Source organism: Neoarius graeffei, chromosome 11 (genome assembly GCF_027579695.1).
Source record: "Neoarius graeffei isolate fNeoGra1 chromosome 11, fNeoGra1.pri, whole genome shotgun sequence".
Lineage (NCBI taxonomy): Eukaryota > Metazoa > Chordata > Actinopteri > Siluriformes > Ariidae > Neoarius > Neoarius graeffei.
The window spans coordinates 4,298,489-4,442,667 of NC_083579.1; the positions used below are offsets into that span (position 1 = coordinate 4,298,489).

At 43.8% G+C, this 144,179-nt stretch overlaps 3 protein-coding genes across 4 annotated transcripts in view; 1 reads left to right on the forward strand and 2 right to left on the reverse strand.

Moving 5' to 3' along the window:
- Nucleotides 1–7,075: 7,075 nt before the first annotated feature.
- Nucleotides 7,076–51,633, reverse strand: wapla (WAPL cohesin release factor a). 2 transcript variants are annotated; one of them, XM_060933288.1, is made up of 21 exons: nucleotides 51,422–51,633; nucleotides 49,368–49,486; nucleotides 43,968–44,314; nucleotides 41,413–42,004; nucleotides 41,045–41,316; nucleotides 32,351–32,457; nucleotides 32,149–32,238; nucleotides 31,856–32,005; nucleotides 31,336–31,472; nucleotides 31,101–31,212; nucleotides 30,810–31,019; nucleotides 29,250–29,361; nucleotides 29,024–29,121; nucleotides 28,460–28,536; nucleotides 28,124–28,284; nucleotides 25,382–25,497; nucleotides 25,022–25,240; nucleotides 12,258–12,453; nucleotides 12,016–12,104; nucleotides 11,729–11,824; nucleotides 7,076–10,473 (listed from the first exon to the last, which is right to left on the reverse strand). In XM_060933288.1, exons 3-21 carry the CDS (start codon nucleotides 44,290–44,292, stop codon nucleotides 10,408–10,410), a joined length of 3,225 nt encoding a protein of 1,074 aa, XP_060789271.1. In that variant the 5' UTR covers nucleotides 44,293–44,314; nucleotides 49,368–49,486; nucleotides 51,422–51,633; the 3' UTR covers nucleotides 7,076–10,407. The 2 variants fall into 2 exon arrangements, with proteins under 2 accessions (XP_060789271.1, XP_060789269.1); XM_060933286.1 differs by lacking the exon at nucleotides 49,368–49,486.
- A 1,844-nt stretch (nucleotides 51,634–53,477) lies between these two features.
- Nucleotides 53,478–112,057, reverse strand: LOC132894053 (serine protease HTRA1A-like). Its single transcript, XM_060933289.1, has 9 exons — nucleotides 111,500–112,057; nucleotides 81,776–81,875; nucleotides 74,887–75,091; nucleotides 61,918–62,112; nucleotides 61,605–61,637; nucleotides 59,440–59,554; nucleotides 59,265–59,322; nucleotides 58,770–58,865; nucleotides 53,478–54,095 (listed from the first exon to the last, which is right to left on the reverse strand). Exons 1-9 carry the CDS (start codon nucleotides 112,005–112,007, stop codon nucleotides 53,927–53,929), a joined length of 1,479 nt encoding a protein of 492 aa, XP_060789272.1. The 5' UTR covers nucleotides 112,008–112,057; the 3' UTR covers nucleotides 53,478–53,926.
- Nucleotides 112,058–130,044: 17,987 nt separating this feature from the next.
- LOC132894689 (deleted in malignant brain tumors 1 protein-like) overlaps nucleotides 130,045–144,179 on the forward strand; it is a 24,627-nt gene continuing 10,492 nt past the window's right edge. The window contains exons 1-3 of the mRNA XM_060934833.1: nucleotides 130,045–130,114; nucleotides 130,511–130,664; nucleotides 132,012–132,208. Of these exons, the coding sequence (XP_060790816.1) occupies nucleotides 130,045–130,114; nucleotides 130,511–130,664; nucleotides 132,012–132,208 (421 nt within the window). The remainder of the gene's footprint in view (nucleotides 130,115–130,510; nucleotides 130,665–132,011; nucleotides 132,209–144,179) is intronic.

Consider the following 144,179-nt stretch of genomic DNA (forward strand, 5'->3'; position numbering starts at 1 on the left):
TCATTCAAAACATCATTACTCAGCAAACATCATCAGTCACACCTCCAACGCACTCAGGCAGGAGAATGTAAGGAACGCCGTGTGATTGATGTGTTCTGGGTGTCATTTCTCAAAATCTAAATACTGTAATATTTATTAATGAGGGTGTAAAGAAGCGAACACAAAAGAGACAAAGAAGAATGGACAGAATGAGAGAGAAAGACAAGACAGAATAAAAGAGAGTTGGAATGAAAGACAATGCATGTGAGAGAGAGAGAGAGAGAGAGAGAGAGAGAGAAACAGACAATGAGGGAGTGTGCGTGTGTACTTGCTACGTATTGAGGACCGGAATAAAATTTTTTTTTTTTACCAAAAAAGTGAGGACATTTTGTCGGATCCTCACTTCTTCAAAGGGCTGTTTGAGGGGTACGACTGAGTTTTAGGGTTCAGGTTAGAATGGGGTTTAGGTTAGGGTAAGGGGCGGAGTTAGGGATTTAATCGTGATGGTTGATTGTTGGGGTAAGGGGCGGAGTTAGGGATTTAATCGTGATGGTTGATGTTGGGGTAAGGGGCGGAGTTAGGGATTTAATCGTGATGGTTGATTGTTGGGGTAAGGGGCGGAGTTAGGGATTTAATCGTGATGGTTGATTGTTGGGGTAAGGGGCGGAGTTAGGGATTTAATCGTGATGGTTGATTGTTGGGGTAAGGGGCGGAGTTAGGGATTTAATCGTGATGGTTGATTGTTGGGGTAAGGGGCGGAGTTAGGGATTTAATCGTGATGGTTGATTGTTGGGGTAAGGGGCGGAGTTAGGGATTTAATCGTGATGGTTGATTGTTGGTGTAAGGGGCGGAGTTAGGGATTTAATCGTGATGGTTGATTGTTGGGGTAAGGGGCGGAGTTAGGGATTTAATCGTGATGGTTGATTGTTGGGGTAAGGGGCGGAGTTAGGGATTTAATCGTGATGGTTGATGGGGTAAGGGGCGGAGTTAGGGATTTAATCGTGATGGTTGATTGTTGGGTTAAGGGGCGGAGTTAGGGATTTAATCGTGATGGTTGATGTTGGGGTAAGGGGCGGAGTTAGGGGTTTAATCGTGATGGTTGATTGTTGGGGTAAGGGGCGGAGTTAGGGATTTAATCGTGATGGTTGATTGTTGGGGTAAGGGGCGGAGTTAGGGATTTAATCGTGATGGTTGATTGTTGGGGTAAGGGGCGGAGTTAGGGATTTAATCGTGATGGTTGATGTTGGTGTAAGGGGCGGAGTTAGGGATTTAATCGTGATGGTTGATTGTTGGAGTAAGGGGCGGAGTTAGGGATTTAATCGTGATGGTTGATTGTTGGGGTAAGGGGCAGAGTTAGGGATTTAATCGTGATGGTTGATTGTTGGGGTAAGGGGCAGAGTTAGGGATTTAATCGTGATGGTTGATTGTTGGGGTAAGGGGCGGAGTTAGGGATTTAATCGTGATGGTTGATTGTTGGGGTAAGGGGCGGAGTTAGGGATTTAATCGTGATGGTTGATTGTTGGGGTAAGGGGCGGAGTTAGGGATTTAATCGTGATGGTTGATTGTTGGGGTAAGGGGCGGAGTTAGGGATTTAATCGTGATGGTTGATGTTGGTGTAAGGGGCGGAGTTAGGGATTTAATCGTGATGGTTGATTGTTGGAGTAAGGGGCGGAGTTAGGGATTTAATCGTGATGGTTGATTGTTGGGGTAAGGGGCAGAGTTAGGGATTTAATCGTGATGGTTGATTGTTGGGGTAAGGGGCAGAGTTAGGGATTTAATCGTGATGGTTGATTGTTGGGGTAAGGGGCGGAGTTAGGGATTTAATCGTGATGGTTGATTGTTGGGGTAAGGGGCGGAGTTAGGGATTTAATCGTGATGGTTGATGGGGTAAGGGGTGGAGTTAGGGATTTAATCGTGATGGTTGATTGTTGGTGTAAGGGGCGGAGTTAGGGATTTAATCGTGATGGTTGATTGTTGGGGTAAGGGGCGGAGTTAGGGATTTAATCGTGATGGTTGATTGTTGGGGTAAGGGGCGGAGTTAGGGATTTAATCGTGATGGTTGATGTTGGGGTAAGGGGCGGAGTTAGGGGTTTAATCGTGATGGTTGATTGTTGGGGTAAGGGGCGGAGTTAGGGATTTAATCGTGATGGTTGATTGTTGGGGTAAGGGGCGGAGTTAGGGATTTAATCGTGATGGTTGATTGTTGGGGTAAGGGGCGGAGTTAGGGATTTAATCGTGATGGTTGATGTTGGTGTAAGGGGCGGAGTTAGGGATTTAATCGTGATGGTTGATTGTTGGGGTAAGGGGTGGAGTTAGGGATTTAATCGTCATGGTTGATTGTTGGGGTAAGGGGCGGAGTTAGGGATTTAATCGTGATGGTTGATGTTGGGGTAAGGGGCGGAGTTAGGGATTTAATCGTGATGGTTGATTGTTGGGGTAAGGGGTGGAGTTAGGGATTTAATCGTGATGGTTGATGTTGGGGTAAGGGGCGGAGTTAGGGATTTAATCGTGATGGTTGATTGTTGGGGTAAGGGGCGGAGTTAGGGATTTAATCGTGATGGTTGATTGTTGGGGTAAGGGGCGGAGTTAGGGATTTAATCGTGATGGTTGATTGTTGGGGTAAGGGGCGGAGTTAGGGGTTTAATCGTGATGGTTGATGTTGGGGTAAGGGGTGGAGTTAGGGATTTAATCGTCATGGTTGATTGTTGGGGTAAGGGGCGGAGTTAGGGATTTAATCGTGATGGTTGATGTTGGGGTAAGGGGCGGAGTTAGGGATTTAATCGTGATGGTTGATTGTTGGGGTAAGGGGTGGAGTTAGGGATTTAATCGTGATGGTTGATTGTTGGTGTAAGGGGCGGAGTTAGGGATTTAATCGTGATGGTTGATTGTTGGGGTAAGGGGTGGAGTTAGGGATTTAATCGTGATGGTTGATGTTGGGGTAAGGGGCGGAGTTAGGGATTTAATGGTGATGGTTGCTGTTGGGGTAAGGGGCAGAGTTAGGGATTTAATCGTGATGGTTGCTGTTGGGGTGAGGGGCAGAGTTAGGGATTTAATCGTGATGGTTGATTGTTGGGGTAAGGGGTGGAGTTAGGGATTTAATCGTGATGGTTGATGTTGGGGTAAGGGGCGGAGTTAGGGGTTTAATCGTGATGGTTGATGTTGGGGTAAGGGGCAGAGTTAGGGATTTAATCGTGATGGTTGATTGTTGGGGTAAGGGGCGGAGTTAGGGATTTAATCGTGATGGTTGATGGGGTAAGGGGCGGAGTTAGGGGTTTAATCGTGATGGTTGATGTTGGGGTCAGGGGCGGAGTTAGGGATTTAATCGTGATGGTTGATGGGGTAAGGGGCGGAGTTAGGGGTTTAATCGTGATGGTTGATGTTGGGGAAAGGGGCGGAGTTAGGGGTATAATTGTGATGGTTGATGTTGGGGAAAGGGGCGGAGTTAGGGATTTAATCGTGATGGTTGATTGTTGGGGTAAGGGGTGGAGTTAGGGGTTTAATCGTGATGGTTGATTGTTGGGGTAAGGGGCGGAGTTAGGGGTTTAATCGTGATGGTTGATGTTGGGGTAAGGGGCGGAGTTAGGGGTTTAATCGTGATGGTTGATGGGGTAAGGGGCGGAGTTAGGGGTTTAATCGTGATGGTTGATGTTGGGGTAAGGGGTGGAGTTAGGGATTTAATCGTGATGGTTGATGTTGGGGTAAGGGGCGGAGTTAGGGGTTTAATCGTGATGGTTGATTGTTGGGGTAAGGGGCGGAGTTAGGGATTTAATCGTGATGGTTGATTGTTGGGGTAAGGGGCGGAGTTAGGGATTTAATCGTGATGGTTGATGTTGGGGTAAGGGGCGGAGTTAGGGATTTAATCGTGATGGTTGATTGTTGGGGTAAGGGGCGGAGTTAGGGATTTAATCGTGATGGTTGATTGTTGGGGTAAGGGGCGGAGTTAGGGATTTAATCGTGATGGTTGATTGTTGGGGTAAGGGGCGGAGTTAGGGATTTAATCGTGATGGTTGTTGGGGTAAGGGGCGGAGTTAGGGATTTAATCGTGATGGTTGATTGTTGGGGTAAGGGGTGGAGTTAGGGATTTAATCGTCATGGTTGATTGTTGGGGTAAGGGGCGGAGTTAGGGATTTAATCGTGATGGTTGATGTTGGGGTAAGGGGCGGAGTTAGGGATTTAATCGTGATGGTTGATTGTTGGGGTAAGGGGTGGAGTTAGGGATTTAATCGTGATGGTTGATGTTGGGGTAAGGGGCGGAGTTAGGGATTTAATCGTGATGGTTGATTGTTGGGGTAAGGGGCAGAGTTAGGGATTTAATCGTGATGGTTGATTGTTGGGGTAAGGGGCGGAGTTAGGGATTTAATCGTGATGGTTGATTGTTGGGGTAAGGGGCGGAGTTAGGGATTTAATCGTCATGGTTGATTGTTGGGGTAAGGGGCAGAGTTAGGGATTTAATCGTCATGGTTGATTGTTGGGGTAAGGGGCGGAGTTAGGGATTTAATCGTGATGGTTGATGTTGGGGTAAGGGGCGGAGTTAGGGATTTAATCGTGATGGTTGATTGTTGGGGTAAGGGGCGGAGTTAGGGATTTAATCGTGATGGTTGATTGTTGGGGTAAGGGGCGGAGTTAGGGATTTAATCGTGATGGTTGATTGTTGGGGTAAGGGGCAGAGTTAGGGATTTAATCGTGATGGTTGATTGTTGGGGTAAGGGGTGGAGTTAGGGATTTAATCGTGATGGTTGATTGTTGGGGTAAGGGGCAGAGTTAGGGATTTAATCGTGATAGTTGATTGTTGGGGTAAGGGGCGGAGTTAGGGATTTAATCGTGATGGTTGATGTTGGGGTAAGGGGCGGAGTTAGGGATTTAATTGTGATGGTTGATTGTTGGTGTAAGGGGCGGAGTTAGGGATTTAATCGTGATGGTTGATTGTTGGGGTAAGGGGTGGAGTTAGGGATTTAATCGTGATGGTTGATGTTGGGGTAAGGGGCGGAGTTAGGGATTTAATGGTGATGGTTGCTGTTGGGGTAAGGGGCGGAGTTAGGGATTTAATCGTGATGGTTGCTGTTGGGGTGAGGGGCGGAGTTAGGGATTTAATCGTGATGGTTGATGTTGGGGTAAGGGGCGGAGTTAGGGATTTAATCGTGATGGTTGATTGTTGGGGTAAGGGGTGGAGTTAGGGATTTAATCGTGATGGTTGATTGTTGGGGTAAGGGCCGGAGTTAGGGATTTAATCGTGATGGTTGATGGGGTAAGGGGCGGAGTTAGGGGTTTAATCGTGATGGTTGATGTTGGGGTAAGGGGCGGAGATAGGGATTTAATCGTGATGGTTGATGGGGTAAGGGGCGGAGTTAGGGGTTTAATCGTGATGGTTGATGTTGGGGTAAGGGGCGGAGATAGGGATTTAATCGTGATGGTTGATGGGGTAAGGGGCGGAGTTAGGGGTTTAATCGTGATGGTTGATGTTGGGGTAAGGGGCGGAGATAGGGATTTAATCGTGATGGTTGATGGGGTAAGGGGCGGAGTTAGGGGTTTAATCGTGATGGTTGATGTTGGGGAAAGGGGCGGAGTTAGGGGTTTAATCGTGATGGTTGATGTTGGGGAAAGGGGCGGAGTTAGGGATTTAATCGTGATGGTTGATTGTTGGGGTAAGGGGTGGAGTTAGGGGTTTAATCGTGATGGTTGATTGTTGGGGTAAGGGGCGGAGTTAGGGGTTTAATCGTGATGGTTGATGTTGGGGTAAGGGGCGGAGTTAGGGGTTTAATCGTGATGGTTGATGTTGGGGTAAGGGGCGGAGTTAGGGGTTTAATCGTGATGGTTGATTGTTGGGGTAAGGGGCGGAGTTAGGGATTTAATCGTGATGGTTGATGGGGTAAGGGGCGGAGTTAGGGGTTTAATCGTGATGGTTGATGTTGGGGTAAGGGGTGGAGTTAGGGATTTAATCGTGATGGTTGATGTTGGGGTAAGGGGCGGAGTTAGGGGTTTAATCGTGATGGTTGATGTTGGGGTAAGGGGCGGAGTTAGGGGTTTAATCGTGATGGTTGATGTTGGGGTAAGGGGCGGAGTTAGGGGTTTAATCGTGATGGTTGATGTTGGGGTAAGGGGCGGAGTTAGGGGTTTAATCGTGATGATTGATGTTGGGGAAAGGGGCGGAGTTAGGGGTTTAATCGTGATGGTTGATGTTGGGGAAAGGGGCGGAGTTAGGGGTTTAATCGTGATGGTTGATGTTGGGGAAAGGGGCGGAGTTAGGGGTTTAATCGTGATGGTTGATGTTGGGGAAAGGGGCGGAGTTAGGGGTTTAATCGTGATGGTTGATGTTGGGGAAAGGGGCGGAGTTAGGGGTTTAATCGTGATGGTTGATGTTGGGGAAAGGGGCGGAGTTAGGGGTTTAATCGTGATGGTTGATGTTGGGGTAAGGGGCGGAGTTAGGGGTTTAATCGTGATGGTTGATGTTGGGGTAAGGGGCGGGGGAATGTATAATGTCAATGACAGTCCCCACAACGACAGAAGTACAAGAATGTGTGCGCAACAGAGGAGTTTTATGCAGCAGTGTGACTGACACACATTGGAGGCTTCTGTCCGTCATGGGGCAGGAACTACTGTCCAAAGGGGGCGGGTTTGACTTCTGTCCATCATTTGGGTGTGTGTGTGTCCTGCCGCGCTTCTCTTGTGGAGAGGGGTCTCGTCCAATGGGAGTGAATGAACAGCACTTTCCCCTCCCTCTACATCCGAGGCTGAAGTACCCCTGAGCAAGGCACCGAACCCCCAACTACTCCCCAGGTGCTGCAGCACAGCTGCCCACTGCTCTGGGTGTGTGCATGCTCAAATCCCCAGATGGGTTAAACGCAGGAATCCCCCACCCCCACCCAAAAAAAAAAAAAAAGTGGGAGCTGCTTCTTTCCTGCAAGTGGTTTCCGTCCAAACCGGAGGGTTCTGTCCAGTGAGGGGTTTCAGTCATGGGACTGCAACATCGGACAGGCTCAATTTCTGTCCAACATGGGGCTTCTGTCACTCATGTTGCACTCAGCCCAGTGATGAACCCTGATCACCCCCCGTGTCAGTTCTAACACTCCAGTGTTTAAATCACAGCAATGAGATCAGATAAAGTATCAACGCTTTTATTAAAGGTGACATTATTTACAGGTAACCAAAGACAAGATTCTGCGCAAAACTGGGTACAAAGTGTTTATACATTATATATATATATATAGAATTTTTATTTATATCCTGGAATTACCAAGAAAAAAAAAAGTATAAAACAAAACTCCAGGAAAAATTTTTTTCATTGCATTCGGTCAAACATTCAGGAGGCGATATTTACACAAAATATTTACACTTACACACACTTTCACTCACAATTCACTCGATTTAATCAAACAGAAAACTCAGGATTGCTGTGGCTTTAAGAAAAATCTGAGAAAATAGGTTTGTTTGGTTTTTTTTTGTTTTTTTTACTCAGTATGGCTCCAAGAGAAACAGGACACTTATTTGAGTTCATCACAGGTTAAATAAAACCAAAAGAACAGGTGAGGGAAAAAAAAAAGGCCTAAACTTGTTTAATAAAAACATGAACCTAAATTCATCCTTTTTTTTTGGAATTTTTGGGCTTTTATTTTGCTTAATCTTACACCAATCAATTTATTTTAAAAATCATTCAAAAAAAAAAAAAAAAAAGATCTTAAATCCAAAAAGGTTTGCAATTTTATGCCTTTTTTATTTTCTAAATTTCCAACAAAATCCAAAATACAGCAAACTAAAAACAAACAATCTAAAATCTATCTATGGATAAACAACAAAATATTAAATTACTTTTAATTACTTAATTAAAAAAAAATCTATTGCAGGTCTGAAATAAAATTGGAATTTTTTTTAAAGGTGCAGGATGTAGTATTGATATTTTTGGATCCGATTATTTTCTTTATTTCAGGCTTCCTTTGACATTTTTCTTAGTTGGAATTTAGTGCCACTTCACTGCTAAGCCCCGCCCTCGGTAAAACAAAAACAAACAAACCACACACATAAAATAAAAACAAACAAACAAACAAACAAACACCCAGACCCCATGAGTGAGGTGTTGTATTGGAAGGGGGTGTGGTTTGTCAGAAGGCTCAAAATATTACATACTGCTGCTTTAAACTGAATTCCCTGATTTATACCAAAACCACATGATTTTGTTTTCCTTTTTGTTAAAAATAATGGAATATTTAAGATGGAATTGTTTAGTTCCAGACAGAAAAAAAGCAAAAAGCAAAACCAACCATGAACCGGTAATTATTTTATTTTTTTTATAGGTGGAGCGGTTTCACATCAGGGCCTCACTGAATGACGATGTATTAAAGGTCCCATGGCATGAAATTTTCACTTTCTGAGGTTTTTTAACGTTAAAATGAGTTCCTCTGACCTTCTTAAGTCACCCCAGTGGCTAGAAATTTCATAATGTGTAAACCAAACTATGCCCAACATTTGAGAATGGCGCGTCAAAACGGCGCATTGATAAGCTCTTCCCTTTACTACGTCAGCAAGGGAGATGATCCCCACGCCCCCCCTCTGGATTCCCACCCACTGTATGGATTGCCCCGCCCAGTTGTAGTGAGGAGACCATAGAGGACACAACAACATGGCACCACCTAAGCGAGCGAAACATGGAAATTGCGCTGTACATGGATGTGACAACACAGAAAAGAGTCTGTTTTTACTGCCGACGGGAGAGCCCCTGAAGACGCAGTGGCTTAATTTTATTTACTCCAATAATACGCCGTCGAGTCTACCTAAGACGGTGTATGTTTGTCGGAAGCATTTTACTGATGAATGTTTCCACAACTTGGGACAGTACAGGGCAGGTTTTGCACATCAACTGTCACTGAAGCCTGGGTCCGTACCAAGCATCCCTGCCGCATCAGCAACAAACACCGAACAAGTAAGTGTATAACTGGTCGTTTTGCCGTGTTTTAAAATCGGTGCCACGTTAGCCTTGCAATGGCTACATTAGCTGTGCAGCTAACCGCTTCCTGCAGTTAGCCAGGTAATCTGCGCTACAAAACTAAAGAGCATGCAGCATGCTCTGTTAAACTGAGTTTAGTCTGGAAATTGGCTGTAACTTATGAGCTTATGTTTGACTATTGCTCCGCAATGCATGTCTTCTGTTGGATAAGCGCTATGTTGCTGTAGTTGCTGCTTCTATCCTCTTTGGTTATGGAGTGCGTGTTCAAGCCTAGGGTATTATACGTTCGTAAACTACCACTCCGAACACTCTCACCCTCTGTTCTCTGTGTCACGTCGAGTTTATGAAAGGAGTCCGAGGGAGAACGGGGTTTTGTCTTAGCAGCGTGGCTACAGGTGCTGATAGCAGCGAGTATGTGTGCGTGCAGCTTGGTCAAGCCCCTCCCCCCATGGCCCGCCCCCACCCTCTACCCTTCCCCGCCTCCTGCTTCTCATTAGCAAAACGACGCACTGGGAAAAGCGCTGAAATGGGGCTTTCTCCCAGGAGGCTATATCTACGTGCCGAGGGTTCATTTCGAGAAAGGCTGCGGATATAACATCCGGAAACCTCCACGAGCCCGTTTAAAGCATCAACAAACCACCATGCCATGGGACCTTTAAATCAACAACTCCACCTTAAAACTGGAACTGTGCATCCATGTATTAAACTGTGATTATGAAACAAAATATTCATTACTAATTAAAAACTCTGAATAATTATAATAATGAGCTGCAGATGGAATTATAATGATACCAAAAATTTACATAACTTTAATACCTTAAATTTTCTATTTTTAAAAAAAATTCCAGAGAGAAAAACATGTTCATTTTAGTGTTCTGATATTCAGACATGTGAAATAAATTCATTAAAATTAATTTCAGGGTGCCATTATGATACCAAACTCAACACCACATGAATTGCAGGTGTTTCCTGAACCCTGAATTACTATTTATCAGTTTTTTTAAACGATAATTGTATTAATTTTGTGCGTTTTTACTTCTTTTAACAGCCTGGCCTGAGCAGAACACATAAAATGACTTAAAATTTAAATTTATACGCTATTCTCGCTGCCCAATCATCCTGTTTAACTCCAACACTTAATAAGCTCCGTTAAAATTATAATTTTTATTCTATTTTTAAAAAATGATTTAGAAAAATAATACAGGTTTTTCTTTCTTGAAATGCTCGCTCGAGATAGTTCATTAATTTAAAATTTCCCAAACAATTATTTAGATGCCGTTAATTCATAATTGGGAGAATTTAAAAAAAAAAATAATTGAGCAATTTAAATCAAAAGCAACAGTTTGTAATTGCACTGTGTGTGTGCGCGCATGCGTGTGCACAGTCTAGAGAAAGAAGAAGAAAAAAAAACAGTGTGTGTGTGTGTGTGAGAAAGAGTGTCTTCCATACTGATGTTTAGAGACTCTTGGGTTGCCAGCTCCCCAGAAATCCTGCTAACAGTGCTCCAGATAGTCAATGACTCGGGAGATGGATTTCTGTCCCGTGGTCCCCACTGCGCACTACAGAGGGACGAACACAGACACACACACACACACACACACACACACACGAGTCTCTGTGAACAGATTGCCATTATATGTAAAGAAAAACTCCATCCTGCAGCACAATACAATATGTTTATGCCAAAATAAACATCTGTGATGTGTTCAGTGCAACTGGGGCTACTTTATCAGGTGGCGCTGTATTATCATTATTCCTGCGAGAATTTCCTCCTAAAAACAAAAGCGTAAGATTTTATTTCTCTCTCATTTGCCAGTGATGTCTGTGCAATCGCTGGACTCAAAAGTCCCAGAATGCAATGCAGCTCTACGCCTCTTACATGTGGCTAGTTATTATTAATCTATAATATGACGAGTGCGATGTTGTTGAGCACAGTGGACTGATATGAGAGCTGGACAGACTAAAAGGCTAAAGCGCCGCCGCATCGTTCTCTTTCAATAGAGATGAAGCAAGGGCTTGTTTGAGTCCCACAAATAAAATCAGGATGTCGTATACCTTATGCAGAAACAAGCAGATTACACTGCATACAATTTCATGCCTATTATCGTAACCAAACGTGTAAACCTGGCAACCTGGATCACCGCCCGTCAGGCACCATTTTAATCAGGGTTTCACTATCAGCTCCATGAGGCGTGTCACTGCCAGATGTTATAAACACTTTCATTAATTTCAGAATGATGGATGTTTCAGATCAGTTTAGTCAGATCTCGTCCCGGGGTCCACTGGGAGCCCATTAAGAGTGGAGGAAGCGCAGAAGAGCGCAATCCCACGGAGCATTATTAGAACAAGAGCAGCACTTTCTCTCTGTACACATCACAGTGCCGTGAGTGTTCAATAAATACACATCGTATCATATACCATGACCCCAACATCAGAGCGAGGGAGCAGGAAAAGAAAAAATAAAGCCTTTTTCAAGTCAAATATGAGTGGAAATTGATTATCTCTCTCTCTCCTATAATATACACATATATATGTATAAAAATAAATGTCTTTTATACATGACCCATCATTAGCTCGCTTCTGTTTAGCACCTACCTTCCCCAGTTGCCTAGCAACAGTTTCCTCACAACTCTTAACACTGTGCGTTTAACTTTAAACATTAACAGCAGCACAAGTTCACAGGTTATGTTTGACCACAATATTAACGTGACAGAAAGTTGACACTTATTACACACTAATTGTTATTTCTAATCACAAAAAAAAAAATTTGTAAACATGTTTCTGTTTATCATTAATATTTTCTGTGCAGCTCACCGTCAGGTTCATGAAGTTGAGGAACTTCTTCAGCATCTCAGTCATGATGGAGAAATCTCCTTTAGGCAGGCTCTCTCTCACGGCCTTCACATTCACCTGTAAAACACACACACACACACACACACACACACACACACACAGTTATACACCTACATCACACTGTTTAACATCAGAAGCTACTTGACTAAAGCGTTGCAGTGCAACACAACATGTATTACAGTGTATTAGAGTGTTATTACAGTGTAATAACAACATTAAAAGAAATTCCAGGTGAAGGTGTTACTGACCGGACTGTCCTGACACACACACCCCAGCAGCAGAGCAGTGTATGATGCCACTATACTGTCCTCCATGTGTTTCCCAGCATGCTGTAAGACTAACACACACACACACCACAAATTACACAGTTACATCACTTTTACATTTTACACACAGACACACACACAGTTGTGTGTACGGTTACATCACACACCTGAAAACACACTCACTCACATATATTAAGAATAACCGTGTATATACACACACACACCTTTATTAAAATCGAGCTCCTCCTCCTCTTCCTCCTTCTTGTCATCGGTGTTATTTTCCGAGGCGACCCACTGCATCTCTCCGCTCGTCACCTGCCACTGCCCGCTCTCATCTGCCTGAGACTTCGGTGCCTCACTGATGATGTCATCAGCCTGCGCCTCCGCAAGCACAGCCGCTCTCTCACGTTCCAGGAAGAGCTGCACGCGTACACATGTACAAAATCACTGATTCCTCTGCATGAACGAATAATTAATGTGGCTATTAAGTTGTCCTGGAGACATGTGACTCAGCAGCGATTCTAACATCGAGTGACGGATTTAATTTCTTAATTATAGCAGAGATAATGCTATAAAATGTATAATGTAAATGTTGGATTAATCAGCGCTGGGACAAGTTTAAGACAATGCTCATGATTCACTTTCGACTTATACTAAAAACTTAGTGTTGAAATTCTATCCGAATGAATCAGTATAGTGACTCGTTTATGTTAATGCCTCAGTTTTATAATTATTATCCTACAGAATCAATACAGTGACTCATTTATGTGAACGCTTCAGAGTTATGATTCTTATCCTAATGGATCAATACAGTGACTTGTTCACGTTAATGCCTGTTATGATTCTTATCCTAATGAATCAGTACAGTGACTCGTTTACGTTAATGCCTCAGAGTTATGATTATCCTAATGAATCAATAGTGACTCATTTACATTAATGCCTGCTATGATTCTTACCCTAATGAATCAATACAGTGACTCGTTTACATTAAAGCCTCAGTTTTATGATTCTTATCCTAATGAATCAATACAGTGACTCGTTTATGCTAATAATAATAACGGTTGTCTATCAGGGTTCTCCACGAGGGGTTTTAGAGGTGCGGGCCGCCTCCCTTTCTGTGATTCCCGCCCCCGTTTAATTTCTGCCGCCCGTTTACAAAAGGAAGAGACGTCCCTTTGTTTTCTTTGTGACAGATAGCCTTTCTCTAATGGAGTACCGACAACGCGACAACACCCGAGTGTGAAACTCATTTACCAGCAATTAGTTTAGTCAGTCTGACGATTATAGTCTAAGAAAAGCGTTTCACACTTCGGCATTTTTGACACATTGTTCTCGCGCCGGGAGATAACACGCCTTTATAATAACGTGTGAATCGACACCAAGTTCGAGATAACTGATCGTTATTGTCGGCAGAGAAATAAAGGATAAAAACAAAAAGTTCAAAGTTGGTGCGGCAAGCGTGATATTGCCTATAAAAGCGTGAGGATATAACCTGGCTGTCGGTGTTACTGTAGCTCTTGAAGTGCGTACACTCTGTCGAAATGTCTCTCGAGCGATTCGGTTTTACGTGTAAGCGTTCCACTGTCGGCAAATTTTATGCAAATGACATGTAAATTTATGCAAATTTGTTTCAAGGTCATCCGATTGACCCCCACCCCCCTATATTTTCAATCCATGGAGAACCCTGTCTATAATAATACATTTCTATCGTGCCTTTCAATATCGGGGTGGGGGAACCATAATCAGAGCAAGATTATGCAGGGATTTGAAAGATACAAGCAATATTTAAAATTTGATCCGGGACTGAACTAGCAGCCGGTGTATCTGAGAGAGAGGGGATGGGGTGATGTGAGCAGAGTGTTCAGTATGGGTTAGAACTCTAGCTGTAGACTTCTGACTATATCGTAGCTTTTGTAAAGACTTTGCAGGAAAATCTATGAAGAGTGAAGTACAGGAATCTAAACAAGGCATAATGAAAGCATGAAGCAGAATTTGTGCATCATTATGAATCAGATGGAAATGAGCAATGTTACGCAGGTGAAAGAACCCAAGTTTGGTGAGTGATTTAATCCAAAGTTCAAAACTGAGTGATGGATCAAATAGTCCAACATTTCTGACAACAGGAGCAGGTTTAACAAGCACACCATCAATACTAATAGAAGAGTTGGATGATTCAGTTTGTAGGGGTTCGGGGCCGACAAATAGGACTTCAGTTTTCTCAGTGTTTAACTTGAGAAAGTTTTCTTGCAACCAAAACTTTAAATCTGAGACACAGTCACTCAGTGTAGCAGGAGGGGGGTCTGCGGGTGACTCAGTACTGAGATAGAACTGAATATCATCTGCACAGCAGTGACAGTTAAGGCCATGGTGACGAATTATATGACCAAGGAGTAAGATGTAGATTACCAAAAAAAAAAAAAAGGGGAGGTGAAGAACTCATCCCTGAGGGACCCCACAGTTAACAGGTACCAATGATGGACTTGTCTGAACCGACTCTGATACACTGTTATCTGTTTGCAAGACACGACCTGAACCACTGAAGGGCTATGTCAGCGATACCATTAGAGGAGAGACGGGAAATGAGTACTTTGTTGTTAACCAGGGCTTTGAACCAGAATTTTTTTCCTATTGGTTCGTTCCGAACAGAAACGGAATTTTAACGTTTCCGGTTTTGGGTTCCACCATTAAATAGACGTTCCCGAACCGGTGAGAACAAAAAAATTTCGTTCCCAGAACGGTTAATTACGTTCCCTGTCAGCTGTTTAACAAATGGCTATAAAATTATGTCTCTGTCTCATCCAGCTTAAGCCAAATGTAGGCTAATTCTATTACAACCTTCATTAAATAAGACAAGAAATAATTCAAAACAATTATTATTTCAAATGTTGGCGATTTGGATTCTCAGTATGTCTTCCCATCGACACAAACAGAAATGAAAGAGAATTCGTTTAGTGTGTTACCAAAGGCTAGTGATGCCCTATGCATTGATAGGCTAACAGAGGTTAACGTCATTTAATGTTCGCGAGCCTCTCATTAACGTGGACAAATATACTGATATCGTGTTTGAAATTGACGTTTTTGAATAACGATAGACTGCAATATTTACCTCTTATTTAAGACGTGGAGACGTGATAGTAGTCCACCCTCCCGCTCTCTCCATTCAGTCAGCGAACGTCACACAGGAAGTGAACCCCAGCGGGTCATAGAAACTTGCGCAGGAGAAGAATGACTTTTTTATTTGTAGGCTACGGAAACTTTGAGGAACAAAATAAAAACCGGTATTAACCAGTTACCATTATTTTTAATAAGCGTTTCTGTTCCGGAACATAAAAAATAATAAAGTTTCTGGTTTCGTTTCTGTTCCATGTGAAATAGAAAAAGTTCCCGGTTTTCGTTCCTTGAACCAGTTCAAAGCCCTGTTGTTTGTTAACAGTCTCAAAAGCAGCAGCACTTAAGTCAAGAAGGAGGAGAAGGTTGAGAGAACCACTACCAGTACGGTGGAGATCATTAACAACATGCAGAAGCGCTGTCTCGGTGCTGGGATGTGGACGGAAACCAGATTGAAAAGGGCTCAGACTGCATTTTCATTAAGAAAGGTGTGGAGTTGAATACTTACTTTTGTACTTGGGCAGGTCTTCATTCGCCAAGCGAATCTGCCTGCTCGCAGGTATCTCGCGTGGTGACGGACCACAGGAGGCGGCGCCAGCCGACTCGATCAGCAGCGCACTTCACTCCGTCGGCCAGGCCGCAGCTTTCTCCAAGATGATGTTGTAGATCGTCAGTTAACAGTCTATGTATGTTTAGCCTCGGGCGACCAGAAGATCTGCATCCATAGGTGGGGACCCAGTCCAGCAGGCGTCTTGGAATTCGGTCATCCGGAATTCTTGCGACATGGCTGAAGAAGCGAAGGCGATGAAGACGAATGATCGTTTCCATACTACGGCAGCCAGTTCCCTCCCCGATCTCATGGTTTGGAATGAAATCGAGAAGCCGAACCTTTAGCATTCTACGGAGACAGTTGTGGTGAAAAGCATCGAGGTGGCGCAGTTGGTGTTGTTTAAGTGCCCACGTAGCACAGCCATAGAGGAGGATTGTAATGACGCCACTCTCATATATTCTGGCCTTGGTGCTGATCGGGATGCCACTGTTTCTCCAGATGTTGTTTAGGGAGTTAAATGCACTGGATGCAAGACCTATCCGGATGCCAATCTCCTTGTCAATAATACCATCACTTGAAATTATTGAGCCGAGATCGCGAAAGTGATTTACTTGCTCGAGAGGATTCCCTTCTACCTCAATATCTAATGACTCAGAGAGAGGGAAGGGAAGCTGGTTGTGAAATTTTCCAGCAAGCATAGTTTTTGTTTTCTTTGCGCTAATCTGTAGGCCTGCTTCCTTGCCGTAGCTCACTATCAAGCCAGTTGTTTCTTGAAGACCGGCCGCGGAGCTATCCAGGACAGCTAAATCATCTGCATAGTCCAAGTCAGTGGCACAGGATGCAGGGTAGCGCGAGCTTCTCCTCTTTTGGAGCAGGAAGCCTTCAGAGATGGATTTGTTTTGGATGGCTTTTTCCATAACCCAGTTTAAAACCAGGTTGAAGATAGGAGGAGCTTGAATGTCGCCCTGTCCCATCCCGGACTTTACTTCGAACCACTCAGTGAGATCGTCACCGACGCGCACTGAACTGATGGCGTTAGTATAGAACGCTTTGAAGATGTTGATGTATTTCTTTGGTATTCCGTAGTGTTCCAGGGTTGCCCATATGTAGTCTCGATTTACGGAGTCGAACGCAGCTTTGAAGTCTATGAAGTTGACACAGAGTGGAAGACCATACTCCAGCGCACGTTCGATAATCACTCTTAAAGAGAAGAGCTGATCCATACAGGATCGATTTTTCCTAAAGCCGCATTGGTTTTCCCGAAGAGAGATATCAATGCCATCAGCCAACCTTAAAATGATGATTATTTGGAAGAGTTTGGAAGCACTGCAACGAAGAGTAATACCTCGGTTGTTCTCGCAGTAAGAGAAGTCTCCTTTCTTTCCAAGTTTTGTGATCGCACCTTCTAGCCAGTCAGAGGGCACTTGCTCTAAGCTCCATACTTTATCAAAAATGGGCAAGAGTTTCTCCACTGTCGCTTCACCGCCAAAGCGAAGCTCCTCGTTGCTGATTTGATCAACTCCGCCAGCTTTGTTGTTTTTAAGCTTCAAGAGCGCGCTTCGGATTTCTTCGGCTGAAGGAGGGTGCATAGGGAGATCAATAAAGGCCCCTTCTTCCACCGGGTTCATGGGCGGTATGTCAACAGAATTCTCCAGTGTGGGGTTTAGCAAATTTTCAAAGTATTCCCTTCATCTGCCTAATTTCTTACCCTGGTCGACGATGAAGTCACCGTTCTTATCTCTAACTGCAGTGGTATTCTTCTGCTTTTTACCAGACAGAACCTTAAATGTTATGCCAAACTTCCCTTTGATTTCCACCGCTAGAGGCGTGCTGGAGTTTATCCGCAATTCGGGATGCCCACTTTTCGCACACTCTTCTTGACCTTTTTGTTAACCTGCGAGTAAAAGGCATGGCTTGCTTTGGAAGGCTTGAGTCTCTTGATCTGATTACGCTTTTCAAGGAGACTGATAGTTTCTGTAGACAATCGCTTGTCACACGCCTTCTTCAGTTTTTTCTCTAAAGTTTCTTTTGAGGCAGAATGGAAGGCATCTTTAGTGTGCTCCCAGTCATCATCCAGAAAGGAACTCGAGGAGACATCCACTGAGTGACAGTGTAGCGCCTGTTGATATGCTTCTCTTTTTTCACCATTCCTTAGAAGTTCTAAGTTGGGTAAGTAGAGTTTTCTGCTTCGTTTTTGGGCTGAGAGTTTCAGGCGTAGTCTGCACTTGACGAGGTGGCGAGTTGTACATATGTCGGCTCCACGATAGCTCCGGACATCCATCAAAGATCGCCGCCAGCGTTTATTGACACAGATATGGTCGATCTGAGTAACAGTGTCGCCTTTAGGGGAGGTCCAGGAAGCTTTGTGGATATCCTTGTGTTCGAATAGACTTCCTCCTATCACGTATTCCTGTAACGCCGAGAAGTCCAGGAGACAGATACCGTTGTCATTCGCCTGGGTGTGATACGAGTGGCGTCCGATAACATTGGGCCACGTGTCAACATCAGATCCAACTCGGGTGTTAAAATCCCTTAGAAGGATACGAATATCATTCTGGGAAATATACCTGTGAGCCTTTTCAAGATTTCTATAAAACAGGTCTTTCTCTTTCTCGTCCGCGACTTCTGTAGGAGCATACGCTACGATGACTGTGATATTCACCTGACGGCTGAAAAACCTTGCAAACATGATTCTGGCCGAAAAGGGTGTGAATGATATCAGGGAGGTCCTTAGATGTTTTGCGATTAGGATTCCTACACCATGCTCCTTCTTCTTATTTGTCCCAGAGTAAATAAGAAGGGACCCATTGTCAAGAATGGTTTCACCAGACCCTGGCATGTGGGTTTCTGTGATGCCGAGAATGTCAATATGGTAGTCGGTGAAGGTTTGTTCCAGCTGATATAACTTGCTGGAATTACTGACAAGGGAGGTAACGTTCCAGGTCGCAATGGATAATGGCCGTCTTGCGAGGCGTATTCCTGGATGTTCTTTATTCTCCGTAATGTCTGATGCAGTGACATGTATAGATGATCTTTTACAATGACTACTACGAGTAGGAGAGCGTCTTGAAGAAGTTACGATCTTTTTGTAGGTGTAAGAGTTAGACTTCTCCTCTGCATCCTTAGGGCGATGCGAATCTTGAGACATCGTGCTAGGGGCTTCCGATCGAGTTTGGCCGGTAGCAGTCATGCGAGAAGGACAAGCATTCTCTCACGTGGTCACATCGCGTGAACTTCGCAAAAGATATCTGTGAGTTTTTGTAGCAATATAGGATTTTTACAAGGTAGGGAAGCTGCCCCTATGCAAAACCCCCAACCTGGAAGGCCAGGGTTCCAAGGATAAGAGTATCACCAGGGGAAAGACGTGTACAGCCAACAGGTGATGCCAGATGTAAAAAGCAAGCAAGCAACTGGTTTTGAGGCGCCAGTGACCCGCCTTCGCCCCTTCTCCTGTCGGTTTTAAACGGTTTCGCCACGGGAAGGCCAGGAGTTGGACATTTGGTTGACAGAGGCTGTATTTTGCACAAGCATTTAGGGATTTTATAGGAGTTAGAGAGCTTAAACTCTAATCCGCCCCTGGCGATATCAACCTTCGGAGTTGAATAGCTACTACTCTTTCCATCACTTTAGTTAGAAAGGGAAGATTTGAGACGGATTTATAACTGGAAAGAGATGTTGGATACAACTCCGGTTTCTTAAGGACAGTTTTGAGGGCAGCAGGAACAGAACCAGAAGACAGACATGTATTTATCACTATGAGAATAGGAGTATTAATATATGTCGGGGTGGGGGTGGGGTCAAGCAGACAGGAGGAAGGATGAGACTTAATGATGAGTTTTGTAGGTGGAGTAGGAAGATCATTGGGCGAGAATGAACGCGAAGCAGAAGGAAAACAGCGATGGATTTGCTCTTAAGGTAATGTAAAAGTGCCTGATGTTGCTTAGCTGGATTAGGGCATGCGGGTACAGGAGGGTGGAGGAGTTTGTTAACAGGTTTGAAGAGTGTCCTTGGCCTAAATATGGCACTAGGTATAATGGAGGAGGAGTAGTTGGAGTGAGCAGCATTCAGGGCGTCTATACTTGTGGATATGTTCAGTGTAGAGTAGCGAGTGGACAGTGAGGCCAGTTTTCTTATAAAGGCGCTCAAGATGCCAGCTAGTGGCCTTCATTACTCTCAGCTCCAGAGTAAACCAAGGACAAGAGCAGGCAGATGGAACAAGTGTATTCTTTAAAAGGGCTCGATCACTGAGTAATGCAGAGATGGTGTCGTTATAAAGGGAAACCATACCATCAGGGGAGGAGAGTTTATGTCGGTCCATTAGGAATGAGGGACTGAAGAGAAACAGCAAACAGATTGAAAATGACAGACCCAAGATTACGATAGGTGACGGATTTTATCAAAAGGAGGAGACACTGACTTAACGCCTCAGAGTTATGATTCTTATCCTAATAAATCAATACAATGACTTGTTTACGTTAATGAGCCAGTGTTATGATTCTTATGCTAATGAATCAGTACAGCAACTGATTTCTGTTCATGGATCAGAGATGATTCTTCTCTGAACAAATTGGTACAGTGACTCATTTAGATTAATGCCTCAGAGTTATGATTCTTACCCTCATGAATCAGTATAGTGATTTGTTTACGTTAATGCCTCAGTTATGATTCTTATCCTAATGAATCAATACAGTGACTCATTTACATTAATGAGTCAGTGTTATGATTCTCATCCTAATGAATCAGTGCAGCGACTCATTTATGTTAATGGATCAGTTATAATTCTTATCTGAACAAATCAATACAGTGACTCGTTTACATTAATGCCTCAGTGTTATGATTCTTATATTAATGAATTCGTACAGTGACTTATGTGAATGGATCAAAGTTATGATTCTTATCCTAATGAATCATTACCGTGACTCGTTTACATTTTTGCCTCAGCGTTATGATTCTTATATTAATGAATTCGTACAGTGACTCGTTTATGTTAATGGATCAAAGTTATCATTCTTATCCTAATGAATCAGTACAGTGACTCATTTATGTTAACAGATTAAAGTTATCATTCTTATCCTAATGAATCAGTACAGTGACTCGTTTATGTTAATGGATAAAAGTTATGATTCTTATCCTAATGAATCAGTACAGTGACTCGTTCATGTTAATGGATCAAAGTTATGATTCTTATCCTAATGAATCAATACAGTGACTCGTTTATGTTAATGGATCAAAGTTATGATTCCTATCCTAATGAATCAGTACAGTGACTCGTTTACATTACTGCCTCAGCGTTATGATTTTTATCCTAATGAATCAGTACAGCCACTTGTTTACGTTAATGGATCAGAATTATGATTCCTTTCTGAATGAATCAGTACAGTGACTCATTTACATTAATGTCTCAATGTTATGTTTCTGATCCTAATGAATCAGTACAGTGACTTGTTTACATTAATGATTCAGTGTTATAATTCTTGTCCTAATGAATCAGTACAATAACTCATTTATGTTAATGGATCAGTGTTATGATTCTTATCCTAACAAACTGGTACACTGACTTGTTTCGATTAATGCCTCAGAGTTATAATTCTTATCCTAATGAATCAGTACAGTGACTCATTTACAGTACACTAATGGATTAAAGTTATGATTCTTATCCTAATGAATCAATACAGTGACTCATTCATGTTAAAGCCTCAGTGTTACGATTCTTATCCTAATGAATCAGTGCTGTGACTCTTATACTAATGACTAATGTCTCATGATTCTTATCTTAATGACTCAGTGCTGTAAATCTAACACTCACTCATTCTTCCCCTTGGGAATCAGTGCTAGAATTATTATACTAATGACTCACTGTTGTGATTATCCTAATGAATCAGTCATGTGAATCTTTTCCACCAATGAGTTATAGCCCTGATTTTCATCAGACTGAATCAGTGCTGCGATGTGTATGCTAATAAATATTGTTAAATCAAATAAATACTAATATTTAAATACAAATTAATCCAAAGTTAACATGAGGATGTTTATATAATTATACACATTCTGACTGCTGCTTTTTTTTTTAACCAGAATCTCAGAAATCTACTCAGTGTAAATAGGTACATTGAGGTGAGCCGCTTGGCCTTGTGGTGCAAGGACAACAATCTCTGTCTGAACGTGGAGAAGACGAAGGAGATTGTTGTGGACTTCAGGAGAGCGCACACCCAGCATGCTCCACTATCTATCGACGGTGCTGCAGTGGAGAGGGTGAGCAGCACCAAGTTTCTGGGTGTGCACATCTCTGAAGACCTGTCCTGGAACAACAACACCGCATCACTGGCCAGAAAAGCCCAACAGCGTCTGTACTTCCTCCGCAAACTGAGGAGAGCAAGAGTCCCGGCCCCCATCATGCACACATTCTACAGAGGCACCATTGAGAACATCCTGACCAGCTGCATCACTGTGTGGTACGGCGCCTGCACCGTGTCCTGCTGCAAGACTCTGCAGCGCATCGTGAGAGCAGCTGAGAAGATCATTGGTGTGTCTCTCCCTTCTCTTATGGATACCTCACCTGCAAAGCCATCAGGATTGCAGGTGACCCCACCCACCCATCTCACAGCCTCTTCAGTCTGCTGCTGTCGGGGAGGAGACTGCAGAGTAGGGCTGCTCGATATTGGAAAAAATCAATATCACGATTTTTTCAGTAAATATCGATATCGCGATTTTTAAAACGATATTTATACACCTTTTTTTAAAGCCCTGATCATCAACACCTGAGGCACCGGGCCACATTTTTATAGTACAGGCCTCATAGGCTACCTGTCAACCCTTCCCGTTGTACCCTGAAACGCCTTTTACTTAAACTATTTACTGTGCAAGCGCGTACTTTGCATAGGTCCTATCGCCTGCACAAGGCTCACGTTCTCCTCACTCAACATTTCCGATCACAGAGGATGGAGCCAGCGCTGGGATTACCAGTGATTACTGCGTAACGTCCACACTGGCTCGTAGCCAGCCAAGGATAAAATCTCTCTCTCACACACACACACACACACTACAACGTAAGCTTGTGTGTTGTTAAGACACCAACATTAAACACGCACAATATAGAGACAAGTCCTTAAGAATTAACATACATGAAAATAGGCTTCTCTTCCTTCATCTTCCAAATGTGGACTCCGCTATCTTTTTGGCATGTCAGCATTGAAATACCATTTGCAGAGATATTTCACTTGCCATTAGGAAAAGTAAAAGCAACACATGATTAGGGCTACATGATTAGCAGGGGGACACCGTTTTAAGCGCACGGAATTTTAAAAACAATGTAATTACATCTGAGTCCGTCTACATCGCGCAATAAACCCGTCCTTAGCAGAACCTACTTCAAAGCATGATGCTAGCTGCAGATGCACAAGTCAAAATCAAATGAACCCAAGTAAACATGCCGCGGCGGGCAACATTAATAACCAAATTGCCTTACCTTAAAACGCTGCCTTGACCACAGGACGACTCGCAATTATTCCACTTAAATCCACATGGTTTAACACATCTAACACAGCTAGCAAGCTGGATATGTGCTAATATTGTTGTGCTTGTTTTCTTCCGTAGATGCCATTTTTACATTACCCAGTCCCACATCCAAAAATATGACGTAAATATATGTTAATTGTATTATTATAACTATCAGCAAGCAAATCAAACAACATATTAAGAAATCAATATATCAAATCACCCGACACGTATGAAAACAGAAGAACTGATTTTTTACTGTTGCGGAGATATCGCGGGAGTAGAATGGATGACGTATGCAAGGCTACGGTGTGCCTTAGGGGACAGAAGGGTTCGTTTTACCTTACTGTCACGTCAATGTTATTGTTGTTTTATTGCCATTGTAGAAATATTGTGCACGTCCCTTTCGACAAATGACAAAAAATCGTTTCATATCGATATTATGAATTCTGATATCGTTTGACACCAATATCGATATCGTGATAAAAATACGATATATTGCACAGCTCTACTGCAGAGTCTCCGGGCCAAAACCAGCAGGCTCAAGAACAGTTTCTTTCCCCAGGCGGTCAGGAGGCTCAACTACCTCCCTGTTCTGCCCCTCCTCCCCCCTCTGCCACAGATTCTGCTCACACCCCCCCCTGCCCCCCCTTCAGCATCTGACGTCATCCTCACAGTTCCCCCCCCCCCCCCCCCCCCAACACACACACACATATAATATATATATATATACACACATCTCATTGTTCATTAACACACTGAACTCAGGGACCGCACATCTCACTTTACCTCGCTCATTTGCACTATTCCACACTACCTCACCTTAACAGCTGCTAGTTTGTTTATTCTGCTTATTTCATGTTTACCTGCTATACCTCAAGTGCCCTTGTCTGTTTGGTTATTTGTACCAATTTGTGTGTGTGTGTGTGTATAGGAGTGTTTCATCTCATCTCATTATCTGTAGCCGCTTTATCCTGTTCTACAGGGTCGCAGGCGAGCTGGATCCTATCCCAGCTGACTACGGGCGAGAGGCGGGGTACACCCTGGACAAGTTGCCAGGTCATCACAGGGCTGACACATAGACACAGACAACCATTCACACTCACATTCACACCTACGCTCAATTTAGAGTCACCAGTTAACCTAACCTGCATGTCTTTGGACTGTGGGGGAAACCGGAGCACCCGGAGGAAACCCACGTGGACACGGGGAGAACATGCAAACTCCGCACAGAAAGGCCCTCGCCGGCCACGGGGCTCGAACCCGGACCTTCTTGCTGTGAGGCGACAGCACTAACTACTACACCATCGTGCTGCCTGTATGAGTGTTTAGTCTAGTTAATATCTAGAGTGTTTATACTGTTTATATTGTCTGAGTGTTTAGTCTTTCTTGTTGTTATCTAGTGTTTATACTGTTTATTTATTCTGTTTATATTGTTTGAGTGTTTAGTCTAGTTCATATCTAGTGTGTTTTATACTGTTCATATTGTCTGTTTGAGTGTTTAGTCTGTCTTGTTCTTATCTAGTGTTTATACTGTTTATTTATTCTGTTTATATTGTCTGTTTGAGTGTTTAGTCTGTCTAGTTCCTATCTAGAGTGTTTATACTGTTTATATTTTTTTTTCCAATTATTCTATTTTTATTTATTGCATTGCCTGTTTGCACTGTGGGTCAGAGACGACTGATATTTCATCTGTGCTGTATGTCGAGCATGTATAGCATACTTGACAATAAAGTTGACTTAAATGGTATGACTCCTACGAGCTGCTGCCCCCTGGTGGACGGTCATAGTAGAGCAGGCACACAAAACTGTCTAAACTGCTCACTGTTCACATACCTGCACCAGTGCACTGAGAGCACTTGAGGTTTCTTTAGTGTCCAGTCTCTTCTCGTTCTCATCCTCCACCCCTTTGTCCACCTTCTGCTCTTCGTTCTCTCCCTCCATCCTCCTGTCTTTCTCTGTCTCTGGCAGACAGCTCGAATCCACTTCCAGTTCCATGAGACAGTGTCGGTTTCTGGAGCTGTATTCTACCAGGTTTATCAGCAGACCCAGACCCTGCGCGCGCAGGCACGCGCACACACACACATGCACAAATCACTCTGAGAAGCCTCGTTTAACTAGACACGTGCACCAGTGTTTTTATTACTGTACTGTGCTGAAAAACAGTGATTTAATGCTGGTGTTATAAAGACGTACGAGCACACGGATGTCAAATCTCTGCTCCTGCGGGAGGAACTGAGGCACTTTAAGCACACAGTTCAACACAGTCACGATCAGCTCATCCTGCTCACCCGTCTTAGTGCTGCCCCATTCTGTCGGGGGGGGGGGAGAGAGAGAGAGAGAACACAACAATTTTTGTTCATGTTGTACTTCAAAAGGCATTCTTCAGACTCTTCAGTACTGTAATGGTGAGACACACTAATACGGTAACAGGGATGGGTTTATGATAAATGGCTCAGCGCCACGACTCCTCCGTCTATACTAATGGCTCAGCGCCACGACTCCTCCGTCTATACTAATGGCTCAGCGCCACGACTCCTCCATCTATACTAATGGCTCAGCGCCACGACTCCTCCTTCTATACTAATGGCTCAGAGCCACGACTCCTCCTTCTATACTAATGGCTCAGCACCATGACTCCTCCGTCTATACTAATGGCTCAGCGCCACGACTCCTCCGTCTATACTAATGGCTCAGAGCCACGACTCCTCCGTCTATACTAATGGCTCAGCGCCACGACTCCTCCTTCTATACTAATGGCTCAGCGCCACGACTCCTCCGTCTATACTAATGGCTCAGCGCCACGACTCCTCCGTCTATACTAATGGCTCAGCGCCACGACTCCTCCGTCTATACTAATGGCTCAGAGCCACGACTCCTCCGTCTATACTAATGGCTCAGCGCCACGACTCCTCCTTCTATACTAATGGCTCAGCGCCACGACTCCTCCGTCTATACTAATGGCTCAGCGCCACGACTCCTCCGTCTATACTAATGGCTCAGCGCCACGACTCCTCCGTCTATACTAATGGCTCAGCGCCACGACTCCTCCGTCTATACTAATGGCTCAGAGCCACGACTCCTCCGTCTATACTAATGGCTCAGAGCCACGACTCCTCCTTCTATACTAATGGCTCAGCGCCACGACTCCTCCTTCTATACTAATGGCTCAGCGCCACGACTCCTCCTTCTATACTAATGGCTCAGCGCCACGACTCCTCCGTCTATACTAATGGCTCAGCGCCACGACTCCTCCTTCTATACTAATGGCTCAGCGCCACGACTCCTCCGTCTATACTAATGGCTCAGCGCCACGACTCCTCCGTCTATACTAATGGCTCAGCGCCACGACTCCTCCGTCTATACTAATGGCTCAGAGCCACGACTCCTCCGTCTATACTAATGGCTCAGCGCCACGACTCCTCCTTCTATACTAATGGCTCAGCGCCACGACTCCTCCGTCTATACTAATGGCTCAGCGCCACGACTCCTCCGTCTATACTAATGGCTCAGCGCCACGACTCCTCCGTCTATACTAATGGCTCAGCGCCACGACTCCTCCGTCTATACTAATGGCTCAGAGCCACGACTCCTCCGTCTATACTAATTGCTCAGCGCCACGACTCCTCCGTCTATACTAATGGCTCAGCGCCACGACTCCGTCTATACTAATGGCTCAGCGCCACGACTCCTCCGTCTATACTAATGGCTCAGAGCCACGACTCCTCCGTCTATACTAATGGCTCAGCACCACGACTCCTCCGTCTATACTAATGGCTCAGAGCCACGACTCCTCCTTCTATACTAATGGCTCAGCGCCATGACTCCTCCTTCTATACTAATGGCTCAGTGCCACGACTCCTCCATCTATACTAATGGCTCAGAGCCACGACTCCTCCATCTATACTAATGGCTCAGCACCACGACTCCTCCGTCTATACTAATGGCTCAGCACCACGACTCCTCCTTCTATACTAATGGCTCAGTGCCACGACTCCTCCATCTATACTAATGGCTCAGAGCCACGACTCCTCCATCTATACTAATGGCTCAGCACCACGACTCCTCCGTCTATACTAATGGCTCAGAGCCACGACTCCTCCGTCTATACTAATGGCTCAGCACCACGACTCCTCCGTCTATACTAATGGCTCAGAGCCACGACTCCTCCTTCTATACTAATGGCTCAGTGCCACGACTCCTCCGTCTATACTAATGGCTCAGTGCCACGACTCCTCCATCTATACTAATGGCTCAGAGCCACGACTCCTCCATCTATACTAATGGCTCAGCGCCACGACTCCTCCGTCTATACTAATGGCTCAGAGCCACGACTCCTCCGTCTATACTAATGGCTCAGCGCCACGACTCCTCCGTCTATACTAATGGCTCAGAGCCACGACTCCTCCTTCTATACTAATGGCTCAGCGCCATGACTCCTCCTTCTATACTAATGGCTCAGTGCCATGACTCCTCCGTCTATACTAATGGCTCAGAGCCACGACTCCTCCATCTATACTAATGGCTCAGAGCCACGACTCCTCCGTCTATACTAATGGCTCAGAGCCACGACTCCTCCTTCTATACTAATGGCTCAGCGCCACGACTCCTCCGTCTATACTAATGGCTCAGTGCCACGACTCCTCCGTCTATACTAATGGCTCAGTGCCACGACTCCTCCGTCTATACTAATGGCTCAGTGCCATGACTCCTATTGTAATGAATCAGTTCCATGACTCCTTGATACTAATGACTCTGTGTCATGATTCTTATTGTAATGAATCAGTACAGTGGCTTGTTTATACAAATGACTTAGTGTTGTGATTCTTACTGAAATGAATCAGTGCTTGGACTCTTAGTTTAATGAGTTTCATACAAATAAGACAGGAAGAGACAGAGTGTAAAACAGTGTCTGTGTATGGTGTGTGCGTTAGTTACCATTATCATGTGTGAGGTTCAGCATCACGCCCAGCACTGCCCTCATACAGTCCTCGACTGCTTTTCCCACATTGCTATGGTTACTCTGAGTGGAGTCAGCACCGGAGTTGATGACATTACGGCAGTAGAGCTGAATCATGGACTCGCAATGCCTCAGGGCCCTACACACACACACACACACACACACACACACACACACACACACAGTATTACATTATAAAGACATATGTTACGAATTGTAAACACAAACTACAAAGTTCAAACTGCTACACAATAACAGTCTCTCTCTCTCTCTCTCTCTCTCTCTCTCTCTCTCTCTCTCACACACACACACACCTGGCTGAAGAGATGATAAGTTGAGAGTCTTTGTAGGCGATCAGGTAGGACTGATTCTCTGGATTATGAACCGTTACCTGGTGAATATGAATACACACACACACACACACACACACACACACACACACACACACACACACGTTGGCCACTGAGCGTCCTAACAGTTACCCATTACTTTGTAGATATGTATAATTAAAATCAAGTTTATCTTTTTGTTTCACACCAACCAGTATGATTCCACATGGTAACACATTTCCTTATGAAAACAGGGTGTTAGGATGGTCATGTCCCAAGAGGAATGATTTATTCCCACAACAGCCAAAAGCTGCTGCCCACTGAATCGAAACACATGATGGTATGGTATCGAAACACATAATATTTTTCAACAGGTTGTTGAAAGCTCTTGGAGGATTTCTCTTTCTCGGTGTTATAAATCAGTGCTGTAACAAGACCCCCAAGAAATCAGAGCCAGGAGTCCAACGAATCAGAGTCGTGACACCAAGGAATCAGAATAGGGGAAAAAAATAGTTTTCAGACACAGTAAAATAAAATTAATGTACTCACACTCTCGAGAACTCGTAAACAGCGCTCTGCCCCCCATAACGAAGCCACCAGGTTCTCATCATCATCATCTGTATCTAGGTTTTCCACACACTCTTTGACTGAGACAGACACATGCAGGGAAATAATATAGAGTACCATATAAATGTTAGTTGTGATCTAACAATAGAGTTGTAAGGCTACAACAAAATAAATAATGATATATATATACACAAACATACACACACACCTTTATCTATGATGTGGTCCAGTCCTCCCAGTAACCGGAGCTCTTCTTTAAACCAGTCTCCTGCTCTCTTCGACGTCAGTGAGAGAAGAGTCTCCATCGCCAGATGACCCGTCTGAAAATGTTTTTTTTAAAAAATCATGATCACGACTCTTTATTCTCTGAATAAATCAATAAAGAATCAGTGCCAGGACTCTAACAAACACTCTAACAAATCAATTCTGTACCTTTACTCTGGGACTCCACTTTGTATTCTCCAAATGAATCAGTGCTGTGCAGTGACTCTATTCTCCAAACGAACCAGTGCTGTGCAGTGACTCGCTATTCTCCAAACGAATCAGTGCTGTGCAGTGACTCACTATTCTCCAAAATTAATCAGTGCTGTGCAGTGACTCACTATTCTCCAAACGAATCAGTGTTGTGGCAGTGACTCGCTATTCTCCAAATGAATCAGTGCTGTGCAGTGACTTGCTATTCTCCAAACGAACCAGTGCTGTGCAGTGACTCGCTATTCTCCAAACGAATCAGTGCTGTGCAGTGACTCGCTATTCTCCAAACGAATCAGTGCTGTGCAGTGACTCACTATTCTCCAAATTAATCAGTGCTGTGCAGTGACTCACTATTCTCCAAACGAATCAGTGTTGTGGCAGTGAATCGCTATTCTCCAAATGAATCAGTGCTGTGCAGTGACTCACTATTCTCCAAACAAATCAGTGCTGTGCAGTGACTCTATTCTCCAAACGAATCAGTGTTGTGGCAGTGACTCACTATTCTCCAAACAAATCAGTGCTGTGCAGTGACTCACTATTCTCCAAAAGAATCAGTGCTGTGCAGTGACTCGCTACTCTCCAAACGAACCAGTGCTGTGCAGTGACTCGCTATTCTCCAAACGAACCAGTGCTGTGCAGTGACTCGCTATTCTCCAAACGAACCAGTGCTGTGCAGTGACTCGCTATTCTCCAAACGAATCAGTGCTGTGCAGTGACTCACTATTCTCCAAAATTAATCAGTGCTGTGCAGTGACTCACTATTCTCCAAACGAATCAGTGTTGTGGCAGTGACTCGCTATTCTCCAAATGAATCAGTGCTGTGCAGTGACTTGCTATTCTCCAAACGAACCAGTGCTGTGCAGTGACTCGCTATTCTCCAAACGAATCAGTGCTGTGCAGTGACTCGCTATTCTCCAAACGAATCAGTGCTGTGCAGTGACTCACTATTCTCCAAATTAATCAGTGCTGTGCAGTGACTCGCTATTCTCCAAACGAATCAGTGTTGTGGCAGTGAATCGCTATTCTCCAAATGAATCAGTGCTGTGCAGTGACTCACTATTCTCCAAACAAATCAGTGCTGTGCAGTGACTCTATTCTCCAAACGAATCAGTGTTGTGGCAGTGACTCACTATTCTCCAAACAAATCAGTGCTGTGCAGTGACTCACTATTCTCCAAAAGAATCAGTGCTGTGCAGTGACTCACTACTCTCCAAACGAATCAGTGCTGTGCAGTGACTCGCTACTCTCCAAACGAATCAGTGCTGTGCAGTGACTCTCTATTAGTTAGACTCACAGTGATGTTGTCGAGGTCCAGGTGTTTATTGTGTACAGTTTCACACAGTTTCTGTATTTTCTCCTTCACTTTGCTTTGATGATCCTCAGACTCGTCCTGTTCCAGCTCCAGCAGACGGATCATCAGCTCCAGACAGGCACGGTCCAGGTCCATGTTGAGCCGGTCCCGACTGAGAATGTAGAGCAGAGCTGCCGTACACAATGCCAGGTTCTGTCCACACACACACACACAGTTGTTATTATTATTGCTACAATTATCCAATGATGATAATCGTACCTATGAAATAGTTACCGGATGTTGTGGTGCGTCGCTCAGCATGTTAAACACCTGAGCCACTTTCCCTCGTGCTCTCAAGTGCATTCGGAAACTCGGCATGGCACAGCGTGTGGCTAAACTGATTATACTGCACACAAACATACACAGTGTAAACGTAAACACTCAGACAAACACACACAAAACATTTAGACATCAGAAAGGAAAAAAACAAAACAAAAAACAGTTTGTCACCGAGTGTGTGTGTGTGTACCTAAGGCAGCGTGTGTGTAGAGGCTGTGTGCTCTTGAGTCCTGTCTCCAGGTACTCAAAGTCATCAGTAAATTCTTGATTCTCTCCGAATTCCACCACGTCGTTAAAGTGCTTCACATGCTGGACAACTGTGTACAGCTACACACGCACACCATAATTACATTCTTTAATTACACAGCGTACTAGTTATTTCATTATACTTGCTATAATCACACTACACTCACTGCAGTTGCATTAAAGTATACTTTCTGCAATTACACTCTATTCGCTGCAGTCGTACTATACATGCTACAAATGACACTACACTCACGACTGTTCATCTATACTCATTACAAACTGTGCCATCCTCTTTATATAGTCACACACATACTGCAACTGCACTAAACTCACTACAAATCGTATAATTCTTGCGATAACTGCACTGCACTGGCTGGTGTTTGTGCTCTTATAGTATAATCCAGTGTTCTGTTTATTCCTACTGAAAAGCTGTTTCTAAATGTTTCCCGTCATGCACTGCTCACCTCCTTTTGTTCTGTAGTGGTAGTGTGTGGGTGGGGCTCAGTAGGCGGGGTTACTGATTTTGTGACTTTAGGGGGAGGTGGGGGGGCTTTAAACACGTTGTCGTCTTTGAGAGCGTCCACGTCTTTGTTTACGCTTGACGGACTCGGCTTCTAGGGGAAATAAACACACACACACAAAATACTTATATATTAGAAAAATGTCATCCTGATGCTTTGGCAGTACTGTAACTGCTGGAAAGTTCAAGCTCAGTGAATAGAATGAAATGGCAAAGGGGTCAAAGGTCAGGACGTACAGGTGCGCTGTCACTGTGTGAGGTGGGAGGAGTTTCCTCAGGTTCAGGCTGATTCCAGTGACGAGCGTTATACACCGCTTTAGTAGGAGTCTGAAACACACACACACACACACATCAAATAATATCACAAAAGACAAGCAAATTTGGTGGGTGGGTGGGTGGTGGGGGGGCACCAAACTTCGGGGTCAGAGGTTTTCCGTACCTTTTTGAAGATCTTGCGGCTGATCATTTTGTCGGGGTGTTTTCCTGCTCGCTCTCTCTGTGTGTCTGAGCCGACTGAGCTCGACTCATCCTGCCACTCCTGAGGATCTGAAACACACACCCTCTAAATTCTGTCTGCTTTCACAACCCATAATCCAAAAAAATCCAGCATGTCAGTGTGCCTCAGTCTCCTCTCCTGATCTGTCCTGAGTGCAGTGTGAAGTGTTCATCATCGGCCTCTTTTCCCCTCACAGACACACTGGAGATTTACAGGTTTATTGAAAACACTTCAGATTAAAGCGTGAGACGTTCACACTGAAACATACTGACGCAATATTGGGGAAGCTGAACTCCAGCCAGTGTTGCCAGATACTGCTGACGGTTTCCAGCCCAAAATATGTTCAAAAACCACCCAAAATGTAAAATGTACTTGATGCCTATCTTGTAAAGAAAAAATATGCAGCTAAAGACCAGTATACTATTTGTAAATCGAACAACAATGCAAACAACTTCTAAATGGCAACATGAGCCCGTCAGTTCTGGAGGTGAAAAATCTGCTGTCTAGTACTCGGCTCCGTATGGTTGAGGCCCTGTTTACATTATTTCGAATCAGCGGATCATCAGATTAACGTTTTTAAAACGATTCGCGTACACACAGCAACGCCAATACACGATTCGCGTGCACACAGCAACGCCAATACACGGATACGCTAATCACATGACTAATTCGACAGCACGTCACATGATCCCAGTGCATATCGGGCATGCGCAAGTCACTCACCACTTGCAAGTGGAAGGATGGCAAGCGAACACCTTCTCCAGCAGATAAACACACCTGGCTGTGATGTTCATGTTCTCACTGAGTTTAAGCGCCTGAAGGAGGTTGAAATGTGTAAATAAACCTCAGTGCGGCTCAGCGCTTCCTCCTGCGCTCCAAATCACTCCGCCCTGAACAGCAAGTGCCCTCTGGAGGGTGCGCACTCCGGCCCTGCGTAGCTCACAGAGCGCGCGAGTGAAGCGCACGAGCAGTGATTCGGGACTGAACCGCTGTGTGTGAGATCCCAACGCCAGCGAATCAGGAAGGTGGACGTCACAGTGACGTTGTCCAATGACGATGTCAGCTAGAGCTCAGCACAGCGTATCCGCGTATTCTCAATGTTTACACAGCACCGGACCAGACATGAACTGGATTGAATACGTGGGCTCTGGCGGATTCCCGGTTCCCAGCGTTTTAATGTGAACGGACAGTGCATCCATGAAGAAAACGAGACAGATACGGTCTAATGTAAACTTGGCCTGAATCAGATTATAACTTTGCAGTCATCTGCTGTGTTCTGAATCCTACATGCACCAGTAGGTGGCGCACACGCATAATATTATGTAGGCTATGATGCATATCTAACATCAGCATTGCTGAGGTTATTTATTTTTTATTTGTCTTTTATTTATTTATATTTTTATTTCCTCATCTCATCTCATTATCTGTAGCCGCTTTATCCTGTTCTACAGGGTCGCAGGCGAGCTGGAGCCTATCCCAGCTGACTACGGGCGAAAGGCGGGGTACACCCTGGACAAGTCGCCAGGTCATCACAGGGCTGACACATAGACACAGACAACCATTCACACTCACATTCACACCTACGGTCAATTTAGAGTCACCAGTTAACCTAACCTGCATGTCTTTGGACTGTGGGGGAAACCGGAGCACCCGGAGGAAACCCATGCGGACACGGGGAGATAGGGTATTAGGCAGAAAAAGAAATTTACCAGTCAAAAATAATATTTTATATAATCCTGATAAGCTCCGCAGGTGCGAAGACGAGCGCCGCAGGCGCGAAGTCCCTCTAGGGGGGTCTGGGGGCATGCCCCCCCAGAAAATTTTTGAAATTTAGACTTCATTTCCTGCATTCTAGGACATTTTCAGGGTGAAATGGCGTGTAATTTTTGATCAGAAATATTGCATATTTTTACTTTGTATTTTTTTCAGTTTCACTCCTGAATGTATCAGATGTATGTATGGTGTTTGATTTGGTAACAAAAGTGAAAAGAAAATAAACAACAATGAATTGTATATAATCTTTTGATCTAGTTACAGTATTTAATAAAAAAAAAACAACAACAGTATTCTATTTTACCATACCCCAATGAAACCCCCTTGTTAATCAATGTATCACACATACCTTTTCTGTCTTTTTGTGGAAAAACGAATCAGTTTTTGTCACATTCAATTTGGGGCGTTTGTTGGGATTCATCTTGATCCAGAAGAGTGAGTCAGCAAAAAAAAATGCGGTTCTCCCGCCAAGAAAGAGGAAACTACAACGCAGGGTGTTTGGCAATTTTCGACCAATCAGAATTCGCGATTTATTCAGTCCGCATGTTACAAGATTCAGTGCGGGCCAAAATGGCGGAAACGATGAAATATTCTGATTTTTCATTTCAAGTTTTCAGTATTTTTCGTATTAAACTGTGTTTCTTACGATTTGTAAATGATGGCGGAACCACACACGGACTGGCCATCGGGAGTAGCGGGAGTTTTCCCGGTGGGCCGGTGGTTCAGTGTGGGCCAGCGGAGAAAAAAAAAAAAAAAAAAAAAAAAACAGTTGCGCGCTGGCCTTTAATATGATAAGCAATGTTAACAGTTTCTTTAACAAACTGTTAACATTGCTTATCATATTAAAGGCCAGCGCGCAACTGTAATAAGCAATGTTAACAGTTTGTTAAAGAAACTGTTAACATTGCTTATCATATTAAAGGCCAGCGCGCAACTGTAATAAGCAATGTTAACAGTTTGTTAAAGAAACTGTTAACATTGCTTATCATATTAAAGGCCAGCGCGCAACTGTTTTTTTTTTTTTTTTTCTCCGCCGGCCCACGCTGAACCACCAGCCCACCGGGAAAACTCCCGCTACTCCCGATGGCCAGTCCGTGTGTGGGCGGAACATAACTGGATTTATCGGATGACATGTGGGAGTATTCATGTGCGAAAATTTTTGGCATTATCGTCCGTTTCAGTATCCGTCTGTGTGTATACTTGCCCGTTGAAATCGGCAATTGCCCGTCAAATTTACGGGTGGACGGGTCTCTGCCTAATACCTTACGGGGAGAACATGCAAACTCCGCACAGAAAGGCCCTCGCCGGCCACGGGGCTCGAACCCGGACCTTCTTGCTGTGAGGCGACAGCGCTAACCACTACACCACCGTGCTGCTTTATTTATCCTGTTTGTTTTATTAATTTTACAGGCCTAGTTATTCTGCTTAATTTATTTTTGTCTACATCCATGTATTTTCTTCATCTGTTATCCTGATTTTTGTGGATTTGTTAGATTGTACCTGTTTTATATACTTCAATTAAAAAAAAAAAAAAGTTAGGCTACGATGCATGGCTGAATGTAACATGAGAAGAGAAAATGGAGAATGGATTGCGTCATTCTTAGTGCATTCTAGGGGTGTGCAAAAATATCGATACGGCGATATATCGCGATACTTTGTCTTCTGATTCAATATCGAGTCTCAAAATTTGAATATCGATATTTTTTCAAATAATAAATCATGTTTCAGACGGGTTGTAAATCCAGTACGACTTCCACACCTCCGCTCCGCGAGGTGTCGCTGTGCCGCTCCCTCACTGCAAGGCACTCTTCGTCTTCTCTTTTTTCCCCCGGTGGTTGCAGTGAGGAAAAAAAAGCAAGCAAGCATGGCTGTTAACGTAAACCTAGAGACGCCGCCGAACTTTAAGGCAGATGTTTGGAGGCACTTTGGATTCCAAAGGAAAGGAGAAAAAAAAACAGTGAGCCAGTGTTCTGTAAAGTTATCCTACCTCTTGGATTTGTCCTACCAAGCCTACTGCGCATGCGCGAAATCCAGGAGGGTGGGAAAATTTAACAGTAGTTTTGTCCTACCGATCAGCTGGGCTGATAGAAAATCGGTGAGTATTTCACGCATTTGCCGATTTTTATGTTTTGTGCGTATTGGTCGAGTCTTTGGCCGAGTCAAATAATTTGTAATGCCTTGTTTTGAATAATAAACCGGTCTGTATGAGAACTTGCTAATTCATGTGTTCTGCGCATGCGCAGTAGGCTTCGCGCATGCGCGGTAGGAGACTAAGATGCCCACTGCACTTTTCAATGTGTTTCAGACAGTGTGTTGTTCCTGCAAAATAAGCACAAGTTAAATGTTCTCCGGTACATGTTCTCAAGTTTACAAAGAACAAATTGATATTAGTGTTAGCACTGAAATGTATGTGCAGTCTGCAGTGCAAGTTTTAAGTTTTCATAAAACAATTTGATTCTGCTTGTTAAGCAGCACTGACGTGTCCATGCTTACAGAAAAGTTGAGAATACTAGCACAGAAATGGGAATTTTCTGTATGTTGTAGTGAAGCAACTCTTGGTTTTGCCAGCAGTGGAATAGAGACAAATACATGTCTGGCAAGAGTGTGTAGTTATGTATGTGAAATGTAATTTTACAGTGGTCAATAAATTCTGATTTTCTTCAGGGACACATCGTGATGTGGTTGAAATTTCTTGCAATATATCGATTATCGCAGAATCGCTGTACCGTGATATTATCGTTATCGTGGGCAAAATATCGCCATAGTATTATATCGTGAGGTATCTGGTGATACCCAGCCCTAGTGCATTCCCACTCCTTTCTGTACTTTTTTTTGTATTTTGCCCACTTTGGCATCTTGACTAGCCGTCATTCACTAACTGCACTCTGTGTCGTGTGATGCCCGCGATCTCTGATTGGGTCACAGAAGAGTTTAATATGGATTGGATTGGATGTAGACGAGTGGACGCAGATAGTACATAGAATGTGCTGCATCAAAGTCCTTCTAAGGTTATATAAGTGTCTCTGGCTGCATTCTCACACAGAACGGTGGTGATAAACATCTGATAAAAACCTGCCGAGCTAACATCAAACCCGCCCAATTTTTCTCAACCAGCCCAAGCCATTTTTTTCCCGCAAAGTAGAATTCAAAACCGCCCAATCTGGCAACACTGACTCCAGCTCCAGTTGCCACCTGATGATGATGTTATGATGGGCGGGACAGCAGCCAACCAATCAGCAGCTTCATTAGTGTCATAACACACTAATATATTAAATGCACTATGTGCCTGACAAATACACACTATACTGGCTACAAATCCTGCCACACTTACTAAAAATTAAACTATACTCAATTAGAAAAAAAAATGCACCATTTTTGCTACAGGTTGTGCTACACTCACTACAAATCACACTATACTCACTAAAAATGCACAATACTTCGTATAAATTGCGCTTTACTCACCACAATTGCACCACACTGTCCACAAGTCGCTCTACACTTGATATGAATCTCACTACTTTACTCTCCAATCACATCATACTCAGTATAAATTGCACTATGCAAACTTAAAAATATATATATATGACCCCGGTTACGGACCTCTGGCGACTCGCTCGTTCACAACAACAAACATAGTAGCATTTTTTGTCAACGTTTATCTTTTTTTATAAAAGATTTATTTATAAGATTATCAAAAAGCTTATACATTTTTGCCAGCATTTCTCAGGAGAATAGAGATCTTGCATGTGACGTCACAGCCGATCCAGATTGTGACAGACGCCATCTTGTCGGTCAAACGCCATATTTCCGCCTTCTACTTCTGCTTCTACCTTTTCTTCTGGAAAACCCTACTATATACAATTCTACTACAACGGCTGCGGCTACAAGCTCTCCCTACCTGTGCACGGTTTTTATGTTTTTTGTGTGTATTTTTGCGTGTTGTTCGTCTGTACCGGACGTCAATATCCGCTACAACCGTATGGACTTACTGGACATTGGTTTCCAGCAGAAAATGACAGTTTGTAGCGATTTCCATCGCATGCACAACATTCCGGACAAGATAGCGAGACCAGCGGGGTCTCCGTGGATTGTTATCGGGTCTGGCAGGCGAAGGAGGCGGCGTCAGGAGCGGAAGCAAAAGCGAGGCTGCAGGCAGAGCCGGCCTGTTGACTAAGCTCAGAAAACAGCCACTCAAATCTCCACTGCCAAGCCTCTACCTCTCCAACGCCAGATCCATGGTAAACAAGACGGACGATTTGGAATTACAGCTGGAATTACCTTATTCTATAATCGGCTGGTCAGTGCTATACTAGATACTACTGATATCAGTACTAGTAATACTTAAGTGACTTACCCGTCCAATGAGGATTGTTATTTTCTTGTTTACAAGATGCCACATCTGAGTCACTGACAAATCCTGAATTTCTGTAAAGATAACTGTCCGGAGATTTATAAGCACGCAGTGCTTCACCACTGAACAGCGAGGGAAAGTTAATGAGGTAATTATACATGTCTGGGTATTCCACCTCTGGCAGTTCAATATCCACTGACACGGTCGTGAAAACTACGTCCGGTAATCGATAAGGGTCACTAATCTGTAGGTCGTTTATTTTAGACATATATCTAGTTATCTGTTCATTAGAAAAATGAGCTGTGTAGTCCGTTGGTTGAAATTGATCCATTTTGTACACGAGTGCAGCAGTATTCAGTGGTGTTTTTTTACCGACAAGATGGCAGCTGTGTACTTTCCGGTCACGTGACTGCAAGATCTCTATAGCATTAATTTTACATCATGGATAGTGATAATGACAGTGTTCACAGCGAAAGCGAAGAAATAAACATTTCAGGAGAAAGCTAAAACCTGTAACTTGCTAACGCCGAGCAAAAACATGGCTGAATCCTGAATGACTCAATTTTGTATAAATAGGGGACGACATAGGCGGCAAAATGTAGTTTTTTTCCTGCCATGGAAGTGCACTTGTATACCAAGGAGGAAGCAATTTGCATTACAGCCGTGAATGAGGATTCAAAATGGCGGCTCGGCTCGGTTTTCCCTTTCGGGTGCTCTCGTTTTCTGTTAGAATTTGGTAAAGAAAAAAATAAATATATTATTTACCAGCTTAAGGTCGGTCCGTAAGGTGAAATACCATGACCTCGGCCCAGAGGGCCTCGCTCAGTACTTTCAAGACCTCGGTCACGGTATTTCACCATACGGACCTAACACATATATATATATGCTGCTGTATTTGCCACAAAACATATACTCTACTCCCAAAAAATGCTCTATGCTTGCTATAAATCATGCTCTACTCCGTACTAATATCCAGGATCAATTAAGTCCATCTAGCTATTAGGGATGGCGAAAACTAAAAAAAAATCTTGACCGACCACCGAGCCTCATTAGCCGGTTAAAGTCGGTTAACCTACGAGTTTAAACAGGGATGCAAACGGCGCGCCTTTTTCACGGCTTGTGCAGATCCGATTTGGAGTGTCTGAATAATTTCATCAGAGTAAATTCTGTATTAAAATTACTACATAAGCAAATGCCGTTACAGTCCATGAAAAAGCCGTGAAAAAGTCGGCATCTGCGCCTTTAGTTTGTGTGGAGAGATATGATCTGCAATAACATGCATTGTTGGCTACAGACCGAAACATACTTTCAGAATGCACTGGCCAAGGCAGGACTAAACTCCATGTGCCTTCTAATAATAATTTAAAAATAAAAACAGAATAGTAATTTGTAAACTAAAAAGCCTGTGTCTACACTTTTTTCTTTCGCCGAGTGGCAGGCAATGTTGCCAGATATTGCTGACGTTTTCCAGCCCAAAATATGCTCAAAACCCGCCAAAATCCACTTAAAACTGCCCAAATGGGCGGGAAACCGCCCAATCTAGCAACACTGGTGGCAGCTGTGTTCAACTGGGGCGGGACATGACTGAATGGGTGTTTCTGATTTGTCAGCTGTCTTTAACTGGGGCGGGAGATGACTGAATGGGTGTTTCTGATTTGTCAGCTGTCGTCCTTACACCGCATGGCATGCCCCAAGCGTTTACAACACAAAATTCCAGGTTCTCCTCTCCAAAATCGGCAGCTTCAAAACGATTGATTTTTTTTTTTTTTTCACCGACAACCAAAAAAAAAAATTAAATTAACTGATTAACGTTGATTCGGTCAACCACCGGTCAACATCCCTACTAGCTATTCATCTGCTACAAAAATCAGACTATACTTGCTCTAATCAATACTATGCTTTCTGCAACACATCCGAAAACCTACACTATACCCACATTAAAGATGTTGCATAGTCAAAAAACTCCCATGCAGGGATTGGCCAAGGATAGCTCACATGACATAAAATAGCTCCACCACTGATTGAGCAACGTATCTCATGATGTCAAAAAAAAAAAAAAAAGGATATGGTGTGAGTCAGTCATGGTATATCCTGGATACACCATGAACTGACGCCACAATTTCAAGCTTTATGGCCGACTCGAGTCACAGCTGTGGCTGTGTGTGTAGATCTATGCATCACGATCATGCCTAACGAGGCAGAGTTCAACCTCTAATTTTTTTTTTCAGGTTTATGACTAATTATTTGTAGTTCACACACTTTTAGTTTGGAAAGTTTTGATGAGGGATATAAATCTGATATCCCGTGCACTGAGAGGCTCCGGTTGAAATGATGGATTGCGCTGTACTCAAAGCTACACTCCCTACAATCGCACTATACTCTCTCGAATCCTCAGTATTAAAACCCGTTTGTGCTCCTCTGGGTCTTTCGGCGATGTATGAGCCGGATACTTAACCTTCGTGCACAGATAAAACACTGCTTGGTCCCGGACTCTGACTGACTGCAGACTGTACCTGTGAGAGTGTGTGTAAGACTCGGTGCATCACTGATCTGAGGACAGTCTGACGCTGCCATCATCATCTCCGCCGTATCTTTCTCCTTCTTCTTCTTCCCGGGTTCGTCGTCGTCGTCATCGTCCTCACTGTCGCTTTCACTCAGCTCATCAAAGCCGAAGTATTTAATCTTGTAGCTGGTGCCAGGTTCAGTGTCTCCGTCCTCACACACCCCGTCCTCGAAGCCGAAAAACTCCAGCTTGCACTCCAGCTTCGACTTAGTGGGACGATGCCTTAAAAAAAAGTATTTAAAATACATATCACTAAACTGCCTGAACGTGGTGTGTGTGTGTGTATATATACACCCGTGTGTGTGTGTGTGTGTGTACCTGCTGTACTTGGGAGGTTGCGTGTCAGTCCTTCTCCGGAACGTTCCGGTGTCCCCCAGATCGGATGGGGCGGTGCTCACACACTCCTCCACACTGCGCTCCATGGAGTCCTGGATGGTGACGTTACACACCGACACACACGACGGGTGCAGCAGTGTGTAATCTCTCACACGCCCGCGACCTTTCACCTCCGACCCCCCAGCTGTAGACATACTCGTGGAGACGGGGCAGACGACGGGTTTATTGCTGCTGTTTTCTCCTGACGGTTGGGAATTCTGGGAGTTCTCCTGTTCTCCTTTCTTACTGGCTCTTCGATAAACGCGGTCTCTCGCCGGTTTAATCAGAGGAAGCTGCTCAAAATCGATAGTTTCCTCCACCGTCTCAGACCCTCGCACTTCCTGTTCAGCAGGTTTGGAACTGTCCGACACGGTGCCGGTTTGTTCCGACGCGCCCTCTGTGTGCTCAGACGGGGAATTTTCGCTTAAATGATCGGCAGATTCTCTCGAGTCTTTATGGGTGAGTTTTAAATTAGTCGTGAGTGATGTGGGTTTAGAGCCGGCGACGTCGGGGGAGGGGCTCTGAAGTGGTGTTTCTAAGAGAAATTAAAGAAAAATAAATTTAACTTTATTTTCTGGATATTACAGCATGTTAAAGGTCCCATGGCATGATATTTTCACTTTCTGAGGTTTTTTAACGTTAAAATGAGTTCCTCTGACCTTCTTAAGTCACTCCAGCGGCTAGAAATTTCATAATGTGTAAACCAAACTATGCCCAACATTTGAGAATGGCGCGTCAAAACGGCGCGTTGAAAAGCTCTTCCCTTTACTACGTCAGCAAGGGAGATGATCCCCACGCCCCCCCTCTGGATTCCCACCCACTGTATGGATTGCCCCACCCAGTTGTAGTGAGGAGACCATAGAGGACACAACATGGCATCACCTAAGCGAGTAAAACATGGAAATTGCGCTGTACATGGATGTGACAACACAGAAAAGAGTCTGTTTTTACTGCCGACGGGAGAGCCCCTGAAGACGCAGTGGCTTAATTTTATTTACTTCAATAATACGCCGTCGAGTCTACCTAAGACGGTGTATGTTTGTCGGAAGCATTTTCCTGAGGAATGTTTCCACAACTTGGGACAGTACAGGGCAGGTTTTGCACATCAACTGTCACTGAAGCCTGGGTCCGTACCAAGCATCCCTGCCGCATCAGCCACAAACACCGAACAAGTAAGTGTATAACTGTTAAGTCGTTTTGCCGTGTTTTAAAATCGGTGCGTTAGCCTAGCAATGGCTACATTAGCTGTGCAGCTAACCGCTTCCTGCAGTTAGCCAGGTCCTCTGCGCTACAAAACTAAAGAGCATGCAGCATGCTCTGTTAAACTGAGTTTAGTCTGGAAACTGACTGTAACTTATGAGCTTATGTTTGACTATTGCTCCGCAATGCATGTCTTCTGTTGGATAAGCGATATGTTGCTGTAGTTGCTGCTTCTATCCTCTTTGGTTATGGAGTGCGTGTTCAAGCCTAGGGTATTATACGTTCATAAACTACCACTCCGAACACTCTCACTCTCTGTGTCAAGTTGAGTTTACAAAAGGAGTCCGAGGGAGAACGGGGTTTTGTCTTAGCAGCGTGGCTACAGGCGCTGATAGCAGCGAGTATGTGTGTGTGCGCGCAGCTTGGTCAAGCCCCTCCCCCTCCCCCCATGGCCTGCCCCCACCCTCTACCCTTCCCCGCCTCCTGCTTCTCATTAGCAAAACGACGCACTGGGAAAAGCGCTGAAATGGGGCTTTCTCCCAGGAGCCTATATTTACGTGCCGAGGGTTCATTTCGAGAAAGGCTGCGGATATAACATCCGGAAACCTCCACGAGCCTGTTTAAAGCATCAACAAACCACCATGACATGGGACCTTTAAAGAGTGTTTAGATAAACTTTCAGTCCATAAATGAGAGTTTGTTGTTGATACTTGGGGGGGGGGGACTGAAAGCACATTAAAGATCATGACACCAGCACTGAAACATCAGCAGAGTGGGAAAAAATTCCCAGCAAGCAGGAATGTTCAATATTGACAATAGAATCAGGATGAAAATGAGATCAGGTGTATAAAAAAAAAAGGGGGGGGGGAGGGATCAGAAACAAAATAAGGATCTAATACAGAAATGGGATTGGGAGCAGGTTCCCAAGAAAGGGACAGGAAGTGATCAGGAACGGGAATAGGATTTGGAGCAAGTGTAATCGGGAATACTGATGAAATTAGGATCAGGAGTGAAAATGGGAGCGGCTTCTGTAAGGAGAATTTTATCTTGAACATAACAGATCAGCGGTGAGACACAAACAGGTGAACAAAACCTGAATAAACCTTTAGGTGGATGGTCTTCCTGCTAATCTCGAGAGGGGGCGTGTCTTGATGACCTTATACAGCTTTTACTTTTAAGGAAGCCACACCCTTTCGTGGACGAGCTGTGTTAGTTATTAATTAATCAATCAATTCCTCACCAGAATGTAGTTACACATCTCAGCTGATAGTAACATTATTCATGTAACTGGGCGTTACCTGCATTAGCTCCGCCCTTTGCGTTCTGTCTACTGTGTTCTGCCTCTGACCCATGGGACGTCTCGCTCTGCTCCTCATCATCGCTGTCGAAGCCGAACGGGTCGTCTGCTTCATCGTCGTGCTCGAGGCGGGGCTTTTTGTGCAGCGTGGACGCATCGGGCGTGGCAGGGGTGTGGGCGGGGCGTCTGGTTCCGAGCTGGGCTTTATACGTCGTCTCTCCCCATTTGGTGCTAAGCGTCGCTTTCCTGTTCCCGAACACCTCCTCGAACTTCGAGTTCGCCTCGCCGCCCTTCCGCGTGTACGTCTTGCTGAACTTGGTTGTCATGGTGACGCGCGTTACATATTCCCTGCACGTAAACAGATCACAGGCATCACTATAATTACAAAGAAATAGTCGTGCTTTTTATAGCCTGTGATTTAACTCACCAAGTGCACTAGAGAGGTCAGAAAGTAACGTTACATGTGGAGTCCTGAAAACAATTCCGCTTCCTACGCCCTACATTCACACACTACACCCTACGTAGTACACTAGATGTCTAACAGGAAGACATTTGAGATTCAGCCCTGCAGTGCACCAAGCATAGAGGTGGTACATAAACAAAAGGCTTCCACTGCCCTTGTAGTAGCGCGCTAAATCTCACGACAGCCGTGTGTGTTTTTTAGGGAAACGAAACAGGAAGTGAGCAAGTTTTAACTGCAAGGTGACCGTTACTCCATGACACCTTTATGTTGGAATTTTTCTTTCTTGCGTTGCAGATTCTGAAAAGATCTGCCACCAGGTCCTCAGGTGATGTGCGTGTAGGGTTTATGGTCCTTTCACGCCACTTCTAAGAACGTTTAATCTTTTTGATAAAGATCTGATCATGTTTGATTCTTGTCTAACCCGTCGTCTCGTCAGCACAGCTTCACTTTCTGGCTTTATTCGTCAAATACATACAGACACAGTTACGTGTGATATCAAACGGACTCTTAATAATCTTTAAAACTTTAGGATCAGATTTCGCTCTTATTCAGCAAAACACACGTTGTCATTTAAGCGGGACAAGTGATGCAATCCCCAGAGAATTATTTTGGGAAACGTGTAAATGATTGACTGTCAGTGGAGTTTGTGATCTGATCAGGAGTGACAATGAAGTTCTCTATGAAGGTGACCACAATTCGAGATTTCTTATGACATACCTACAAATATATATACATAAACAAACCAAAGAATCGGATTTTCAGTCCACATTTCAGGAATAACACGTCAACAACCGATTCATAACATGCAGAACAGCAGAAAAGGAAAGTTTAATAACTGACAGCAGTTTTGGCTTTGCGCCCCAAAACAATCATAATAATAAAACCCTTACGATATCAAGAAGAGTATTTTTTAAATTATCATCATTATTGTGATCATGTGCAAAAAAGAACCCTTGACTGGCGCCAAAAGGACCCGAGACTGGCATGAAAGGACCCGAGACTGGTGCCAAAAGACCCAGGCGCTAAAAGACTCTGGACTGGCATGAAAGGACCCTAAACTGGCGCCAAAAGACCCAGGCGCTAAAAGACTCTAGACTGGCGCCAAAGGACCTTAGACTGGTGCTAAAAGGACCTGAGCCTGGCACCAAGGGACCATATACAGGTACAAAAAGGACCCTAGATGGGCACCAAAGGACCTTAAACTGGCGCTAAAAGACCCTAGACTGGTGCTAAAGGACCCCAGACTGGCACTAAAAGACTCTAGACTGGCACCAAAAGGACCTGAGCCTGGCACTAAAAGGACCCTAGATTGGTGCCAAAGGACCCCAGACTGGCACTAAAAGATTCTAGACTGGCACCAAAAGGCCTTGAGCCTGGCACCAAAAGGACCCTAGATTGGGACTAAAAGGACCTGAGCCTGGCACCAAAGGACCCTATATGGGTGCCAAAATGACCTGAGCCTGGCACTAAAAGGACCCTAGACTGGCGCCAAAGGACCCCAGACTGGCACTAAAAGGACCTGAGCCTGGCACCAAAGGACCCTATATGGGCGCCAAAAGGACCAGAGCATGGCACTAAAAGGAACCCAGACTGGCACTAAAAGAGTCTAGACTGGCACCAAAAGGACCTGAGCCTGGCACCAAAAGGACCCTAGACTGGGACTAAAAGACTCTAGACTGGCACTAAAAGGACCTGAGCCTGGCACCAAAGGACCCTATACGGGCGCCAAAAGGATGAAAGAACCTGGCATGAAAGAACCCGAGACTGGCGCCGAAAGACCTTAGACTTGCATGAAAAAGACTTTTGCGCTCAGTGACTGGATGCTGTGTGCAGAGATGTATTCTACACTGTAAAAAAAGAATAGTTGAGAATACTTGAAATTTCAAGGCAACCGTCTGCATTAAGAATTTTATGTTTTGCCAATGATGTGCCCATGATAATCCAAACTATGATAAAACTGTTATCTTTATTAAGAATTCTTAATTAAGTCAATTTTCAATTCCTCATTCTGCCAACATAGATTTCTCTTTTTGCTGAACAGTGGCATTCACAGTAGTACAAAAAGGCAATTGAGGTTATCAGACTTTTTTGGGGGGCTTTTTTCACCTTTATTTGGATAGGACAGTGTAGAGACAGGAAATGAAAGGGACAGGGAGGGATCGGGAAATGACCTTGGGTCGGAATCGAACCCGGGTCCCCGGATTTATGGTATGGCGCCTTAGCCACCTGAGCCACGACGCCATACCCACGACGTGGGTTTTAAAAACTTTATTTCAATATTGAAGTTTTGTAATTTTGTGTAAATTGTGATAACCTCAGGGGCATCGTGGCTCAGGTGGATAAGGCGCCATACCATAAATCCGGAGACCCGGGTTCGGTTCCGACCTGAGGTCATTTCCCGATCCCTCCCCATCTCTCTCTCTCCCGCTCATTTCCTGTCTCTACGCTGTCCTATCCAAATAGAGGTGAAAAAAGCCCCAAAAAAATCTAAAAAAAAAAAATTGTGATTGCCTTTTTGCACTACTGTGAATGCCACTGTTCAGCAAAAAGAGAAATCTATGTTGGCAGAATGAGGAATTGAAAATTGACTTAAGAATTCTTAATAAAGATAACAGTTTTATCATAGTTTGGATTATCATGGGCACATTGTTGGCAAAACATAAAATTCTTAATGCAGACGGTTGCCTTGAAATTTCAAGTATTCTCAACTATTTTTTTTTTTTTACAGTGTACAGGTACATGATCGAGGCGAGCCACAGGACCCTGAAGCGTGTTTAAGTTTAAATCCAGTGATACGAAGGCGAATATGGAGTAGCATTTGTATTTTCTTTCCGTGTTAATTGAACCAGGCATATTCATCATGATGACAAGACAAAATCAGTTTATCCCGAGTGAGAATACACTCCCCACTGTGTATTTATATTAATAATACATACTTATGTTCACGGTGTTTTCCTTCCCTTTTACTCAACTAGTAAATAGGAATAAAAAGGTTATGGTCGGGATGAGTGAATAATGGTACTGCTGCTTAGTCCAAATGGATTAAAGAGTTAATAATGTCGAGCCCTGCTGAGTGATGTTTTGTTGAGAGCAGAACTCAGCCCTGATATCAATATTACAGAAATACAGAATGTTAATAATTATATTTGAGATCTCATTAATACTTTTATAGCTGAACTGAATGAACACTAATCCACACAGCCACGCCCCAAAATCTAGTGGAAATTTTCACAGAAGAGCGGAGCTGCTTATAAATCTGGAATGGGACGTTCAACAAGAACATAAGAGCATTTTATCCTTGTAGTATAGATCCTGATTTATGTCATTATCTGTTTACAAATATAATTATTAACGTTCTGTATTTCTGTAACATTGATATCAGGGCTGAGTTCTGCTCTCAACAAAACATCACTCAGCAGGGCTCGACATTATTAACTCTTTAATCCATTCGGACTAAGCAGCAGTACCATTATTCACTCATCCCGACCATAACCTTTTTATTCCTATCTATTTACTAGTTGAGTAAAAGGGAAGGAAAACACCGTGAACATAAGTATGTATTATTAATATAAATACACAGTGGGGAGTGTATTCTCACTTGGGATAAATATATTAATAAAATATTATATAAGGCAGATTCTACCGTAACTGGATCCATTAATCACTTGCCCACAAAATAAGAAATTTTTCTTGTCCTTTTTTCAGTGAGGTAATATTTTCAAGATTGAAAATATGGTATTTGGTCTTCTAAAACAGCACGTCATTTAAAAATACACTGAGTATATCAATAAAAGATTTTTAAAGAATAAAGTTCTATTTCTTTGACATATCTGACAGACATAACTCCCATTTTAAAAATCACTTTCATTATCCCTGTTGCTATCGTCAGTGAATTTCTGTCAGATGACCTGACGATAGACTCAGCCATTATGGATCTTTGGTAGTTATCGTGTGGAAGCAGGCTTTATCATTTTTGGGTGTCAACAGATAGACTTGAAATAGATCAACAGCAAAAAAACTATTTCGTTCACGAGAGAAGCCCACAGTTATTTTTAAAAAATGCTATCGTCAGTCTGTCAGTCAAATGCACCTGACGATAGCAAAATTCAAGCCCTCACCACGCACATGTTGACTGATGCAAAGAGGAAATTCTACTGCGCATGATTTTTGTGACGGCAGACATTTACTTCCGGGCAAGACTTGGAGTTCTGACAGCTAGATTTCATCAAATAAATCAAGGTAAGATTTTCAGTCAGCTATCCTGACGATAGAAATTTTTGACGATAGAAACATTGAGAATATATTTGTGCATTCATATTTAAATTTTTCTGGAGGAAAACTATCGTAAGTTGAGATAAATCGGAGCCACTTGCGACCCTTTCAGCCGACAGGCCATTTCAATGTGTTATTTCCCCGCGAAAGTGACACAGTCGTGTCTATCGTCACTGTTCTGACAATTATTGTTGATATTTCAATTTTGAAAATAAATTATCTTTTTTATTTCAATATTTTATTTTATTATTTGGTTCTAGTGATGAGGTATTTAATATTATTACTAAATTTGTCAGACTAATAACGTAAGAAACAGTTTTGTTGCTATTGTCATCTAGAGTGTCTGTCAGAATATGATGTAGACGTTAGTTTGTCTGTCAGATTTTGATGATAGAAACCGATATGTTTCTATTGTCATTTAGCATGTCTGTCATGTCAGGCTTTTATTAATTAGTTACCAGGACTACTGTCCTAAAATTTACTGTGAATGTCCAAGACCCCAAATGCTACTAGAAAAACTTAATAGAATGATCAAAATAATCAATTCAGCAATTTAAGGAGATGGGACTTAACTGGCCTCTGTTATGGTAGAATCTGCCATAAATAAATAAATAAATAAATAAATAAATAATAAATATATTAATAATTTATAATGAGATCAGACACTGATATTGAGATGTTGAGGCTCCAGGTCATCCCAAAGGTGTTCAGTGGGGTTGAGGTCAGTCAGGACTCTGTGCAGGACACTCGAGATCTTTACTCCAACCCGAACACACCATGGAGCTCTGTGCACAGACGCACCGTCATGCTGGAACAGGTTTGGATCTCTAACACTACGTTCAGACTGCAACCTGAAACGACCCATATCCGATTTGTTGTGAAATCCGATTTTTTTGTTAGGCCGTTCACATTACCAATTATATGAGACTTGTATGCGATCTCCAATATGAACGGAAAACGACCCAAAAGTGTCCCGCATGCGCAAATTGACACGTAATAAGCACATCTACGTAATATGTAAACAAAAAAAAAGCGCACTCTTCAAGTTTAATGATTTCTTTTGTTTGTTTGTTTAATTATCTGGTTGGTGTTAAAGTGTGAGGTCTCGTGTGTGTTTTTGTTTCTGAACTGAAATGAAAACGTGTAGCCTGGTAACGAGGGTTGACTCCTAAATGTCTCTCTAATTTCTACATAAGTGCACTACATGTTACTAGGAAGTAATGGATTTTTAAACTCTATATAGTGCACTCGAGCTTCAGTAGGCAGTCATTTGGGATGCGGCCGCTGTATTACCAAACTCTTAATTCAGGCTTAATAATTTGCACATATTTATTTCATCATATTAATAAACTTTTTCTACATTTTTATAAATATTTATTTAGGTTGTTTATAGCCAGCTGAATTCTGCAGCTTCTCTCAGCGCTGGCTCAAGGTGCAGAAACACCAGTGCAGTTTGCGATGGAGATGAGGCGAGACCTGGCGATGTGGTTTTTGTGGCGGCGGCGGCGGAACTCACACAATAATCTGATTAATGTGGGCAGCAGACTAATGAGACCGAAGGTGTCAAATTAGTGGAAATTTCCAGAACAATCTTATAATCTTGTAATACAGGATGGTTTAAGTTATAAATCAGTTATAGAAACTGTTTTATTTAATCAGGCTAACAGATCAACATCCAGGTCCCTACCAAATCCACCATTAGCTTGATCAATTCTATAAAAGTCTATTTAAATTCTGAAAACTGTACAAATGTTGTTGTTTTCCACCAAAGAGGCGGGATTAGCCAACGCAGAATAGTGACGTTTGTCTCTTGTTGATGATGTGTAGGTCGCATGAATGCGACCTGTCCGGTCAGACTGCAGTCGCATGTGAAAATATCGGATATGCATCGGATTTAGGACCACATATCCAAGCGGCCTGGGTCGCATGTGAAAAAATCGGATCTGTGTCGTTCAGAGTGTCAATAACAAATCGGATACAGGTCGCATATGGGCAAAAAAATTGGATATGGGTCGTTTCAGGGTGCAGTCTGAACGTAGTCTTAGATCCAGTGAAGGGAAACTCTAACACTACAGCTTACAGAGACATTCTACACAACTGTGCGCCTTCAGCTCTGGGTGAACAGTTTGAGGAAAAAAACAGATCAAGTGTCAGGGGGCACATACTTTTGGTCAGAGTGCATAAATCCCAACACACTGAGCCTGGGAGTTCTGATATAAAGCCAAAATACAAAATAATGAAAAAATAAGCTGTAACTCACTTTAATGCTTAAGATTACTGAGTTACTTTTTTTAATCAATCACTAAATTATTCAAAATTATTTAAACAAAATCAATTTTAGGGAAATTAAATATGCAGATTTATAAATTACATATTAGCACATTAAAGCTACACATTAATACACAAACACATTACAAACATAGCAACAAACTGCATAGTTAATTGTGCATAAAAATAAATATTATATATATAATTTATTATTTTTTTTTATCTCGATGATAACCGAATGAACTGTTTGCTTAGCTTTAGCATGAGCTAATAGCATTAGCTTATAGTTATCCAGAACTGCTGTTTTATCTCATGTTTACACTCAGGACATAACGTGAAACAAAATGCAAAAACAAAACAGTGTTTATTTTGTTTATTTCTGTAAAAATAATTTTTGTAATTAAAATAAAAAATAATAAAATGGCAGATATTAAAGCACTGAGGTATCTCACCTGCGGCCTGCTGCTGTGTGCTAACCGGCTAATCCGCTCAAACACACGCGCGAGCTTCCAGCCAAAATAAATTAAATAAAAAATAAATATATACAAAACTCACAAGAATAAAACAAATACAAAATTATATATTATATTTATTTTAAATATTATTATTTATCATTATGTTTATAAGCTGTTCCGCTTGACTATGATGCGCCATGAAAAATAAACCCCGCCTCTTCCGGTCTTATGAGAAACCGGATATACAATTCACCTAAACATTACTTTTAGATTATTTTTACTGAATTATCGTTTATTCGGTATTATCTATCCAACAGAACAATCTATATAGCTGAATAAACAAGTTATTGTTGTTTATTTGGCAAATTAAAAATATTAAAGCGCTAACTTCATTTCCTGTAGAGCCAGTTTTGGCCTGTGGAGGCGGAAACCCGGATGCGAGAGAGGCGTCTAATTGGTTAGCGGGAACTGTTGCTCTATGGGATTTGTAGTTCTCTATAAACTACACGACAAAAATCAACGATAGCTGATGACAAAGATATTAAAATTTCGGCACTAGAAATTAAGAAAAAAAATCCTCAGCGGCAGTTTTTCAGTCTCAGTAAACACTAATAATAAATGTAGGTTATTTAAATTAAAATGAAATAAATATGTTTTGTTGTTGTTTAGGATTACATCTTGCATATTTTTCAAAAAGCAAAACTTTCTTAATTCCAGACTGTTAATGATTAAAATTGGCTGAATGTGTAACAGTAAATGCTGTTTTGCCAAAATTTACACTAAATTTCAATTTCTAAACACGCTTTCTTCTTATTATTATTAATTTATTTTTCGGGACTAAAGAAAAAATAAATTAAACACAACTTAAGAGTTTTAGAACATCTCAAACCACCTGATGAAATAATTCAGTCATGTCTTATTCCAAAGATTAAAAATGAAAGAGGAGAAATGTCTATTTTTATTTGTTGTCCATGTTATTTTATTGTAACTGTAACTTTATTATTGAAGAAAGCTCAGGTAAAACCCTACCATTTCCTTCTTTATTTTTAAAATTTTGTTTCGTTTGTCATATTTACTTTAGAGGACTTCGAGCTGTTTTTAAATGGATTAAAGTGCAATAAAAATGAGTTTCAGTGACCAGCTCTAGTGTAATAGTGCAGTTCTGATTGTGACCGCTAGATGTCAGTGTTGTCTAAAGAAAACTGATCAGTTAGAAAAAAAAATCAAGTTTACTCAGCATCAAAAATAGAGGCTTTTTGATTTGTTGACCTCATTGTTGTTATGACCGAATAATAATCTCATGTTTCTGGCTCAGACAGTGTTTGCTCTGTAGCTCAGATACAGTCTGTAAAATCCTGTAAAAATAGAGCAGAAAGGTTACCAACCGAAAACAAATAACATGATAAATGACATCTCAATTTTTCTATAAATATATTTTAATAAAAATCCTTCCATTACTTGTATGTTAAGACAAGAATTTTTCTATTTTATTAATTATATTTAACCATTAGCGCTGTCGCCTCACAGCAAGAAGGTCCTGGGTTCGAGCCCCGGGGCCGGCGAGGGCCTTTCTGTGCGGAGTTTGCATGTTCTCCCCGTGTCCGCGTGGGTTTCCTCCGGGTGCTCCGGTTTCCCCCACAGTCCAAAGACATGCAGGTTAGGTTAACTGGTGACTCTAAATTGAGCGTAGGTGTGAATGTGAGTGTGAATGGTTGTCTGTGTCTATGTGTCAGCCCTGTGATGACCTGGCGACTTGTCCAGGGTGAACCCCGCCTTTCGCCCGTAGTCAGCTGGGATAGGATCCAGCTCGCCTGCGACCCTGGAGAACAGGATAAAGCGGCTACAGATAATGAGATGAGATAGATAGATAGATAGATAAGTTCACTAATCAATCAACCAATCAATTAATTGCAAAATAAATACTGCTTTCTGGACATCTGACCTGGAAAAGTGTTTGCACGACACAAGTTTAGATTATTATTATTATTATTATTGTTGTTGTTGTTAAAAGAAGCCACAACACATCACAGTATTTTACTTTTTTAATACGCAGAATAATAAGCAAAATATTTAAATACACCTTTTTAAAAAAAAGATTTAAAAGCCCTAAACCTCATACAGCAAAAATTCTGCTTATTTTACAAACCTGGTATAAAATCCAGCAAAGGTTCTTCATATGTTCTTAATATTTTGTCCGTGTGCTCAGGCTGAGAATTCTTCTTCTTTGATTAATATTCCATTTATCTTTATGAAAATAAAACCAACCTAAAAAACACAACAATGACTAAAGTAACCAGAGGCTTGTTTTGTAAACTGTAAACAATAATAATATTATAATTCAACACTTTTAACAAAAAAACCCTATAAAATAAAGTCTAAAAAATATACATGTAAATCTCCATCAACATGCACTTTAAGGCGGAGCTTCACCCTGTCAATCATTAGAAGGCTGTCACTAATTGGCCTCAGACCACCAAACCACAGACGGGTGGAGAGTCGAGGTCAAGGGTCAATCTCCATGGGAACAACAGTGAGGGGGATGTCTTCATTCCCACGGCGAACGATGATGTGCAGCACAGTGTGTGAGTTAATCACAGCACTGACATCAGCAGCAGAGGAAATCCGCACCCCGTTCACCGAAATGATGATGTCATTCTCCTTAACTCCGCCTCTACAGAGAGAGACACAGACAGACGAGAGAGAGACAGAGAAAGAGACACAGACAGACAAGAGAGAAAGATACAGAGAAAGAGAGACAGAGAGAAAGACAGACAAGAGAGAAAGAGACAGAAAGAGAGACAGACAGACAAGCAGAGAGAGACACAGAGAAAGACAGTGAGAGAGAGACAGACAGACACAGAGAGAGAAAGACAGAGAGACACACAGACAGAGAAATAGACAGAGAGAGAGACAGACAGACAGAAAGAGAGAGAAAGAGAGACAGATACAGAGAGAGAGACAGGGAGAGAGACAGACAGACGAGAGAGAAAGAGACAGAAAGAGACAGACAGACAGAGAGAAAGAGACACAGAGAGAGAGAGACAGACAGACAGACAAGCAGAGAGAGAGACACAGACAGAGAGAGATGCACAGAGAAAGACAGACAGAGAGAGAGACACAGACAGAGAAATAGACACAGACAGACAGAGAAAGACAGACAGAGAGACAGAGAAAGCAACAGAGAGACAGAGACAGACAGACAGAGAAAGAGAGAGATATGTTTAAAACTGGTGTTTGTCACTGATTTCCTGAAGCATTGTGACCGTCCTATCGTTTGTTTGTTATAAACATGGCCGCCTCCACGTTCGTCTGTAGTTCATGTTATGCTCACTGGTGTATTTTCTCCTCAGATCAGTGAAGTGTGGCGTCAGTGTTCCAGATTTAACAGGTGTCTGTGTGCCAGTGAGGTGTGTGGATATCGAGTGCAGTGGAAGTGTTTTAAAGGGACGCCGGGTTTCCTGCTGCTGAGAGACGCCATGTCGGTTTATTCATCCTGAAGAAATGCGGGTCATTTCATTCCTTCCTGTTTATCTGAGACACAGAGAGGAATGACAATAAAACCCTCTTCACTTGTCTTGACTTGACTTGGTGAGGTTCGTGACAGCCTCATTGTACACACACACACACACACACACACACACACACACACACTTTATTCTGCTTATGGTGTACACTGGAGTTCAGTATGATCCTGTGGTCTGAGGTTTTATAACTTAAGTGAAAAAGGATCAAGGATAATAAACCCTAAAGAAGTAAAATGCTGTACACACACACACACACACACACACACACACACACACACACACACACACAAGTTGTAAATTGTGGTCACAAAATACTGAGCTAGAGGATTTTTTAAGGATGAATAAATGTGGGTCAGAGAGTCTGTGTGTGTGTGTGTGCGCGCGCACTACTGAGGTAGGGGTGTAATAAAAATGTGAAACGTGCCATGCAGCAGAGCCAAAGACAACATCCCTCATGTAGTCTGAAGCCAATAAAAACTCCACTGGCTGTGTTCCAATCCTGCATTTAACCCACTCTTACCCACTAACCCTCAGTTTAAGGGCACTTCTGTTACTTCAGCACTGCACTAATCTGATCCCGATTCCTTTTTCATAATGACAGATTCACGTAAACAGGAGCAACGTAAACATCTCATCGCCTAAAGCACGAGCATGTATTCATGCTATCTGTCCATTGCACTGATGGCTGGTTAGCAGCTGGTTAGCAAGTTAGCTAATTAAAATGCTCCTCAGTTAGCCACACATACCCCTTTTCCACCAAATCAGTTCCAGGGCTGGTTCGGGGCCGGTGCTGGTTCACAACTCGTTCAACTTGCGAGCCAGCTGAGAACCAGTTTGCTTTTCCATAGCTTGCGGTGCTAAGGGAAGCCACGTCATTACGTCGCTGTATACGTCAGTTACGTCGTTGTATACATCATTACGTCGCTGTATATGTCAGTTACGTCGCTACGTTTGCATAAACCTTGGCGCGAATATCAAAGCAAAAACAACGCGGAAGAAGCAGCAGCAACAACAACAATAATAATAATAATGGATGACTTCGCGTTTGTACAGCTGCTGCTTCTCGTCACTTAAAAATGGCGATCTTTCGCGGTCTTGTTATTGTTGTTGGTCTTAACAACTCCGCCCCCCCGCTGACGTAAGCGGTTCTTTCCTGTGGCCCAGCAGAGAGTTGGTGCTAGCCTGGAACCGGTTTTTCTGGCCCCAGAGCCGGTTCTTTGTCAGTGGAAACAGAAAACCCGGTTCCAAACTAAGCACTGGCCCCGAACCAGCCCTGGAACTGCTTTGGTGGAAAAGGGGCAACACTGAGCTTTGGACCTTCTTGTGTGAAGCTACATCGGAAGTATTTCTCTCTGTTAACAAGTTAAGAACTTTAAAGATTAGCAAAACAATCCAAAGTGAAGCTGTAAATGATAAAAACTCTAAATATTAGAAAACCTCTTGATATTCGCAAAGTTCTACAGACTAGTAAAACTGATTAGCAAAAATCAAAATACTATTCTGGTCAACCAAACTCTGAGAACGAACTCTTTTACTATGAACTTTCACATCTAACAACTCAAGCTCATGTCCCCGCCTTTAATGACAATGAGTCGGAGTCTTCAAAAAAAAAAAAAAAATCCCTGAACCATGCGCTCCTCTTCCCTCAGAGACAAACAATCAGTAATCAAGTCCGCAGTCACGTTAACAATATGTGTTAATGCCATAAACAAAGGCTTAATGAACCACACTTAGATGTCGATCACAAACAATTATCGAAAACTTCAAAAAATCCCTTAACAGGACTTTATTTAATGAGCTAAAAGTAGTTTTACTCATGTTTTAACTCCGTAAGCACTGTTGCCATGGTTACTGGTAAACGTAACATCATCTCCATCGGTCAGTAAATGCAGGCGAATGGTCAGGATAGACTCACAGGAAGAGTTTTATTTAAAAACACACTGGAAAACAGATCCAATCTGATCAGTGATCAGATAAAAAGGCGATGGTCAGGCGAGACACAGACAGGAGATCAAAGGCGGCGACAAAGAGCAAAAATCAAAATACAAAGCAGGGTCGGAAACCAGAATATCGACACAGTGCGACAAAAAGGCTTGGTAATGGGAGATACCGGGTACAGTAGGTATACCTCACAAAGTCCGGGTGTAGTGAGAGTTGTTATCAGTGCACGCTGTGATTGTGCTTTAATCTGGAACAGATGCATGGCAATTAGTCCTAATGGTGCCCCTCGCATGTACGTGAGCAGCAGTTTGAGGTGTGCTGCTGTGACAAACGTCATATCCTGGAGCATGTAAAGCATGGTGAGAAAGCAACGAATTTGTCTAAGGAATACGGTGTCCCGAAAATTTCAATTTCAACTTTTAAAGAAAAAGAGCTCCGAGACTTCAACAGGCTGATAAAAAAGAAGCTGTAGCAAACAAATGACGGCAAGTGGGACTCATTTCCTTTACTTCATAAATATGTCAGTGAATGAATAAAGCGTAAATATAAATGAAACACAGTCGGTCTTGTTTTTCGTAAGAGTGAGTGTTTGGTGTGCAGGGTTCTCCAGAAAATCTGAAATAGCCGGCTTAAAAAAAAGTAGTAGGCGGCTATGGAATTTGCAGCGGCAAAGCCACTGCGCTAATGCTAGAAGGATCTGGGGGCGTGCTCCACCCCAGAACATTTTGAAATTTACATGCCTTCTGGTGGCTTCTGGTACATTCTCAGCTAATAAATTACTAACCATTTCCCTGTACAATACGTACAAAACCTGTGTGAAATTTCCCTCCAGATGTGTGTGTGCTTGGCTTTCTCAGTGACCCTCTGTAGTACTCTGCCTGGCTTTGTAACATAACTACATGGTGTAACATAACTATACGGCGTGGTCACGTGGTCCAGCTCAGCCAATCAGAGCATGAGAATCAATCAAGAAATATGGCGTCGCTTCCCGTCATGAATTGAAGACAATTTCGTGGTGGAATAATTGAATTTGCAGCAAATTCTGGGCAGCGGAGATGATATAAATCGCTTGAACATTGACAGGCAAGTTTTTTTTTTTCTTTCTGGGAGCTGGTGCAGACCGTTTGTGTACAGTAGGTCTGCATTTGTGGATACCTCTGGGCATGACAAGTGGCTCCATTTCAGTATTACAAACTTTTCAGTAGAACGAACTATGTGGATGTCCCCCAAGGAGTTCGTTATAGCGGGGCTGCAGTGTATTAGCTAAACTCTGAACATTAGCAAAATTAAGAAAAATACAGGCTATATATTAGCAAAACACTACCATTAGCAATCTGAAAATGATCAAAAACATAAATATTAAAAAAGGTTTACATATTCACAAATCAAACATTTGCAAAAAATTAGCAAAAACTTAAATATTAGCTACACTCTGAACATTAGCAAAACTGTACATATTAACAAAACTGTAAATTCACAAAAACCTAAATATTCAAACCGAAATATCCAATTCGCAAAGCTATTCATATTAGCAAATCTCGACATGTTAGCAAAATCAAAAATTAGCTCAAACCTAAATATCCTAAATAACTTTGAATATTAACAAATTTCTCTGATAATCATTGTAAAAAAATTATAAATTAGCAAAACTCAACATCAGCAAAAATATAGATTAGCAAAAGCTTAATTCTGAACATCGGCAAAACTTTAAATATTTGCTTTACTCTCAATATTAGGAAAACTGAAGAAGTTTAGTGAAACTCTGACTGCTAATTAAACTCATGCTAGTTCAACTTTAACGCTAGTTAAAGTTCAGTAACACGTATTAACGCTGTGAAGCAGCTCGGCATTATGGGAGTTGTCGAGTTTTCATCACTCACACTGCTGCTGGAGTTTTGGAGATGACCTCAACCACATAAGCACCAGACGTGACGTCAGGAAATTCACCCAGCTTCTCTTTCAGCTCCTTCACCAGCCTGAGGAGAGATTAGCATCACGTTACGCTAACAAGATCCCAGTGCTCCGATATGCTGCGTCCCAAATCACACACTGCTAAAGTACCACAAAATAATATAGAATACAAAATGCAGTTTAGTACAGAAGCGTGTGATTTGGGATGTGGACTCTGTAATACTTATGTAGCTAATATTGCTTGCTAACTGAAGTAGTGTATGGCGACTGTAACGTACTATTTGGGTAAAAAAAAAATAACATGAAACTGGAATTATGGAATTCCCAAAAATGACCGAAAATCACCAGGAGGCCGTCCTGTGATACCGTGTGTGTACATGTGCTAGCGTGTGAATATGTTGATCAGATATTCAAACAAAGTTCATTTTCATGTTTTAAAAAAATAACGCTGCTTATCCACTCACTCAGGCGTCAGTGACATCATCCGAATACCGATGTATTTCTTCTTCGCTGTTACTCGACCTGTAAAACACCGAACGACCCAATTCATTCCACTTTACTGATCAAATAAACCACATTCTTGATAAAAAAACATTTAGTTTTCCGATCATCTGGAGCACGTGTTTATGACTTTGTGACCTCTGGCCTGTCTGTCGTAGGACTCGGTGAGGAATTCTTTGATCTTGTCTGATGGAATGGCGAAAGAGATTCCTGCGGTCACTTTCAGAGTGTTTATTCCGATCACTTCACCGTCCTGTAGATCACAATACACTTCATTATATATTCATGCACAGAATGAAATTCTGACCCATTTGGCCTTCCATACGCTCCACACCTGTTTTCATCTTCCAGACTCTGAAGTTTCCTTATATGGTCGTAACTTATTGTTCTTGTTTACTCATTAGCGTCACCTGTTCCTCATTTCCAGATTTCTTATGTAAGTTTTTCCTCTAAATCTGAAGTCATGTTTCTGACTGCATTTCTAAACTGTCTGTCTTTCTGTGATACCTGTCTGTCTGTCTCTCATAGCTGTCATTTTCTGATACTTTTCTGTCTGTCTGTGATAACTGTCTCTCTGTCTACAAAAGCTACCTGTCAGCCCATGAAAACTGTCTGTGGATGGACTGTCTGTCTTTCTGGGCTCTCTGTGATATCTGTCTGTCTGTCTGTGATATCTGTTACTGAGACTTGTCTCTCTATGATGTCTTTCTGTCTGGAATAATTCTCAATTTGTAATCTCAGGTGTGTTTCTTACTGCATTTCTAAGTTGTCTGTCTTTCTGAGATGTGTTTTTCTGTCCGTCTGCCTGTGACACGTATTTGTCCATTTATGATAACTGACTGCCTGTCCTAACTGTTAGTCTGTCTGCAAGAACTGTCTGTCTGTCCTAACTGTCTGTGATACTTGTAAGTCTGTCTGCGAGAACTGTCTGTCTGTCCTAACTGTCTGTGATACTTGTAAGTCTGTCTGCGAGAACTGTCTGTCTGTCCTAACTGTCTGTGATACTTGTCAGTCTGTCTGCGAGAACTGTCTGTCTGTCCTAACTGTCTGTGATACTTGTCAGTCTGTCTGCGAGAACTGTCTGTCTGTCCTAACTGTCTGTGATACTTGTCAGTCTGTCTGCGAGAACTGTCTGTCTGTCCTAACTGTCTGTGATACTTGTCAGTCTGTCTGCGAGAACTGTCTGTCTGTCCTAACTGTCTGTGATACTTGTCAGTCTGTCTGCGAGAACTGTCTGTCTGTCCTAACTGTCTGTGATACTTGTCAGTCTGTCTGCGAGAACTGTCTGTCCTAACTGTCTGTGATACTTGTCAGTCTGTCTGCGAGAACTGTCTGTCTGTCCTAACTGTCTGTGATACTTGTCAGTCTGTCTGCGAGAACTGTCTGTCCTAACTGTCTGTGATACTTGTCAGTCCATCTGTGATAACTGTCTGTGATACTTGTTTGTCCATCTGCGATAACTGTCTGTCTGTCCTAACCATTTGTGATACTTGTCAGTCTGTCTGTCCTAACTGTCTGTGATACTTGTCAGTCCAGCTGTTATAACTGTCTGTCCTAACTGTCTGTGATACCTGTCAGTCTGTCTGTCATAACTGTCTGTCTGTCCTAACTGTCTGTGATACTTGTCAGTCCATCTGTTATAACTGTCTGTCCTAACTGTCTGTGATACCTGTCAGTCTGTCTGTCATAACTGTCTGTCTGTCCTAACTGTCTGTGATACTTGTCAGTCCATCTGTTATAACTGTCTGTCCTAACTGTCTGTGATACTTGTCAGTCTGTCTGTCCTAACTGTCTGTGATCATTGTTTGTTTGTCCATCTGAGATAACTGTCTGTCTGTCTTAACTGTCTGTGATACTTGTCTGTCCATCTGCAATGACTGTCTCTTTCTGTGCTGTCTGTGATATCTTTCTGTGCTAACTGTCTGTCTTTAACTGTCTTTTATCATTTCAGCCTATCTGTTTGTGATAACTCTCTCTGTGTTATCCTTTTGTCTGGGATAGCTGTCTGACTGTCTACGTCTGTCTTCCTGTCTGGAAATGTTTTTCACTCTGTCTGTCTGTATGTGATGATACAGGTCTTTCTGTGATACCTGACTGTCTGTCTGTTACTTGTTTGCTTGTCTGTCTATGATCATTGTCTGAGGTAATTATCTGTCCATCTGTTTCGATGTGCGAACTGTCTGTCTGTGATAAATGTCAGTCTGTTTGGAAGAGCAAGAGTCAGACAATCATGTGTATAAACTGGAACGGCATGTGAAAGTCATTATTTGTAATAAAATAAACAAACTCTGAGAAATTCTTACCAGATTAACCAGAGGTCCTCCTGAGTTTCCGTACTGTGAAAAAGACAAACAATTTAGCTCCTGTCTGTGTGAAAACCACGTGCTAAGGGCACGACAGTGAACATTCCCTGCGATAATGTACTGTTTAGTCCAGTTTAAAAAAAAAAAAATTAGGCTGAAGTAAGCATCCCGTTGTCATGGTTACTAGGAAAACTTCACTTTAGCTACTAAAGCTTAGCTAGCTCGCGTTTTAAAATTTCACTACGTATTTTAAAAAATGACTGAATGAATGAGTGACGTGTGTTGAGGCAGGTAAAAATATTTGCGTGTTTACGTTGATGATGGCGTCAGTCTGGATGTAGTCCATGTCAGAGTTGCGGAGCCCGAGCTCTTTCCCTCCCCTCTGCGTGGTGCTGACGATCCCCGTCGTCACGGTGTGCTGGAGTGAGAACGGGCTCCCGATGGCCACCACGAACTCACCTGGCCTCAGATCAGCTGATTGGCCCAGACTCATCACAGGAAGTTTACTCTGTGGGACAGGAAGTGACACCAGGAATTCGCCTTAGCGAGGAGCATTTGTGTTCCTTCACAGTCACAATCTATAAGCATCATGGGGATGTGCTGTTCTAGGAAAACAAACAAGTTTGGGATTATAACAGTCAGGAGGAACATGTCATCACACCAACCCATCACTCATTACTTTCCTATAACAGCATGACACACAGTGTTTTATTGATTAATAATTCGGAGATCTAAGTACTGATGATGATGGTAATTTAATGTGTGTGTGTGTGTGTGTGTGTGTGTGTGTGTGTGTGTGTGTACTTTTTTTTGTTGTTGACAAAGTCTGATTGCTTGTTCTGTCTCACAGCATAGGCTTAGCTAGCAAGCCGTGCAGCCATGTTTTTCACGGCCAATTCTCAAAAAAAAAAATAAAACCAGCCATAAATCCCCAAACACGGCCTATAAATTTTATACCAACCCGTGTTAACCCAAATTTTTTGAAATTTTGTCATTTTTGTGAAATAATTTTGTGCATTTCTGTGGACATTTTCGTTGACAATCAGTGGTCAGCGTACCCAGCGTGCATGCTTTCCATATATGGAAGTTAAATTGAGAAAATAAAATTTACCACGGGGTGGCACGGTGGTGTAGTGGTTAGCGCTGTCGCCTCACAGCAAGAGGGTCCGGGTTCGATCCCCGTGGCCGGCGAGGGCCTTTCTGTGCGGAGTTTGCATGTTCTCCCCGTGTCCGCGTGGGTTTCCTCCGGGTGCTCCGGTTTCCCCCACAGTCCAAAGACATGCAGGTTAGGTTAACTGGTGACTCTAAATTGAGCGTAGGTGTGAATGTGAGTGTGAATGTTTGTCTGTGTCTATGTGTCAGCCCTGTGATGATCTGGCGACTTGTCCAGGGTGTACCCCGCCTTTCGCCCGTAGTCAGCTGGGATAGGCTCCAGCTTGCCTGCGACCCTGTAGAACAGGATAAAGCGGCTAGAGATAATGATAATAATGAAATTTACCGCCAAAAAATGTAGTGTTCTTATTGGTCAGACTTCGAAATGAGACTTGAATGGAAGCAAAATACTACGAGTTTTGAGAGCTTCGCTGGTGAAGCTCGGCAGGTTTAGAATGAGTAGGTCATGGATTGAGAGAAATATTTTTGCGAGTTTTTAAATCGCACAAGCATGATAAACATATTGACAGACACTTTAAACTTTCCTATGTGCCCACTGCCAAATAATATTGTAGTTTTTAAATTAAATGAAACATAAACTTGTCACCTTCCTCAGTCACACCAGAGTCGGCGTGCTGAGTGCCCACTTGCGCATTCATAAAATACTGTTCCCATGGTAACGGCATGATAATCATTTTCACTCTTTTGGTTTCTCTTTTGCAGTGGGAACGCTCACCGTAAACAGGATAAAATCTGTCAGACGTAGTTTAGGTTATTTGGAGGTAAAACTTTTTTTTTTAATGTGACCGCTAAGTACCTCATCTCATCTCATTATCTCTAGCCGCTTTATCCTGTTCTACAGGGTAGCAGGCAAGCTGGAGTCTATCCCAGCTGACTACGGGCGAAAGGCGGGGTACACCCTGGACAAGTCGCCAGGTCATCACAGGGCTGACACATAGACACAGACAACCATTCACACTCACATTCACACCTACGCTCAATTTAGAGTCACCAGTTAACCTAACCTGCATGTCTTTGGACTGTGGGGGAAACCGGAGCACCCGGAGGAAACCCACGCGGACACGGGGAGAACATGCAAACTCCGCACAGAAAGGCCCTCGCCGGCCACGGGGCTCGAACCCGGACCTTCTTGCTGTGAGGCGACAGCGCTAACCACTACACCACCGTGCCCCACTAAGTGCCTGTGTACTGCAATATATATGCTATATATAGGTTTTTGTGACATCTGTATTTATTACGTTATAATCTAGATGAAATATCGGGTCGCGAAAAACACTAATCCTTTGATCAAAAAGGAATTTATAACTAAATTTCACAGTAACAGTGAGTATTCTGTCTGTGAAAGATGTACTATGTTGCTTTTGATTAATATTCAAATACAGCAAGATTTTGTCCCTGCAGAAGGTACAGGGTTTGATGAAGACTTTCAGATTTTCGAGTCCCTGGACTCCATGGTCTTTCAAAAATGGAGTCCTTTATGATTTTGTAGAGTATTTTCCCAATGGGGATTGCTTTAAGTCCAACCCTGTATTACTAAGCAATGTTTTTATATATGTTTTAGTAGAAGAAACCATCGGGAAAGCAAAGTTCTGCCAAGACACCACGGCAGACTGATGATGAAGACCCTCAGCCTCCTGCAAAGAAAAAATTTGTATTGAATGCCTAATAAAATATAATTCACACTTAAAATTAATGCTTTCTTTCATTTCTGTTTAAGGCTCAACTGCACCTCCAGAAGTTGCCAGATTAGACCAAAAAAATGACATTTTCAAAATTTTCCTGATGGGAGACCCCCCCGCCCCAACCCCCCCAGACCCCTAATTTGCCTTAAAGCATGTGAACGATGGAGGAATTTTCTCCATAAAGTGTTTTACAATAAAATTCCTCTGAAGTTAGATCAGAAAGAAAATGTGAGAGCAAAGGGAGGACATGAAACGTTTTTATAAATCTGTGTGCGTGTGTGAGAGAGAAAGAGAGAGAGAGGGATTCAGAGAGAGAGAAAGAGAACACACACAGAGAAAACAAATACAGAGAGAGAGAGAACAGAGAGAGAAAACACACGCAGAGAAAACAAATAGAGAAAAAAAACACAGAGAGAGAGAAGAGGGAGAGAAAACAGAAAAAATATATAGAGAGAAAAACAGAGAGAGAGAAGAGAGAGAACAAATAGAGAGAGAGAGAAAACACACAAAACAAATACAGAGAGAGAACACACAGAAAACAAATAGAGAAAATAAAGAGAAAAAACAGAGAAGAGAGAAAACAAATAGAGAGAGCACACAGAAAACAAATAGAGAAAACGCAAAACAAATACACACAGAGAGAGAAAACACACACAGAAAAAGAGAAAATAAGAGAGAAAAAAGAGAGAGAAGAGAGAGAACACAGAGAAAACAAATAGAGAAAGAAAACAGAGATAAAGAGAGAGAGAGAACAGAGAGAGAAACACAAAACAGAGAGAGAAAAGAGAAAATGGAGAGAGATTCAGAGTGAGAGGAGAGAGAAAACAGAAAGAGAGAAAAGAGAGAGAGATTCAGGGAGAGAGAGAGAGAGAGAGAAAACAAATAGAGAGAGAGAGATTCAGAGCGAGAGGAGAGAGAGAGATATTTTGTCTGATTGCAGCTGTATGATGTGTGAATTATTCATTATTCCTCTAATTTTCTGTCTCTGGCTCGGCGCTGACTCTACAGCACTTGCTCTGCAGTGACTTGCCCCTTATTGAAGTTCTGGATGAAGCAAAATGGTTGACTGACAAATAAATGAGGAATAAACCGCCGCTGTTACAGGAAAATAATCCATGACCGGGTGGTGCAATATCTCCTGAAACAACACTGATTATTTTTCCTGGAAACGCTACCACAGGTCCTTCATCCCAACTGCTGCCAGACTCTTCAGCACCAGCGTGGCGTAACGTCGCACTATTTTCAGTGTCACCATCATCTTTTGGTCACTTTACTCCCATCTCATCACCATCATCTCCTCATGCTGTGCAATAACATCACTATTCAGTACAATATCCTTTACGAGTATTATTCTTATGTCAGTCTCACTCTTATATTGCGAGTGTAATTATGTTCATAGCCGGTGGGTTTTTTTCTCATTTTTTGTAACTTTACACACATTCCATCTGCATTATTTTTATTATTATTATTATTATTATTTATGTCTCATCTCATCTTCTTCCGCTTATCCGGGGCCGGGTTGCGGAGGCAGCAGTCTGAGCATGGAAGCCCAAACTTCCCTCTCCCCAGACACCTTGGCCAGCTCCTCGGGAAGAACACCGAGGCGTTCCCAGGCCAGCCGAGAGACATAGTCCCTCCAGTGTGTCCTGGGTCTTCCCCGGGGCCTCCTCCCGGGGGGACATGCCTGGAACACCTCCTTAGGGAGGCGTCCAGGAGGCATCCGAAAGAGATGCCCGAGCCACCTCAGCTGATTCCTCTCGATGTGGAGGAGCAGCGGCTCTACTCCGAGCTCCTCCCGAGTGACTGTGCTTCTCACCCTAAGGGAGCGCCCAGCCACCCTGCGAAGGAAACTCATTTTGGCCGCTTGTATCCGTGATCTTGTTCTTTCGGTCATTACCCAAAGCTCATGACCATAGGTGAGAGTCAGAATGTAGATTGACCGGTAAATCGAGAGCTTCGCCTTTTGGCTCAGCTCCTTCTTCACCACAACGGACCGGTAAAGCAACCGCATCACTGCGGAGGCTGCACCGATCCGCCTGTCGATCTCACGCTCCATCCTTCCCTCACTCGTGAACAAGATGCCGAGATACTTAAACTCCTCCACTTGAGGTAGGCCTTCTCCACCAACCTGGAGAGGGCAAGCCACCCTTTTCCGGTCGAGAACCATGGCCTTGGATTTGGAGGTGCTGATTCTCATCCCAGCTGATTCACACTCGACTGCAAACCACCAGTGCATGCTGAAGGTCCTGGTTTGCAGAAGCCAACAGGACAACATCATCTGCAAAAAGCAGAGATGAAATCCTGTGGTTCCCAAACAGGATTCCTTCCGGCCCCTGGCTGCGCCTAGAAATTCTGTCCATAAAAATTATGAACAGAACCGGTGACAAAGGGCAGCCCTGCTGGAGTCCAAAATGCACTGGGAACAGGTCTGACTTACTGCTGGCAATGCGAACCAGACTCCTGCTCCGTTCGTCCAGGGACCGGACAGCCCTTAGCAAAGAGCCCCGAACCCCATACTCCCGAAGCACCCCCCACAGAATACCACAAGGGACATGGTCAAATGCCTTCTCCAAATCCACAAAGCACATGTGAACTGGTTGGGCAAACTCCCATGAACCCTTGAGCACCCTATGAAGGGTATAGAGCTGGTCCAGTGTTCCGTGACCAGGACGAAAACTGCATTGTTCCTCCTGGATCCGAGGTTCGACTATTGGATGAATTCTCCTCTCCAGTACCCTGGAGCCCCTCCTAGAACTGCCACCTTATTGTGGTGGAGGGGTTTATGTGCTTGAATGATCCTAGGAGCTACAGTGGGGCAAAAAAGTATTTTGTCAGCCACCAATTGTGCAAGTTCTCCCACTTAAAAAGATGAGAGAGGCCTGTAATTTTCATCATAGGTACACTTCAACTATGAGAGACAGAATGGGGGGAAAGAATCCAGGAAATCACATTGTAGGATTTTTAATGAATTAATTGGTAAATTCCTCGGTAAAATAAGTATTTGGTCACCTACAAACAAGCAAGATTTCTGACTCTCACAGACCTGTAACTTCTTTAAGAGGCTTCTCTGTCCTCCACTCGTTACCTGTATTAATGGCACCTGTTTGAACTCGTTATCAGTATAAAAGACACCTGTCCACAACCTCAAACAGTCACACTCCAAACTCCACTATGGCCAAGACCAAAGAGCTGTCAAAGGACACCAGAAACAAAATTGTAGACCTGCACCAGGCTGGGAAGACTGAATCTGCAATAGGTAAGCAGCTTGGTGTGAAGAAATCAACTGTGGGAGCAATTATTAGAAAATGGAAGACATACAAGACCACTGATAATCTCCCTCGATCTGGGGCTCCACGCAAGATCTCACCCCATGGGGTCAAAATGGTCACAAGAACAGTGAGCAAAAATCCCAGAACCACACGGGGGGACCTAGTGAATGACCTGCAGAGAGCTGGGACCAAAGTAACAAAGGCTACCATCAGTAACACACTACGCCGCCAGGGACTCAAATTCTGCAGTGCCAGACGTGTCCCCCTGCTTAAGCCAGTACATGTCCAGGCCCGTCTGAAGTTTGCTAGAGAGCATTTGGATGATCCAGAAGAGGATTGGGAGAATGTCATATGGTCAGATGAAACCGAAATAGAACTTTTTGGTAAAAACTCAACTTGTCATGTTTGGAGGAGAAAGAATGCTGAGTTGCATCCAAAGAACACCATACCTACTGTGAAGCATGGGGGTGGAAACATCATGCTTTGGGGCTGTTTTTCTGCAAAGGGACCAGGACGACTGATCCATGTAAAGGAAAGAATGAATGGGGCCATGTATCGTGAGATTTTGAGTGAAAACCTCCTTCCATCAGCAAGGCCATTGAAGATGAAACGTGGCTGGGTCTTTCAGCATGACAATGATCCCAAACACACCGCCCGGGCAACGAAGGAGTGGCTTCGTAAGAAGCATTTCAAGGTCCTGGAGTGGCCTAGCCAGTCTCCAGATCTCAACCCCATAGAAAATCTTTGGAGGGAGTTGAAAGTCCGTGTTGCCCAGCGACAGCTCCAAAACATCACTGCTCTAGAGGAGATCTGCATGGAGGAATGGGCCAAAATACCAGCAACAGTGTGTGAAAACCTTGTGAAGACTTATAGAAAACGTTTGACCTCTGTCATTGCCAACAAAGGGTATATAACAAAGTATTGAGATGAACTTTTGTTATTGACCAAATACTTATTTTCCACCATAATTTGCAAATAAATTCTTTAAAAATCAGACAATGTGATTTTCTGGATTTTTTTTTCTCATTTTGTCTCTCATAGTTGAGGTATACCTATGATGAAAATTACAGGCCTCTCTCATCTTTTTAAGTGGGAGAACTTGCACAATTTGTGACTGACTAAATACTTTTTTGCCCCACTGTATGTTGACGGGGGCATTACGCCCCTGTTAGGGTTTCTCAAGGCAGACAGCTCCTAGGTGACAGGCCAGACTAAGAGCAGTTCACCAAAACCCCTTATGGATAACAGTCTATCAAGGACCATAACGTCGCCCGATATGGCGCAGCCGGAGCCCCACCCTGGAGCCAGGCCCGGGGTTGGGGCTCGTATGCGAGCGCTTGGTGGCCAGGCTCAGCCCAAAGCGGTGACGTGGGCCCGACCTCCTGTGGGTTCACCACCCACAGAGGTAGCCGTAGGGGGCTGGTGCAATGTGGATTGGGCGGCAGTCGAAGGCAGGGGCCTCGACGACCTGATCCCCGAACACAGCGGCTAGCTGTTGGGACATGGGATTATTTATGTCATGCTGTGTAATAACATTCACTACCTGGGACAATATTTCTATTTATACTTCTATTTCAGTTGCAAGTATTTTATTAGCACAATATTTAGTTGTGTATATTACATACAGTGCTGAGCGTAAATGAGTACACCCCCTTTGAAAAGTAACATTTTAAACAATATCTCAATGAACACAAACAATTTCCAAAATGTTGACAAGACAAAGTTTAATATAACATCTGTTTAACTTATAACATGAAAGTAAGGTTAATAATATAAACTTAGATTACACATTTTTCAGTTTTACTCAAATTAGGGTGGTGCAAAAATGAGTACACCCCACAACAAAAACTACTACATCTAGTACTTTGTATGGCCTCCATGATTTTTAATGACAGCACCAAGTCTTCTAGGCATGGAATGAACAAGTTGGTGACATTTTGCAACATCAATCTTTTTCCATTCTTCAACAACGACCTCTTTTAGTGACTGGATGCTGGATGGAGAGTGATGCTCAACTTGTCTCTTCAGAATTCCCCAAAGAAAATAATTTATTTACACCACAAAGGTGAAGGCTACAAGAAGATCAGCAAAGCTTTACTTATCAGTCAGAATACTGTCGCAAAAGTGGTACAAAAATTTAAGAAAGATGGAACTGCAACCATCTCACAGAGACGTCCAGGTCATCCACGGAAGTTAACACCTCGACAGGAGCGTCTTCTGATGAGAAGGGTTGAAGAAAATCGGCATGCAAGTTCACTGCAGTTATCTAAAGAAGTAAAAAGCCAAACTGGGGTGACTATTTCCCGTGACACAATACGGCGTACACTGCAGAGGAATGGCATGCATGGATGCCGTCCATGAAAAAAGCCTCTCCTAAAGCCCAGGCACAAAAAAGCCCGCCTAGAGTTTGCCAGGGCCCATGCTGACAAAGATGAAGACTACTGGGACTCTGTACTCTGGTGTGATGAGACCAAGATGAATGTTTTTGGAACTGATGGCTTCAAAACTGTATGGCGTCACAAAGGTGAGGAATACAAAGAAAAATGCCTGGTGCCTACAGTGAAACATGGTGGTGGCAGTGTCCTTATGTGGGGCTACATGAGTGCTGCTGGTGTCGGGGAGCTGCATTTCATTGATGGCATCATGAATTCACAGACGTATTGCTCTATACTGAAAGAGAAGATGCTACCATCACTCCGTGCCCTTAGTCGTCGTACACTTTTCCAACATGACGAAACACACATCTAAGGCCACTGTTGGATTTCTGAAGAAGAACAAGGTGAAAGTGATTCAGTGGCCAAGTCTGTCTCCTGATCTGAACCCAGTCGAACACCTATGGAGAATTCTGAAGAGACCAGTTGAGCATCACTCTCCATCCAGCATCCAGTCACTAAAAGAGGTCATTGTTGAAGAATGGAAAAAGATTGATGTTGCAAAATGTCGCCAACTTGTTCATTCCATGCCTAGAAGACTCAGTGCTGTCATTAAAAATCATGGAGGCCATACAAAGTACTAGATGGAGTAGTTTTTGTTGTGGGGTGTACTCATTTTTGCACCACCCTAATTTGAGTAAAACTGAAAAAAATGTGTAATCTAAGTTTATATTATTAACCTTACTTTCACGTTATAAGTTAAACAGATGTTATATTAAACTTTGTCTTGTCACCATTTTGGAAATTGTTTGTGTTCATTGAGATATTGTTTAAAATGTTACTTTTCAAAGGGGGTGCACTCATTTACGCTCAGCACTGTGCATAGCCTGTGTCTTTACTTTTTTATTTATTTTTATACACAGATTTTTTCCTATCGTTTTTTTTTATATTTTTATTGCAGTCTAGTTTTTATTACTGTTTATTCCGGACTCTTTCTATCTGTGCGCTGCTGTAACGTCAGTTTCCCCACTGAGGGATGAATAAAGTTTATCTTAAACACACATCCTGAAGTGATTTATTTCTCTTCGAGCACTACAGTCTACGAAGCATTACAATCTTTAATTTATTAATGAATTACACGTCAGGCTTTTTGACTGTTTATAGTTACAGTTCCTTCACCAGCTGCTATTTTTCTCTCTCTTGAAGTGAATAAGACACAAAACGCAGCTTGTCGTGTTGCTGAGAAACCGGAACGTGTAAAATCCTCCTCTGTCCTGAAGACGTCGGAAAAGTTGCACTGACACTGGAGACTCCTTCCATAAATGTTCAGTAAACATCTCGGTATCCTGGAGAACACGTCGTCATATCAACGTGCTCTCCATTTACCTCCGTTTATGTGCAGCATCCGTTGGACACGTCCCTGTGAATGAGCAGTTACTATAGAAACAGCTTTAGATTTGTATCACAGCCCGCACTACTGTCAGAGCCGCTGTTTTAGAAAAGTAATCAACGCCTTCTGGTCAATCATAATCCAGAATTCACAGTGTTGTAGTACAGGTGCAAAACAGTCAGCTACAGTGCTGAGCGTAAATGAGTACACCCCCTTTGAAAAGTAACATTTTAAATAATATCTCAATGAACACAAACCATTTCCAAAATGTTGACAAGACAAAGTTTAATATAACATCTGTTTAACTTATAACAGGAAAGTAAGGTTAATAATATAAACTTAGATTACACATTTTTTTCAGTTTTACTCAAATTAGGGTGGTGCAAAAATGAGTACACCCCACAACAAAAACTACTACATCTAGTACTTTGTATGGCCTCCGTGATTTTTAATGACAGCACCAAGTCTTCTAGGCATGGAATGAACAAGTTGGCGACATTTTGCAACATCAATCTTTTTCCATTCTTCAACAACGACCTCTTTTAGTGACTGGATGCTGGATGGAGAGTGATACTCAATTTGTCTTTTCAGAATTCTCCATAGGTGTTCGATTGGGTTCAGATCAGGAGACATACTTGGCCACTGAATCACTTTCACCCTGTTCTTCTTCAGAAACCCAACAGTGGCCTCAGATGTGTGTTTAGTCATGTTGGAAAAGTGCATGACGCCCAAGGGCATGGAGCGATGGTAGTATCTTCTCTTTCAGTATAGAGCAATAAATCTGTGAATTCATGATGCCATCAATGAAATGCAGCTCCCCGACACCAGCAGCACTCATGCAGCCCCACATAAGGACACTGCCACCACCATGTTTCACTGTAGGCACCAGGCATTTTTCTTTGTATTCCTCACCTTTGCGACGCCATACAGTTTTAAAGCCATCAGTTCCAAAAACATTTATCTTGGACTCATCACTCCAGAGTATAGAGTCCCAGTAGTCTTCATGTTTGTCAGCATGGGCCCTGGCAAACTCTAGGTGTGCTTTTTTGTGCCTGGGCTTTAGGAGAGGCTTCTTTCGTGGACGGCATCCATGCATGCCATTCCTCTGCAGTGTACGCCGTATTGTGTCACGGGAAATAGTCACCCCAGTTTGGCTTTCTACTTCTTTAGATAACTGCAGTGAACTTGCATGCTGAGTTTCTTCAACCCTTCTCATCAGAAGACGCTCCTGTCGAGGTGTTAACTTCCGTGGATGACCTGGACGTCTCTGTGAGATGGTTGCAGTTCCATCTTTCTTAAATTTTTGTACCACTTTTGCGACAGTATTCTGACTGATAAGTAAAGCTTTGCTGACCTTCTTGTAGCCTTCACCTTTGTGGTGTAAATAAATTATTTTCTTTGGGGAATTCTGAAGAGACAATTTTGAGCATCACTCTCCATCCAGCATCCAGTCACTAAAAGAGGTCGTTGTTGAAGAATGGAAAAAGATTGATGTTGCAAAATGTCGCCAACTTGTTCATTCCATGCCTAGAAGACTTGGTGCCGTCATTAAAAATCATGGAGGCCATACAAAGTACTAGATGTAGTAGTTTTTGTTGTGGGGTGTACTCATTTTTGCACCACCCTAATTTGAGTAAAACTGAAAAAATGTGTAATCTAAGTTATATTATTAACCTTACTTTCACGTTATAAGTTAAACAGATGTTATATTAAACTTTGTCTTGTCAACATCTTGGAAATTGTGTTCATTGAGATATTGTTTAAAATGTTACTTTTCAAAGGGGGTGCACTCATTTACGCTCAGCACTGTACATAGTGTACAGCTACGATGTAAGAGGGGGAAAAAAAGAAGAAAAAAAAAACAAGCACAATTTGAGACACAGCCTTTCAAAGCTGAAATGAGAGACAGGAAGTGGTGTTTTTTATTATGTTGTTTTCCTGAACCTGCCTATAAACATATGCAATACCCAGGTGTGTGTGTGTGTGTGTGTGTGTGTGTGTGTTGTGTATTCTGTGAACATCTCATCAGCACTGAGGTGAAACAACCAAACCATGTCAAAGATCAAAACACACACACATATATATATATATATGAGAGAGAGAGTAGTGCTCTCTCTCTCTCTCTCTCTCTCTCTCTCTCTCTGTGTGTGTAAATGGACACGAGATTTCACTTGGGAAAGTGCACTCCCTCTGATTTTGGTCATGACAACATTCCCAGTTCTGAGAAGCAATGATGGGAAAAAAAAACCCAGGCACAATGACGAGTCTGGTTTGAGGTTCTGGCTTGGTAGTGTGTGTGTGTGTTTCCATCCTGACGCCAGCATTCGAACCAGTTACCTTACATCCACACATATGGATTTGTTTTTCTTTTTTTTTTTTTGGTCCCATTCTCCACCTGTCTCACTCTCTGCTGTCTTTCTGTCTTTTTTCTCACACATTATAACACTCTTTTTCTTATGCTCTTTGTCACTTTCCATCTGTCTCCATGACTCTCTCTCTCTCTCTCTCTCTCTCGTAAGATAGGAAGATCCCTTTCCCTCTTTCCCGTCTGAAGTGACAGTAATGTGTTCTCCAGAGGGAGAGAGTCAGAAACCAAATGACAGGAAGATCAGCAGAGGGATAAAAAAGAAAGACAGGCGGGGGGAGGGAGAATGGGAGAGAGATAGATGAGAAAATGACAGAGAAAGAAGCAGACTGACAGACAGAGAGGGGGGAGGGAAGGGGGATAAAAGAGCAAAACTAACAGAGGGATTAAAAAAAGAAAGAAAGGCACCCAGACAGAGAGAGAGAGAGAGAGAGAGAGAGAGAGAGAGTGACAGAATCAGATGGGGAAAGAGAAAGAGAGACAGAGGAAAGGGGAGAGAAGGGGGAAGAGTGACAGGCAGAGAGAGAGAGAGATTAACAAAAGGGGAGAAAAAGTGTGACCCAGAAAGGAAGAGAGAGAGTGTGAGTGAATGTGAGAGAGATTGACAAAAGGGGAGAAAAAATGAGACTCAGAAAGAATTAGAGAGAGAGAGAGAGAGAGAGAGAGAGAGAGACATAACTTTCCCTTTTGAGCATGTGCTACCCATTCTGTGGTAACTAACACACACACACACACACACACACACACACACACACACACACACACACCCCTGATATTTATGTAATGACTCTTTCTTTCCCATAACCTCAGCCCTCAATTTCACTCTCTCCATTTCTCTCAATGTCCTGTTTTATAAATTATTTCGCAGTATAATTGAGGCTATAAAACATCCTCACGCTCTTCATCTGTCTGTTTCTCGTTCCACGAGGCAATTTATTTAACTTCATTCTTTATTTCCTCTTCCAATTCCTCATTCAGTCATCGCCATCCGTCAGAGAATTAAGAACGGACTGAAGAAAATGAACTCCTACCGGAGAGTTGATCTTGAGGAGAGCGATGTCCGCTCTTTCGTCGATGTCTGTGATTTTGGCGTCGTACGACTGTCCGTTTTTCAGCTCGACCTTCACTCGGGTTTTATCAGCGACAACGTGGGCATTGGTGACAATGAGTCCATCATCAGACACGATAAATCCTGAACCAGTCGCCACAGCCCTCTCGCGCAAACTGTACACCATCCTGAGAGAAAGAAAAAGCGCCACAGCTTTATTACCTAAATAAGGACCTAAATAAGGGCATGATAATGATATCACTTAGGCTTTATTCCTATTTTAATAACAGAGAAGTCTTAAATGAAATATCATGTGAGGAAGACAGGTCTTTAGTCCTTTATGAAAGAAATAAAGATACAAGGCTGTTTGGAGATCATTCCACCACCGAGGAACCAGGATCGAGAAGCAACAACATCTTCCACTCAGATCACATTTAGACCTGACAGAAGAAGGTTGAAGACCAGGGCGAATTAATGTGGCACAGCAATCTGAGGCCTGGAATATGAGGACATGAGTTTTGAATTTGGTTCTTGCTGCAACAGGAAGCCAGTGGAATGACGTCAGTCATATGAGAGAACTTCAGGAGGGTCATGAAGCAGCCTAGCAGCTGCTTTCTGAATTCTTTGTTTGCAATGACATGACTTTTTATCTCCTGGTTCACTTCTGGTTTCCAAGTGACGGACAACAACCAAAGATGGCGTCCAAGCCAACTGTGCGTCTGTCATCGTCTTGTGGAAAACATCCTACGTCTGACTGTTAACAGAGTAGAACCAAAAGCAAAATTGAGATATCTAGAAAAATATATATTTATGTGATGGATTGGACCCCAACAGCTTTAAAAAGAAGGATCTTTCAAGCGATTTCAACAACTTTCCAAACATACAGTTTCCAAACATTTCCAGTTATCTGGTTGTCCAAACATCGTTTTACACAAAGAATCAAATGAAAGCTTTCAAAAGTCTTGAAGCTGATAACTTTTTCATTTGTGGCTGGGTTCATGATGCTGGAATAAGACTTCTAAAGGACAATAATCATCTTATTTTTGTGAAGGTAAGTAATGTAGACCACGAGTTGGCCTAGTGGTTAGTGTGTCCGCCTCTCGACTGGGAGATCGCAAGTTCTACATCATAAAAATGGTACCTACTACTGTCTGGCAAGGTACACTGCAATACAGATGCAAGTAGGGAGTCAAACTCTTGCGGTTACCAGAGGACCCGCCCCCCACTGTAACCCTAGCTGTATAATGGGTGAAAGGCTGAGGGCTGTAGAAATGGAGATCAGCGCCGCACCCATGTGTCTCAAAGAGCTGGTTAGTACCGGGACAGGAGACTGCCTGGGAAGACCAGATCCTGGCGTGGAAGGGACTTTGACTTTTGAAGTAATGCAAGCCAAAGTGTAGTATGTGATTTGAGTCGGAGCTGCTGCAGGCATTTTTGCAACGATAACGTACATTTTATTTCATGACATTTCAAATGTAGCTTGGACTTATGAATTGACATCTTTGGACAATCTGAAAAAGTACGCAAACACTTGAGTTTCAGCCAATCTGACCTACAAACTAGTTTCATCAACGGTTTGTTTTATGACATCCAAAACATAAGAAACATTATAAGTTTTGATTTTAGATCCATAAAGTTGATGTACGTACCTTTAGCAAAATGACTGCTACAAACACAAGCATGTGGACTCTCGATTCCTTTCGAACACAGTGAAAGGTTTGCAAGCCATTTTTCATGACGTCTTTTTGAGATGTTTTTCGTTCTTTCACCCTTGTGCACAACTTCTTTTGGTATCCTATAACCCCGCTTGTGTCCTGGATTGTTAATGACCTGACCGGCAGGCCACAGTATGTATGCTTACAACACTGTGTGTCGGATAATTTGGTCAGCAATACTGGGACACCACAGGGGACAGTCCTCTATCCCTTCCTGTTCACCCGCTACACCACGGACATCAACTATCAGACAGAATCCTGCTATCTTCAGAAGTACTCTGATGACTCTGCTACAGTTGGATGCATCAGTAAGGATGATGAGGCTGAGTCTAGGGCGATGGTGGAAAACTTTGTTACATGGTGTGTGCGGAACCATCTGCAGCTCAATGTGACACAAACTAACATGGTGGTGGACATGAGAAGGAACAAGGCACTGGTGACCCCTGTTTCCATTCATGGGGTCAGTGTGGACATTGTGGAGGACCTGGGGGTGCATACTGACAATAGACTGGACTGGACTAAAAATACAGAGGCCATATACAAGAAGAGCCAAAGTTGTCTCTACTTTATGAGAAGGCGGAGGTCCTTCAACATCTGCAGGATTATGCTAAGGATGTTTTATGAGTTTGTGGTGGCCAGTGCTCTCCTGTATGCTGTGGTGTTTTGGGGTAGCAGGCTGAGGGCAGCGGATGCCAAAAGACCCAATAAACTGATCCACAAGGCCAGTGACATTGTAGGAGTGGAGCTGGACTCTCTAGAGACAGTGTCTGAGGGGAATATGCTGGCTAAACTGCACATCATTCCTGACAATGTCTCCCACCCACTTCATAATGTGCTAGCCAATCAAAGGAATATGTTCAGTGAAAGTCTCATTCCCCCAAGATGCACTACAGAGCGCCACAGGAGGTCATTCCTGCCCGTGGCCATCAAACTTTTCAACCTCTCCCTGACAGTCACAAATATCCATCCATCCATTATCTGTAGCCGCTTATCCTGTGCAGGGTCGAGGACAAGCTGGAGCCTATCCCAGCTGACTATGGGCGAGAGGCGGGGTACACCCTGTACAAGTCGCCAAGTCATTGCAGGGCTCAGGCTCAGATACTCAATGGATAATGGACTATTCAATACTGCACCTGTGTAATAATTCAATTGTATTACATCCATCCACACTACCTAGGTTCAATACTTACATAATATAATAATTCAATACCTCACTCAATGTGTGATACTAGTGTAATAACTTCTGTGTACCATACCCATTATTTTACTACTTATGTGCAATAATTGTAACAATAACTTTCTTTTCTTTACATATTATTATTATTACTGTTTGTAACTTATGTATATACTTGTCATCCTTTTGATATACTATTGATATATGGTTTACGATGGTCCTGGGTATGACTTTAAACTGCAACCAGTGGTGAGTCTCAGATCTGGGAGGACTTGAGTATTGGGGAAAGTGGAGTTACCCCTTAATCACCATTGCTTCCAGGTCCGCTCTGACCCGGAGTGGTAGCACCTGCCTGGGTTCTAGTTATGGGTTAAATAGTACATCACTAATAAGGCGCTGGCAGCAGGGCGCTTTTTGGTGCAATGTGGCAGATGAACCCAACAGGGTCAATGGTGCACCACCTGATGACATGTGGAAGAGCCACTCAAATGGCCAACGGATGGCATCACTCGGCAAGTCAGTTGTCACTGCAGGGCAACTTCCATACCCATCAGGTCTGTGGCACTTTTGTGCACCACTTGTCATCAGGTCTGGAGGTCCAGAGAGACAACACAATGGGGGCATGACATTTGTCTTACCTTACTGTGCAAGGTGCTTCGCTAGGAGAGGAGAATAGTATACGAGAGCTCGCGAAGCTGGGCATTCCATGGCAGCTCGGCCGGGCTATTCGTGCTGCCGCTGCGGATTCTGTCGGTCACTCTGGTGCGGGCCTCGTGGCCCATCTGTATTTCTGCACATCCAAATGAAGCAGTCGTCATCGCTAGTGATGGAGAGCCGACGATGATATGGTTTATGTTTTACATAGCTGTTTAATTTTATAATTTCTTTTCTCTACTTGAGTTTGTAAAACTGCAGACATATTAAATTTCCCCTCAGGATTATTAAAGTATTTCTGATTCTGAGGTCCCATGGTGTGATCCAAGAGTTCTCAAGGGAGATCACAAGGTCTTGATGAGGGGCTGCATCTCTGGGAATGTAGCTCAGTCTTGCTTGGATTTAGGTTAAGGTAATGAGCTGCCATCTAAGACAAGGTGTCTACCAAATACACAAAACTGAAATGGAAACAGAAAGGAGAGGATGAATCAGGATAACAGTAATATGAAAAACCGTGGACAGATACGACTTCACTGAGACAGTGAGTCTAGATGGAAAATGGGACAGGACTGCATACTGAGGCTTGTGGGACACCAATGTGGGTCTGCATGTAGCCAGTGTGGTGCCTCTCCAAGTCAGCTGATAGTTCGATCCCTCCAGGTAAGAAGCAAACCAACAATATGCTGTGTCAGTTATCCCAAGGCTCATGAGAATGGAATGAGGAGAATCTTGTGATTGACTGTGATAAAAAGATGCTGGGAGATCATGAAGAATCAGGACTGCTAATAGTTGAACTGATCTAGCAGCATAAATACTTTCAATAATACATACAGTGGTGCTTGAAAGTTTGTGAACCCTTTAGAATTTTCTATATTTCTGCATAAATATGACCTAAAACATCATCAGATTTTCACACAAGTCCTAAAAGTAGATCAAGAGAACCCAGTTAAACAAATGAGACAAAAATATTATACTTGGTCATTTATTTATTGATGAAAATGATCCAATATTACATATCTGTGAGTGGCAAAAGTATGTGAACCTCTAGGATTAGCAGTTAATTTGAAGGTGAAATTAGAGTCAGGTGTTTTCAATCAATGGGATGACAATCAGGTGTGAGTGGGCACCCTGTTTTATTTAAAGAACAGGGATCTATCAAAGTCTGATCTTCACAACACATGTTTGTGGAAGTGTATCATGGCACGAACAAAGGAGATTTCTGAGGACCTCAGAAAAAGCGTTGTTGATGCTCATCAGGCTGGAAAAGGTTACAAAACCATCTCTAAAGAGTTTGGACTCCACCAATCTACAGTCAGACAGATTGTGTACAAATGGAGGAAATTCAAGACCATTGTTACCCTCCCAGGAGTGGTCGACCAACAAAGATCACTCAGAGAGCAAGGCATGTAATAGTTGGCGAGGTCACAAAGGACCCCAGGGTAACTTCTAAGCAACTGAAGGCCTCTCTCACATTGGCTAATGCTAATGTTCATGAGTCCACCATCAGGAGAACACTGAACAACAATGGTGTGCATGGCAGGGTTGGAAGGAGAAAGCCACTGCTCTCTAAAAAGAACATTGCTGCTCATCTGCAGTTTGCTAAAGATCACGTGGACAAGCCAGAAGGCTATTGGAAAAATGTTTTGTGGACGGATGAGACCAAAATAGAACTTTTTGGTTTAAATGAGAAGCGTTATGTTTGGGGAAAGGAAAACACTGCATTCCAGCATAAGAACCTTATCCCATCTAGGAAACATGGTGGTGGTATCATCATGGTTTGGGCCTGTTTTGCTGCATCTGGGCCAGGACGGCTTGCCATCATTGATGGAACAATGAATTCTGAATTACACCAGCGAATTCTAAAGGAAAATGATCAGGACATCTGTCCATGAATTGAATCTCAAGAGAAGGTGGGTCATGCAGCAAGACAACGACCCAAAGCACACAAGTCGTTCTACCAAAGAATGGTTAAAGAAGAATAAAGTTCATGTTTTGGAATGGCCAATTCAAAGTCCTGACCTTAATCCAATCGAAATGTTGTGGAAGGACCTGAAGCGAGTAGTTCATGTGAGGAAACCCACCAACATCCCAGAGTTGAAGCTGTTCTGTATGGAGAAATGGGCTAAAATTCCTCCAAGCCGGTGTGCAGGACTGATCAACAGTTACCAGAAACATTTATTTGCAGTTATTGCTGCACAAGGGGATCACACCAGATACTGAAAGCAAAGGTTCACATACTTTTGCCACTCACAGATATGTAATATTGGATCATTTTCTTCAATAAATAAATGACCAAGTATAATATTTTTGTCTCATTTGTTTAACTGGGTTCTCTTTATCTACTTTTAGGACTTGTGTGAAAATCTGATGATGTTTTAGGTCATATTTATGCAGAAATATAGAAAATTCTAAAGGGTTCACAAACTTTCAAGCACCACTGTAGCCACAAGGCCACACTGAGTGAAAAGCAGCCAGATTGGTTGAAACCACAAAGGTCATGCTGGGTAAGACTGAGAGACAATAATATTTTCAAGCATTTTGGAAACAAAGGAGTGAAGTGAAAGTAATTTGTAGCTGCTAATTTTAGAGGATCCATGGTGTGACTTTGTAGTCAACAGTTTTGTCGTGATGAAATCCATTGTACATCTGGTCTGTATTTGATCCGGGACTGGGCATATACAGTAATAGACAAATACAACTATAGTATACAAAAGAGAACAAAATTGGACCAAGAACCCAGCCCTGGGGAACTCCGATATTGAGCGTATCAGGTGATAATATCTTTCCAGGTAAGATCTATTGTTTCTACAAGTACGTGACTAAACAATTGTTTTGACAATTGTTGTTCATATTGTTGCTTGGATTTGAATTACAGTTTTTGAGACCTGTGAGTTGAGTAGATTGGCTAATGTCACTGTGATTGACAGGGGCACGGCCAATCTTGTCCTCTTGGCACCCAGATACTGATGGCTGTGGTATCAGCAGGATTCGCACTCACGATCTTCAGAGACAGGAGATCCGTATATTCTATCCCTGATTTTCCAAGTTTAAAGGCGAGTGCTTGTGTTTAAAAGTTGTGGTGTAGATGCTACTGAAAAACCCGTCTGTGTAACCGGATTCTGAACATCAGGAACTTTCCCTGCATACGTTTACAGCACTGAGCTTTGATTCTGGTGACATTCACAGTGAGATTTTCTGCCTTTTATCCCAATCAATTATTACGTGTTTAAACAACAACTCCAAATTGCTGGAATGGAAGACAACAATGCTTCATGTTCTGAGGTGTCCCCCCCCCCCAAAAAAAAAAAAAAACCCACACACGCACTTACTTGCGGTAGAGTTCAATATGAACGACAGCAGGTGCGATTTTCTCCACCACGTCAGCGATAAAGTTGTATTTATATCTCAGACTGGTTGGCTTCTCCTGAACTACAGGACGGAAACACACACACACACACACACACACACACACACACACACACACACTAAATTCAACTGGCTGAAAATTACACTGACATCATCTAAAGAGGAAAAAAGTACAAAACATCAGACTGGTCATTTCATTTCTCTTTATTTATGTCCATCTCAGAAAGGCTTCATTTACGGTTTAGTACAAAAAGAGAGAATTGAGAAATAAAACAAACAAAAAGGAAATCAAAACATTTATAATCAAATGTTCAGGTTTGTGTTTTGGCAAAACGATGAAAGTGTGGGTGATGATGATAGTGGACTTGTACAGGTCATCACTGGGTTACAAAACTGCTTGCACTGCACCCTTTTCCACTTCCCGTAACTACTAAAGAGCACATATCACAAGTGTGTAAGGAGGTACAGAAGTATGTAGAGGGGGAAATGAGTGTGTAAGGGTGTGCAGAAGTGTGTAATTGAGTATAGGCTGAGAAAGGGAGTGCAGGACACTGTAATGGATTGTCTCAGGGACTGTAAGAGTGTGTGAGTGTAAAAGTGTGTAAGCGAGTGTAGGAGTATGAAAATGAGTGTAGGGGTGTATAATTGGGTGTGTAAGGACATGTAGGGTTGTGTAATGGAGTGTCTAAGAAAGTGCTGGAGTATTTAGTGGAGTGTAGGAGTGTGTAGTAAAGTGTCTCAGGTAGTGAAGGACTGTATAAGGGAGGGCATGTGTGTGTAAGGGAGTGAGAGAGTGTGTATTGGAGTTCAGGGGTATGTGAGGGAGAGTAATAGTGTGTATATATATGAGTGTAGGAGTGTGCAAAGGAATATATGGGTGTGTAAAATAGAGTAGGACTGGGTAATGGGGTGTTTAAGAGGGCAAAAGAGTGTATAATAACGTAGGAATGTGTAATGGAGCATTTAAGGAAGTGTTGCAATGTTTACTGGAGTGTAAGAATGTGTACCAGAGCGTAGGAGTGTGAGTGTGTAATGGAGTATGGGGGTGTGTTAGGGAGTGTGTAATGGAGTATGGGGGTGTGTTAGGGAGTGTGTAATGGAGTATGGGGGTGCGTTAGGGAGTGTGTAATGGAGTATGGGGGTGCGTTAGGGAGTGTGTAATGGAGTATAGGGGTGCGGTAGGGAGTGTGTAATGGAGTATGGAGGTGGGTTAGGGAGTGTGTAATGGAGTATGGGGGTGCGTTAGGAAGTGTGTAATGGAGTATGGGGGTGTGTTAGGGAGTGTGTAATGGAGTATAGGGGTGTGTAATGGAGTATGGGGGTGTGTTAGGGAGTGTGTAATGGAGTATGGGGGTGCGTTAGGGAGTGTGTAATGGAGTATGGGGGTGCGTTAGGGAGTGTGTAATGGAGTATAGGGGTGTGTAATGGAGTATGGGGGTGTGTTAGGGAGTGTGTAATGGAGTATGGGGGTGTGTTAGGGAGTGTGTAATGGAGTATGGGGGTGCGTTAGGGAGTGTGTAATGGAGTATGGGGGTGCGTTAGGGAGTGTGTAATGGAGTATGGGGGTGCGTTAGGGAGTGTGTAATGGAGTATGGGGGTGCGTTAGGGAGTGTGTAATGGAGTATGGGGGTGCATTAGGGAGTGTGTAACGGAGTATGGGGGTGCGTTAGGGAGTGTGTAACGGAGTATGGGGGTGCGTTAGGGAGTGTGTAATGGAGTATGGGGGTGCATTAGGGAGTGTGTAATGGAGTATGGGGGCGCGTTAGGGAGTGTGTAATGGAGTATGGGGGCGCATTAGGGAGTGTGTAATGGAGTATGGGGGCGCGTTAGGGAGTGTGTAATGGAGTATGGGGGCGCGTTAGGGAGTGTGTAATGGAGTATGGGGCGCGTTAGGGAGTGTGTAATGGAGTATGGGGCGCGTTAGGGAGTGTGTAATGGAGTATGGGGGCGCGTTAGGGAGTGTGTAATGGAGTATGGGGGCGCGTTAGGGAGTGTGTGATGGAGTATGGTGGTGCGTTAGGGAGTGTGTAATGGAGTATAGGAGTGTGTAATGGAGTATGGGGGTGTGTTAGGGAGTGTGTAATGGAGTATGGGGGTGCGTTAGGGAGTGTGTAATGGAGTATGGGGGTGCGTTAGGGAGTGTGTAACGGAGTATGGGGGTGCGATAGGGAGTGTGTAATGGAGTATGGGGGTGCATTAGGGAGTGTGTAATGGAGTATGGGGGCGCGTTGGGGAGTGTGTAATGGAGTATGGGGGCGCGTTAGGGAGTGTGTAATGGAGTATGGGGGCGCGTTAGGGAGTGTGTAATGGAGTATGGAGGCGGGTTAGGGAGTGTGTAATGGAGTATGGGGGTGCGTTAGGAAGTATGTAATGGAGTATGGGGGTGCGTTAGGGAGTGTGTAATGGAGTATAGGGGTGTGTAATGGAGTATGGGGGTGTGTTAGGGAGTGTGTAATGGAGTATGGGGGTGCGTTAGGGAGTGTGTAATGGAGTATAGGGCTGTGTAATGGAGTACGGGGGTACGTTAGGAAGTGTGTAATGGAGTATGGCGGTGCATTAGGGAGTGTGTAATGGAGTATGGGGGTGTGTTAGGGAGTGTGTAATGGAGTATGGGGGTGTTTTAGGGAGTGTGTAATGGAGTATGGGGGTGTTTTAGGGAGTGTGTAATGGAGTATGGGGGCGCGTTAGGGAGTGTGTAATGGAGTATGGGGGTGCGTTAGGGAGTGTGTAATGGAGTATGGGGGAGCGTTAGGGAGTGTGTAATGGAGTATGGGGGTGCGTTAGGGAGTGTGTAATGGAGTATGGGGGCGCGTTAGGGAGTGTGTAATGGAGTATGGGGGCGCGTTAGGGAGTGTGTAATGGAGTATGGGGGCGCGTTAGGGAGTGTGTAATGGAGTATGGGGGCGCGTTAGGGAGTGTGTAATGGAGTATGGAGGCGGGTTAGGGAGTGTGTAATGGAGTATGGGGGTGCGTTAGGAAGTGTGTAATGAAGTATGGGGGTGCATTAGGGAGTGTGTAATGGAGTATAGTGGTGTGTAATGGAGTATGGGGGTGCGTTAGGGAGTGTGTAATGGAGTATGGGGGTGCGTTAGGGAGTGTGTAATGGAGTATAGGGGTGTGTAATGGAGTATGGGGGTGTGTTAGGGAGTGTGTAATGGAGTATGGGGGCGCGTTAGGGAGTGTGTAATGGAGTATAGGGCTGTGTAATGGAGTACGGGGGTACGTTAGGAAGTGTGTAATGGAGTATGGCGGTGCATTAGGGAGTGTGTAATGGAGTATGGGGGTGTGTTAGGGAGTGTGTAATGGAGTATGGGGGTGTTTTAGGGAGTGTGTAATGGAGTATGGGGGTGTTTTAGGGAGTGTGTAATGGAGTATGGGGGCGCGTTAGGGAGTGTGTAATGGAGTATGGGGGTGCGTTAGGGAGTGTGTAATGGAGTATGGGGGAGCGTTAGGGAGTGTGTCATGGAGTATGGGGGTGCGTTAGGGAGTGTGTAATGGAGTATGGGGGCGCGTTAGGGAGTGTGTAATGGAGTATGGGGGCGCGTTAGGGAGTGTGTAATGGAGTATGGGGGCGCGTTAGGGAGTGTGTAATGGAGTATGGGGGCGCGTTAGGGAGTGTGTAATGGAGTATGGAGGCGGGTTAGGGAGTGTGTAATGGAGTATGGGGGTGCGTTAGGAAGTGTGTAATGAAGTATGGGGGTGCGTTAGGGAGTGTGTAATGGAGTATAGTGGTGTGTAATGGAGTATGGGGGTGCGTTAGGGAGTGTGTAATGGAGTATGGGGGTGCGTTAGGGAGTGTGTAATGGAGTATAGGGGTGTGTAATGGAGTATGGGGGTGTGTTAGCGAGTGTGTAATGGAGTATGGGGGTGCGTTAGGGAGTGTGTAATGGAGTATGGGGGTGCGTTAGGGAGTGTGTAATGGAGTATGGGGGTGAGTTAGGGAGTGTGTAATGGAGTATGGGGGTGCGTTAGGGAGTGTGTAATGGAGTATGGGGGTGCGTTAGGGAGTGTGTAATGGAGTATGGGGGTGCGTTAGGGAGTGTGTAATGGAGTATGGGGGCGCGTTAGGGAGTGTGTAATGGAGTATGGGGGCTCGTTAGGGAGTGTGTAATGGAGTATGGGGGCGCGTTAGTGAGTGTGTAATGGAGTATGGAGGCGGGTTAGGGAGTGTGTAATGGAGTATGGGGGTGCGTTAGGAAGTGTGTAATGGAGTATGGGGGTGCGTTAGGGAGTGTGTAATGGAGTATAGGGGTGTGTAATGGAGTATGGGGGTGTGTTAGGGAGTGTGTAATGGAGTATGGGGGTGCGTTAGGGAGTGTGTAATGGAGTATAGGGGTGTGTAATGGAGTATAGGGGTGTGTAATGGAGTATAGGGGTGTGTTAGGGAGTGTGTAATGGAGTATGGGGGTGCATTAGGGAGTGTGTAATGGAGTATGGGGGTGCGTGAGGGAGTGTGTAATGGAGTATGGGGGTGCGTTAGGGAGTGTGTAATGGAGTATGGGGGTGTGTTAGGGAGTGTGTAATGGAGTATGGGGGTGTTTTAGGGAGTGTGCAATGGAGTATGGGGGTGTGTAATGGAGTATGGGGGTGTGTAATGGAGTATGGGGGTGTGTAATGGAGTATAGGGGTGTGTAATGGAGTATGGGGGTGTGTTAGGGAGTGTGCAATGGAGTATGGGGGTGTGTTAGGGAGTGTGTAATGGAGTATGGGGGTGCGTTAGGGAGTGTGTAATGGAGTATGGGGGAGCGTTAGGGAGTGTGTAATGGAGTATGGGGGCGCTTTAGGGAGTGTGTAATGGAGTATGGGGGCGCGTTAGGGAGTGTGTAATGGAGTATGGGGGCGCGTTAGGGAGTGTGTAATGGAGTATGGGGGCGCGTTAGGGAGTGTGTAATGGAGTATGGGGGCGCGTTAGGGAGTGTGTAATGGAGTATGGGGGTGTGTTAGGGAGTGTGTAATGGAGTATGGGGGTGCGTTAGGGAGTGTGTAATGGAGTATAGGGGTGTGTAATGGAGTATGGGGGTGTGTTAGGGAGTGTGTAATGGAGTATGGGGGTGCGTTAGGGAGTGTGTAATGGAGTATAGGGCTGTGTAATGGAGTACGGGGGTACGTTAGGAAGTGTGTAATGGAGTATGGCGGTGCATTAGGGAGTGTGTAATGGAGTATGGGGGTGCGTTAGGGAGTGTGTAATGGAGTATGGGGGTGCGTTAGGGAGTGTGTAATGGAGTATGGGGGCGCTTTAGGGAGTGTGTAATGGAGTATGGGGGCGCGTTAGGGAGTGTGTAATGGAGTATGGGGGCGCGTTAGGGAGTGTGTAATGGAGTATGGGGGCGCGTTAGGGAGTGTGTAATGGAGTATGGGGGCGCGTTAGGGAGTGTGTAATGGAGTATGGGGGCGCGTTAGGGAGTGTGTAATGGAGTATGGGGGTGTGTTAGGGAGTGTGTAATGGAGTATGGGGGTGCGTTAGGGAGTGTGTAATGGAGTATGGGGGTGCGTTAGGGAGTGTGTAATGGAGTATAGGGGTGTGTAATGGAGTATGGGGGTGTGTTAGGGAGTGTGTAATGGAGTATGGGGGTGCGTTAGGGAGTGTGTAATGGAGTATAGGGCTGTGTAATGGAGTACGGGGGTACGTTAGGAAGTGTGTAATGGAGTATGGCGGTGCATTAGGGAGTGTGTAATGGAGTTTGGGGGTGTGTTAGGGAGTGTGTAATGGAGTATAGGGGTGTGTAATGGAGTATAGGGGTGTGTTAGGGAGTGTGTAATGGAGTATGGGGGTGCATTAGGGAGTGTGTAATGGAGTATAGGGCTGTGTAATGGAGTATGGGGGTGCGTTAGGGAGTGTGTAATGGAGTATGGGGGTGTGTTAGGGAGTGTGTAATGGAGTATAGGGGTGTGTAATGGAGTATAAGGGTGTGTAATGGAATATAGGGGTGTGTTAGGGAGTGTGTAATGGAGTATGGGGGTGCATTAGGGAGTGTGTAATGGAGTATAGGGCTGTGTAATGGAGTATGGGGGTGCGTTAGGGAGTGTGTAATGGAGTAAGGGGTGTGTTAGGGAGTGTGTAATGGAGTATGGGGGTGTTTTAGGGAGTGTGTAATGGAGTATGGGGGTGTTTTAGGGAGTGTGTAATGGAGTATGGGGGTGCGTTAGGGAGTGTGTAATGGAGTATGGGGGTGCATTAGGGAGTGTGTAATGGAGTATGGGGGTGCGTTAGGGAGTGTGTAATGGAGTATGGGGGCGCGTTAGGGAGTGTGTAATGGAGTATGGGGGCGCGTTAGGGAGTGTGTAATGGAGTATGGGGGCGCGTTAGGGAGTGTGTAATGGAGTATGGGGGCGCGTTAGGGAGTGTGTAATGGAGTATGGGGGCGCGTTAGGGAGTGTGTAATGGAGTATGGGGGCGCGTTAGGGAGTGTGTAATGGAGTATGGGGGCGCGTTAGGGAGTGTGTAATGGAGTATGGAGGCGGGTTAGGGAGTGTGTAATGGAGTATGGGGGTGCGTTAGGAAGTGTGTAATGGAGTATGGGGGTGCGTTAGGGAGTGTGTAATGGAGTATGGGGTGTGTAATGGAGTATGGGGGTGCGTTAGGGAGTGTGTAATGGAGTATGGGGGTGCGTTAGGGAGTGTGTAATGGAGTATAGGGGTGTGTAATGGAGTATGGGGGTGTGTTAGGGAGTGTGTAATGGAGTATGGGGGTGCGTTAGGGAGTGTGTAATGGAGTATGGGGGTGTGTTAGGGAGTGTGTAATGGAGTATGGGGGTGCGTTAGGGAGTGTGTAATGGAGTATGGGGGTGCGTTAGGGAGTGTGTAATGGAGTATGGGGGTGTGTTAGGGAGTGTGTAATGGAGTATGGGGGTGCGTTAGGGAGTGTGTAATGGAGTATGGGGGTGCATTAGGGAGTGTGTAATGGAGTATGGGGGCGCGTTAGGGAGTGTGTAATGGAGTATGGGGGCGCGTTAGGGAGTGTGTAATGGAGTATGGGGGTGTGTTAGGGAATGTGTAATGGAGTATGGGGGTGCGTTAGGGAGTGTGTAATGGAGTATAGGGCTGTGTAATGGAGTATGGGGGTACGTTAGGAAGTGTGTAATGGAGTATGGGGGTGCATTAGGGAGTGTGTAATGGAGTTTGGGGGTGTGTTAGGGAGTGTGTAATGGAGTATAGGGGTGTGTAATGGAGTATAGGGGTGTGTAATGGAGTATAGGGGTGTGTTAGGGAGTGTGTAATGGAGTATGGGGGTGCATTAGGGAGTGTGTAATGGAGTATAGGGCTGTGTAATGGAGTATGGGGGTGCGTTAGGGAGTGTGTAATGGAGTATGGGGGTGTGTTAGGGAGTGTGTAATGGAGTATAGGGGTGTGTAATGGAGTATAAGGGTGTGTAATGGAATATAGGGGTGTGTTAGGGAGTGTGTAATGGAGTATGGGGGTGCATTAGGGAGTGTGTAATGGAGTATAGGGCTGTGTAATGGAGTATGGGGGTGCGTTAGGGAGTGTGTAATGGAGTAAGGGGTGTGTTAGGGAGTGTGTAATGGAGTATGGGGGTGTTTTAGGGAGTGTGTAATGGAGTATGGGGGTGCTTTAGGGAGTGTGTAATGGAGTATGGGGGTGCGTTAGGGAGTGTGTAATGGAGTATGGGGGTGCATTAGGGAGTGTGTAATGGAGTATGGGGGTGCGTTAGGGAGTGTGTAATGGAGTATGGGGGTGCGTTAGGGAGTGTGTAATGGAGTATGGGGGCGCGTTAGGGAGTGTGTAATGGAGTATGGGGGTGCGTTAGGGAGTGTGTAATGGAGTATGGGGGCGCGTTAGGGAGTGTGTAATGGAGTATGGGGGCGCGTTAGGGAGAGTGTAATGGAGTATGGGGGCGCGTTAGGGAGCGTGTAATGGAGTATGGGGGCGCGTTAGGGAGCGTGTAATGGAGTATGGGGGCGCGTTAGGGAGTGTGTAATGGAGTATGGAGGCGGGTTAGGGAGTGTGTAATGGAGTATGGGGGTGCGTTAGGAAGTGTGTAATGGAGTATGGGGGTGCGTTAGGGAGTGTGTAATGGAGTATGGGGTGTGTAATGGAGTATGGGGGTGCGTTAGGGAGTGTGAAATGGAGTATGGGGGTGCGTTAGGGAGTGTGTAATGGAGTATAGGGGTGTGTAATGGAGTATGGGGTGTGTTAGGGAGTGTGTAATGGAGTATGGGGGTGTGTTAGGGAGTGTGTAATGGAGTATGGGGGTGCGTTAGGGAGTGTGTAATGGAGTATGGGGGTGTGTTAGGGAGTGTGTAATGGAGTATGGGGGTGCATTAGGGAGTGTGTAATGGAGTATGGGGGTGCGGTAGGGAGTGTGTAATGGAGTATGGGGGTGCGTTAGGGAGTGTGTAATGGAGTATGGGGGCGCGTTAGGGAGTGTGTAATGGAGTATGGGGGCACATTAGGGAGTGTGTAATGGAGTATGGGGGCGCGTTAGTGAGTGTGTAATGGAGTATGGAGGCGGGTTAGGGAGTGTGTAATGGAGTATGGGGGTGTGTTAGGAAGTGTGTACTGGAGTATGGGGGTGCGTTAGGGAGTGTGTAATGGAGTATAGGGGTGTGTAATGGAGTATGGGGGTGTGTTAGGGAGTGTGTAATGGAGTATGGGGGTGCATTAGGGAGTGTGTAATGGAGTATGGGGGTGTGTTAGGGAGTGTGTAATGGGGTATAGGGGTGTGTAATGGAGTATAGGGTGTGTAATGGAGTATAGGGGTGTGTTAGGGAGTGTGTAATGGAGTATGGGGGTGCATTAGGGAGTGTGTAATGGAGTATGGGGGTGCGTTAGGGAGTGTGTAATGGAGTATGGGGGTGCGTTAGGGACTGTGTAATGGAGTATGGGGGTGCGTTAGGGAGTGTGTAATGGAGTATGGGGGTGCGTTAGGGAGTGTGTAATGGAGTATGGGGGTGTTTTAGGGAGTGTGTAATGAAGTATGGGGGTGCGTTAGGGAGTGTGTAATGGAGTATAGTGGTGTGTAATGGAGTATGGGGGTGCGTTAGGGAGTGTGTAATGGAGTATGGGGGTGCGTTAGGGAGTGTGTAATGGAGTATAGGGGTGTGTAATGGAGTATGGGGGTGTGTTAGCGAGTGTGTAATGGAGTATGGGGGTGCGTTAGGGAGTGTGTAATGGAGTATGGGGGTGCGTTAGGGAGTGTGTAATGGAGTATGGGGGTGAGTTAGGGAGTGTGTAATGGAGTATGGGGGTGCGTTAGGGAGTGTGTAATGGAGTATGGGGGTGCGTTAGGGAGTGTGTAATGGAGTATGGGGGTGCGTTAGGGAGTGTGTAATGGAGTATGGGGGCGCGTTAGGGAGTGTGTAATGGAGTATGGGGGCTCGTTAGGGAGTGTGTAATGGAGTATGGGGGCGCGTTAGTGAGTGTGTAATGGAGTATGGAGGCGGGTTAGGGAGTGTGTAATGGAGTATGGGGGTGCGTTAGGAAGTGTGTAATGGAGTATGGGGGTGCGTTAGGGAGTGTGTAATGGAGTATAGGGGTGTGTAATGGAGTATGGGGGTGTGTTAGGGAGTGTGTAATGGAGTATGGGGGTGCGTTAGGGAGTGTGTAATGGAGTATAGGGGTGTGTAATGGAGTATAGGGGTGTGTAATGGAGTATAGGGGTGTGTTAGGGAGTGTGTAATGGAGTATGGGGGTGCATTAGGGAGTGTGTAATGGAGTATGGGGGTGCGTGAGGGAGTGTGTAATGGAGTATGGGGGTGCGTTAGGGAGTGTGTAATGGAGTATGGGGGTGTGTTAGGGAGTGTGTAATGGAGTATGGGGGTGTTTTAGGGAGTGTGCAATGGAGTATGGGGGTGTGTAATGGAGTATGGGGGTGTGTAATGGAGTATGGGGGTGTGTAATGGAGTATAGGGGTGTGTAATGGAGTATGGGGGTGTGTTAGGGAGTGTGCAATGGAGTATGGGGGTGTGTTAGGGAGTGTGTAATGGAGTATGGGGGTGCGTTAGGGAGTGTGTAATGGAGTATGGGGGTGCGTTAGGGAGTGTGTAATGGAGTATGGGGGCGCTTTAGGGAGTGTGTAATGGAGTATGGGGGCGCGTTAGGGAGTGTGTAATGGAGTATGGGGGCGCGTTAGGGAGTGTGTAATGGAGTATGGGGGCGCGTTAGGGAGTGTGTAATGGAGTATGGGGGCGCGTTAGGGAGTGTGTAATGGAGTATGGGGGTGTGTTAGGGAGTGTGTAATGGAGTATGGGGGTGCGTTAGGGAGTGTGTAATGGAGTATAGGGGTGTGTAATGGAGTATGGGGGTGTGTTAGGGAGTGTGTAATGGAGTATGGGGGTGCGTTAGGGAGTGTGTAATGGAGTATAGGGCTGTGTAATGGAGTACGGGGGTACGTTAGGAAGTGTGTAATGGAGTATGGCGGTGCATTAGGGAGTGTGTAATGGAGTATGGGGGTGCGTTAGGGAGTGTGTAATGGAGTATGGGGGTGCGTTAGGGAGTGTGTAATGGAGTATGGGGGCGCTTTAGGGAGTGTGTAATGGAGTATGGGGGCGCGTTAGGGAGTGTGTAATGGAGTATGGGGGCGCGTTAGGGAGTGTGTAATGGAGTATGGGGGCGCGTTAGGGAGTGTGTAATGGAGTATGGGGGCGCGTTAGGGAGTGTGTAATGGAGTATGGGGGCGCGTTAGGGAGTGTGTAATGGAGTATGGGGGTGTGTTAGGGAGTGTGTAATGGAGTATGGGGGTGCGTTAGGGAGTGTGTAATGGAGTATGGGGGTGCGTTAGGGAGTGTGTAATGGAGTATAGGGGTGTGTAATGGAGTATGGGGGTGTGTTAGGGAGTGTGTAATGGAGTATGGGGGTGCGTTAGGGAGTGTGTAATGGAGTATAGGGCTGTGTAATGGAGTACGGGGGTACGTTAGGAAGTGTGTAATGGAGTATGGCGGTGCATTAGGGAGTGTGTAATGGAGTTTGGGGGTGTGTTAGGGAGTGTGTAATGGAGTATAGGGGTGTGTAATGGAGTATAGGGGTGTGTTAGGGAGTGTGTAATGGAGTATGGGGGTGCATTAGGGAGTGTGTAATGGAGTATAGGGCTGTGTAATGGAGTATGGGGGTGCGTTAGGGAGTGTGTAATGGAGTATGGGGGTGTGTTAGGGAGTGTGTAATGGAGTATAGGGGTGTGTAATGGAGTATAAGGGTGTGTAATGGAATATAGGGGTGTGTTAGGGAGTGTGTAATGGAGTATGGGGGTGCATTAGGGAGTGTGTAATGGAGTATAGGGCTGTGTAATGGAGTATGGGGGTGCGTTAGGGAGTGTGTAATGGAGTAAGGGGTGTGTTAGGGAGTGTGTAATGGAGTATGGGGGTGTTTTAGGGAGTGTGTAATGGAGTATGGGGGTGTTTTAGGGAGTGTGTAATGGAGTATGGGGGTGCGTTAGGGAGTGTGTAATGGAGTATGGGGGTGCATTAGGGAGTGTGTAATGGAGTATGGGGGTGCGTTAGGGAGTGTGTAATGGAGTATGGGGGCGCGTTAGGGAGTGTGTAATGGAGTATGGGGGCGCGTTAGGGAGTGTGTAATGGAGTATGGGGGCGCGTTAGGGAGTGTGTAATGGAGTATGGGGGCGCGTTAGGGAGTGTGTAATGGAGTATGGGGGCGCGTTAGGGAGTGTGTAATGGAGTATGGGGGCGCGTTAGGGAGTGTGTAATGGAGTATGGGGGCGCGTTAGGGAGTGTGTAATGGAGTATGGAGGCGGGTTAGGGAGTGTGTAATGGAGTATGGGGGTGCGTTAGGAAGTGTGTAATGGAGTATGGGGGTGCGTTAGGGAGTGTGTAATGGAGTATGGGGTGTGTAATGGAGTATGGGGGTGCGTTAGGGAGTGTGTAATGGAGTATGGGGGTGCGTTAGGGAGTGTGTAATGGAGTATAGGGGTGTGTAATGGAGTATGGGGGTGTGTTAGGGAGTGTGTAATGGAGTATGGGGGTGCGTTAGGGAGTGTGTAATGGAGTATGGGGGTGTGTTAGGGAGTGTGTAATGGAGTATGGGGGTGCGTTAGGGAGTGTGTAATGGAGTATGGGGGTGCGTTAGGGAGTGTGTAATGGAGTATGGGGGTGTGTTAGGGAGTGTGTAATGGAGTATGGGGGTGCGTTAGGGAGTGTGTAATGGAGTATGGGGGTGCATTAGGGAGTGTGTAATGGAGTATGGGGGCGCGTTAGGGAGTGTGTAATGGAGTATGGGGGCGCGTTAGGGAGTGTGTAATGGAGTATGGGGGTGTGTTAGGGAATGTGTAATGGAGTATGGGGGTGCGTTAGGGAGTGTGTAATGGAGTATAGGGCTGTGTAATGGAGTATGGGGGTACGTTAGGAAGTGTGTAATGGAGTATGGGGGTGCATTAGGGAGTGTGTAATGGAGTTTGGGGGTGTGTTAGGGAGTGTGTAATGGAGTATAGGGGTGTGTAATGGAGTATAGGGGTGTGTAATGGAGTATAGGGGTGTGTTAGGGAGTGTGTAATGGAGTATGGGGGTGCATTAGGGAGTGTGTAATGGAGTATAGGGCTGTGTAATGGAGTATGGGGGTGCGTTAGGGAGTGTGTAATGGAGTATGGGGGTGTGTTAGGGAGTGTGTAATGGAGTATAGGGGTGTGTAATGGAGTATAAGGGTGTGTAATGGAATATAGGGGTGTGTTAGGGAGTGTGTAATGGAGTATGGGGGTGCATTAGGGAGTGTGTAATGGAGTATAGGGCTGTGTAATGGAGTATGGGGGTGCGTTAGGGAGTGTGTAATGGAGTAAGGGGTGTGTTAGGGAGTGTGTAATGGAGTATGGGGGTGTTTTAGGGAGTGTGTAATGGAGTATGGGGGTGCTTTAGGGAGTGTGTAATGGAGTATGGGGGTGCGTTAGGGAGTGTGTAATGGAGTATGGGGGTGCATTAGGGAGTGTGTAATGGAGTATGGGGGTGCGTTAGGGAGTGTGTAATGGAGTATGGGGGTGCGTTAGGGAGTGTGTAATGGAGTATGGGGGCGCGTTAGGGAGTGTGTAATGGAGTATGGGGGTGCGTTAGGGAGTGTGTAATGGAGTATGGGGGCGCGTTAGGGAGTGTGTAATGGAGTATGGGGGCGCGTTAGGGAGAGTGTAATGGAGTATGGGGGCGCGTTAGGGAGCGTGTAATGGAGTATGGGGGCGCGTTAGGGAGCGTGTAATGGAGTATGGGGGCGCGTTAGGGAGTGTGTAATGGAGTATGGAGGCGGGTTAGGGAGTGTGTAATGGAGTATGGGGGTGCGTTAGGAAGTGTGTAATGGAGTATGGGGGTGCGTTAGGGAGTGTGTAATGGAGTATGGGGTGTGTAATGGAGTATGGGGGTGCGTTAGGGAGTGTGAAATGGAGTATGGGGGTGCGTTAGGGAGTGTGTAATGGAGTATAGGGGTGTGTAATGGAGTATGGGGTGTGTTAGGGAGTGTGTAATGGAGTATGGGGGTGTGTTAGGGAGTGTGTAATGGAGTATGGGGGTGCGTTAGGGAGTGTGTAATGGAGTATGGGGGTGTGTTAGGGAGTGTGTAATGGAGTATGGGGGTGCATTAGGGAGTGTGTAATGGAGTATGGGGGTGCGGTAGGGAGTGTGTAATGGAGTATGGGGGTGCGTTAGGGAGTGTGTAATGGAGTATGGGGGCGCGTTAGGGAGTGTGTAATGGAGTATGGGGGCACATTAGGGAGTGTGTAATGGAGTATGGGGGCGCGTTAGTGAGTGTGTAATGGAGTATGGAGGCGGGTTAGGGAGTGTGTAATGGAGTATGGGGGTGTGTTAGGAAGTGTGTACTGGAGTATGGGGGTGCGTTAGGGAGTGTGTAATGGAGTATAGGGGTGTGTAATGGAGTATGGGGGTGTGTTAGGGAGTGTGTAATGGAGTATGGGGGTGCATTAGGGAGTGTGTAATGGAGTATGGGGGTGTGTTAGGGAGTGTGTAATGGGGTATAGGGGTGTGTAATGGAGTATAGGGTGTGTAATGGAGTATAGGGGTGTGTTAGGGAGTGTGTAATGGAGTATGGGGGTGCATTAGGGAGTGTGTAATGGAGTATGGGGGTGCGTTAGGGAGTGTGTAATGGAGTATGGGGGTGCGTTAGGGACTGTGTAATGGAGTATGGGGGTGCGTTAGGGAGTGTGTAATGGAGTATGGGGGTGCGTTAGGGAGTGTGTAATGGAGTATGGGGGTGTTTTAGGGAGTGTGTAATGGAGTATGGGGGCGCGTTAGGGAGTGTGTAATGGAGTATGGGGGTGCGTTAGGGAGTGTGTAATGGAGTATGGGGGTGTGTTAGGGAGTGTGTAATGGAGTATGGGGGCGCGTTAGGGAGTGTGTAATGGAGTACGGGGGTGCGTTAGGGAGTGTGTAATGGAGTATGGAGGCGGGTTAGGAAGTGTGTAATGGAGTATGGCGGTGCATTAGGGAGTGTGTAATGGAGTTTGGGGGTGTGTTAGGGAGTGTGTAATGGAGTATAGGGGTGTGTAATGGAGTATAGGGGTGTGTAATGGAGTATAGGGGTGTGTTAGGGAGTGTGTAATGGAGTATGGGGTGCATTAGGGAGTGTGTAATGGAGTATGGGGGTGCATTAGGGAGTGTGTAATGGAGTATAGGGCTGTGTAATGGAGTATGGGGGTGCGTTAGGGAGTGTGTAATGGAGTATGGGGGTGCGTTAGGGAGTGTGTAATGGAGTATGGGGGCGCGTTAGGGAGTGTGTAATGGAGTATGGGGGCACGTTAGGGAGTGTGTAATGGAGTATGGGGGCGCGTTAGTGAGTGTGTAATGGAGTATGGAGGCGGGTTAGGGAGTGTGTAATGGAGTATGGGGGTGCGTTAGGAAGTGTGTAATGGAGTATGGGGGTGCGTTAGGGAGTGTGTAATGGAGTATAGGGGTGTGTAATGGAGTATGGGGGTGTGTTAGGGAGTGTGTAATGGAGTATGGGGGTGCGTTAGGGAGTGTGTAATGGAGTATAGGGGTGTGTAATGGAGTATAGGGGTGTGTAATGGAGTATAGGGGTGTGTTAGGGAGTGTGTAATGGAGTATGGGGGTGCATTAGGGAGTGTGTAATGGAGTATGGGGGTGCGTTAGGGAGTGTGTAATGGAGTATGGGGGTGCGTTAGGGAGTGTGTAATGGAGTATGGGGGTGTGTTAGGGAGTGTGTAATGGAGTATGGGGGTGTTTTAGGGAGTGTGCAATGGAGTATGGGGGTGTGTAATGGAGTATGGGGGTGTGTAATGGAGTATGGGGGTGTGTAATGGAGTATAGGGGTGTGTAATGGAGTATGGGGGTGTGTTAGGGAGTGTGCAATGGAGTATGGGGGTGTGTTAGGGAGTGTGTAATGGAGTATGGGGGTGCGTTAGGGAGTGTGTAATGGAGTATGGGGGTGCGTTAGGGAGTGTGTAATGGAGTATGGGGGCGCTTTAGGGAGTGTGTAATGGAGTATGGGGGCGCGTTAGGGAGTGTGTAATGGAGTATGGCGGCGCGTTAGGGAGTGTGTAATGGAGTATGGGGGCGCGTTAGGGAGTGTGTAATGGAGTATGGGGGCGCGTTAGGGAGTGTGTAATGGAGTATGGGGGTGTGTTAGGGAGTGTGTAATGGAGTATGGGGGTGCGTTAGGGAGTGTGTAATGGAGTATAGGGGTGTGTAATGGAGTATGGGGGTGTGTTAGGGAGTGTGTAATGGAGTATGGGGGTGCGTTAGGGAGTGTGTAATGGAGTATAGGGCTGTGTAATGGAGTACGGGGGTACGTTAGGAAGTGTGTAATGGAGTATGGCGGTGCATTAGGGAGTGTGTAATGGAGTATGGGGGTGCGTTAGGGAGTGTGTAATGGAGTATGGGGGTGCGTTAGGGAGTGTGTAATGGAGTATGGGGGCGCTTTAGGGAGTGTGTAATGGAGTATGGGGGCGCGTTAGGGAGTGTGTAATGGAGTATGGGGGCGCGTTAGGGAGTGTGTAATGGAGTATGGGGGCGCGTTAGGGAGTGTGTAATGGAGTATGGGGGCGCGTTAGGGAGTGTGTAATGGAGTATGGGGGCGCGTTAGGGAGTGTGTAATGGAGTATGGGGGTGTGTTAGGGAGTGTGTAATGGAGTATGGGGGTGCGTTAGGGAGTGTGTAATGGAGTATGGGGGTGCGTTAGGGAGTGTGTAATGGAGTATAGGGGTGTGTAATGGAGTATGGGGGTGTGTTAGGGAGTGTGTAATGGAGTATGGGGGTGCGTTAGGGAGTGTGTAATGGAGTATAGGGCTGTGTAATGGAGTACGGGGGTACGGTAGGAAGTGTGTAATGGAGTATGGCGGTGCATTAGGGAGTGTGTAATGGAGTTTGGGGGTGTGTTAGGGAGTGTGTAATGGAGTATAGGGGTGTGTAATGGAGTATAGGGGTGTGTTAGGGAGTGTGTAATGGAGTATGGGGGTGCATTAGGGAGTGTGTAATGGAGTATAGGGCTGTGTAATGGAGTATGGGGGTGCGTTAGGGAGTGTGTAATGGAGTATGGGGGTGTGTTAGGGAGTGTGTAATGGAGTATAGGGGTGTGTAATGGAGTATAAGGGTGTGTAATGGAATATAGGGGTGTGTTAGGGAGTGTGTAATGGAGTATGGGGGTGCATTAGGGAGTGTGTAATGGAGTATAGGGCTGTGTAATGGAGTATGGGGGTGCGTTAGGGAGTGTGTAATGGAGTAAGGGGTGTGTTAGGGAGTGTGTAATGGAGTATGGGGGTGTTTTAGGGAGTGTGTAATGGAGTATGGGGGTGTTTTAGGGAGTGTGTAATGGAGTATGGGGGTGCGTTAGGGAGTGTGTAATGGAGTATGGGGGTGCATTAGGGAGTGTGTAATGGAGTATGGGGGTGCGTTAGGGAGTGTGTAATGGAGTATGGGGGCGCGTTAGGGAGTGTGTAATGGAGTATGGGGGCGCGTTAGGGAGTGTGTAATGGAGTATGGGGGCGCGTTAGGGAGTGTGTAATGGAGTATGGGGGCGCGTTAGGGAGTGTGTAATGGAGTATGGGGGCGCGTTAGGGAGTGTGTAATGGAGTATGGGGGCGCGTTAGGGAGTGTGTAATGGAGTATGGGGGCGCGTTAGGGAGTGTGTAATGGAGTATGGGGGCGCGTTAGGGAGTGTGTAATGGAGTATGGGGGCGCGTTAGGGAGTGTGTAATGGAGTATGGGGGCGCGTTAGGGAGTGTGTAATGGAGTATGGGGGCGCGTTAGGGAGTGTGTAATGGAGTATGGGGGCGCGTTAGGGAGTGTGTAATGGAGTATGGGGGCGCGTTAGGGAGTGTGTAATGGAGTATGGGGGCGCGTTAGGGAGTGTGTAATGGAGTATGGAGGCGGGTTAGGGAGTGTGTAATGGAGTATGGGGGTGCGTTAGGAAGTGTGTAATGGAGTATGGGGGTGCGTTAGGGAGTGTGTAATGGAGTATGGGGTGTGTAATGGAGTATGGGGGTGCGTTAGGGAGTGTGTAATGGAGTATGGGGGTGCGTTAGGGAGTGTGTAATGGAGTATAGGGGTGTGTAATGGAGTATGGGGGTGTGTTAGGGAGTGTGTAATGGAGTATGGGGGTGTGTTAGGGAGTGTGTAATGGAGTATGGGGGTGCGTTAGGGAGTGTGTAATGGAGTATGGGGGTGCGTTAGGGAGTGTGTAATGGAGTATGGGGGTGTGTTAGGGAGTGTGTAATGGAGTATGGGGGTGCGTTAGGGAGTGTGTAATGGAGTATGGGGGTGCATTAGGGAGTGTGTAATGGAGTATGGGGGCGCGTTAGGGAGTGTGTAATGGAGTATGGGGGCGCGTTAGGGAGTGTGTAATGGAGTATGGGGGTGTGTTAGGGAATGTGTAATGGAGTATGGGGGTGCGTTAGGGAGTGTGTAATGGAGTATAGGGCTGTGTAATGGAGTATGGGGGTACGTTAGGAAGTGTGTAATGGAGTATGGGGGTGCATTAGGGAGTGTGTAATGGAGTTTGGGGGTGTGTTAGGGAGTGTGTAATGGAGTATAGGGGTGTGTAATGGAGTATAGGGGTGTGTAATGGAGTATAGGGGTGTGTTAGGGAGTGTGTAATGGAGTATGGGGGTGCATTAGGGAGTGTGTAATGGAGTATAGGGCTGTGTAATGGAGTATGGGGGTGCGTTAGGGAGTGTGTAATGGAGTATGGGGGTGTGTTAGGGAGTGTGTAATGGAGTATAGGGGTGTGTAATGGAGTATAAGGGTGTGTAATGGAATATAGGGGTGTGTTAGGGAGTGTGTAATGGAGTATGGGGGTGCATTAGGGAGTGTGTAATGGAGTATAGGGCTGTGTAATGGAGTATGGGGGTGCGTTAGGGAGTGTGTAATGGAGTAAGGGGTGTGTTAGGGAGTGTGTAATGGAGTATGGGGGTGTTTTAGGGAGTGTGTAATGGAGTATGGGGGTGCTTTAGGGAGTGTGTAATGGAGTATGGGGGTGCGTTAGGGAGTGTGTAATGGAGTATGGGGGTGCATTAGGGAGTGTGTAATGGAGTATGGGGGTGCGTTAGGGAGTGTGTAATGGAGTATGGGGGTGCGTTAGGGAGTGTGTAATGGAGTATGGGGGCGCGTTAGGGAGTGTGTAATGGAGTATGGGGGTGCGTTAGGGAGTGTGTAATGGAGTATGGGGGCGCGTTAGGGAGTGTGTAATGGAGTATGGGGGCGCGTTAGGGAGAGTGTAATGGAGTATGGGGGCGCGTTAGGGAGCGTGTAATGGAGTATGGGGGCGCGTTAGGGAGCGTGTAATGGAGTATGGGGGCGCGTTAGGGAGTGTGTAATGGAGTATGGAGGCGGGTTAGGGAGTGTGTAATGGAGTATGGGGGTGCGTTAGGAAGTGTGTAATGGAGTATGGGGGTGCGTTAGGGAGTGTGTAATGGAGTATGGGGTGTGTAATGGAGTATGGGGGTGCGTTAGGGAGTGTGAAATGGAGTATGGGGGTGCGTTAGGGAGTGTGTAATGGAGTATAGGGGTGTGTAATGGAGTATGGGGTGTGTTAGGGAGTGTGTAATGGAGTATGGGGGTGTGTTAGGGAGTGTGTAATGGAGTATGGGGGTGCGTTAGGGAGTGTGTAATGGAGTATGGGGGTGTGTTAGGGAGTGTGTAATGGAGTATGGGGGTGCATTAGGGAGTGTGTAATGGAGTATGGGGGTGCGGTAGGGAGTGTGTAATGGAGTATGGGGGTGCGTTAGGGAGTGTGTAATGGAGTATGGGGGCGCGTTAGGGAGTGTGTAATGGAGTATGGGGGCACATTAGGGAGTGTGTAATGGAGTATGGGGGCGCGTTAGTGAGTGTGTAATGGAGTATGGAGGCGGGTTAGGGAGTGTGTAATGGAGTATGGGGGTGTGTTAGGAAGTGTGTACTGGAGTATGGGGGTGCGTTAGGGAGTGTGTAATGGAGTATAGGGGTGTGTAATGGAGTATGGGGGTGTGTTAGGGAGTGTGTAATGGAGTATGGGGGTGCATTAGGGAGTGTGTAATGGAGTATGGGGGTGTGTTAGGGAGTGTGTAATGGGGTATAGGGGTGTGTAATGGAGTATAGGGTGTGTAATGGAGTATAGGGGTGTGTTAGGGAGTGTGTAATGGAGTATGGGGGTGCATTAGGGAGTGTGTAATGGAGTATGGGGGTGCGTTAGGGAGTGTGTAATGGAGTATGGGGGTGCGTTAGGGACTGTGTAATGGAGTATGGGGGTGCGTTAGGGAGTGTGTAATGGAGTATGGGGGTGCGTTAGGGAGTGTGTAATGGAGTATGGGGGTGTTTTAGGGAGTGTGTAATGGAGTATGGGGGCGCGTTAGGGAGTGTGTAATGGAGTATGGGGGTGCGTTAGGGAGTGTGTAATGGAGTATGGGGGTGTGTTAGGGAGTGTGTAATGGAGTATGGGGGCGCGTTAGGGAGTGTGTAATGGAGTACGGGGGTGCGTTAGGGAGTGTGTAATGGAGTATGGAGGCGGGTTAGGAAGTGTGTAATGGAGTATGGCGGTGCATTAGGGAGTGTGTAATGGAGTTTGGGGGTGTGTTAGGGAGTGTGTAATGGAGTATAGGGGTGTGTAATGGAGTATAGGGGTGTGTAATGGAGTATAGGGGTGTGTTAGGGAGTGTGTAATGGAGTATGGGGTGCATTAGGGAGTGTGTAATGGAGTATGGGGGTGCATTAGGGAGTGTGTAATGGAGTATAGGGCTGTGTAATGGAGTATGGGGGTGCGTTAGGGAGTGTGTAATGGAGTATGGAGGCGGGTTAGGGAGTGTGTAATGGAGTATGGGGGTGTGTTAGGGAGTGTGTAATGGAGTATAGGGGTGTGTAATGGAGTATAAGGGTGTGTAATGGAATATAGGGGTGTGTTAGGGAGTGTGTAATGGAGTATGGGGGTGCATTAGGGAGTGTGTAATGGAGTATAGGGCTGTGTAATGGAGTATGGGGGTGCGTTAGGGAGTGTGTAATGGAGTAAGGGGTGTGTTAGGGAGTGTGTAATGGAGTATGGGGGTGTTTTAGGGAGTGTGTAATGGAGTATGGGGGTGTTTTAGGGAGTGTGTAATGGAGTATGGGGGTGCATTAGGGAGTGTGTAATGGAGTATGGGGGTGCGTTAGGGAGTGTGTAATGGAGTATGGGGGTGCGTTAGGGAGTGTGTAATGGAGTATGGGGGCGCGTTAGGGAGTGTGTAATGGAGTATGGGGGCACGTTAGGGAGTGTGTAATGGAGTATGGGGGCGCGTTAGGGAGTGTGTAATGGAGTATGGGGGCGCGTTAGGGAGTGTGTAATGGAGTATGGGGGCGCGTTAGGGAGTGTGTAATGGAGTATGGGGGCGCGTTAGGGAGTGTGTAATGGAGTATGGAGGCGGGTTAGGGAGTGTGTAATGGAGTATGGGGGTGCGTTAGGAATTGTGTAATGGAGTATGGGGGTGCGTTAGGGAGTGTGTAATGGAGTATGGGGTGTGTAATGGAGTATGGGGGTGCGTTAGGGAGTGTGTAATGGAGTATGGGGGTGCGTTAGGGAGTGTGTAATGGAGTATAGGGGTGTGTAATGGAGTATGGGGGTGTGTTAGGGAGTGTGTAATGGAGTATGGGGGTGCGTTAGGGAGTGTGTAATGGAGTATGGGGGTGTGTTAGGGAGTGTGTAATGGAGTATGGGGGTGCGTTAGGGAGTGTGTAATGGAGTATGGGGGTGCAGTAGGGAGTGTGTAATGGAGTATGGGGGTGCGTTAGGGAGTGTGTAATGGAGTATGGGGGCGCGTTAGGGAGTGTGTAATGGAGTATGGGGGCACGTTAGGGAGTGTGTAATGGAGTATGGGGGCGCGTTAGTGAGTGTGTAATGGAGTATGGAGGCGGGTTAGGGAGTGTGTAATGGAGTATGGGGGTGCGTTAGGAAGTGTGTAATGGAGTATGGGGGTGCGTTAGGGAGTGTGTAATGGAGTATAGGGGTGTGTAATGGAGTATGGGGGTGTGTTAGGGAGTGTGTAATGGAGTATGGGGGTGCGTTAGGGAGTGTGTAATGGAGTATGGGGGTGTGTTAGGGAGTGTGTAATGGAGTACAGGGGTGTGTAATGGAGTATAGGGTGTGTAATGGAGTATAGGGGTGTGTTAGGGAGTGTGTAATGGAGTATGGGGGTGCATTAGGGAGTGTGTAATGGAGTATGGGGGTGCGTTAGGGAGTGTGTAATGGAGTATGGGGGTGCGTTAGGGAGTGTGTAATGGAGTATGGGGGTGCGTTAGGGAGTGTGTAATGGAGTATGGGGGTGCGTTAGGGAGTGTGTAATGGAGTATGGGGGTGTGTTAGGGAGTGTGTAATGGAGTATGGGGGTGTTTTAGGGAGTGTGTAATGGAGTATGGGGGTGTGTTAGGGAGTGTGTAATGGAGTATGGGGTGCATTAGGGAGTGTGTAATGGAGTATGGGGGTGCGTTAGGGAGTGTGTAATGGAGTATGGGGGTGCGTTAGGGAGTGTGTAATGGAGTATAGGGGTGTGTTAGGGAGTGTGTAATGGAGTATAGGGGTGCGTTAGGGAGTGTGTAATGGAGTATAGGAGTGCGTTAGGGAGTGTGTAATGGAGTATGGGGGTGTGTTAGGGAGTGTGTAATGGAGTATGGGGGTGTGTTAGGGAGTGTGTAATGGAGTATGGGGGTGTGTTAGGGAGTGTGTAATGGAGTATGGGGGTGTGTTAGGGAGTGTGTAATGGAGTATGGGGGTGTGTTAGGGAGTGTGTAATGGAATATGGGGGTGTGTTAGGGAGTGTAGGAGTGAGTAATGCAGTGTGTAAGGAAGTGTAGGAGTGTGTAAGGCATTGCAGTGGTTTCTGTTGGAATAAACTCACTCTTCACAGTCAGAGTCTCTGGGTTTTTATCCTTCTGTCGCTCCCTGATTCTCCCTACAGCCATCTATGTCTATATTTCCCTTTTGTCCTCTACAACAGTGGTTCTTAACTGGAACAGTCTTGGGACCCACAATTTTCCATGGTCATTAGGTCGCGATCCAATTTTTTTAGCGTTCAAGTCAATTTAATGTAATTCTCAAAATATAACCATAATATGTAATAATAACATTATTATTATTATTATTATTATTATTATTATAATAATACCTGTGTTTGCATCTGCATGGCCATTATATGCTGTATGTCTGATCAATAAACATAGGCAAAACATTTACATTTTTAATTCATTTAATCAAGACGTTAACTTTATACATTTAACATAGTAGGCTGTATGAACATTGCAACATGAATTTGAGCTACAACAACTATTTCTTGACATTAAAAAGACCAGGTATTGGGCTTTCAATACAGGGTTGGGAAGATTCCCATTCTGGTTTGTAATGAATAGCAAGTATGAACGCAGCAATTAGCAAAATAACACTTGCCTATATTCTCACGTATGCCGTGTATGCCTGTACAATGAGGAACACCTTTAATGAGAGAGTTGGGGATGTTTTTTACTAAGTACCACGGCTTCAGAATCAGGTAGGATGGTAGACAGAGCAACTCGTAGATCGTGTTCAGTGTCCAACCTGTTCCTCTGTTTTGATTTCAGTTGGACAAGAGTGGAGAAGCCACTTTCACAAAGATAGGTGGTGCTGAAGGGCAATAAGATTTTAATTGTCCGGCTTGCCAACGTGGAATACTCAGCTGTCACACTGCACCAGAACTGACACAGAGTGACTTTGCCGAATTTTGTTTTCATTGACTGGTCACACGACAGTTCGATCAGCTGGTTCTCTTCCTCACTTGGCAGCGCAGCGTTTTCAACATCGGTTTCAAAGGGATCACGCACCCATTCTTCCTCTCTGCTCTGTGCACTCTCCGGGAAGTAGTCATTAAACCGCGTTTGCAGTTTGTTGAGATGTGCAGAGATGGTGCTCTTCAGAGCATTTTTGTCCGTGACGCTATCCAGCTATCAGTTTCAACAGCTTCATGCTCTCATGTGCAAGTGTCTCACCACATTCCACACAGATGGGTTTCTGTACCATTTTGTCCTCAACACAACTAAATCCATATTTCAAATATTCGGGGTCGTACCATTGTTTCGACATGTTGTTCACCACTCAAATGACTAGCATGCACGTTATGTCGCATAAACATTCTGTGTCTATGGCAACAGATGACACGGAGCTGGAATCGTCTATCAAAATAAGAGTTGTAAATTGTCGCAGAAAAAAGTTGCACTTTTTTTTAGTGAATCAATGAATTAGCATTTTTTTTACACCACAGCTCCGCGACCCACCCAGGACCCCTCCGCGACCCACTTTTGGGTCGCGACCCACCAGTTAACGACCCTGTCTCACTCTCCCTTTTGTCTTCTAACACCCTGTCTCACTCTCTGTCTCTCTATATATCCATTTCTTTCTTTCTTTCTTTCTTTCTTTCTTTCTTTCTTTCTTTCTTTCTTTCTTTCTTTCTTTCTACCTCTCTCTCTCTCTCACACACACACACACACACACACACACACACACACACACACACACACTCATTTCTGACGTTTCCTCACTCAGGCATGTCTGGAAATGTTCTCTCTCTCCTCTGTAATTTACACTAATTTGCACAAAGTGAAGTGTGTGTGTGTGTGTGTGTGTGTGTGTGTGTGTGTGTGTGTGTGTGTGTGTGTGTGTGTATGAGATCTCATCTAAAACAAACCAAACTAACTATTTATTATCGCTACTCATAAACATTCCTGAAAATCAGCCCGAGTGTGTCACCATGTTTACACTGCTGTTCTGTGGTGTTTGTATTGTAGTACGTGTATCCATATATATATATATATATATATATATATATATATATATATATATATATACACACACACGTGTGTGTGTGTGTGTGTTTGCTGATCTGTCGTTTTCCAGTGATGTTCCCTAATGATAGAGGATCACGGGGGAAAAAGTGCGCCCAGCCAGGGGAAAGTGTGCAGCTAAAGATGAAATGAGCTGTTACTGGTTTGGTTTAGACTGAGGGAATAAACAGAGGAACGAGAGACGGATGTGGTGGAGAGAGAAAGAGAGAATCGGGCAGAGAATCCGAGTTCTGTGTGTGTGTGTTTATAAATGGGGGCTTCAAAGTTCTAGTTCAAATCTCAAAATGTTGCTTTACCACTTATGAAACTTTGTTTCTGGTTCAGTTCTCCAGATAACCTTTATGAGAAGAAGAAGAATAGCCTGAGGAAGAAGAAGAACCCAAAGAAGAAGACCCTGAAGAAGAAACTGAAAAAAGAAGGAGAGCCCAAAGAAGAAGAAAAAGACCCAAAGAAGAAGAACCTGAAGAACCCAAAGAAGAAGAACCTGAAGAACCCAAAGAAGAAGAACCTGAAGAAGAAACTGAAAAGAAGAAGAAGAGCCCAAAGAAGAAGAGGAAGAAGAAGAAAAAGAACCCAAAGGAAAAGAAGACCCCAAAGAAGAACAACAACAAGAAGACCCCAAAGAAGAGGAAGAACCCAAAGAAGAAGAACCTAAAGAAGAAAAAGAACCCAAAGAAGAAGAACCTGAAGAAGAAGAACCCAAAAAAAGAAGACCCTAAAGAAGAAGAACCTGAAGAAGAACCTTTAGAATGAGAAGACAACAACCTGAAGAAGAACCTGAAGAAGAGAGAAGATGAACCTGAAGACAAAGAACCTGTAGAATGAGAAGAAGAAGAACCTGAAGACAAAGAACCTGTAGAATGAGAAGAACAACAACAACCTGAAGAAGAAGAAAAAGAATAAGAAAAAAACCCACACTGGGTTCGTCAAAATTCCATGGTGCACTTCTCTTGGCCCTGATGTAGAACCACTGCTTCATACAGAGCGTCTGCTGATCAGAGATTTCGGGTTCTACACAGAACTTTTAGAAGCACTTCGCTTTTCTTCTACTTGTAACCATCTCTGAGAAATTAACATTCTGTTCTTGACATAGCTGTCCCTCTTGGAGGAACATCTACATGATCTACATAAAACCTGAGAAAAAGAGTGTTTCCCGACCGGAGATGTTTCCAAGTAGAAGAAAAGTGAAGAAACCATCGGAAAGCTTAGAAACCTTAAATCTACGTACTGTAGTAGAATGCTCCAACAGAGTGTTGGACTATCAGAACCTTTCTTAGCTTTTCTTCTCCATGAGATCATCTCTGATCCCAGACTGTTGTGTGGAACCACTGTTCTCATGATTGGATGATTTGGGGGAACCTTAAGGGATTGACGTTGAATCGTACAACCCCGATTCCAAAAAAGTTGGGACAAAGTGCAAATTGTAAATAAAAACGGAATGCAATGATGTGGAAGTTTCAAAATTCCATATTTTATTCAGAATAGAACATAGATGACATATCAAATGTTTAAACTGAGAAAATGTATCATTTAAAGAGAAAAATTAGGTGATTTTAAATTTCATGACAACAACACATCTCAAAAAAGTTGGGACAAGGCCATGTTTCCCACTGTGAGACATCCCCTTTTCTCTTTACAACAGTCTGTAAACGTCTGGGGACTGAGGAGACAAGTTGCTCAAGTTTAGGGATAGGAATGTTAACCCATTCTTGTCTAATGTAGGATTCTAGTTGCTCAACTGTCTTAGGTCTTTTTTGTCGTATCTTCCGTTTTATGATGCGCCAAATGTTTTCTATGGGTGAAAGATCTGGAATGCAGGCTGGCCAGTTCAGTACCCGGACCCTTCTTCTACGCAGCCATGATGCTGTAATTGATGCAGTAGTGGTTTGGCATTGTCATGTTGGAAAATGCAAGGTCTTCCCTGAAAGAGACGTCCTCTGGATGGGAGCATATGTTGCTCTAGAACCTGGATATACCTTTCAGCATTGATGGTGTCTTTCCAGATGTGTAAGCTGCCCATGCCACACGCACTAATGCAACCCCATACCATCAGAGATGCAGGCTTCTGAACTGAGCGCTGATAACAACTTGGGTCGTCCTTCTCCTCTTTAGTCCGAATGACACGGCGTCCCTGATTTCCATAAAGAACTTCAAATTTTGATTCGTCTGACCACAGAACAGTTTTCCACTTTGCCACAGTCCATTTTAAATGAGCCTTGGCCCAGAGAAGACGTCTGCGCTTCTGGATCGTGTTTAGATATGGCTTCTTCTTTGAACTATAGAGTTTTAGCTGGCAACGGCGGATGGCACGGTGAATTGTGTTCACAGATAATGTTCTCTGGAAATATTCCTGAGCCCATTTTGTGATTTCCAATACAGAAGCATGCCTGTATGTGATGCAGTGCCGTCTAAGGGCCCGAAGATCACGGGCACCCAGTATGGTTTTCCGGCCTTGACCCTTACGCACAGAGATTCTTCCAGATTCTCTGAATCTTTTGATGATATTATGCACTGTAGATGATGATATGTTCAAACTCTTTGCAATTTTACACTGTCAAACTCCTTTCTGATATTGCTCCACTATTTGTCGGTGCATAATTAGGGGGATTGGTGATCCTCTTCCCATCTTTACTTCTGAGAGCCGCTGCCACTCCAAGATGCTCTTTTTATACCCAGTCATGTTAATGACCTATTGCCAATTGACCTAATGAGTTGCAATTTGGTCCTCCAGCTGTTCATTTTTTGTACCTTTAACTTTTCCAGCCTCTTATTGCCCCTGTCCCAACTTTTTTGAGATGTCTTGCTGTCATGAAATTTCAAATGAGCCAATATTTGGCATGAAATTTCAAAATGTCTCACTTTCGACATTTGATATGTTGTCTATGTTCTATTGTGAATACAATATCAGTTTTTGAGATTTGTAAATTATTGCATTCCGTTTTTATTTACAATTTGTACTTTGTCCCAACTTTTTTGGAATCAGGGTTGTACAACAGAACGCTGTCCTATCAGAGACGGCTGCACATAAGAAAGAATAAAAAATTAAGAACCCTTCCTGCTCCATGTCGAACCCCAGACAGATGTGCAAACCCCAGACAGATGTGTCCAAGTAGAAGAAAAAGAGAAACAAAGAAAACTTCAGAAATATAAGAGCCTTTAAATGTTCTGTGTGGAACCCTACAGTTGTTGTTGTTGTTGCCTTTTCGGGAAACTGATTTCGTAAGAGCAATATTTAATTTCTCTCTCTTTTTTTATTCTGAAGTGCTCTAATTTTAATTTAATGGTGGTTCTGAAAATATCTCCCAAACCCATGACATCACCGTGTTACAGTTTCAGACTGGCGGCGTTTTGGAACCTGCACTTTTGTGGTGGAAAAAATGCCGAACGCAGAACCCTGCTGGTGAGAAAGAACTTAGAGAGGAGGAAGTTCAGGATTTCAGATTTTCTCCACCAAAAAACAAACAAAACAAACAAACAAACAAACAAACAAACAAATAAATAAACCCACATCATGCCTTAATTTTCTCCAAACTGTCTGTCTCTCTCACCATCTTCCCACCTGTCTTTCACAATGTATTCGTCTCTATCTTTCTCCACTTGTCTGTCTCTCTCTCTGTCTCTACCTTCTTCCGCTCTCTTACTCTCTTCTGTCTCTACGTCTATCTCGCAATCAATCACCCATCCTAGCTGTCTGTCTTTCTCTCTTTCCCTGTCTTTCAGTTCTTATCTCTCTCTCTCTCTCTCTCTCTCTCAGTGAGCTGAAAGTTTCCGCTCCACATGGTGTATTTTCACAACTAATCAGTATTAGATCTCACACACAGGCGGTGTTTAGAGAGCCGAAGGATGTGAGCGTGGGATCTCACATGCTCAAAGAGAGAAAGACAGGAAGGGTGGTGTGACAGACAGACAGACAGACAGACAGATAGAGCTGGGTGGACTGAAGGAAAGTCACAGCATCATTTGTTGTGGACAGAATTTCCTGCACATTTCTGCTTATTAAAATGAGCTCGGATTAAAGTTTTGAAAAATGATCTGATAATGTATGTATGTGTGTGTGTGTGTGTGTGTGTGTGTGTGTGTGTGTTAGATCATACCATTACAGCAATATACTCCCCGTTACCATGGTTACTGAGTAAACTGCTGCCTCCTTTGCTCTGTACTTCACAGGAGGAATGAGTCTCTCTCTCTCTCTCTCTCTCTCTCTCTCTCTCACGTGCATAAAGATGAAAGATGCAAATAAAAAGAAAGAAAAAAGAGAGAGACAGAAAAAACATCAGAGTGAAAGAAAAAAACAGAAAAAAACAGAGTGAGAAAGAAAGAAAGAAAGAAAGAAAGAAAGAAAGATCAGAGTGAAAGAAAGAAAGAAAGAAAGAAAGAAAGAAAGAAAGAAAGAAAGAAATGGAAAAACAGACTGAAAGAAAGAAAGAAAGAAAGAAAGAAAGAAAGAAAGAAAGAAAGAAAGAAAGAAATGGAAAAACAGACTGAAAAAAAGAAAGAAAGAAAGAAAGAAAGAAAGAAAGAAAGAAAGAAAGGTCAGAGTGAAAGAAAGATCAGAGTGAAAGAAAGAAAGAAAGAAAGAAAGAAAGAAAGAAAGAAAGAAAGAAAGAAAGAAAGAAAGAAATGGAAAAACAGACTGAAAGAAAGATCAGAGTGAAAGAAAGAAAGATCAGAGTGAAAGAAAGAAAGAAAGAAAGAAAGAAAGAAAGAAAGAAAGAAAGAAAGAAAGAAACATCAGAGTGAAAGAAAGAAAGAAAGAAAGAAAGAAAGAAAGAAAGAAAGATCAGAGTGAAAGAAAGAAAGAAAGAAACATCAGAGTGAAAGAAAGAAAGAAAGAAAGAAAGAAAGAAAGAAAGAAAGAAAGATGGACAGGCAGCAGAAGGAGAAATATGTGCCTCATCAGCATCACACACACTGTCACACACAGTCTCACTCAGACACACACACACACACACACACACACACACACTCTCACACACTCTCACTCACACAGTCACACACACTCTCACTCACACACACACACACACACACACACACACACACACACACACACACACTCACTCACACAGTCACACACACTCTCACTCACACACACAGTCACGCACACTCTCTCTCACACACACACACACACACACACACACACACACACACACACACTCTCACTCATACACTCTCACACACAGTCACACACACTCTCTCACACACACACACACACACACACACACACACACACACACACACACTCACTCACACAGTCACACACTCTCTCTCTCACACACACACACACACACACACTCTCTCACTCATACACTCTCACACACACAGTCACACACACTCTCACACACTCTCGCTCACACACACAGTCACGCACACTCTCTCTCACACACACACACACACACACACACACACACACACACACACACAGTCACACACACTCTCACACACACTCTCACACACTCACTATCTCACCTTGTCCACACGCTCCTTTGTGCACGAGCAGCACGGGCGGCTGTTGGAGCTCCTGCGCGCTCTCGCTGGCCCGTTTCAGTTCGCACGCGCTCCGGTACGACGCTCCGTCGCTGCCGCACACCGGCTCCTCGCTCGCGCACACACACACTGCTGTTCGCGCTCTTCGCCGGAACAGGACTGGTGGTGATGACAGTGATGATGATGATGATGATGATGATTCGACGCAGCGCAGCCCGCGCGCGCACACCGGATCACCGAGCCGCCTCGCGCCCCCGGCCCCCACACACGCCTCGCCCTCACCGGACGCGCACACCGCGCAGCAGCCGCACGCGTCGAGCGCGAGCTCCGTGACGCAGCGCGCGGGCAGCGCAGGACAGCGAGACTTATCACACCGCGCGGGACAAGCACCGATCAGCGCGCGCTTCCCGATCCGCGCGCTCACCGGAGAAACAAGAACTCCAGAGCACACACACAGCAGCAGCACGGAGCTGAGCGCGAGCGACTCCATCACACACACACACACACACACACACACACACACACACAACAGAACAGCAGCAGTGTGTCAGGCAGTGTGTTTTCCTGGATGATCCCGCCCCTTTAAACTTTACTGACCAATCAGAACGCACCAATTACACTCCCACACCACATGACTTTACAATCACATTTCATTCAAATAAAACAAACCTGAGCTTTAGGAGTTCTGTGTTCAGGGGTGTTTCCAGGGGTTTCTTGGGGCCCCAGGCAAAACGGGCCCCGCCCCCTAACTACTGACAGCCCTAATACATTGTCACGTGGTAACTGTGACAGACATAAAAATGTCTCTATAACCTGAGAATTCTGACAGCATTCCTGACAGCGCAGGCAGAATCAGCGCCGCTGCTGACGGACTCGCTGTGACCGGAACTGAACCGACAACCTGATGAAACTCTTGGCAGAATGAACTGATGGCACGGATTTATTTAACCCATTCTCATCGCTGCCATTTTGTGATTTCTTTTCCTCCTTCTCTCGTCTGCGCTTGATTTTTAGATTTCCTGAAGGGTGACTCCACTTCATGGTGTTATGATTCCACTCTGTGATTCTAAAAGTTTTTGGCAGCAAGCTAGTGGCACAGGGGCCCGCAGGGGGTTCCAGACAAGCTGTTGGAGTCTCCTGTACATGGACAAAAGCTAGTGGCACAGGGGCTCGCAGGGGGTTCCAGACAGGCTGCTGGAGTCTCCTGTACATGGACAAAAGCTAGTGGCACAGGGGCCCGCAGGGGGTTCCAGACAGGCTGTTGGAGTCTCCTGTACATGGACAAAATCTAGTGGCACAGGGGCCCGCAGGGGGTTCCAGACAGGCTGTTGGAGTCTCCTGTACATGGACAAAATCTAGTGGCACAGGGGCCCGCAGGGGGTTCCAGACAGGCTGTTGGAGTCTCCTGTACATGGACAAAAGCTAGTGGCACAGGGGCCCGCAGGGGGTTCCAGACAGGCTGTTGGAGTCTCCTGTACATGGACAAAAGCTAGTGGCACAGGGGCCCGCAGGGGGTTCCAGACAGGGTGCTGGAGTCTCCTGTACATGGACAAAAGCTAGTGGCACAGGGGCCCGCAGGGGGTTCCAGACAGGCTGCTGGAGTCTCCTGTACATGGACAAAAGCTAGTGGCACAGGGGCCCGCAGGAGGTTCCAGACAGGCTGCTGGAGTCTCCTGTACATGGACAAAAGCTAGTGGCACAGGGGCCCGCAGGAGGTTCCAGACAGGCTGCTGGAGTCTCCTGTACATGGACAAAAGCTAGTGGCACAGGGGCCCGCAGGGGGTTCCAGACAGGCTGCTGGAGTCTCCTGTACATGGACAAAAGCTAGTGGCACAGGGGCCCGCAGGGGGTTCCAGACAGGCTGCTGGAGTCTCCTGTACATGGACAAAAGCTAGTGGCACAGGGGCCCGCAGGAGGTTCCAGACAGGCTGCTGGAGTCTCCTGTACATGGACAAAAGCTAGTGGCACAGGGGCCCGCAGGGGGTTCCAGACAGGCTGCTGGAGTCTCCTGTACATGGACAAAAGCTAGTGGCACAGGGGCCCGCAGGGGGTTCCAGACAGGCTGCTGGAGTCTCCTGTACATGGACAAAAGCTAGTGGCACAGGGGCCCGCAGGGGGTTCCAGACAGGCTGCTGGAGTCTCCTGTACATGGACAATCACAGAATGGATTAAATGAAGTGGAAGTAGGAAAAGGCGGCTGATTACATTAATCCACATCAACGACCCGCTTAAAAAAGCCCTTATATTCAGTTTCAGGCAGCTCGTATGAAATCAGGCTTGGAGAACTCGAGTCCAGGACTCAGGCTCTGATCCTCATTGTAAGGACTCATGACTTGGACTTGAGCACTGATGACTCGGACTCGGACTCGTGCATTAACTGCATTCGTAAATTGGAGACGTAAATTTATACCAATTTTGTGCAAGAGAATGCTCAGTCACCTGTTCATACGTCATGTTCAGGAACAAACGGCGCTAAAACGCCTGGAGACACGCCCCAGGACTGTCCGCTTTGTTTATACAGACTTCTCATGCAGTGGGAAAAAAATGCACTGCTGTGTGTTCCACATGTAGAAGAACTATCGAGGAGACGACGGGGACAACCTCGAACTTCAATCGTCATTGGTGAGACTCCACCCAGAGAAGGAAGTGACACAGTGTGTTCATTGCACTGCTGATAGTGGGCGGGGCTTGCTGAGCGATGAACTAGCTAGTGTTTACCCTCTCTCATGTTCATTGTGCTGTTGATAGTGGGCGGGGCTTGCTGAGTGATGAACTAGCTAGTAGAGGTCTGCGCGGGACAGAATTTTCAGTCCCGCTCCCGCAAAGAAGTATGATTTTTAGTCCCACTCCCACCATATTTTGTCCCGCTCCCGCCCGCAAATCCCGCATGATGCAGACGTCCACGTTATTTCTCACGAAAGTTCTTGTCATTGGCTTGGGGAACTAAACATGCTGAGCTTAGCTGAGCTCTCCACTGACCGATCCTTCACCTAGCGCACGTAGTGAGGGTGCGCGTTGCCAGGCGGCATGCGCAGCTGAGGCTTTACAGAGAGATACCCATTGTGAGCTTCACTAGAGGAGCTCTGCTCTTCTGCCATGATCAGAGATCTCAAACACGGAAGAGCGGAAAGGAATCGGAAACGTACGCGAGATTAGACCACTGTGGCAGCTGGGGCGTGGCCAAGCAGCAGTCTGTGAATGGAGGGCGGGGTCGGGGAAGGTAAGTGGCTAGGTCATTACACCTGATGTCAATTTGTGTGTGTTTGTTTGTTGCAGGGATGGAGTATAAAGGGAGGGGGAGAGGAGAGGGATTCGCTCCCCGACCACAACATGTGTGTGAGTGAGTGAACGAGTGAGTGAAAGAAAGAAAGAAAGAAAGAAAGCTCAATAAAGTGAGTGGGTGTGAACACGAACTCTCGCCTGCCGTGCTTCTGTGCTCCACCCACATCGGGGATTACTACAGTGGTGCTGAAACCCGGGAAGCACAGTACGGGTTTCAGCACCACTGTAGTAATCCCCGATAAACACAGTTCACTTTATTGAGCTTTTCAGCTTTCTTTCTTTCACTCGTTCACTCACTCACACACACGTGTTGTGGTCGGGGAGTGAATCCCTCTTCTCTCCTCTCCCCCTCCCTTTATACTCCATCCCTGCAACAAACACACACACACACACATTGACATCAGGTGTAATGACCTAGCCACTTACCTTCCCCGACCCCGCCCTCCATTCACAGACTGCTGCTTGGCCACGCCCCCGCTGCCATAACCACATCTGTAAATTTAGGCATCTTAAAATGTTTTTATTAATGCCAAATAAAATATCCAGCACAAATTATATATGATAGACATAAATTAATAATTTATACATTTTATTTTAAACACGTTTTTAGTTAGCGGGACTGCAGCTTATCACCTCTCCCGCCCACTCCCGCATTGTGCACTCCCGCCCACGCCCGCAATGAGCTTTCAAAATTTGTCCCGCGTCGCACTGCTTTGCATCGGGTCCCGCGGGAGTGCAGGGCTCTACTAGCTAGTGTTAACCCTCTCTCATGTTCATTGCTTTGTTGATAGTGGGTGGGGCTTGCTGAGTGATGAACTAGCTAGTGTTAACCCTCTCTTGTGTTCACTGCTCTGTTGATAGTGGGCGGGGCTTGTTGAACAATAAACTAGCTAGTGTTTACCCTCTCTCATGTTCATTGCTTTGTTGATAATGGGCGGGGCTTGCTTGCCCCATTTCAGCGCTTTTCCCAGTGCGTTGTTTTGCTAATGAGAAGCAGGAGGCGGGGAAGGGTAGAGGGTGGGGGTGGGTCTTATCATTAATATTCATGACATGTAAACGTGTTACCTCTGATTGGCTAACAGCACTGTGACGCTACATCCAGTGGGTCAGAACAAGCGGATGTGGGTGTCTTACTATGGCGAGAGAGAAGGAACAAACCGCGAAGGGAAAAATACCGCGCGCTGACGTCATTAAGGTGCGACGCGAGGAAATAAAATAAATTCAACAAATGTTTGGGTTTTTACTGAACAAACAAACAAATAAAATGAACGAGTGACTTAAAAAAAAGAATGTGGGTGTCTTTGTAAAAACTGTTTTGATTGGCTATTATAACAGAGCATGCTGCATGCTTTTTGGTTTTGTAGCGCAGAGTACCTGGCTAACTGCAGGAAGCGGTTAGCTGCACAGCTAATGTAGCCATTGCAAGGCTAACGTGGCACCGATTTTAAAACACGGCAAAACGACTTAACAGTTATACACTTACATGTTCGGTGTTTGTGGCTGATGCGGCAGGGATGCTTGGTACGGACCCAGGCTTCAGTGACAGTTGATGTGCAAAACCTGCCCTGTACTGTCCCAAGTTGTGGAAACATTCCTCAGGAAAATGCTTCCAACAAACATACACCGTCTTAGGTAGACTCGACGGCGTATTATTGGAGTAAATAAAATTAAGCCACTGCGTCTTCAGGGGCTCTCCCGTCGGCAGTAAAAACAGACTCCTTTCTGTGTTGTCACATCCATGTACAGCGCAACTTCCATGTTTGGTGGCAACTTTTGAGCTGGGCAGGCAATCCATACAGTGGGTGGGAATCCAGAGGGGGGGCGTGGGGATCATCTCCCTTGCTGACGTAGGCAAGGGAAGAGTTTATCAATGTGCCGTTTTGACGCGCCATTCTCAAATGTTGGGCATAGTTTGGTTTACACATTATGAAATTTCTAGCCACTGGGGTGACTTAAGAAGGTCAGAGGAACCCATTTTAATGTTAAAAAACCTCAGAAAGTGAAAATTTCATGCCATGGGACCTTTAATGACTTGGACATGAACACTGGGGACTCGAGACTGGACTCGGACTGGAGGTTTTGTGACTTGACTACAACGCTGTATGAAATTGTCAATGCTGTGATTACTAATGTAATCAGCCATCTTCAGGGCCCCTTTCCACTTCGGGCCCCAGGCAGTTGCTTGCTTCTGCTTTACCAAGGTCTATGAGCTTTTAGTCCTGCTATCCTGACAGAGTTGATTCGAACCTCCGTGTGGGGACTGAAACAAAATTCTGTTCAGGAACCCTCCTACCTGACCATTTGCCACTGGCACACAGTCACAGCTGACACCCCAGTCCACCCCCGCCATGACATTCCTACCTCTGTTTAAACAGTTTGTTGCATCTGTTGGTCGAAGAATATGTAGCTATACCTATACCTTCACCTGCCATCGTGAGGTCGACGAGCTCCCTTGTGGTTCATTATAGAGCTGAATCTCGGATGGATCCCAACTGTACATTGAGTGCACTACAGTTCTGAATGTATCATGTAACTCTACTGCCCTCTGGTGGATCATCTGGGTTATGACACTCTCAGAGTGTGGTGAATTTTATATCAAATAGAGGCCGCAACGCCGACCTGGCCTGAGTCAGGCGGTGGGGGTATGTGGCAGTAGGGGCGTGGTCAAGCCTCAGCTATGGATAGAGGGTTGAACCGGCAGGTAACAGGTCATGATTCTCACCTGTGTCTTATTACGGCCAGTCTATGAGAAAGTGAGAGAGAGATATGCTGTAGTCATTCTTGCATATTATCCCATTAATTGTATATGTATTTAAAGGGGCAAAAATCAAATTATTTGATTTATCAAAATCAAGTTAAAATCAGTTTAGGTTTTAAAAGTTAAATCAGCCAACACAATTAACAGTAAAGAATAACAATTAACAATATTAATGAACAATTAGGGGGGTGGTGTAGTGGAGTGGTTAGCACTGTCACCTCATAGCAAGAAGGTCCGGGTTCGAGCCCCGTGGCCGGTGAGGGCCTTTCTGTGCGGAGTTTGCATGTTCTCCCCGTGTCCGCGTGGGTTTCCTCCGGGTGCTCCGGTTTCCCCCACAGTCCAAAGACATGCAGGTTAGGTTAACTGGTGACTCTAAATTGAGCGTAGGTGTGAATGTGAGTGTGAATGGTTGTCTGTGTCTATGTGTCGGCGCTGTGATGACCTGGCGACTTGTCCAGGGTGTACCCCGCCTTTCACCCGTAGTCAGCTGGGATAGGCTCCAGCTTGCCTGCGACCCTGTAGAACAGGATAAAGCAGCTAGAGATGATGGATGGATGAACAATTAGTAATAAGCAATATAATAACAACATAATAAAACTGACAGCATAATGTTCCATATCGTATTATACAACCCCAATTCCAAAAAAGTTGGGACGCTGTTTAAATGTAAATCAAAACAGAATGCAATGAATTGTAAATCTTATAAATCTTTTTTTTTTTCAAAATAGAACATAGATACCATATCAAATGTTTCAACTGAGAAAATGTACCATTTTAAGACAAAAATGAAGTAATTTTGAATTTGATGGCAGCAACACATCTCAGAAAAAAAAAAGTTGGGACAGGGCCAACTTCCTGAGCAAATATCTTGCATAATGTTTTGCAGAACATTTCACATGATTGGCCCGTTATTGGCTTTCAGTCTAAGGACATTTATTTTGATGTGACAATTTACAGTCAACACTCTATAATAATAATCAAAGCACGATGAAATCTGCCATTACATCGTTTGCATTACAGAGCAGGTCCATTTCGGTTCAATTTTATTTTATTTTATTTTATTTGTTTAGCACTTTTAATAATGGATGTTGTCACAAAGCAGATTTACAGAAATACAACCCTGATTCCAAAAAAGTTGGGACAAACAACAAATTGTAAATAAAAATAGAATGCAATAATTTACAAATCTCAAAAACTGATATTGTATTCACAATAGAACATAGACAGCATATCAAATGTCGAAAGTGAGACATTTTGAAATTTCATGACAGCAACACATCTCAAAAAAGTTGGGACAGGGGCAATAAGAGGCTGGAAAAGTTAAAGGTACAAAAAAGGAACAACTGGAGGACCAAATTGCAACTCATTAGGTCAATTGGCAATAGGTCATTAACATGACTGGGTATAAAAAGAGCATCTTGGAGTGGCAGCGGCTCTCAGAAGTAAAGATGGGAAGAGGATCACCAATCCCCCTAATTCTGCGCCAACAAATAGTGGAGCAATATCAGAAAGGAGTTCGACAGTGTAAAATTGCAAAGAGTTTGAACACATCATCATCTACAGTCCATAATATCATCAAAAGATTCAGAGAATCTGGAAGAATCTCTGTGTGTAAGGGTCAAGGCCGGAAAACCATACTGGGTGCCCGTGATCTTCGAGCCCTTAGACGGCACTGCATCACATACAGTGGGGCAAAAATGTATTTAGTCAGTCACCAATTGTGCAGGCGGCATGGTGGTGTAGTGGTTAGCGCTGTCACCTCACAGCAAGAAGGTCCGGGTTCGAGCCCCGTGGCCGGCGAGGGCCTTTCTGTGCGGAGTTTGCATGTTCTCCCCGTGTCCGCATGGGTTTCCTCCGGGTGCTCCGGTTTCCCCCACAGTCCAAAGACATGCAGGTTAGGTTAACTGGTGACTCTAAATTGACCATAGGTGTGAATGTGAGTGTGAATGGTTGTCTGTGTCTATGTGTCAGCCCTGTGATGACCTGGCGACTTGTCCAGGGCGTACCCCGCCTCTCGCCCATAGTCAGCTGGGATAGGCTCCAGCTTGCCTGTGACCCTGTAGAAGGATAAAGCGGCTAGAGATAATGAGATGAGATGAGACCAATTGTGCAAGTTCTCCCACTTAAAAAGATGAGAGAGGCCTGTAATTTTCATCATAGGTATACCTCAACTATGAAAGACAGAATGGGGGGAAAGAATCCAGGAAATCACATTGTAGGATTTTTTTATGAATTAATTGGTAAATTCCTCTGTAAAATAAGTATTTGGTCACCTACAAACAAGCAAGATTTCTGGCTCTCACAGACCTGTAACAACTTCTTTAAGAGGCTCCTCTGCCCTCCACTCGTTACCTGTATTAATGGCACCTGTTTGAACTCGTTATCAGTATAAAAGACACCTGTCCACAAGCTCAAACAGTCACACTCCAAACTCCACTATGGCCAAGACCAAAGAGCTGTCAAAGGACACCAGAAACAAAATTGTAGACCTGCACCAGGCTGGGAAGACTGAATCTGCAATAGGTAAGCAGCTTGGTGTGAAGAAATCAACTGTGGGAGCAATTATTAGAAAATGGAAGACATACAAGACCACTGATAATCTCCCTCGATCTGGGGCTCCACGCAAGATCTCACCCCGTGGGGTCAAAATGATCACAAGAACAGTGAGCAAAAATCCCAGAACCACACGGGGGGACCTAGTGAATGACCTGCAGAGAGCTGGGACCAAAGTAACAAAGGCTACCATCAGTAACACACTACGCCGCCAGGGACTCAAATCCTGCAGTGCCAGACGTGTCCCCCTGCTTAAGCCAGTACATGTCCAGGCCCATCTGAAGTTTGCTAGAGAGCATTTGGATGATCCAGAAGAGGATTGGGAGAATGTCATATGGTCAGATGAAACCGAAATAGAACTTTTTGGTAAAAACTCAACTTGTCGTGTTTGGAGGAGAAAGAATGCTGAGTTGCATCCAAAGAACACCATACCTACTGTGAAGCATGGGGGTGGAAACATCATGCTTTGGGGATGATTTTCTGCAAAGGAACCAGGACGACTGATCCGTGTAAAGGAAAGAATGAATGGGGCCATGTATCGTGAGATTTTGAGTGAAAACCTCCTTCCATCAGCAAGGGCATTGAAGAGGAAACGTGGCTGGGTCTTTCAGCATGACAATGATCCCAAACACACCGCCCGGGCAACGAAGGAGTGGCTTCATAAGAAGCATTTCAAGGTCCTGGAGTGGCCTAGCCAGTCTCCAGATCTCAACCCCATAGAAAATCTTTGGAGGGAGTTGAAAGTCCGTGTTGCCCAGCGACAGCCCCAAAACATCACTGCTCTAGAGGAGATCTGCATGGAGGAATGGGCCAAAATACCAGCAACAGTGTGTGAAAACCTTGTGAAGACTTACAGAAAATGTTTGACCTCTGTCATTGCCAACAAAGGGTATATAACAAAGTATAGAGATGAACTTTTGTTATTGACCAAATACTTATTTTCCACCATAATTTGCAAATAAATTCTTTAAAAATCAGACAATGTGATTTTCTGGATTTTTTTTCTCATTTTGTGTCTCATAGTTGAGGTATACCTATGATGAAAATTACAGGCCTCTCTCATCTTTTTAAGTGGGAGAACTTGCACAATAGGTGACTGACTAAATACTTTTTTGCCCCACTGTACAGGCATGCTTCTGTATTGGAAATCACAAAATGGGCTCAGGAATATTTCCAGAGAACATTATCTGTGAACACAATTCACCGTGCCATCTGCCGTTGCCAGCTAAAACTCTATAGTTCAAAGAAGAAGCCGTATCTAAACATGATCCAGAAGCGCAGACGTCTTCTCTGGGCCACGGCTCATTTAAAATGGACTGTGGCAAAGTGGAAAACTGTTCTGTGGTCAGACGAATCAAAATTTGAAGTTCTTTATGGAAATCAGGGACGCCGTGTCATTCGGACTAAAGAGGAGAAGGACGACCCGAGTTGTTATCAGCGCTCAGTTCAGAAGCCTGCATCTCTGATGGTATGGGGTTGCATTAGTGCGTGTGGCATGGGCAGCTTACACATCTGGAAAGACACCATCAATGCTGAAAGGTATATCCAGGTTCTAGAGCAACATATGCTCCCATCCAGACGACGTCTCTTTCAGGAAAGACCTTGCATTTTCCAACATGACAATGCCAAACCACATACTGCATCAATTACAGCATCATGGCTGCGTAGAAGAAGGGTCCGGGTACTGAACTGGCCAGCCTGCAGTCCAGATCTTTCACCCATAGAAAACATTTGGCGCATCATAAAACGGAAGATACGACAAAAAAGACCTAAGACAGTTGAGCAACTAGAATCCTACATTAGACAAGAATGGGTTAACATTCCTATCCCTAAACTTGAGCAACTTGTCTCCTCAGTCCCCAGACGTTTACAGACTGTTGTAAAGAGAAAAGGGGATGTCTCACAGTGGGAAACATGGCCTTGTCCCAACTTTTTTGAGATGTGTTGTTGTCATGAAATTTAAAATCACCTAATTTTTCTCTTTAAATGATACATTTTCTCAGTTTAAACATTTGATATGTCATCTATGTTCTATTCTGAATAAAATATGGAATTTTGAAACTTCCACATCATTGCATTCCGTTTTTATTTACAATTTGTACTTTGTCCCAACTTTTTTGGAATCGGGGTTGTATATAAAGTCTGGATATAAATTGTACAAATATTAATTGATAAATTTATCCCTAATCAGCAAGATAAGGGCGACAGTGGTAAGGAAAAAGATCCCTGAGATGACATGAGGAAGAAACCTTGAGAGGAATGAGACTCAAAAAAAAAAAGTTTTGTTTTGCACTGCATTGAAGACTTGTGTATGCAAGCAAGAATTGCCCTTCTTCAAACAAATTTTGCATAAAATTTAATGACTGAAGTATATTGCACTTTTTTTGGTCAACTATTTTTTGATATGGATTGGTTGACAAGGTTTATCCAAATTCTACAGATCATCTCAGCTTCACTTATTTCCACTACACATACATGACCAGGCTAGTTTGAAGGGAATATTTACATTTATTCTCTCCACATTCACTGGATATGATCAATCGTGTGCTCGGATTGGCTACTCTACTACTAGGATATCAGCTCATGTACCGTGAGTAGAGAAAAACAAAACGGTGGAGCGTGTTGCTGAACCAACCAGGGATGAAATAAAAACTTGACTCGAAAACAAAACCCCAAAATTTGTTCTCAAGTATTTAAAAGAAACAGAAATAGCCAAGGGCGGCACGGTGGTGTCATGGTTAGCGCTGTCATCTCACAGCAAGAAGGTCCGAGTTCGAGCCCCGTGGCTGGTGAGGGCCTTTCTGTGCGGAGTTTGCATGTTCTCCCCGTGTCCGCGTGGGTTTCCTCCGGGTGCTCCGGTTTCCCCCACAGTCCAAAGACATGCAGGTTAGGTTAACTGGTGACTCTAAATTGAGCGTAGGTGTGAATGTGAGTGTGAATGGTTGTCTGTGTCTATGTGTCAGCCCTGTGATGACCTGGCGACTTGTCCAGGGTGTACCCCGCCTTTCGCCCGTAGTCAGCTGGGATAGGATCCAGCTTGCCTGCGACCCTGTAGAACAGGATAAAGTGGCTACAGATAATGAGATGAGATGAGAAATAGCTAAAATAACATAGGGTCCCCAATATCTCCTGTTCCACACTCCAGCCCAGTCGGTGGCAGTAATGCACCTTTAAGTTGGTTTGCCAATCACCAAAAAGCCCTAAAGAAGAAGAAAACCCCAAAAATACAAAAAAAAGCAATAAAATATGGAATGAAAGTACTTGATGGAAAGAACGTATCTTTTTTATTTTTCAAGAATTATTATTATTATCACATTTTTCACAAATTGCTCCTGTCATTTCGCGGGTTTGTTTACATTCTAAGCGGAAACGGTTTTGGCGGATGTTTTGTATAAAGTTTTTATTGATCAAATTTGCAAAAAATAAAAATAAAAATGCTCTGTTCCTCAAAATCCAGTGAATATGGATAGAATAAAACAGTTATTCCACTCAATCTCAGTGCTACGCACCTCGTTGCCTATCAGCTCATGTACGACTCGATTTCGTGGAATAACTGTTAAATATTTGAATATACATGGACTAAGGGACGTTATCAGAGTTACAGCTAAGCACTCTGTAGTGAAAGCTCTGAAGAATCCTCCTCCAGTGTAATGGTGCATCACTCAACATCACTGCACACTCGCTGATAAAACAGTGCTTATGCTGTATACGTCACTGTATCTCATTATAAGGCATCTCTTTATGTTCTATGTATTTCATCTCATCTCATTATCTGTAGCCGCTTTATCCTGTTCTACAGGGCCGCAGGCAAGCTGGAGCCTATCCCAGCTGACTACGGGCAAAAGGCGGGGTACACCCTGGACAAGTCGCCAGGTCATCACAGGGCTGACACATAGACACAGACAACCATTCACACTCACATTCACACCTACGCTCAATTTAGAGTCACCAGTTAACCTAACCTGCATGTCTTTGGACTGTGGGGGAAACCGGAGCACCCGGAGGAAACCCACGCGGACACGGGGAGAACATGCAAACTCCGCACAGAAAGGCCCTCGCTGGCCACGGGGCTCGAACCCGGACCTTCTTGCTGTGAGGCGACAGCGCTAACCACTACACCACTGTGCCGCCCTTCTATGTATTTATTAAATGAAAATAATTTGTATGTATGTTGTTTGATTTTCATTCAGTCGGAGACGGATGAGCTGACGCTCTGTCATGTCACTGAACTGAACTAACCCAACACCACGTCGCCTCATTTGGCATGGGGAATAAAACAATGTCAGTAGCTTCATCTAAATTAAATATTTAGTTAGTGCACTACATGGGAACGAACTCAGCGTTTGCAAATGGGCTTTACTGACTGCAGATTATAAAAGGGTGTGTTTCAGAAAGATGACACACTTCGTGCACACACAGAGGAAAGGTTTATGATTCAGAGCAGCTGCAACTGGTGGTGATGTTCACTGAGAGGGCGAAAATCTCATTTCTATCAGAAGGTCAGCAGAGAAATGTATGATTGTGGAATACTTTATATCACAAAGAACATCCAGGAAATTCATTTTCATTATTATCCATAACTGTTTATCCTGTGCAAGGTCGCAGGCAAGCTGGATCCTATCCCAGCTGACTATGGGTGAAAGGCGGGGTACACCCTGGACAAGTCGCCAGGTCATCACAGGGCTGACACATAGACACAGACAACCATTCACACTCACATTCACACCTACGCTCAATTTAGAGTCACCAGTTAACCTAACCTGCATGTCTTTGCAGGAAACCCACATGGACATGGGGAGAACATGCAAACTCCACACAGAAAGACCCTCACCGGCCACGGGGCTCGAACCCAGAACCTTCTTGCTGTGAGGCGACAGCACTAACCACTACACCACCATGCCGCCTGGAATCCAATATGTAAATCTATATTTAATACACAACTTTAACACAGGGCGGCACGGTGGTGTAGTGGTTAGCGATGTCGCCTCACAGCAAGAAGGTCCGGGTTCGAGCCCCGTGGCCGGCGAGGGCCTTTCTGTGCGGAGTTTGCATGTTCTCCCCGTGTCCGCGTGGGTTTCCTCCGGGTGCTCCGGTTTCCCCCACAGTCCAAAGACATGCAGGTTAGGTTAACTGGTGACTCTAAATTGAGCGTAGGTGTGAATGTGAGTGTGAATGGTTGTCTGTGTCTATGTGTCAGCCCTGTGATGACCTGGCGACTTGTCCAGGGTGTACCCTGCCTTTCGCCCGTAGTCAGCTGGGATAGGATCCAGCTTGCCTGTGACCCTGTAGGACAGGATAAAGCGGCTACAGATAATGAGATGATAACTTTAACATACAACCCCTTCACTATAAGGCAGGCTTGCAGTACTCGAGTCCGGGCCAATCAACACGTGTTAATGTTTCAAATGTCTAACTCTGTGTATTTATTATTTACGACACTGTCACTACAGTTTGAGAGATAGTTCACAAAATCAGCATCAGATCACCTATGTTAGTGGCAAGGCAATTTCCACATTGAATCAAATAATATCCGTCCCCTTAAAACAATGGGAGGAAGACCTCCAGATTAACCCCAACACCTACTTCTTGACCTGAACTTGTAATAATAGCTTCTCTATATCAACTAATACAAATATACAACATATCCAATACAAGATTATCTATAGAGTACACTACACAGGGGTCACGAGCTGGCCTAGTGGTCAGCGTGTCCACCTCTCGATCGGGTCATACCAAAGACCATCATAGAAATGGTACCTACTACCTCTGGCATGACACACTGCAATACAGATGTGAGTCGGGAAGTCAAACTCTGGTGGTTATCATAGGATAGCATAGCATAGCATAGCCTCCCACTAACCCTAGCTGTATAGGCAAGAGGCCGAGGGCTATGGAAACAGAGATCGGCGCCGCACCCATACACCTCAAAGAGCTGGTTAGTACTGGAACAGGAGACTGCCTGGGAAGGCTAGATCCTGGCATGGAATGGACTTTGACTTTTTTTGATATTACACAGGAGAAAAACGTTTAAAATTGGGTTCCGACATTTGTCCACACTGCACTACAGACATGTATATACATGCTACAGTGGTGCTTGAAAGTTTGTGAACCCTTTAGAATTTTCTATATTTCTGCATAAATATGACCTAAAACATCATCAGATTTTCACACAAGTCCTAAAAGTAGATAAAGAGAACCCAGTTAAACAAATGAGACAAAAATATTATACTTGGTCATTTATTTATTGAAGAAAATGATCCAATATTACATATCTGTGAGTGGCAAAAGTATGTGAACCTTTGCTTTCAGTATCTGGTGTGACCCCCTTGTGCAGCAATAACTGCAAATAAATGTTTCTGGTAACTGTTGATCAGTCCTGCACACCGGCTTGGAGGAATTTTAGCCCGTTCCTCCGTACAGAACAGCTTCAACTCTGGGATGTTGGTGGGTTTCCTCACATGAACTGCTCGCTTCAGGTCCTTCCACAACATTTCGATTGGATTAAGGTCAGGACTTTGACTTGGCCATTCCAAAACATTAACTTTATTCTTCTTTAACCATTCTTTGGTCAAACAACTTGTGTGCTTTGGGTCATTGTCTTGCTGCATGACCCACCTTCTCTTGAGATTCAGTTCATGGACAGATGTCCTGACCATTTTCCTTTAGAATTCGCTGGTATAATTCAGAATTCATTGTTCCATCAATGATGGCAAGCCGTCCTGGCCCAGATGCAGCAAAACAGGCCCAAACCATGATGATACCACCACCATGTTTCCTAGATGGGATAAGGTTCTTATGCTGGAATGCAGTGTTTTCCTTTCCCCAAACATAACGCTTCTCATTTAAACCAAAAAGTTCTATTTTGGTCTCATCCGTCCACAAAACATTTTTCCAATAGCCTTCTGGCTTGTCCACGTGATCTTTAGCAAACTGCAGATGAGCAGCAATGTTCTTTTTAGAGAGCAGTGGCTTTCTCCTTCCAACCCTGCCATGCACACCATTGTTGTTCAGTGTTCTCCTGATGGTGGACTCATGAACATTAACATTAGCCAATGTGAGAGAGGCCTTCAGTTGCTTAGAAGTTACCCTGGGGTCCTTTGTGACCTCGCCAACTATTACATGCCTTGCTCTCTGAGTGATCTTTGTTGGTCAACCACTCCTGGGGAGGGTAACAATGGTCTTGAATTTCCTCCATTTGTACACAATCTGTCTGACTGTGGATTGGTGGAGTCCAAACTCTTTAGAGATGGTTTTGTAACCTTTTCCAGCCTGATGAGCATCAACAACGCTTTTTCTGAGGTCCTCAGAAATCTCCTTTGTTCGTGCCATGATACACTTCCACAAACATGTGTTGTGAAGATCAGACTTTGATAGATCCCTGTTCTTTAAATAAAACAGGGTGCCCACTCACACCTGATTGTCATCCCATTGATTGAAAACACCTGACTCTAATTTCACCTTCAAATTAATTGCTAATCCTAGAGGTTCACATACCTCTATGTGAACCTCTGCCACTCACAGATATGTAATATTGGATCATTTTCATCAATAAATAAATGACCAAGTATAATATTTTTGTCTCATTTGTTTAACTGGGTTCTCTTGATCTACTTTTAGGACTTGTGTGAAAATCTGATGATGTTTTAGGTCATATTTATGCAGAAATATAGAAAATTCTAAAGGGTTCACAAACTTTCAAGCACTACTGTACATGGGCTTGCACACCAATTAAAGGCAAATATTTTTATTATCAAAATTCTCTTTATCTCATTTTATTAAATATAGGAACGCATTTTGAGAGCTATTGTGTCGCTGCTATAGCAAGTTATGAGTGTTTGAAATATGCTCTGTAATATATCAGTCCATATGTCAAAGCGACGGCCATAAACGAGATTCGTTGAGACCTGTGCAAGACATCGTAGGACGGAAGTAAAACTTACAGCGGAAATCAAAGTGACCGACATCTGCCAACGTTCCCTGTATCCGAAATCACTCACTCGTTCACTACTCCCTACTCCCTATATAGGGAATTACTATATAGAGGACTATACAGTGAGCTCATTGGCAAAATGAAAAAACGCTTTCGGACACTACTCCGTCACGCTGGTATTTACGTCATTACTGTTGCACAATTAAAACGTGCCAGATCAGTCGGCTGCTGGGTTTCAAAATAATAAACACATGCGTGTTTTTGTGATAAATCCATATTATACTGAGCGCATTTCACACATTAATCAATACAGAGTACCTGCAGCTTTCAGTTCTTTTAAATCAAGGCTGAATCCTTTCTTTCTTCTTTGTTGCTGCCTTTTATTAAATCAAATTTGAGGCTTTTAATTTGATTTCTTCAGCGTGACTGCAATGCGTGATGGGATATATTGCTTTGGTTAGTGACCATCGTTGTACACTCCTTTTCGTGATGCATTGTGGGATACTTTGAGTGCACTATATAGGGTGTAAATAATCCTCACTAAGGTTTCGGACAGCACTACAAAATAGCATCCTCACTATATAGTCAGTAGGGAGCGATTTCGGACACGGGGGTTGTCAAAAGACGCGCGCGCAGTCTTTCAAATGCTGATGTAATCAAGCCAGAAGTTTTGTTTGTTTTGAATGCAATCAGGAAAGTTTGAAAAAAGTCGGCAGTAATCGTCATTTAAACTCATTTTTTGTGCAATATTTCATTTGGAAAACAGTTTTCAAAATGGTGGCGCTGACACCTGGCTGACACTTCTTAACGTTTCGAAGTCTCGCACAAGTCTCGTGAAGATCGCGTGGATAAGCGACGCCTGCCATGGACCAAACGAACTAAATTCAACACGGCTAAAAACCGAATAGGCTGATAAGTATAATATTTAATTGCAATTAGTTGCCAATACGGGTCACGATATAAGGTTACTAAAACCGAAAACGTAATTGAATAACACGTTAATTAAGAAATAAAGCAAGTTTAAAACTGACTTCAGCTCTCCTTTAACAAAGTTTGGCAAGCTATCACTGATTGCTTATCTTTACTTTTCAGCTGCCACGTCACACTATGTTCTTTATTGTGCCTATTAGGAGATTAGCCCGATCGAAAGGCGAGCCCATTTGGTCCAATCCCACAGAAGACTAATGGAGCACAAACTGCTGAAAACGTTAATACTGGCTAAAACAGAAAGGTATCAGTATTAACTTTTTCAGCAGTTTGTCCTACAGTAGCTCTTCTGTTCTTCTGGACTGGACCATATGGGCTAGCTTTCATGCCCTGTGCGAATGGATGAGCCTTCAACACCCATTTACCGGTTCACCGGTTGTACTTTGGATCCTTGGACCATTTTCGGTAGGTACTAACTACTACATGCTGGGAACACCCTACACACAAGATGTGCCATTTTGGAAATGTTCAGACCCAGTCATCTCACCATCACAATTTGGCCCTTGTCAAAGTCTCTCAGATCTTTACTCTCGCCCATTTTTCCTGCTTCCAACACATCAACTTCTTCAAGAACTGACTGTTCTCTTTCTTGCTGCCTGATACAGTATATCCCACCCCTCGACAGGTGCCACTGTAATGAAATAATCAGTGATATTCACTTCTCAGTGGTTGTAATGTTATGGTTATGGCTGATCGGTGTATAAGCTTGAAGTAATTTTACATTTACTGTACACACACACCACTCTTTTGTGCTACATGTACTGCAGCTCACAGTTAAATGGGATATAATAAAGACCATTGTGGATTGCATAACCCTGCGAAGCACAAATGTCTGGAATACAGGCAAATGAGCTTAAACAAAGAAGTAATATTAAACCCCACCACCTGCTCCATTCCCACAGTTATATCTCTTTTACAGCATATTCCAGGAGATGAGCGTCATGAGGAAGTGGTTTACGTCTCCTCTTTCGTCTATATAAACCTCTGTGGAGGCCAAAATTCTACAGGTGAGCCAAGATGGAGTTTGGATTCGTGTTATTTCTACTCAGCTCCGCTCTTTTTGAGCACAGCTCCGGATTCACAACGTGTAAGTCACTTTCTGCAATTAGAAGGGGAAAAAAAAGAATATTTTTGACTTTGCATTAACTGTTAAATAGTTACACGCTAGAGCATGATGCATTTATGTTCATGGGAATCTTTAATGAAAATGGTTACTGAGATCTGAATGCTGTTCATTAAATGTAAACTAGCTTTAGAAAAGTAATCAAGACCTTTCAACCAATCAGAATCCAGAACTCAACACGGCTGTGGTACATTGCGTCATATTATTAACTTTTATTTTATCTGTTTAAACAGATTATGAAACTGCAACGCCTGATACTTTCGTAACACCAGTTTCAGGTAGATGTTTAATGCTGTCTTTCTTACTCCAGCGTCATCTCCAGGCATCTACACTTAATAACTACTGTATTGTCATCATTAGGGGTGGTGGGCTCGTGTAGTGGACTCTTCACTGAACAGGAAGGAGTATTTGCGAGTCCAAATTACCCGAACAGATACCCGCACTACGCTCACTGCACATGGACAATCAGGAGCCTGGAGAACAAGTTCATCGCCCTGAGATTCAGCTATGTCAAGCAAGTCATTTATTCCTCTTTCTGATCATGTTCGACTCTTCTTCTTTTTCTGTTAGCTCTTCTGTACAACTCATTCAGCTTGAAGCACTTCAAATACGTTCAGACTAGAGGTGTAACACAAGGACACTATCTTTATCTGTTTAAAATGAGACGACCTTTCGATTTCATAGAATCAGTGAAATTTAGTTCCTTCTGAAATGTGGTCATTTGAGCGGATTAAAGCAAATAATGTGCATGAAATCGCTCGCTTCGTGCAGTCAAGCAGACAGAGGAAGTCCGCGTGTGTGCGCACGCGCAGGTTTCCCTTTGAGCGTGCACTGACAGTTCCATCATTCTGTCGCTAAACGAACAGCTGATCACACCGAGGTGCTCGCTGAGCGCCCATATTTATTAGTTTGGTCCTGCGTTTCCTTTCCTTCGTATATAACATAACGTCTTTTCTTCTCGCTTTCTTTCCGTTACTGTAGTCGCTCTTTCACGTTTCATTCGCACACTCACGCCCTCCATTTTTCTCTCCTGTTTCAAATTTGTATCCCACAATGCCTTGCGTGAACGGGGAAAGCCCACCACGTGATGTAATTCATGACGTAGTATCTTGAATTGCGTCATGGTGAAGCAGGAAAAAATAGCAGAGAATTTAGGGCCATGTGGAGATAAATTCATTAATTGTTCTATTTAAAAAAAATAAAATTGGAAGTCTGTGATTCGAATTCAGTAGCTTTCGGTCACTAAACAAAAATAATTGGGTGTCGGGGAAAATTCTTTTTATGACCTACACTTGAGAAATCTGAAAGGCAGTACAGCTTTAATGCTTCAAATATCTGAGTCTGGATTCAGATGGATTCTGTCAGCATGGTGTGTGAATTCTGGCTCTGACAGTTCCTCAGACTCAGCTACAGCTGTCCAGCTTAAAATATGGCTAAATATACAGCATATACTATATATTTAGTATAAAACTAATATCTTATGTCGAGGCAAATAACCGGAAAGGAATCTGGACTATGGAGGGCGGCACGGTGGTGTAGTGGTTAGCGCTGTCGCCTCACAGCAAGAAGGTCCGGGTTCGAGCCCCGTGGCCGGCGAGGGCCTTTCTGTGTGGAGTTTGCATGTTCTCCCCGTGTCCGCATGGGTTTCCTCCGGGTGCTCCGGTTTCCCCCACAGTCCAAAGACATGCAGGTTAGGTTAACTGGTGACTCTAACTGGTGTACCCCGCCTTTCGCCCGTAGTCAGCTGGGATAGGATCCAGCTTGCCTGCGACCCTGCACAGGATAAGTGGTTAGAGATGATGGATGGATGTGGACTATGGAAGTGCTAAGGTATGACCCTGTGTATCTGTGTGTTTCTCAGTATCGAGTCAAATCCAGGCTGCAGTTTCGATGCTGTGCGTGTGTATGATGGTCCGTCTACTTCGTCTCCATTACTGGGACGTCTGTGCGGAAGTTCGTCAAGGTCTTTCGGCTCAAGCGGGAACAATCTCACCATAGTGTTCAGCAGCGATGGCTCTGTGGACGGCAGGGGATTTGTCGCAAACTGGTATTTCACAGGTGAGCTAATTACAGTTCACTTTTAGTTCTTCATGCAAATTTCTGGTTTACTTGTATATTTGATGAAGCGTTCCCCCCAAAACAAACAAACAAAAGAAACTTAGTTTTGGAATACTATACTTTAGATATTATTTTATTTTAAAAAGAGGAAATGAATAAAGTATGGATGGTACGGACATGTTGTTGGTGATGCAAAATAATTGTAATCTTTCTTTCCTTTCTTTTCTTCCAGATGTTCCAGGTAACAAACGCATACACATACATTTTTAATGCTCACATGTGGCATGTCATTAACTGCTTCAGGCTCATTTCAGAATCAATCAATCAATCAATCAATCAATCAATCAATCAATCAATCAATCAATCAATCAATCAATCAATCAATCAGTCAATCAATCAATCAATCAATCAATTCTCATTACTTTTAAATCCAATATACAATATGTTTAATGCTTATAATAAAGAACTTTTTGCTTTCTTTTTTCAGAAACACCACCACCAGGTGTGTGTGAATGATGACTGCAAAGTTATAAGTTGTTTTTATTTATTTATTTTTTACTTCATAACTGTACACACGGGGTGGCACGGTGGTGTAGTGGTTAGCGCTGTCGCCTCACAGCAAGAAGGTCCGGGTTCGAGCCCCGTGGCCGGCGAGGGCCTTTCTGTGTGGAGTTTGCATGTTCTCCCCGTGTCCGCGTGGGTTTCCTCCGGGTGCTCCGGTTTCCCCCACAGTCCAAAGACATGCAGGTTAGGTTAACTGGTGACTCTAAATTGAGCGTAGGTGTGAATGTGAGTGTGAATGGTTGTCTGTGTCTATGTGTCAGCCCTGTGATGACCTGGCGACTTGTCCAGGGTGTACCCCGCCTTTCGCCCGTAGTCAGCTGGGATAGGCTCCAGCTCACCCTGCGACCCTGTAGAACAGGATAAAGCGGCTACAGATAATGAGATGAGAACTGTACACACACACACACATATACTAGTATATATACTTTTTCATTTCAACCAATATTTTTTTGTTTGTATTTTTTTTTAAGTTTAGATGTGATAATAACTTTGGTTTCCTCTTTTTTTTAACCCATAAATATTAACGTGTCGATTTATTTGTACTTTTTTTTTTAATTTCACCTGATTAAACAGTGACATAGTAATGAAACTACATCAGGTCCAGCGATCACAACCCGAGAATCATGCAAAAGGTTTTAATGTTGTATTTTGTTGTGTTATTTACACTTGGATTGGTCATTTGGTAGCTCATTAGCTCATATAGTGGACACAAGATAAGTATAAACATATTATATATAGAATTTAAGAACTTAAGAAAGATTTTTTTCTTTGCTTTAACATAATAGTGACAGTCCAAGTGAGTTTTGCGAAGAGTATTTCTGTGATCTGTACAGTGTAGGTGTGTTTGAACGACACATTAATATGAAATAAACTGAATGTTGGAGTTATATTTTTAATTATTCTTCTTACCTCAAAACCATACATGATATTTTTCATTTTATTTAATCTTTCGTTTTTATTTTGTCTTTTTAAGCAGCTGTGCGGATGGAGCTGATCTCAGTTTCGCATTGTTAGCATAGCGATACGCTACGGCAGCTCAGCGTTGGGATGTTTCTTATAGTGACAGTGATACAGTACATGTGTAAACCATAAATATGAATCAATTAATACAAATATTTCAAGTAAAATGGAAAACGTTGTGAGGAAAGACTGACATGGAATGAAACCCTTTATAACTCCATTAGAAGAGTCAAAAATTCAATCTAGCATTAAATGTAACTTTAAATGGATAAAAAGTACAATGAGTTGTTTTATAATGAATAGAAAAATAATAAATAATAATTATCAAGGGTGATTTTCTGGAATGAACAAAGTATTGGCACCTCAGATTTTTTAATTAACATTTCTGATTATTGTGGTATAATAGTGATATTTTAAGGTAATTGCTTTTAAACTGGGCGGCACGGTGGTGTAGTGGTTAGCACTGTTGCCTCACAGCAAGAAGGTCCGGGTTCGAACCCCGTGGCCGGCGAGGGCCTTTCTGTGCGGAGTTTGCATGTTCTCCCCGTGTCCGCGTGGGTTTCCTCCGGGTGCTCCGGTTTCCCCCACAGTCCAAAGACATGCAGGTTAGGTTAACTGGTGACTCTAAATTGAGCGTAGGTGTGAATGTGAGTGTGAATGGTTGTCTGTGTCTATGTGTCAGCCCTGTGATGACCTGGCGACTTGTCCAGGGTGAACCCCGCCTTTCGCCTGTAGTCAGCTGGGATAGGATCCAGCTCGCCTGCGACCCTGTAGAAGGATAAAGCGGCTAGAGATAATGAGATGAGATGAGATGCTTGGCATACAGCACAGATGAAATATCAGTCCTCTCTGACCCACGGTGCAAACTGGCAATGCAATAAATAAAAATAGAATAACTGAAAAAAAACCCCAATATAAACAGTATAAACACTCTAGATAGGAAACTGTTAACTTTTAACTGTTAACTGTTAACTTTTAAACTGTTTGTTTAATTGAAATAATCTGATAAGCTACAATTATTACTCTCTGTCATAGATTATAATTCCTGTCGGTATAGCTGTGGCTCCAACTTCAATGGGTGTTCTTGTAACAGCTCTTATATATATTAGCAGATAGGACTTGGATGGTGTTTTAATTGAAGTATAAACATATAATTTACTGTATAGTTGAAGAAATATTTTAAATTGATATGATAGTTACAATTCATGGTCACTGTTTTATTGCTAAATAGCTCTGATAATTATTTATCCATAGCATCTAATTATTCCTGCCGGTATTCCTGCGGCTCCAACCTTGGCGCGTGTTCCTGTGCGAGCTCCTGTCAGTACAATGGAACCTGCTGTCGGGATTATTATGGTAAGAACAAAATATTCAGTACATAACTTTAAAAATAGTTTGGTTAACATCACAAAGATGTGCTATGTGTATTTTGTGTGGATTATTCATTCTAATAATATTACTATTTATTAGAAAATCTCTCTCTTTTTTTTTTGGTCAGTACAGTTTTATTCATTTTACTTTGTCTTTTGTGCAGAGGTGGACAAAGTACCAACTTCATTACTTAAGTCAAAGTACAGATCCCGCTGGTCAAATGTTACTACGATACAAGTGAATACAATACAAGTCAAATTTTTACTTAAGTACTGAAGTGCTTGCTTTTAAAAATACTTCAGTATTATAACGCCATTACCAAAGACAGAAATGTGAATTCAGAAAATGAACGCATGCTGTGCATCATGGCGGTTTAACGTTAAGCTAGCTAGTCAGTGAAACTCTACCTGACATGCTAGCGAACTCTTTTCAAACTTGAAATCATATTGTGTTGCTAACGCTACTAGAAAAGAAAGATTTCTACATTGTTTATTTTGCAAGATTATGCTAAAGCATATTTCTGAAAGGACTTCAGATAAGTTAACGTTATTCATGTTAGCGTAACTGTTTTTACATGCTAACTAACAGTGTCCAAGTTAACTAGCTATGTGTTAATGTTAGCCGTGGACAAGGCGATGGCAACTTGGCAGGAAAATCCATAGAAAGTCATTTGACTAACCAGACTGCATAGCTATTGCAACATTATCGCTAGCTCTAAAAGCACAGACAATTTCATTGCAAGCTTTCTCTTGGAATAAAACGTTTATATACCTCAATATGCTTCCGCAGGTCGGACGGCGAGTTTTTGTAGGCCGTGATGTGGTTCATTTTCAGCAAACAAAGCAAATGTTTAAAACGAAACGAATCTTTAATCCTTTCAGAAAACTGAAACATGGGTTCCAGATAAAGCCGTGGGTGTGCGTGCGTTCCCCAGAAGAACCGCCTCCTTCCATTCTGCCATCAACTGATCGTGTTAAATAACGCTGCGGAGAAATCACTGATCTTGATTTTATCCCGTCTATGGACGTGACGCGACCCTAGTGATTACCGATTGGCTGTTTCAGTGTCATCTGCGAAAAAATCATCACGTTTTAGAAAAGAAAAGAAAAAACATCAACTTTCAAAGCTGCTTCATAGTAACGAGTAACGAGGACCTTGATAGAAATGTAGTGGAGTAAAAGTACGATATTTGCCTTTCAAATGTACTCAAATACTCAAGTAAAGTACAGATACTCAAAGAGTACTCAAGTAAACGCACTTTGTTACTGTCCACCTCTGCTTTTGTGTCTTTTTTTCTTTCCTTTTGTCGACAAAATGCAGTTATAAACAGACAGAGACATTATAATTACTCAAATCAAAAAGGAAACACACTAGTGATAGTTTACAAAAGTACAGACTTACAGAAATGTCATGTGTCGTGAATAAATAACGTTAACTTTTTCCTATTTTCCATGTAGATTATTGTTCCATGCCAACAACACCAGGTAAAAACTAAACACTGCTCTTAAACATTTCTCTGTAATCCTCTGTCTCTCTATTCTCAGTCAAACTGTTCCGTCTCCTCCGTATTTCTCTTTTCTTGGAGCTCAGGATCGTTTCTTTCCTCCTTTCCACACTGTTTAGTTTTCATTTGAACTGCAGTAAATTATAATGAGAAGAAATAAAGCTTGATTCTTTTCATTCACAGTTCTCTTGTTAAGGTACATTATATATACACTGATACACAACAGGGGTGTAAATGTTAAACACTGACGAGAATCACCAAAATTCATCTTGTACACAACTTCAAAACTCACCAACACTGAAAAGCTACTGCACTCAGCTAGCCAGTTAGCATTATTAGCATTGGGATGGATTACAGTAGCACAGTTAGTGATGGGAGGATTATAGAGAGAACAGTCGGGAGAAAATATCAGGAAAATCAGAACATGCGCAAGAAAGGACGCTGGCTGCACACTCACTTTGGGAAGTGTTTTGTTTGTTTATTGTCACATTTGTTTCCTGCCATATATTTCTAGCTCTGGTTTATGACTCTGGTTATTGTTTTAGTTTCATTTGGTTCAGTTTTTAACTCTGCGCCTTGTTTCATATAATAATAATAATAATAATAATAATTATTATTATATATATATATTAGCAGATAGAACTTGGATGGTGTTTTAATTGAAGTATAAACATATAATTTACTGTATAGTTGAAGAAATATTTTAAATTGATATGATAGTTACAATTCAAGGTCACTGTTTTATTGCTAAATAGCTCTGATAATTTTTTATCTGTAGAACCTAATTATTCCTGCCGGTATTCCTGCGGCTCCAACCTTGGCGCGTGTTCCTGTGCGAGCTCCTGTCAGTACTATGGAACCTGCTGTCGGGATTATTATGGTAAGAACAAAATATTCAGTACATAACTTTAAAAATAGTTTGGTTAACATCACAAAGATGTGTTATGTGTATTTTCTGTGGATTATTCATTCTAATAATATTACTATTTATTAGAAAATCTCTCTCTTTTTTTTTTTGGTCAGTACAGTTTTATTCATTTTACTTTGCCTTTTGTGCAGAGGTGGACAAAGTACCAACTTCATTACTTAAGTCAAAGTACAGATCCCGCTGGTCAAATGTTACTCCAATACAAGTGAAAGTTGTCCAGTCAAATTTTTACTTAAGTACTGAAGTGCTTGCTTTTAAAAATACTTAAGTATTAAAAGTACATTTTCTGTCAACGCATCGTTGTATTATCGCCACAACACTTACAAAACCTAACGTCGTTACCAAAGACAGAAATGTGAATTCAGAAAATGAACGCATGCTGTGCCATCATGGCGGTTTAACGTTAAGCTAGCTAGTCAGTGAAACTCCACCTGACATGCTAGCGAACTCTTTTCAAACTTGAAATCATATTGTGTCGCTAACACTACTAGAAAAGAAAGATTTCTACATTGTTTATTTGGCAAGATTATGCTAAAGCATATTTCTGAAAGGACTTCAGATAAGTTAACGTTATTCATGTTAGCGTAACTCCATTTATACATGCTAACTAAGTGTCCAAGTTAACTATCTATGTGTTAACATTAGCCGTGGACAAGGCCATACATGTCAACCTTTGGTCAATCAAACCTGTATAACCAACCTCCAAAATCCGTATTTCCCTTATAAAATCAGTATAAGATGCAAATTAAAATAATTTACCTAAAATTTGAATGATAATTAACAATGATATATCCCAGTTACTTTTTATTCAATATTAATAACAATAAACCTTCAGAATGAATACAAAGCTCCAATGTTCGACAAAAACACAAAGTGTTATCAGCGTAGTTACGAAGGAAATACTTCGTTGTTTGGAGACAGGTTTCACCGAGCGGCTATTATGCGCGAGACTTCATATCAGCCAAAAAGTCAGGAAAATCTGTTCATAAAATTACGTTATAATGACCAAATACAATGAAAAGTATTTTCCAGTCTCACCTGTGAAAGGCAATCCCATGTGATCTCGTTTGGACGGTAAACCTGTTGGTACAGTTAAACGCAGCACATGAATGAGGCATCTTTATTCTCGGCTACTGTCTAGACGCTATACCAGAGACGGTTGAAGAATCTCCACTTTGCCACATCCAATATGGCGGCGAGGATGACGTATGATTCTACGCAGAAGGCGGCGTCTATGTTTATATGTCTATGACTTCACGGTTGGCGGGATTCTCGCAATGCGGTGTGCGCATGATCAAAAGTGGAACGAAGTCTCACTACCACAAGATAACGCGCGATTTCATAAGACTCTTTACTGGCTGTCTGTGGTGTACAGTACGTTTGTAAATGTTATGCGCTCTTTTATCATCGTGGGAATTGATTATAGCTCTAAATAAATATTGAAGTTTTTTTAAAGAATCCGTATAACTTTATTTATACGCCCGTATACTACGTTTATTGAATCAAATCCGTATAAAATATGGACATTCCATATAGGTTGACATGTATGCAAGGCGATGGCAACTTGGCGGGAAAATCCATAGAAAGTCATTTGACTAACCAGACTGTATAGCTATTGCAACATTATCGCTAGCTCTAAAAGCACAAACAACTTCATTGCAAGCTTTCTCTTGGAATAAAACGTTTATATACCTCAATATGCTTCCGCAGGTCGGACGGCGAGTTTTTGTAGGCCGTGATGTGGTTCGTTTTCAGCAAACAAAGCAAATGTTTAAAACGAAACGAATCTTTAATCCTTTCAGAAAACTGAAACATGGGTTCCAGGTAAAGCCGTGGGTGTGCGTGCGTTCCCCAGAAGAACCGCCTCCTTCCATTCTGCCATCAACTGATCGTGTTAAATAACGCTGCGGAGAAATCACTGATCTTCATTTTATCCCGTCTATGGACGTGACGTGACCCTAGTGATTACCGATTGGCTGTTTCAGTGTCATCTGCGAAAAAATCATCACGTTTTAGAAAAGAAAAGAAAAAACATCAACTTTCAAAGCTGCTTCATAGTAACGAGTAACGAGGACCTTGATAGAAATGTAGTGGAGTAAAAGTACGATATTTGCCTTTCAAATGTACTCAAATACTCAAGTAAAGTACAGATACTCAAAGAGTACTCAAGTAAACGCACTTTGTTACTGTCCACCTCTGCTTTTGTGTCTTTTTTTCTTTCCTTTTGTCGACAAAATGCAGTTATAAACAGACAGAGACATTATAATTACTCAAATCAAAAAGGAAACACACTAGTGATAGTTTACAAAAGTACAGACTTACAGAAATGTCATGTGTCGTGGATAAATAACGTTAACTTTTTCCTATTTTCCATGTAGATTATTGTTCCATGCCAACAACACCAGGTAAAAACTAAACACTGCTCTTAAACATTTCTCTGTAATCCTCTGTCTCTCTATTCTCAGTCAAACTGTTCCGTCTCCTCCGTATTTCTCTTTTCTTGGAGCTCAGGATCGTTTCTTTCCTCCTTTCCACACTGTTTAGTTTTCATTTGAACTGCAGTAAATTATAATGAGAAGAAATAAAGCTTGATTCTTTTCATTCACAGTTCTCTTGTTAAGGTACATTATATATACACTGATACACAACAGGGGTGTAAATGTTAAACACTGACGAGAATCACCAAAATTCATCTTGTACACAACTTCAAAACTCACCAACACTGAAAAGCTACTGCACTCAGCTAGCCAGTTAGCATTATTAGCATTGGGATGGATTACAGTAGCACAGTTAGTGATGGGAGGATTATAGAGAGAACAGTCGGGAGAAAATATCAGGAAAATCAGAACATGCGCATGAAAGGATGCTGGCTGCACACTCACTTTGGGAAGTGTTTTGTTTGTTTATTGTCACATTTGTTTCCTGCCATATATTTCTAGCTCTGGTTTATGACTCTGGTTATTGTTTTAGTTTCATTTGGTTCAGTTTTTAACTCTGCGCCTTGTTTCATATAATAATAATAATAATAATAATAATAATAATAATAATAATAATATATATATATATATTAGCAGATAGGACTTGGATGGTGTTTTAATTGAAGTATAAACATATAATTTACTGTATAGTTGAAGAAATATTTTAAATTGATATGATAGTTACAATTCAAGGTCACTGTTTTATTGCTAAATAGCTCTGATAATTATTTATCTGTAGAACCTAATTATTCCTGCCGGTATTCCTGCGGCTCCAACTTTGGCACGTGTTCCTGTGCGAGCTCCTGTCAGTACTATGGAACCTGCTGTCGGGATTATTATGGTAAGAACAAAATATTCAGTACATAACTTTAAAAATAGTTTGGTTAACATCACAAAGATGTGTTATGTGTATTTTGTGTGGATTATTCATTCTAATAATATTACTATTTATTAGAAAATCTCTCTCTTTTTTTTTTTTTGGTCAGTACAGTTTTATTCATTTTACTTTGTCTTTTGTGCAGAGGTGGACAAAGTACCAACTTCATTACTTAAGTCAAAGTACAGATCCCGCTGGTCAAATGTTACTACGGTACAAGTGAAAGTTGTCCAGTCAAATTTTTACTTAAGTACTGAAGTACTTGCTTTTAAAAATACTTAAGTATTAAAAGTACATTTTCTGTCAACGCATCGTTGTATTATCGCCACAACACTTACAAAACCTAATGTCGTTACCAAAGACAGAAATGTGAATTCAGAAAATGAACGCATGCTGTGCATCATGGCGGTTTAACGTTAAGCTAGCTAGTCAGTGAAACTCCACCTGACATGCTAGCGAACTCTTTTCAAACTTGAAATCATATTGTGTCGCTAACGCTACTAGAAAAGAAAGATTTCTACATTGTTTATTTGGCAAGATTATGCTAAAGCATATTTCTGAAAGGACTTCAGATAAGTTAACGTTATTCATGTTAGCGTAACTCCATTTATACATGCTAACTAAGTGTCCAAGTTAACTATCTATGTGTTAACATTAGCCGTGGACAAGGCCATACATGTCAACCTTTGGTCAATCAAACCTGTATAACCAACCTCCAAAATCCGTATTTCCCTTATAAAATCAGTATAAGATGCAAATTAAAATAATTTACCTAAAATTTGAATGATAATTAACAATGATATATCCCAGTTACTTTTTATTCAATATTAATAACAATAAACCTTCAGAATGAATACAAAGCTCCAATGTTCGACAAAAACACAAAGTGTTATCAGCGTAGTTACGAAGGAAATACTTCGTTGTTTGGAGACAGGTTTCACCGAGCGGCTATTATGCGCGAGACTTCATATTAGCCACAAAGTCAGGAAAATCTGTTCATAAAATTACGTTATAATGACCAAATACAATGAAAAGTATTTTCCAGTCTCACCTGTGAAAGGCAATCCCATGTGATCTCGTTTGGACAGTAAACCTGTTGGTACAGTTAAACGCAGCACATGAATGAGGCATCTTTATTCTCGGCTACTGTCTAGACGCTATACCAGAGACGTTTGAAGAATCTCCACTTTGCCACATCCAATATGGCGGCGAGGATGACGTATGATTCTACGCAGAAGGCGGCGTCTATGTTTATATGTCTATGACTTCACGGTTGGCGGGATTCTCACAATGCGGTGTGCGCATGATCAAAAGTGGAACGAAGTCTCACTACCACAAGATAACGCGCGATTTCATAAGACTCTTTACTGGCTGTCTGTGGCGTACAGTACGTTTGTAAATGTTATGCGCTCTTTTATCATCGTGGGAATTGATTATAGCTCTAAATAAATATTGAAGTTTTTTTAAAGAATCCGTATAACTTTATTTATACGCCCGTATACTACGTTTATTGAATCAAATCCGTATAAAATATGAACATTCCGTATAGGTTGACATGTATGCAAGGCGATGGCAACTTGGCGGGAAAATCCATAGAAAGTCATTTGACTAACCAGACTGCATAGCTATTGCAACATTATCGCTAGCTCTAAAAGCACAGACAACTTCATTGCAAGCTTTCTCTTGGAATAAAACGTTTATATACCTCAATATGCTTCCGCAGGTCGGACGGCGAGTTTTTGTAGGCCGTGATGTGGTTCGTTTTCAGCAAACAAAGCAAACGTTTAAAACGAAACGAATCTTTAATCCTTTCAGAAAACTGAAACATGGGTTCCAGGTAAAGCGGTGGGTGTGCGTGCGTTCCCCAGAAGAACCGCCTCCTTCCATTCTGCCATCAACTGATCGTGTTAAATAACGCTGCGGAGAAATCACTGATCTTCATTTTATCCCGTCTATGGACGTGACGCGACCCTAGTGATTACCGATTGGCTGTTTCAGTGTCATCTGCGAAAAAATCATCACGTTTTAGAAAAGAAAAGAAAAAACATCAGCTTTCAAAGCTGCTTCATAGTAACGAGTAACGAGGACCTTGATAGAAATGTAGTGGAGTAAAAGTACGATATTTGCCTTTCAAATGTACTCAAATACTCAAGTAAAGTACAGATACTCAAAGAGTACTCAAGTAAACGCACTTTGTTACTGTCCACCTCTGCTTTTGTGTCTTTTTTTCTTTCCTTTTGTCGACAAAATGCAGTTATAAACAGACAGAGACATTATAATTACTCAAATCAAAAAGGAAACACACTAGTGATAGTTTACAAAAGTACAGACTTACAGAAATGTCATGTGTCGTGGATAAATAACGTTAACTTTTTCCTATTTTCCATGTAGATTATTGTTCCATGCCAACAACACCAGGTAAAAACTAAACACTGCTCTTAAACATTTCTCTGTAATCCTCTGTCTCTCTATTCTCAGTCAAACTGTTCCGTCTCCTCCGTATTTCTCTTTTCTTGGAGCTCAGGATCGTTTCTTTCCTCCTTTCCACACTGTTTAGTTTTCATTTGAACTGCAGTAAATTATAATGAGAAGAAATAAAGCTTGATTCTTTTCATTCACAGTTCTCTTGTTAAGGTACATTATATATACACTGATACACAACAGGGGTGTAAATGTTAAACACTGACGAGAATCACCAAAATTCATCTTGTACACAACTTCAAAACTCACCAACACTGAAAAGCTACTGCACTCAGCTAGCCAGTTAGCATTATTAGCATTGGGATGGATTACAGTAGCACAGTTAGTGATGGGAGGATTATAGAGAGAACAGTCGGGAGAAAATATCAGGAAAATCAGAACATGCGCATGAAAGGATGCTGGCTGCACACTCACTTTGGGAAGTGTTTTGTTTGTTTATTGTCACATTTGTTTCCTGCCACATATTTCTAGCTCTGGTTTATGACTCTGGTTATTGTTTTAGTTTCATTTGGTTCAGTTTTTAACTCTGCGCCTTGTTTCATATAATAATAATAATAATAATAATTATATATATATATTAGCAGATAGAACTTGGATGGTGTTTTAATTGAAGTATAAACATATAATTTACTGTATAGTTGAAGAAATATTTTAAATTGATATGATAGTTACAATTCAAGGTCACTGTTTTATTGCTAAATAGCTCTGATAATTTTTTATCTGTAGAACCTAATTATTCCTGCCGGTATTCCTGCGGCTCCAACTTTGGCACGTGTTCCTGTACGAGCTCCTGTCAGTACTATGGAACC

Excerpts from the sequence above, each read along its gene's own strand:
- LOC132894053 (XM_060933289.1), bottom strand. The coding sequence starts at position 112,007 with ATGGAGTCGCTCGCGCTCAGCTCCGTGCTGCTGCTGTGTGTGTGCTCT. Across the intron at positions 81,876-111,499 it reads CAAAGGAGCGTGTGGACAAG|TTCAGGAGAAGCCAACCAGT; the intron begins GTGAGATAGTGA and ends TCCGTCCTGTAG. Across the intron at positions 59,323-59,439 it reads CTACGACAGACAGGCCAGAG|GTCGAGTAACAGCGAAGAAG; the intron begins GTCACAAAGTCA and ends GGTGTTTTACAG.
- wapla (XM_060933286.1), bottom strand. The coding sequence starts at position 44,292 with ATGACAACCAAGTTCAGCAAGACGTACACGCGGAAGGGCGGCGAGGCG. Across the intron at positions 32,458-41,044 it reads TCTTACACACACTCTCACAG|ATCCTCAGGAGTGGCAGGAT; the intron begins GTACAGTCTGCA and ends TGTGTGTTTCAG. Across the intron at positions 28,537-29,023 it reads GTTTACGAGTTCTCGAGAGT|GTAACGGTTCATAATCCAGA; the intron begins GTGAGTACATTA and ends CATATTCACCAG.